General features: G+C 48.0%; 1 protein-coding gene across 1 annotated transcript; it reads left to right on the forward strand.

Moving 5' to 3' along the window:
• The first annotated feature begins 40,785 nt into the window (after positions 1 to 40,785).
• Positions 40,786 to 88,744, forward strand: LOC144165223 (uncharacterized). Its single transcript, XM_077695339.1, has 7 exons — positions 40,786 to 40,908; positions 52,396 to 52,463; positions 58,573 to 58,694; positions 61,998 to 62,060; positions 73,750 to 73,860; positions 82,063 to 82,127; positions 88,563 to 88,744. Exons 1-7 carry the CDS (start codon positions 40,820 to 40,822, stop codon positions 88,735 to 88,737), a joined length of 693 nt encoding a protein of 230 aa, XP_077551465.1. The 5' UTR covers positions 40,786 to 40,819; the 3' UTR covers positions 88,738 to 88,744.
• Positions 88,745 to 144,179: the final 55,435 nt, after the last annotated feature.

Raw genomic sequence — 144,179 nt, forward strand, 5'->3', positions numbered from 1 at the left:
AAAAAATTTGGGTGATCTTGAAGCCCTTGTGAGTAAATCAACTATACCATACTGAAAATTTGTATCCCCTCCAAGAAGTTTTCAAAACACACACAACGCTTATCCACAATGAGTAATCGCGCATTGCGCTTTGCCGTAACCCTTTAACCCTTGGCTGAAATCAAGTGTTGGACGGGAGCCGTCTGGCCGGGGAAACGCAAGATACAAATTAAAATCGGACACCGACCACGAGTGTTTATAAAATGGAAAAAGTCGTTTTGTCTTTTTTCGGAAACGTCTTTTTTCGTTTTATGGACACTCATGGTCGGCGTGTGTTTTTAATTTGTATCAAGCCTTGACTGATGTGTCAAACTTAAATACATGGGTGGCCGAGTTTAAAAGTGGCGGCCAGAGCTCCCCATCTTTTAATCGGAGCAGGACCTGCAGGCTTTTCATCCTCCACATTGAAGTTTAAAATCGTCGGTTGACATGTTGCCTTCTTTAATTGAACGTAATTGAACCAACTGCGTTTTATTTAGTACACGTTTTCACGGTAACACATACATGGTTGATCTACCTTGTTTGCATGACAATTCCGGTGGCTCATTTTCGTTCGCACGTACAAATAAAACTGTTGTTTTTCAGTGGACGGAAGGATATGGCCGCATCGTTTTCTTCCACCCTGATGAACCCCCAAAGAACCAACAAAACGTAAGTTATTCTCTAACGTGCGTGGACATTGCTGGTAAAGTTCAGCTAAATATAAGGTGTGGCTGATGAGCGAACCCCATCGCACTTTCTCGCCTTTAGCACGTCCGCACTAGGAAAGAACAAGTTTTAACACCTGGCATTACTGCAGGCAATGCAGCCTATGAGCACACACGGGCGCGGGCATATTACCTCTTGGAACATATTTTGTGAAGTCGGAGGGCTTCGAATTGAACTACCCTCTTGAGGGGAAGTTGTTTTTTTTAATGCGAAATATTTTGCGTCAACTTTCAGTTCCCCACCCCGGTCCCAGACCCACAGGCACCGTCCGGGGCCGCGGTAACTCCTATGGCCTATTTGAAGGCATCCATACCATCAGTCCAAGCTGAACAAACAGCCAGGTAATGTTTGCTTTTCGGCGTATTGCAGCTACTTAAAAACAAGAATTGTTGAATCATAAGACTTAATTCCGTTTGAGCTCAGGTGTCTCGCGTAGGCAGTGATAATAAATATGATCGAGTGTTGCAGTTTATACGCCATAAAAAAGGAATAATAAATTTTATACATCTGATTGTCAGATCTTCTCTCATCCAGTCTAGAGTGTGTACTTCTGCTGTATTGCTACCCACGGTTGTGTAAACAATGAAATGCAAATTTCGCATTAAAAAGAGCGCATAGCGGTGCTCGAAACATGCCTTCCCAAACGACCAAACATCCATCCAGATGACTAAGAACCCTTTTAATTATCGCTTAAGCGTCAGATGACGTGCGCAGACTTAAAACTAGCTTTCAACAAGTGGCGCTTCTGAGTGCTAATAACAGTTCGCAGGCTGTCGGCAGCACCAACGTAGTGCAAAGGGAGCTGACGTCCAGCGGAAAACGTTTTGCAATACAAAATTGTGGCCATGTGCTACGATTTGCGAGTGAATGCTATGGTAAGACTATCTGCGCAGAAGGGCATCGTGAGCTGTGAACGAAACAAGCGGCCTGTCCCGCACTTTCGTTATCTGAAGCATGACCTGGCGTCATAGCTTAGAAATGTACTGGTTGCGACAACAGTCTGAACCGCGCCTAACACTTCCGGACTGCTACCTTCTCCTGTTCGACCGTTCTAGCCTTGCGCTGTCCATATTTATCGATGGATTTGTTGATTGCATTGCGGACAGCGTGGTTGGCACCCCACCGTGCACCAGCACAAAGTATTCACAACTACTTCGGGCGTTGACAACTCTGCTGGCATCTGGTCACCTTGATGCTTAACAGCGGCAAGGGATTGTCAAGCGCCTTGGCGCTCGAAAGTGTTTGATATTTCGCTTAACTTGCGTATGACGTCGCTTGTTCCAGCACCTTCCAGTGCGACGGGCCCTCTGAGCGCTTTTTAACAGCTGTGCTGAGAGCTGAGCGTTATCCGTCCGTCGTGCCGAAAAAATTACAGCATCTTCCCACGCGGTAATCCTGAGGTGATGCAAAGCCGTGGAGTAGTAGCGCGTTAATTGGTTGTTAGAGTAAAGACACGTGTAGTAGCGTATTAAATGTCTTCTTTATTTATCGAGTAGTGGGGAACGTTTTGCGGCTTCTCGTTCTCGAAGCGAGGAATGCGCTGTTCGACGCTGGCGTTTCGAAGTGTTGTCACGTTGCCGAACGCCATCTGGATCAGCTACTCCCCGCTGGCGTTTCAAAGCGGCTTCTCGTTCTCGAAGCGAGGAATCCGCTGCTCGACGCTGGCGTTTACGTTCAGCGTCGCGAGCTCTCCTCTGCGCAGTCTTGTCTTCGGAGGTGCTCGCGGTTCTGACAGTGTGCTGGCTGGCGCTAGTTGAAGGTGTGCCAGCCAGCTCATTGACGGAATCGTTGGCGTCCATTTCCAGGCATCGGACGGCGCAGTACCGAAGAAGCAACTGAGCGGTGCGCGGACCGGGTTTATTTGCAGAGCAGAGGGAGTGGACAGGAGGAGCAGCGCGCATGCGCGTGATTGGACAGCTGGTGTGGAGACGGGAAAGAAGAAGCAGCGCGCGTAGCCCACAGGTGGTGTGGAGAGGAGGAGTGGAGAGAGAGCGGCGTTATCACAGCTGTTGTAGATGGGAGGAGAGGTGCGGATGCCGGGCTCCAAACGACGGAGGTTCGACTAAGAGATGCTTTGCATCTAAAACCTGGCGTAGCGATGGCGTCACCTTGTTTGCAAAGCAACCCCTGGCGTAGCTGTGCGTATACCTTCGCGCTCGCTTCGCTATATAAGGCCGAGCCTCAATGAGCCTCAACGGCGCCCGTCAAGGCGTGAAGTCACTGCGCAAAACATGGTATAGACGCTCGTTTACAGCGGTGGTCTGTTTGGCCCATTGATTGATTGATTGATTGATTGATTGATTGATTGATTGATTGATTGATTGATTGATTGATTGATTGATTGTAGGGTTTTACGCGCCAACGCCACGCAGACGATGAGGCGCGCCGTAGGGGAGGGCTTTAGAATAATTTTGACCACCTGGGGAACGTGCACCAAAATCTCGTACACACGGGCTTTTTTGCTTTTCGCATCACCAGAAAAGCGGGCGCCGCGGCAGGGAAGCGAACACAACACCTCGTGCTCAGTAGCGCAACGCCTTAGCCACTGAGCCACCACGGCGGGCCTGCCATGACCAGCTAAGCACCCATCAGCTCCGCTGTGTGTATAGCCTTCACCACTAGTGCAGGCGGTAGGTGGTGGCCCCTGGTCCTTAGAACAAAAAGTCGCCGAAAAATTTGCAAAAGTAGCCAGGAATGTCGCCACTTTGAACTCAACGTTTGAAAAGTACCGAGACAAATCGCCATCTCTGTGCTAGCAACATCTCTTCGGTGTAGCGTTTCCATCTGCAAGGTTTCTGAACGTCCCCAGCGGTTTTTTAGACACCAGCCCGATTGCCGGTCCAAACTTAAAACCGGCCTTCATGGGCCGGTCCTTTGGCAATCGGGCCACGATTATATTTTTTGCCTCAATTTTGCAACTACAACTATGAATATGTGTCGACAAGCTGCGCAGAGAAGCGCGAACAGAGAAGATGCTCGGGCGAGCGCGCTCTTTAAAGGGCAGGGGGACCAAGGGAAGGATCAATATAAGGAAGTGCCGCCGCCGTGGCCAGGTCGCATAGTATTGCGATTTTCGCATAGTATTGCGCCTGTACGAATATAAAATGCCAGATGTCATATACATTGCATGCCTTTTTTGGTGGATTCAAATGCAAAGAGCCTTAAATGGGCGAAGTATGTGCAGTTACTTTTCAGTGCAGCACATTAAGAGCAATACCAAGACACTTTCAGAACAAACGTTATGTCGATGTCTCTCTAAGAAAACACTACAATAAATTGTATTGCATGTCTAGAAAAGATAGTCTTTTTTTCAGCACAAATTCAACCGTCTTTATCTTGACTAAGTAAGTTTTGACCTTGCGTGTTCTGGTTCGCTGTCGTGTTCGCCTTTCATCTGCCCATTATTGTAGGTCAAGCTGCCAAGAGCGTTTGAAGGCATCCTATCTCAAAGCTTGACAGTCGGCCCAAAGCTTGACAGTCGGCCCATCGCGCGTTGCTTGTTCATCAACCTTCGCTCAAGTGCGTTATATGCTGGAAATACGAGCGGCTTCAAATAATTCCACTTCCCGAAAGAGGTGCAACGGATTTTCTGCTAAACTGGCAAAGGTATCTCGGGGTGATGATGGCCATCCGCCTCCACAAGTAAGGAAGCTATATCTTCAGCTGCTTTGAAATGTTATTGACAAGGCATAATCCACGGTACCCGGATGTGTGGGCCATGCTCCTGGTTACCATATTCGCTTGACTTTCATCCCATGTTTAACCTAGTCAATATCTCGGTACGCTTCCGCGTTTGCCGTTTTGTTTAACAAGGCAAAGATTTATTGATGGAATAGGAGGTTTACCGCGCCGACCCTACACAGGCGATGGGGCGCGCGGCGTAGTGGAGGGCTCATGATTAATTTCTACCACTTTGGCATGTTTAACCTGCGCCGAAATCTTGAACACACGGGCGTGCTCGCTTTCCGCCGCCATGGCAAAAAAACCGCGCATATCCACCCCGTGAATGTGGTTGGAAAGCAAAGCTGTAAACGGCACCCATAACGATTACCCATGCGACGTCACTTAAATTAACTCACATCGTTAACGCATGAAGCATGAACGGTGGTTAGTTGAGTTGTATTGGTGTAGCACAATAGTGGAAACGTTTTTTATAAAATTAAAGTAAGCTCCAACCCGGTGTTAGACGATCTGTCTTCTCCGTCTCTGCGCCGCGGATGAAGGCGACGAGATTTGCGGCAGAGGAGGAGGAGCAGGAAGAAATACGTCTGTTCTGATTTCTGAACGGCCCAGAGTGCAGCCCTGGGGAGTGATTCCTTCTTCTGTGGGGCTCATATGCAGTCCGCGCGGCCTGTGTTCTGTCCACCCGCTGAAGCGGGGTAGGTAGAGAGGGCCTGGACAGCAGCATCTCCCATTGCTCTTGTTGGGTAGTTGACGGAAAGAGTGGAGGGTGCTCAGGGCTAAAGTCGCACACCCTGATTACGGGGCGGAGTGTTCCTACTTCTGAACACATTTTACATTCAGCGTCGTCACGACTCGGATACATTAAGTGAAGACGCGTAGGCTGTGGGAAGGAGCCCGGATTGTTGTATGAGGAAGAGGGTAGTTTGTTGTTCTCTGGAAAGGTCAGGGTAGGGCGAAGGTACGGTCTGTCTCAGAAGGTGATAATGCTGGGTTATCTCCCTGAACGTGACAAGCGGGTGACGGTCCTCGTGCAGCTCCATAGCACGGGAGGTAAAAGCGCAGGCTTGTTGGGTGGGCGTATTTGTTGCCCTACATTGAAGCGTGAGGGTTGTCCAGATGAGCTGAATGGAACTGTTTGGGGAGTGGTTTTTTTGCACGCGCAGTGCAGGTCAGGACACCCAACCCTACTGGTAATTCCAAGAGGCTTGCTGGGAATCGATGACTACCATCCGAACCCCTGGTTGAGCGAGAGCCAAGGTGACGGCTGCTTCTTCTGCTGCCGTCATTTCTTGGGTCCTAAGCGAGGTACACGCAAGGAGGTTGGTTCTGGAGGTAGCCACAATGATGGCGTATTGCTGCCCTCGATGTTTAGAGGCGTCTGTGTAGATAACTGCATGATCCCCACCGAGGGTGGTGTTTAGCGCTTGAGCCCGTGCTTTTCGGTGACCCTCGTCATGTGAGGGGTTCATATTTCTAAGCAAAGGGAGCATCTTTAGTTTTAGTCGCCAAGAGTCTGGGAGTACGTCAAGCGGAGTGACATTCTGGGCTGCCCAGCCAATCTGGTGAAGCATGCGGTTACCCATCGCAGTTCTGAGTCGGACCTTCTGGTTAGAAAAATGGCCTTCTATCAGCTCTTCCACCGTGTTGTGGAGCCCCGTGTTAAGCAGCCTCTGTGTGGACGCACCCATGAGAAGACCAATGGCCTGCTCGACCGCCTTTCTAATCATTATATAAAGCATCTGTATCTTCCTTGTCGAGAAGAAGACAGGGGGTTGACGTAACTCTCGAGAGGACAAAAGCTTCAATTAATCGAAAGCTACCGGATTCCTTCAGGTCTCGCTTCTTGGTGGCAACTCGCCTGATCATATGTATGATTTGATTAACGCTGTTTTCGAGGCGCTGCAAGGAGAGGTCACTCTTGTTGTTAGCCTCAAGATGTAGGCCCAGCATCTTGATGTTTGGGCTTGGAGAGATGGCCTGGGCATCAAGGGGTATTTGAATGTATTCCTTGGTTTAGCATGAGGAGTGGAGGCCACAGGCTTTAGCACATTGGCGTACTAGAAGTCAGATGCGATGCATTGGTGTGAGCTTCCTTTAATTTTTGTAACTCTTAGCACATCTGCAAGGTGCGCATAGGGCCGCTAGACGGGCGTGAGTGGTCGCGTGACGCTTTCACGTGGCATTCAGCGAGAACGCAGGGGTCAAACCCGTAGATGTGCTTGGTGAGTACGCCACCTGTCTTCCCTGTCTTCGCGTGGGCTGCGGTCATGTCAGGAGCGAGCTCCTCACGTTCGGCAGGCGCACCCGCGTCAAACCGGTCCTTCCCCGGCACATCGGCGACCGTCCCCGGCTCGTCGGAGTACAGGATGCTTCTCCCCACCCTGCCCACGGGAAAGGTGACGGAGAATTCGCTGTTTCTGCACTGTGATCCGTCAGCCCGTCCATACGGAATCCAAGATATCGCAGCGGGCCTCTCAGCGGTTATCGAGCTGAAAAGCATCGCCAGCCTTGGAGGCTTTCAGTTCAATCACGTATGGATGCTCACTTTCAAGACCGGAGAAGACATGGCTCCCGTGGCATCCAAGTCCGAAATCACAGTCAAAGGGAGGAAGTGCGTCGTGATCGACCCGAACGTGCAGGAGAAAGAGATCAAGGTGCACTGGGTTCCACACCATGTCCCGGACGCCCTCATCGCCCAACAACTTGGCCGCTTCGGGAAAGTGAAGCGGGTCGTCCGTGAGAAATGGAGGATCCCGGGCATAGAGGAGGCCGAAAAGAACACCAGAGTCGTGCAGCTGGCACCCCGCGACGCCGAGGCGCTCAACGAGGTGCCACACCAAGCGAAGATTGACGGCGTGCCGATTCTGATCGCCGTACCGGGTCCGCCCCCCCCCCCCTTTGCTTACGCTGCAGGCAACTAGGCCACATACGCAGGCAATGCAGAGCCACGTGGTGCCGGAAATGTCGTTCTTTCGGCCACATCGAGGCGGACTGTGTACAAACCTACGCGTCTAAAACCAAGCAGCGGTCTGCCCTGCAAACGATGGGCGACTTTATGGACGCGGAGGATATCGAGGCGGCGAAATCGGCAGCGGCTGCGCCCGGGGCCATTGCTGCAGCTGAGAGCAAGGCAGGCGGTGACCCCAAGAAACCGGTTACGGAGAGCGCGACCGAGACTTCCCCACCGCCCACCACCAAGCCAGCCAAGCCCACTGTGGACGAGCAGCAGAGCGGAGAGGAGAAACCGGCCGAACCGGAGGGAGAGGAGGTGCCCGCCCCGAGCGACCAGCCAAGAGGGACCGACGGAGCCGACGCTGACGAGTATCCCCCGACCAAGGACGCAGCAGCACCGGGTCAACCCGCTACCACGGGAGTCGAGACGCGGCGGAGGGCGCGCGGGAAACAAGGCGGCGCCGCCCCCAACCAGCCAAGCCAGGGAGAGACCAGGTCAACGAACCCCGAGGGCAGCTCAACGAGCGGAAGGAGGTGAACACCCAGTCGGTAAGCGCCTTTCACACCATGACACCACAACAGAGCGCAGTCACGCTTGTCACATTAAATGTGGTAAGTCTAACCACGCAGAAACGGAAGCATTGGCTGGCCGACCTCGTTAATGAAAACAAGATAGACGTTGTTTTTTACAAGAAACCAAAATTGCTTCCCGAGAGGACGCTCAAAATTTTGTACGTCCACCAATTTTGGTGTTTTTACACCCTCACAGCTACCCGTGCGGGCGGAACCACTATTCTAATTCGGAAACATAATTTCTTAACCGTAATTGACTGCGAGCTGCTGAGGGACGGGTGTTTTTGCACCGTCGATGTCCTGGTGGGAGGGGAGCTTACGCGCTTTGTTTGCGTTTATGCACCGAACGATCAGGCGGCGCGCGCCGATTTCTTCTCTTCCTGATTCCGGGTCGACTCGTCCTGGCAGGCGACTTCAATTGCGTTGTTAATGCCAGTGACAGAGCAGATGCTAGGGGCGTGCGGACGCTTCGGCGCGTGTTTTGAAAGCAGTCCTTCGAGAGGGTGACCTGAACGACGTCGCCCTCCAGCGTGGGTGGTCAACTTCCCGCTACACCAGATGGCGTGGCACGTCACAGGCTCGCTTAGATCGGGTGTACTTGACGGGCGATGCGCGGCCGTTAGTGACTTACTACACCGTCACCCCTGTTGCTTTCTCGGACCACGGTTTGGTAACATGTACCATTAGAATTGAGCGCGAAATCAAGGGAGGGGTTGGCAGCCGTTCGCTGATGAGCACTACGGTCCTCGATAATGCGGCCTTCGCTGATCGCATAAGAGGCGAAATTGAAGCAATCAATGCTGCACCCATCGATGGGGTCTCCTGGGAGCGCTTCAAAAAACGGGTAAAAAATGCAACAATCACAATCGGACGACAGGAAGCGAGAGACAGAAAGGCGAAATTAACTCGACTCACGGAGTGCCTACGCTCTCTTGTGGAAGCGGACGAGGAGAGGCCGGGGGAATTCTCGGAGGACATTCGCAGCGTGAAAGAGGAGATCCGAACTGAGCTGGAAAAGCGGTACTGGGGGGCTCTTGTGCGGAGTAGGGAGCAGCGAGTGGTGGCCGAGGCACAGCCGTCGAAACTTTTTGGTGCTTTCGAGCGGGCAAGGACGGCCACTAAAGCGATTTCGGAGGTCAACCACCCTAGTGGGCTCGCTCGTGGGAGCGGGGAAGTGGCAGCTGCCTTCGGCGACTACTACGAGAAGCTGTTCTCGCGCGCTGTTCCCGATGTTCTTCCGCCGGATGTCCTCGATGAGCTGCCCAAGGTCCCGGAGGACGTTAAGGCCGTCATAAACAACCCCATCACGGTCGAAGAGGTCAAAAGCGCTATAAAGGAATTGCAAAAGAATAAGTCACCGGGGCTGGATGGGGTCGTTTCGGAGTTCTGCCAGGTTTTCCGAGAGGAGATCAGCCCTGTTTTGGCGTCGGTATTCGAAAACATCAAAAACACAAAGTTGCTCCAACCTTCAATGCGGAGCAGTAATTTGGTCCTAATACCGAAAAAAAGCGTCTCATGATTCGACACCCAGTGTTGAAGATATCAGGCCTATGAGTCTGCTATCAACAGACTACAAAATCCTATCCCGAATCCTGTCCAGACGGCTCGAGAAGGCCCTCAGCAGTGTGGTGGGACCACATCAGACATGCGGATTCAGAGGCCGCTCTATAAACACCAACTTACACCGCATGAGGACTGTCTGTGAGGTGGCGGAGTCAGGGTTTTTTCCCCTTGCTGTCTTGCAACTCGACCTCAGAAAGGCCTTCGACCAAGTAGATCACGCCTTTCTGTTGATGCTCCTCCATCGGCGCGGGATAGCGGACGAAATGGTGGAGTGGATCAAGATACTGAAATAACCACCAGCATCATTATGAATGGGGAGGTGGGGAGCCCCATCGCCGTGAGAAGGTCGGTCCGGCAGGGCTGCCCCATGTCCCCGATTCTGTTTGCATTATATATAGAGCCACTTTGCAGAATTGCAATGGCATCGAAGTCAGTCAAAGGCTTGGTTCTCGGCGACGAAGAATTAAGAGTCCTGGCTTACGCGGATGATGTCGCGTTCGAATGTTCGTCAAAAGAGCAGGTGAGGGAGATCGTCGCGCTCGCGCAATCATTCTGCCGGTTTTCCGGTGCTCAGCTGAATCTTTCTAAGTGCGAGGGATAATGGCTAGGTGAATGGCCCACAAAACCATCACAGCTCTACGGAGTCCGATGAGGGAGGTTATCACCCGCTACCTCGGAGTCAACCTGGACTGCGGGCGAGCCATTGCCCCCCGCTGGCAGTCAAAGCTGGCAGCCGCGGGTAGGAAGTTGGAGCCCTGGCGAGCGCGACACATCGCCTTTTTCTCAAGGGCACATGTTTGCAATGCCGTGTTATACCCGGCCGTCCTGTACGTGGCCAGAGTATCGACCATCGACGCAGGCTCAGTGGCCAAGCTACACCGGCTGTTCGCAGTATTCCTCTGGCGATCCACCTACGAGCCTATGCGTCGCACTAACATTTTCTGGAGTCCGGAAGCGGCTGACCTCGGGCTTGTTAACGTGGAGCACAAGCTGACAGTGCAACGTTTTTTGTTCTTCCGGGATCGTCGTGACGGTTTCCTTCGGGCTGCTCTGCAAAACGTAGGCTCCTCACATTTGGCCCCTTGGCTGCCAACAACAGCGGAGTTTACACATAGTAACCGGGCAACGGTCTTTTACAAAGAAGTGGCGGCAGCGGTGGCCCTCTTGCAGGGACTGTTCTCTTGGGAGTACCTGTGCGCAGTGGCCCCGAAGAAGTTGTACTGGGACCTGGTGGAACAGATCCTTCCACCCCCCATGTATCGCTCACCGCCTCTTGGGCGCATGAAAAGTGACGTCCTCCGGCGAGTGCGGAAGCTCCCCATTCCTTCTGGTTCGAAGGATTTCTTTCGCTTTCACACAGGGGTTCTACCCACTAAGGAAAGACAGGAGGAGAGGGGCTTCTTTCTTCCTGGAGGGACCAACTGCTTGTTGTGTGGAAGGAGGGAGACGGCAGAGCACGTCTTTGTGGAGTGCAACACGGCGTCGTATTTCTGGGACGAGCTACAGTGCTCTTTCGACACGTACTGGCAGCTCACCTGGATGAACTTGAGGTTCTTGGAGGCGGCCACGGAGCACCCGCTCCTCCGTGACTGCGTCCACATCATAGGTAGGTCTCCACTCGCTATGGAGGGCGAGAGTCGACGTGGTTGAATGTGCCGAAAACCCGCGGCCGGCGTGGAGGCACCTTGTACAGAAGGCGCAGTGGGCAGTGGCCGCCCTTGACGGGCCCGATTCAGACACTGAGCTACGCGACTCACTGGCGCGGGGCTCACGAGCCCTCATGGATCTGAGGGCCGGAAGCGGGACAGCACCTTGGGCCACTTCTGCCCACTAACGACTTCTAAGCCTTGCCCCTACTTCAGTACCGTATACTCAAAACAAATGACACCATCGCCTATTTGTAAGTGTTTCTAATAGGAACCACGCCAGCACTACGTGGCTTTGCTTGCACTGTCTACTAATGGTTTCCACTTCCCTGGAGAAACACGCTGAATCTTGTCATGGCTTGTTCAGTTCCCGAACGCGATTATTTGTCTGTGTGAGCAAAGGATGTTACACTGTTCTCTGAAACCTCAGTAACCACTTCATCTGGCCCTGTATGTATATTTGTAAATAAAGTTACTGTTACAAAAAACAAAAAAAAAGTGGGCTCGTAGCTAAATCGTTAAGACAACGTCCTCTCGCTTTGTTAGTCCATTAGTTCCAGGTTCGATTCCCGGTGGTGCCAGTGAATTCTTTTATTTCTTCGCTGTAGTTTTCTGGTGACACCAACGGTCATGAAAGAACCATAGGGGGTAGGGGTAAAAAGCTTTGCTCTAAAACGGCCGCCGCCGCCGGCAATGGAACCCGTGCCCTTCGGCTCACCAGCACAACGCATTTGTGTTGATCCACCGCGGCGGGCATAAAGATGAAGTTAGGCTTGTCCAAAAAACAAAGGTCACGTTATGAACCCTGTGCGTTGATGGGCAAACGATGCTATTCAAACGAATGTTCCAGTTATGCTTACTGGTTATTATAAAGCAAAATATTTCACCGCGGATATTGCTGCGCAGGCTTTGGTGCGAAACATTTGTAGGCTTTTCTTTGCTGTAGATGTCCTGGAAGCAGGTATAGCAATGGTGTTATGCTTATTGAGGTAGGAAGACGAATCAGTAGTAACTTGTAAACTCCCTCGTTGCAGCGTCATTCAGGACTGCTTGAAAAATTCAAAACAAATCAGGAAATACTAAAAAATGAATCCTTTTTTTAAATCGAAGCCTCTTTAAAGTGGAAGCGTTTTTAGTGAGTCCGATGGCGTGCTGTCAAGAAACTAATGCATTTCCCCATAGAGAGGTTTGTCAACGGAAAAGTTCGGCTAAGATCCCTGTACACACGGCACGTGCGTGAAACACGGCTTCCACTGTGTCAAACGGTTACTTGAAAATTGCGAAAAAGGAATGGTTTTAAATCGCACACTACACGTATCATGAAGGAAGAGTTCAGTAATATTCCTTTATCCAAGTATCGGTATTCCTTTCTTTCATTCGTAGATGCGTTTATTCATTGGGCGAGAAACTGCCTCAAGGGTTCATTCCTCGTTTCAATTTGAGCCTTTTTGACGGTCGAGTGGACGAAATGTCAGCGAAGATGGACGCAGTTTTGACGCAGTTCTGATGTCAAAAAAGCTTTCGAGCTTCTCTCAACTTTCAGCGAAGCTTGATGTCCGGCTAGTTGGTGCAACTTGCTTGTAAAGGTGAGTTGCGCTTGTAATGCTGACGGGGACGAACACAGGAAGAAACGCACCGTCTTCTTTTCGTCTCGTGGAAGTGTACGTTTTTTTTATTGTGTCCGTCTGCGGAAGCATAATAAGTGCAACTTCCCTATAAAAACCCTGAAGTTTCCAAAGAGATGGTAGTTTTTTACGCTATGTCATCCTGTGTATAAATGATATGCCTATCAGTATTTTGCCGCCGCATGTTGTGACACTGCATCGTCGTCAGCCCCGGCATGTGATATTTGCGTAGTAGGTGTTGCGGTGGTGTTTGCTTGCCATTGTATCAGCCGCTGCGGGCGCCTGCCTCTTTTCTGTCGTGCAGCATTTCGATGTTCCCCAGCTTCTGCCGAAGTCGACGTCGACAACAGATAGGGGCCCATTGGTGCGATTGCAGTCTTTTACCATCGCCGTGGTACTGTCTCTGCTAGAATGAATGACCGGCTCGGCCCTTCACAAGTAATATAAATTAAGAAGAGATCATATGTGTTAAGGTAGGCTTCTTCTTTTACCGTTTTAACAGCGGAGCGGTTGTAGGTCGTGCCTCACACGGGCGGCCACGCAGAAACCGGTTCCCAGACCTGCCCATAGGGGGCCTAAAGGTCTCGTAGTGTACCTATAAGGCCTGACCAGAAAAGGCAGCATGCTCTTCGGAGCACAGTCAGTCTGCGAAAACTCTGAGAGTGCAAGGACAGACAGCTTATAATTGTCCGAAAGTTTTCTCCAAGCTGTTGCAATAAGTGTGCACCTGGATGTGGAGAGGTCCAGTTCCACGAAAGCAGCATACCACAAGAAGACCAAAGAATAAGAGGCTGCAGCAGAGCAGCCCAAATACCGAAGCCAATACAAGCGATGCACCAGCACCACCATAGGTAGCGAACCTTTTTGTCCTGCATCTACCGATACGCCTTAACACATGCCGAGCAGTGCGAAGTGGATCGACCCCCGACAACTCAAATCGCAAACAAGCCTGCATCTCGCGAGTGCACTCCGATCAGAGCGCGCATGCGGATGTTACCGCCAAGGCATGCTTCCCAATACGCAGCCCCAGGCCCATGCGCGCAAGCCGAGCGTGGCAGGCTTCATGAAAATCGGAAAGTGTCGGGAAGTGTCACGGGAAGTGGCGGACAATCCCTGTGGCGCCATGGCCCACCACCAAGGATGGTGACGACGATGAAGAGCTGTGTGCGCCGCGCTGCCAGGCCGGGCTCCGTTTTGCAATTATGTAAATAGTTGTTTAACCATTATGTAAATACATCGCTTCATCGCTACATGGTCCATGTCATCTGCACCCACGTAACATTTGGTGGAGCGTGCGGGTTCGTCATCCCCATCCTGGTCCCAGCATCGCATCGCATCGCATCGGTATGGACGTTGTCGCCAGGGATATCGAAGCCGCGCCGGGCAGCCCCAGCCCAGCAGAGACCACCACACGACGATGTCCCCCGCCTCGTGTCCCCAGCCCGAAAGACCCAAGTTACGACAAGCCGAGATGAGCCGTGCCCATACAAGCCGAAGATGGATTCCCCCGCCCTTCCGTCCGACGTGGCCTTAGGACCTTTGGCGCTTCGTCGCGGCTGAAGCCATTGTGTTGCTGGGCCAGGCACCCATCAACGCCATCATCGTCATTCGTGGCGGCAAGCGATTCGTCTACATTTCTCATCGCACACTTATCCGCATTCATCCGCCAACTGGCGTCGGCGTCGACCGGGACGGTCGTCTTCGACCGGCGGGGGGATGTCACGGGAAGTGGCGGACAATCCCCGTGGCGCCATGGCCCACCACTAAGGATGGTGACGACGAAGAAGAGCTGTGTGCGCCGCGCTGCCAGGCCGGGCTCCGTTTTGGCATTATGTAAATAGTTCTTTAACCATTATGTAAATACATCGCTTCATGGCTACATGGTCCATGTCATCTGCCGCCACGTAACAATACGTCCGGAATGCATCAGGGCGCACCGTTAATAGGTCATCTTTGCAGAGTGCACTCGCGAGCGTGAATCCTTCAAGCAATGCATGGCCTAGCTCGAAGAGCAAATGGGACAACTGAATGACGACTACACTGGACAATAGAAGCGCGGTGAAACCAGCGCGATCCTTGGAAAAGAGTAGACCAGTAGCAACGCCGAGCGGCTGTGGAGAGAGAGTGCAAACGCAGCAAAAAGAACCGAAGCGCCATCACTGTCAAAACAAGACACCGAGTAGTGCGCCAACAACCGAAAGATGTTAACCACAACAGCAGAAGCAATCAACACTACACGGCAGCGGCCACTCTTACTATCAACGTACCTGCGTGGTTGCAACCCCAGGTGCCAGCTATGCAACAGCATATGCAAGAAACGAGCAGCAGCAGATGCAGGCCCACCAGCTGCAGCCGCCACAGCTCTTGCGGCTGCAATGCAAGTGCAGCAGATGATGCAAGCCTATAAGAACAACTGAGTTGTTCGGTTTGGTGTAGAGTCATGATGGGTAGAAAGCAAAGAAAACTTGGACAGGAAAGAACACAGGATGGAACAAACCTACATATATAATTAAAATCAAAGCCACCTTCACCACATGGCCGTCATCACAACCTAACACCAGGCAGTTTTGCGGTTAAATAACAAACACCACAGTAAATAATCACACCTCACGTATCCAAGCCACACCAAAAAACGACGCAGCACACACCGGCTTTAATCCAGATCAAACTAAACATCTGATAACGTTAGACAGTTGCTTGGCACACGTATTTTCTTTTTTCTTGATACAGATCGTCGCTAGGGGGCTGCGCCAAACCGTCGTGTTTTTATAGGCTTGCATCATCTTCTGCAGCTGCATGGCAGTATCAGCTGGTGGGCCTGCATCTGCTGCTGCCCGGCAGAGCCACCACGCGTCCCAGAGACTTTGTTTGCCTGAACCGACGGTTAAACCTAACACTGCGGCCTCCACGACGTGCTCATCCCCGGGCGCAGCCGTCGGCGCAGCGGCTGCGGATGGAAAGGCTCCCATTCACTCGGATCCCATCTCTATGCACACTGAAGACGGACCTACTACCTTGAACGTCAGGCGATTTCCAACGAACCTCAACTCAGGTCATGGATCAAATGCAGAAGTTTGAGGCAGTCACCCCTAATGAATCCAAACGCAAGAAGCAATCTTCCTAAATGAACTATTTAGTTCCTCAAAATCGTATCGTACTTTAATGGAACTGTCGAATCTTCACTCAAAATTGCCCCTTACTGAAATCACAGGTATCCCCCACCCGACCTCTAGCCCTACTGCTGCAGGATACTGGAGGGCCTTGTAAAATTTCTCACTACACCACCTACATGGACACCAAAATCCTGAATACTTTCAAAGATAAGGCAGTCTCCCTCCACCCGTCGTCAGGCAGCAGTGATGGTGCACAAGTCGTCCTATTCAGTTCAACACCGATGGGAGGAAGCAAGTAATGCAAATTGAGACGTAATTATCACCCGCGTTCAACGCCCTAGTGGGAAACCACTGCTTATGGTCTCGGTATATTACAGACCTCAATGTAACTCCCGTACTAGAAGTGGATATCGCATATTTTTTCGCTACACTTCCCTGGGACCATAATTATTGGAAGCGACCTCAACGCGAAAAGTACTATCTGGGGTTATTCCCACTCCGATGTACGCGGGAATCTCCTAGAAGAAGCGCCGAGAATAGCCCCTTCCGACTCGGCAATGAACCTTTCGCTTCCACCCGGATAGGTATCCACAGCTCGACGCAAGACACCGCACTGGATCTAACCCTTACCACACCCGGCGTCCCTAAAAATAGCGAACACTAGATTGTAGATGGGGCAGTGATCACTTCCTTATTCTGCTCCACTTGAACAGCAAGAAATTCCGCTTGAAGACTACGTACACTAACATCAACTGGGATCTTTTTCGCTCGAAATTCCACGCGAGCCCACAATTTGAACTGTCTGAGTTTGTTACCTTTGTGAATGAAGCACGTACCCTTTCCACGGAGACGGTAAAAAGCACAGCTGAGGTCAAGAATCCGGACGCCCACATACACAAACTGCTTCGTACCGCTGAACGTCTTACCAAAAGGTGAGAGAACGCGGTAAACGTCACCATGACCTTATGAGACTAAAATGGGATTACAAAGCGATGAACGAATATTAAAAAATTCCACTAATCTAAAAAATGACAGAATCTCTGCGAACAACTTGGGCACGAACGCGGTCCACATCTGCGGAGCCTCTTTCGGGGTGTGGGTGGGCGGGCGAAAGCAAAACTGCCGATACTAGAAGAAATGTGCCTCCATTCTGACTATTCTTAAGTGGAAGATTCTCTTGTGAAGACTCTTCCCATACGCCATGACTGAAATCTCGACCCTTTCACCTCTGCCTGAAATCGATATACGCGCACCGCTCGCGGTGCCAGACTCCCCGTTCTCCGAGAGCAAGCTGAATACAGCCATCTCCCGGCGAAAACCCAAGTCTACACCGGGCCACGACCAAATTAAATGGCACGACCTACGATATCTTCCCTCATCGCGTAAAGCGACCCTCTTAACTCATCAATCCATCCTGGGATACTGGAAAAGTTCCCGACCACTTGAGAAAGGCTATCATCCACCCCATCCCAAAACCTGCCGAAGATTCTCGCAAACCCGAAAATATCACCGAATCGCCTTAAATTCCGTCATTTGCAAGCTGATAGAAAGTCTCATAGAAAGGCTTCAGCACCACCTGGAACACACAGGATGATTCCACCCGGCCCTCACGGGGTTTCGTACCAATTTAGGCACCCATTTTAACCTCCTACGGGGGCCTTTATTATGAATGGGGAGCATAAAAATAAATTTTATGCGATACACCTGGCGTTGTGAAGGATGTGGAAGTGCTCGTAAGGGTAAGGTGTAGTGTCCACCCTATGGTAAAATCTCGAATTAGGCTTGATTTGAGGAGGGACCATAACAAGCTTGTACGAAAGAAGCTGATTAATAAGCTTACAGTAACACTTAAAGTAGAAGCATTCAGAATCACGCTGCAGAATCGATATTGAGCTCTTACCGATAAAGCAGAGTTTACGACAAAGGAAGCCAGCCACAACCTTACACACATTATCACGGAGTGTGCAGTAGAATTCGGGGGCACGATGGCTAGACAGGATACTGGTAAACTTTCCCAGGAGACATCTAATTAGGAAACAGCAACCCATGGTAATCTTCACCCCAGCTGACAGAATGGAACTAACGGAGCTTTCAAAGTTAATCAATAAGCGTAAGACAGCTGACATACGGAAGTATAATATGGAGAGGATCGAATACGCTGTAAAGAACTGAGATAGCCTGAAAGCAGTGAAGAGGAGTCTTGGCGTGGTAGTAGTAGTAGTAAAGTCGTTTATTGGGAAGGGACGGCCGGTTGGCCAGACGGGGGAAAAGGGAATAGCAGGGAGGGAGGATTAACACTTCTTGAATCTTCAAGGGCCGTACAAGATCTAATTGTCCATTGGGGTTATACGCCCCGGCTCACACTACTCGAGCCAGGCCGCTCTCAAGGGAAAAAGTGCCTAGCGGGGCGAGGAATTGGGGGTCATAGTATGGGGGGTTATCAACTGAAAAACCATTTGGGAGTGCATTTTAGAGAATATATAGACGGTCTGAGAATGCAGTGCAGTGCCAAATTAAATGGTTTACGTCCGAGATAGAAGTCTCAGGACAGTGCGGACAATGTGGGGGTAGTGACTTCCAAGGGTTAATCCATTTGTATAGTATGTAAGGAGTGAGAGCAGCGTTGGCAAGAGTCTTATTGATGAAAATTTCGGCTTGGCATGGTAGAGAAGGGACGCCGTGTAGATAGCCAAGCGGAGCGCTTGATGCTAGACGGCATCGGCGCGCGTGACGAGCGTGGTTACGTTGCAGGCGAAAGGAGGTGGCCGAGACAGCAGCAGGGCATTGGTCATCCAGCGGAGGGGTTACGAGGAGGCTCTCCCTAGCCGCAGAGTGTGCGGTCTGGTTGCCAGGCAAAATCAGATGTATGCACTTAAAGACAAGCAAAGCAATATCATCACAAATAGGGATAAAATAGTCACAGTAGCCGAGGAGTTCTATAGGGATATGTATAGTAGCCGAGACATCCAGGATAATGCCGAACGAGAACGTAGTTCAGAGGAGATAGACATCCCACCAGTAACGACCGAAGAAGTAGAGAAGCCTTTGAAAGAAGTGGAAGGGGGAATCAAATAACAGTAGACCTCTTGAAGGATGGCGGAGAAATTGTACTTGCAAACCTGGCAAACCTGTAAACGCAATGCCTAACGACCGCGAGTGTACCGGAATCTGAGAACGCGAACATCCTGATCCATAAGAAAGGTGACATGAAGGACTTAAAAAAAACAGGCCGATCAGCTTACTGTCAGTTGTTTACAAGGTACTTACCAGGATAATCCCTAGCAGAATTTCTGTAACCTTAGATTTCAGTCACCTAAAGAACAAGCAGGGTTTCATAAAGGCTATTCAACAATGAACCATATTCACACGGTCACTCAGGTGATAGAGAAGTGCGCTGAGTATACTGAACCTCTATATATACCTTCATAGATTATGACAAAGCATTTGACTCGGTCGAAACCTCAGCAGTCATTCAGGCATTACGGAAACAAGGGTTAGATGAGCATTATGTACGAATACTAGAGGATATATTCAATGGGTCCACAGCTACCATAATCCTTCATAAGGAGAGCAGTAAAATACCTATAAGGAAGGGCGTCCGACAAGGAGACACAACCTCTCCAATGTTATTCAGCGGATGTTTACAACAAGTATTCAGAACGTTGGATTTGGAACAGGTGGGGGTAAGGGTTAATGGAGAATACCTCAGTAACCTCTGATTGCTGATGACGTTGCCTTGCTAAGTAACTCAAGGGACTAATTGCAAAGCATGCTTTCCGCACCGGACAAACAGAGTAGAACTGCGGGCCTGAAAATAATATGCAGAAAACCAAAGTAATGATCAATAACCTCGGGAGAGCACAGCGGTTTGAGATAGGTGGCAAGGCAGTGGAAGTGGTAAGCGAATATATCTACATTGGCAAATTTGTGACCCCGGATCCCAACCATGAGGCAGAGATAATTAGAAGGATAAGAATGGGGTGGAGTGGAACCTACCATTCTACCTACCATGACAGCTGCATCTTACCGGTACTCACCTACAGGGCAGAAACGTGGAGGCTCACTAAGAGGGTTCAACTTAAATTGAGAACGGCTCAGCGGGCAATGAAGCCGAAGAGGATAGGTGTAACATTAAGGGACAAGAAGAGAGCGGAGTGGGTCAGGGAACAAACCCGTGTTAAGGAGATATTGGAAGAAATTAAGAAGAAATGGGCGTGGGCGGAGCTAGTAATGCGAAGGAACGATAACCGTTGGTCCTTAAGGGTAATAGAGTAGATCCTTAGAGAAGGCAAGCGTGGCAGGGGGCGGCAGAAAGTTAGATGGGTAGATGAGATCAAGAAGTTTCGCGGGGATAAATTGGTCGCAGTTAGCACAGGACCGGGGTAATTAGAGATTAAAAAGAGGCCGTTGCCCTTGCAGTGCGCGGGAATAGGCTGGTGATGGTGATGATGATTACATGTGAATTCTTCGTCGAGTCATAAACCGGACATCCCGGAAGAACTTACGGTATTACGTCCTGGACCTCCGATAGTCAGTTCGATAGTGAGTCAAGAGGGCATCCTGCAAGAATTAGCCGCTGCCTTCCCCTGTCAGAAGGCTCAGATGTGGATTCGCGGCTTCCTAACAAACCGATTCATTTTCCTTAACCCAAATGAAGCAACGCCGACTACATACTACCTTGACCGAAGAGCTCCCCAAGGTTCGATTCTTGGACCTTTACTCTCAATGTGGCCATGAATCGTGTTGCCCGCACCCTTGAAATGGACTCAGCGGCCCGTTTCGCCTTCTGTGCTAATGGTATAGTTGTGTGGTCCAAGGCTGCTGATTCACTCAAAAGAATCAGCGCAGGCTGAACTCCAGGCTGCTGTCATCAGCTTGAAGAACAGGGTTGGTCGACGGCAAGCGTTCGACCAACCCTGACCAAATTCTCCTTATCAATATCTTCAATACGACCCTTGAATCAAGAAATGGTACCATCGAATTGCTTGACCTCCACATCCGCAACTGTGATAGCCCCACTACATGTATATGTCATCTTCGGACACGGCGCTTCACCTTGCACCTCATTGCCCGTCTACCCAATAATGCGGCGGCTCACACCAAGACGCCTGTCCTAAGGTTGCGCGCGCCGTTGCGCATGGCCGACTGTCTTACAGATTTTGCGCATATGAATTTCATCCCTGGTGTCTCAGTGAACCAACTATATTAGACACCTGATTCGTGCCATAACAGGTGTGCCATGCCACACAAGGACGGACGCGCTGGAACAAGCAGTGTTCTTTGTCCGATCACCAATCTAGTCGAAGAAGTCAAGCTGCGATTCCAGAAGCACCTCGAATACATGTTGCAGGGACGAGCTATTTTTAAATGGGACACCTTGAACAGCAATTTAGGCCCTGAAATCTTTCCTAAATCCATCCCGCTTTTGGAGAGACCTGCAATCGGCTCTATCCGACGACATTCCCCGACGTCAACGAGTAGCTAGGGAACAGTACACCCGCACCCTGGCCAACGATAAAGCCCACGATGAAGTTCATGTATTCATCGATGCTGTATTCCCGACAAACAGCCGCTGTTGCTTGGATGTGCCCCGAGGTTCCACAACTCGGTAGTTCTCGCAACATTACGAACACCTACGGCCTCTCAGATGAAGTGGAACTCTTTGGAAATCTGGGCGCAGTTCAAACCATTCAGACCTATTGTTCAACCAACCACACAAAGAAGTTCCGCATCATCACTGACTCGCATGTTGCCCCCCGGGAAGTGAATGACCTTCACGCCTCACTCTATGACCAAGAACATCTTCTACATAGTACGGGACCTATCTCATCAAGGAATCACGATACGCACGGTCCGAACACCTGCGCACACGTCTGGAGCGGACGGCAACCGAACGGCGCACAACGCTGCCCCAGAGCTCCTACTAAATCTTCGGTGGGAATCAGCTTGAATAAAACGAACACAAAAGGAAGAGGGAGATACACGACACACTGCTGACTATCAACTGGAATTTTACTGAAGGAAACACAGATATATACATACGAAAAAAACACGAATAATATAAAAAGCTTGTTCACGTCAGTCAGCTAAATGATTAGCGAAGATCACTGCGCAGAAACCCTTTTTCCGTACGTGACAGTGCCACAGACGGCACACTGACGCAGCTATCTCCAGCTTCGCGTGTCGCCAATGCTTCAACTATCGCTTCAATTCAATGCTTCAACTATCGCTTCAATGCTTCAATTCCGTCCGAATCGGACGGAAGAGAAGTATTCTCTTCCGTCCGATTCCCTCCGAAAATATACCAACTAGCACAGACCAGAGCCATCCTACAAAATCCTTCCACGGTTCTCAAAACCGCTTAAGCACTATCTCACTGAGCACAACTGCAAAACATTGGCAACAAAAACTTCTTCAAGCTAGAGCCCTCAGCCGGCACCAGCTAGCCGAGGCCTCACCCCCTGGTTTCCTCGCCCTCCTAAAGGCCTTTCCAGAACATGAGTTCGTCGCCAAAAAAGTTTACGCCAACTCGGCCTATACCCCCGGGGTGATTTAGAAGTGGACGAACCCAAGGCGTGCCTTCTTACTCAGGTGCCCCCACTGTTGCAGCAACGAGACACCCAGCTTGTTCTACCTTATTTGGTCATGTGGAGCCTTCTCAGACGGCCATGAGCAGTTGTTCGCAAGCGCCACGGCTCTGACGTCAGCGTTAGAACATATCGAGTATGTTAGAAACAACCCCGAAATGTTAGAAAAAAGTCACAAAATTGGTCCAAAAAATGGCACCTATAAAATAGTTTAATGACTGACCGACTACCTTTTCAAGTGGGCCAGTCACAAATGGACACCAGTGTGCTTCATCTTGCCACACCAGCTGTAATACACCGCCAAGAACTATGCCAGACGCCCCCTCCCCTCACTAGAAGGCCAGTGAGTGTGTGTGTGTTGCCCGAACGGGAACTCGGGAGACAGCTACAGTGATTGGGAAACTTGAAGATTACTTAGATGCGGAACTAATTAGTGACAACTTTCCAAATCCTCTTTTCCATCCCCTACCCCCCGGGTTCATGTCTTGATACTGGAAGCTGTAATGATCACTGTTGTTGCCCACTTTTCGTGTTTGCAACAATGAGCGTGTGTGGCACCTCTGGACGGCCCGTGATCTCCTTGCAATGCATGGCTAAATGCGAACATGGTACCCCTTTCAACTAGATCGGACGATCGCGAAAGCGAATGGTTATGTAATGGCCAGTATGACGTATGTACGTTTCCACACTTGAAACTGAAAGCGTAAATGTCTTTATTACACTATACAAATTTTATATTGTGCGTTAGACAACAAGCTTGCGTCGTTATTGCTCCCACTTAATTTACCTGCTTTCACTAACAATGAATAAATCGTCATCTTTTTTACCACGTCGGCGGCCTTTTTTAGAACATCTCACACGCCCAGCCGATGCTACAGTATCCATTTTTGCCCAATGGGAAATTTTATCTTTCGCAGTAGTAAAGATATCTTAGCAACTCCAAAACAACATAAGCAGATTGTCAGACCACGCAGCCTTTCGTGTATTTACAACTATTCTCGCAATCGAGATAAATTTGCACGATTGTAACCAAGCAGCAAGGACAAAAATTGGCTGAACTGTCACGTCTGCCCCTGTGCTGCTTTCATGTTGTCCCACGACATCGTTGGTGTTAGCGTGGGTACATCCACATCCTGGCCCCAATTCGTGCGGTCTCGCCTGGCTGCAGTTGTCTATGACACGTGACCCGTGTGATCCCCGGCCACGCTGCTACCAGCACTCAAAAATGTCTTACGCCTGGTGTACCAGGCCTCGAGAATTTGGTCAAAAATGGCCGAGACCCAACGAGATGTGACCAGCCGACGCTGCCATGTCTTCCGCCCTCGGTTCTGACGTGGTTATACACTGTCACCCGTTAGTAATTTTTTTACGCTCACCAGTGATACGGGGCCAGTGTTCAACGAACACATCATCGTCATCCGGGCTGGCAAGGACTCATTTACTGCCGATTTTCGTCGCATGTTTCAGTTTCACCGCACTGTCTCGCTACCGTTACCTCGACCGGTGCCGCCGGCTTCCACCGGGCGGTGATATCACAGGGAATTAGCGAACGATGCCCCGTAGTGTCACGACCCACCGCACACGACGAGGTAGTGGCTGGCATGCAGCCTGCGCATGGAGGACAGAAAAGGTTAGGAGAGGCCCTGACGTCACATTTCTGAAGCCGCACCCGCCATGACATGAGCCCACTGAGCCCAGCACTCTTCCCCATTCTCCTCTGCTGTTTCCGGTTCGCAGTGGGGGCGGCTCGCGAAAGCAAACGCAGACGACGGGAGCAGTGTTAGTTGTACGGGACGGCGGTCTTTGCGCGCTACGTTTCAGCAGCGATGAATTTCACTTCACTCCACAACGAAGAAACACAAAGGGAGCAAAGAACTGACTGCGCCTTTCGCCAACGCTGAGCCAAGGGGATTTTCCCGGCAGGTCGCCGGCGGCGGCAGCGGCTCGCTCCACCGATCTCGATGCGATGTAAGCGCCGCTGCAGCCGGGGTACGAGTTAAGGCCGCCTCCGACGACGGAATTTTCAAACTGGCCTATCTAAAAACGTTTGTCGTAGCGACTGCGCTGGTTTGCAAGCATAGCGAGGCAGCCACATACCAAGCGCCTTAAAAATTTGTCCGTTCTATTCGCCCAGATTTGGCCGAAGCAGCTGTTAACAAGTAGGCAACACTATGGGCTCAAGAAAAATGACGTCACTTCCTCCACACTTTCCCAATGGATTGGGATGCTAGGGGCCTCTCCTGAGTATTCTTTCCTCCATGAGCCTGCGCGAGCTGAGTCATGGCCTCCACGTACATACTGTAAATACATCGATCCCATCTCTTCGTGAATAAATAGCCTCACCACCAACCGCTCATCAGCTTATCTGTTCCGATTCCACGTAGTACTGTTTCATCAGCCGCCAGTTCTTTAGTTATCTCGCTACAATGAATGCGACACACCATCGAATTGGCAACTATATGTGCCAGCAGGTTACAGCGTCTGTTAAATTATGTTACAAGCGTTAAGCACGGGTAAAGCGTAGTACCAACGCCTGCTAGTAGTTCATTAGTAGGTCTTCATTACTGGAGCAATTACTGTGTAAAAGCGCCAGAAAATTTGCTTTCCGTGCCGGAAAATTGCTACACGCGAGTGCTGAAGACAGACCACTGCAGGGAAAAGGCCTCTCCTCTTATTTCCAGTTACCTGGGTCCTGTGCTAACTGCGACAATTTATTCCCGCATTCTTCATGATCTCATCTGCCAATAACATTTGCCGCCCCCTCCCACGCTTGTCTTGTCAAGGGATCCACTCTGTTACCTTTAATGATCAACGGTTATCTTTCCTTCGCATTACATGCCCCGCCCACGTCCATTTCTTCTTTTTAATTCCTTCGAATATGTTAACACGGGTTTGTTCTCTGACCCACTCCGCTCTCTTCTTGTCCCTTAATGTTAAACCAATCATCTTTCGCTCCATTGCCCGCTGAGTCGTTCTCAATTTGAACCCTCTTAGTGAGACTCCAAGTTTCTGCCCCGTAGGTGAGTACCGGTAAGATGCATCTGTCATACACGTTCTGCTTCAGGGAAAATGGTAGGCTGCCCTTTCATTATATGAGAATGTCTGACGTATGCACTCCACCCTATTCTTACCCTTTTAATTATCTCTGCCTCATGGTTGGGATCCGGGGTCACAACTTGGCCTAAGTAGATATATTCGCTTACCACTTCCACTGCCTCTCCACCAATCTCAAACCGCTGTGCTCTCCCTAGGTAGTTGATCATTACTTTAGTTTTCTGCACTTTATTTTGAGGCCCACGGTTCTGCTCGGCTTGTCAAGCGCGGTAATCATGTTTTGCAATTCGTCTCCCGAGTTACTTAGCAAGGGAACCCCATGAGCAGATCTGGGGTTACCCAGGTACTCTCCGTTAACCTTACGACCACCTGATCCCAAACCAATGTTCTGAATACCTCTTGTAAACATGCTGTGAACGCCCACCTGATCCCAAACCAATGTTCTGAATACCTCTTGTAAACATGCAGTGAATAACTTTGCAGATTGTCTCCTTCTTCGACGCCCTTCCTTAAAAATATTTTACTTCTCTCCTTATGGAGGACGATGGTAGCTGTGGACACATGGTAGTTATCCTCTAGTATTGTTACATAATGCTCGTCTGTACCTTGGTTCCGTAACGCCTGAATGACTGCTTAGGTTTTAACGGAGTCAAATGCTTTCTCGTTATCTAAGAAGGCTATATATAAGGATGAGTATACTCCGCGCACTTCTCTATAGCCTGATTGATCGTGTGAATATGGTCCATTGTTGAATAGCCTTTACAAAACCCTGCTTGTTGACTGAAATATAAGGTGGCAGAAATTCTGTGTAATCTGATCAGCCTGTAATTTTTCAAGTTCTTCGTCTCACCTTTCTTATGGATTAGGACGATGTTCGCGTTCTTTCAGGATTCCGGTACACTGGCGGCATTGCGTGTATAGGTTTGCCAATTTTTCAAGTAAAATGTTCCCGCCACCCTTCAAGAGGTCTGCTGTTATCTGATCTTCACCAGGTGCTTTGCCCCCTTGCATTTCTTTCAAAGCCTTCCGTACTTCTTCGGTCGTTACTGGAGGGATGTCTATCTCATCTACTTTCTCGTTCGGTATTATCCCGGATGTCCCGGCTACTATGAAATTCTTTATAGAACTCTTCGGCTACTATGACTATTTCATCAGTATTTTGATGACATTGTCTTGTTTGTATTTAGATGCATACTTCCGACTTTTCCCTATGCCTAGGCGCTTCTTTATTGCTTTCTACCTCCATTCTTTACAGCGTGCCCGATCCTCTCCATCTTATACTTTCGTATGTCAGCTGTCTTACTCTTACTGATTAACTTCGAAGGCTCCGCTAGTTCTGTTGTGTCAGCTGGTACGGAAATTGTTGTGGTTTGCCGTCTTTTTATTAGATCTTTCGTCTCCTGGGAACGTTTGCTGGTCGGTATCCTGTCTAGCCATTGCTCCCCCGACTTCTACTGCGCACTCCGTAATAATGCGTGTAAGATTCTCGCTGACTTCCTGAGTCGGAAACTCTGCTTCCTCGGAAAGAGCTGAATATTGGTTCTGCAGCGCGATCCTGAATTCAACTTGACGTCTTGCTTTTAGCTCATTGGTCGGCCTCTTTCGCGCTAGCTTTGTACGGTTCCTCCTTAATCTAGCCTGATTCTAAATCTTGCCATGCGGTGGTCGCTACACCTCACCCTTCTGAGCACATTCACATTCTGCACGACACCAGGGTTATCGTATAATATGAAGTCTATTTCATTTTTATGCTCCCCATTCGGGCTTCTCCACGTCCACTTCCCGCTCTCTCTTTTGCAGAAGGTATTCATGATGCGTAGATATTTACGTTCTAGCAACTCGATTAGTAGGTACCCCTGCTATTTCTGCAGCCCAGACCATAGTTCCCAACTGCCTTGTCTCCAGCCTGCTTCTTGCCTACTTTAGCATTGAAGCTTCCGATAACTACGGTATGCTGTGTTCTTTAGCCGTTGCCGATTCCACATCTTCACAGAAGCATTCAACTAGCTGGTTGTCGTGGCTGGATGTGGGCGCGTAGCCCTGTGCCACGTTGAGTTTGTACCTCTAATTGAGCCTAATTACAAGACCGGCTACCCTTTCCTTAATGCTATAGTATTCGTCTATATTACCAGCTATGCTTTTATTGACTACAAATCCCTCTCCAAATTCTCTTATGTCCACTACACCACGGTAACATAGGACATGTCTATTCTTCACCACCGTAAAGGTTTCACCAGTCCTCCTAACCTCACTAAGCCCTATGACATCGCATTAATTCCCTGTAATTCCTCGGACACTCCAGTCTGGCCTCGCTAGATAGGATTCTCGTGTTAAATGTTTCCATGTTGAGATCTTAATGACGGCCTGTCCGGCTTCCGGGATTCTTAGCACCCTCTGCTGCGTCACAGGTGTGGCGGCCGCCGCCGTGGTCAGTTGCTTCTGGAGACTGAGGGCCGTGGGTTAACTGGCGTATAATGGGAGGTTGTGATGATTACTGCACCAGGGTGGCCATTCCTCCTCTGGTGAGGGAGTGCGTTACCTGCAATGATCACCGGGATCACGCCACACCCCAAGCCTCATTCCACAAATCCATCAAAACGCGTAATTTTTTAATCCGGGTGGAATCGTGCGGCACCGGGATTCGAGCCATGGTTCTTCTGCACGCGAGGCAGAGGTTCTACCTCTACGCCACCGCTGCACCGCTTTGTACTTATTACGCTGGTCATAAGTGCTCATTTGCGCATGGGATAGTTAACAGCCATTATTATATGCCACCAAGAACCGAGTTTCTGTAAGCAGAAGTGCACGGTGGAAGAATGCTTGTAACGAGTTGTTTTGAGTGTCCGCTAAAAGACAATGAAATTCAATAGGTTCCATAATGCCTGCGTGTACTCATTCAAACGATCATAATGTGGCACTGCCACCTTGGTGGCGCCAACGGAACCTCGGTCATTTGTCCCTCTTAGCGCGGCGGGGTCAGACAGATGAAGTGTACTAAGCTGTGCCCTTATTCAACTCTAAAGGCAAGATTGTGTTGTTCTTCTGGCTTTTAGATACATGTTTATGGTTACCTGTATCAAACTCATGTGTGCCAAGTTATTGTTTTTTCGCTACGCACACGTGAGCATGAGCAGCTTCCCTTAATTGTGAAACAAGCTGAACAACAGTTTCTGCATGAACGGCTGAGGAGGGTTGAATGTCGAGACTATCTCTCACGTGGTATCGCGACATGCCCAGTCCAGAGGAGTGGGACTCTCTTCTGGGTAGCCGCGCTCTAGACAATGAAATACTGGCAGTCCGGCGTGCCCCCGAACGGACCGGGGGGCTAGACCTGCCGTTCCCGACGTGGGACTAGCCGGGTGCGCGAAGAGCTCGCGTCTTCGCCGGACCCCCAATAAGGTTATTTCACTCACTTACTCATTCACCTCGTGTGCTTGTGTCACGCCAAGAAATTCCGTGACAACAAAGAAGCGCCGGCTACGGTTCTTGGTGATTGAGAGAGCACGAGCTCGTGCCCTGCAGTGAGCCGTTGCCAGCGACAGCGGCGGTGCGAAGGCGACCCAGCGGGAGGAGAAGTGAAAGGCTGGGTGGGAGCGGGACCGAGACGCACACGGTCAATCGCCCAGACCGGTTGCAGTATTCGTCACAAACAGGAAACCGTAGGCCTTCTCCGTCTTGTCGATTGGCCTACGAGAAGGACGGTGTAGTGTCCTAGGTAGCTGCGTTCGAGAGAAGCAGCTCGGAACGCACCGTGCCAGCACGAACCCCTACTCGTGCTCTCCTCAAGTGACGCCGACATTCCTAGGTTGTGCTACCGGAACGAGAGGTGCTGGGAACTCGTTCCGGCAACAATCAGGCCCTTGTGATTTTTCACGCATTAGAATCCTGCTCGACTTCGCCAAAGCTTAGGCCCTTTTGCTCTGTGTTATTCCTTTCTAAGCGTGTGCCCTGTTTATGAGACCTTGACGGTGACATAAACATGGTCTCCTCAAACGTTTTTCATTCTCCCATTATTCTCCCCGAACCTGATTACTTGATATAGACGCACGATGTTATTCCAATTTCTTGTATTCTGTGGCGTGAAATACCCACCAGCATCCTGACTTCATGTTCGGACGTAGCATCTTTAACCATTTTTAGATTCCTCCCGTAAAGAGGCCAACGCCGAAATTTCCAGGAAGAAACTTGAGACTCCTTACACGTGGGGCAACGAAAGCGTTCAATTTTCTTTGCAGCTGAATGACCCTATACTTTGTCTTATGCCAAGCAGATCACGGCTATTTCTTCCTCTTTGGGAACGATGTCTTCGTCAAAAGCAAAATATATGCCCTGCGTGTAATCTTCCCTCCCTTCCCGTGGGGTTAAGTTGGGGGTTTAAGCTGCAGTGCGGCATTTTTGTGTTGCGAGCATCGTCATAAGCTGCATATTTTTGTGAGTGATAACATTTCAGAGGTGCAGCTCAGGTAGACGGATTAGGGTTCATCGTCGTAGGAGCAGCACAGTCGCATTCCCTGTTTAGATATCCTTTCCTCACAATGGCCATTCCTCCTCGATTGCGCCGTTTTCTTTGAGTTACTATGGATGATCGCCTATTAGCAAAGGACATTGGGGTATGCGTGCTTTGCTGCTTTTGTAATCCCCAGGCTTAAATTACTCATGTAATTCGACAAGTAGTGGAACTGTTTTCCAATTATTAACTTTACCGTCCGTTTCCTTTCAGGTCATTTTCGTCTTTCCCGTGTTCCAATTGCAGGCTTGACCACTTGCACTGGCTTCATATTAAATATGCGCTTTAACCTAAGCACGCTTTCTTACATTAGTGATTAGCATGTTAAAAGTACCCGTGATATGCCTTCAGTGGTGCAACAGTGCCATCTTTACGGTTCCTTACACTTTACGTCGTTTTTTTCTCTTTGCACAAACCCGTTGAGGACCACATTTTCTTTTCTGCCCTTGTTTGCTCTAGTAAGCACTGAATACTGGTTACGAGCATCAATGTGGTTTCTGCCTCGATAATATGTCTAAAAATACTCCTGCCAGTACCTGTCCCCACCAAACGCTTTCAAGTGTAACGCCGCAACACATTCTCTAGGTCTTCTTTGCTACAGCCAGTTACGGGCAATGGTGCACAGTATGGCTATAAACCCCGCAATTCGCAATACCCTGTTCCTATTGTTATCATTCCGGGGGAAATTTCCGATTGCGATTGTCATGATAAATTATTAATAAATTTAAGACGAAGGAGAGAAATAAATGTTAAATTTGCCGCCAAGAGGTGAATCAACCGGGTAAAGCCGCGGCGAAAAAGCAGGAGGTAGCGGCAAATGGGACAACGACCTGTGGTGCTGAAACAAAACATCCAATTTAAGACAGCCGCGATCATCGGGAGAACAAAATTAATCCCGGAGTAAACGAGCTGAGGGAAGAGCGAGATCACAGCAGGCGCCAACAGCACCGGAGGAACACGGTCTGGGAAAAGCAAGACCGAGCACCCAGGCTGGAGCGAGCGGACATTGCGTCATTTCCGGCTCGCAGTCGCACCGCCAACGTTCGCACTGGCGGCCCCAGCGGCGACGCCGTCACCTAATTTTTTTTTTGTAGTCGCCCGCACGGTGATTCCTCCGGATTTCCTCGGCGCCTCCTGCTACCACAGCGACCATCCTCACGCCACCGGCTCGGCTGCCTCCTGCTGCATCTGCCACCGCAAGGATAGCAACCCAGGCTGGTACTGGCGGAGCGACGACGACGCCGTCCTACTGCAGCACAAAGATGCCGGCACCACCGCACGGCGAATACGGTTACCAATCGCGCCACGGCCACGCGACGTCTACATAACGTCAGCGCCATGAACAGCCGTAGGCTCATTCACTGAAGGCGTAGATGTTTCTTTCACAGGACTCTAAAGAGACATTAGCGTACGGATGCACGTTTGCTTATTACTAATGCTCCGTGAATTTTGTAGACATTACTAGTAATATTTTTATAGGAACAACGTCGTTGAGTTTCGGCTGATTTGCTTGTATCGCGGCTTCTGGGTTTCTTGGAAAATAATAAATATGCCGTTTATTTAAATCACCAACTACTCTGCCTAATCCAAACTGTTAGTAGGACGAACGTTCAATACGTTTGAGTAATCCCAGATTGGCCTAAATTTTTTTCTTTCTGTCTATTTTGTTTGTGCTGTGGGCCATTTTGCGCTGTGGGCTAACATTGACTTCATTGCCTCCGCATTGAAACTAATTAGCGTCCCGCGGAATTGTGTCCGCGTCCTTGTTTATGCCAGCATGAACGAGTTCCTTCCGCTTCAGTGAACGTTGGTGCCGGGGATGCCATCCGGTAATGCGAACGTTAAATATAAGAACTTTGCCTCGGGTGTAACTTTACCGGTAATGAAATTTTGGCATGTTCAACAAGCAGCCAACTTCCTACACTTGCCGTATACTAATGATGCGAGCGTCCGCGCATTGATTTTTTCATTGTCTGCTTGCAGATGGGTCGGGCCGCTATTTACCGGTGACGCTATGTACGACGTCAGAAAAGACCGCATCTGTAAGTACCAGCGCCTCACAGCAGTGCTGTTTAATTTACTACTAATTGTCACTGGGCAGTCTACGGTGGGGTTGATGAGACTACGCAAAGAACATAAGGAAATGGTGTTTACAACGCTACAATGGCAGCAATGGTATCGTGAAAACTTTCCGCATTCTTCGATTCGATTAAGACATAAAGAAAACACTTAGTTCGCCACGTAAGAACATCTACTCTGAACATTGTCAAACCATTGTGTAAAGCAGTCACAACGTAATATAGGCACATTACACACTTCTGGATATGGAATGAACAGGAAATTGGCAATTTGGTTCCATCTAAACAGCGCGAACCGAGTCTGGTTCATTTCCAATAGTTAGTTCGTTATTTTTTTTACTTTATAATATTTGTGTGCTGTACATTGCTTCGTTACGTCCCTTTAATTACCGCCAATTCTGGGTATGCTGGTACAGTGAAATCTCGATATAATGAATCACGCTGGACCACGAACGTCCTTATTTGGAAGTATCGTTGTAATGGAAACTGGCGGTTATACGCCAGTGCTCAAACCTAGGAAGGAAAATCACGTGCGTTAGCAGTAGACGCGTGTGCAGAGAGGCAAACTCTGTGGTCATCCTATTCTATCCTTAACCCTTTCCATTAAGGAATACAATAGAATAGAATAACGCGCCGTCGTTATTCTCACTGCTCTCGTGCAGCACCAAACTGCCCTGCCGAGAGACTCTGCCCACAACGGTTTCGAGAGTAAGACACGACTCTCGCCGCGAGTGTACGTTTCAGTCACTTCACAAGGAAGCGATACCTTCCATAGTACAGGGGTTTATTACGCGGGCAACCACGACACAAACGCTACACTGCACTATGCACCTAGCCCCGGGGGCATACACCCGTCAGCTTGTGCCCAGCCCGTAGTCGGGCAGCAGTTAGCGCCCGCCGGCGTTGGCCGGCCGCAACGCTCGCTGACGTAGGGGAAGGGGGCTCTCTGTGGCCGCTACACATTTCAAGCCAGTGGACTCGACCGGGCGGCATCGGCGCTCGTCCGCTGACCTTAGACGGCGCAAGGCGTCGCAGCGCGGAGTCGGGGCAGCCCACCAAGGAGTGGAATATGCCCGCGGAGACTCGCCGGACATCCTAGATAAACGCACTGACGCAAATCAAGCCATTCGCAAATCGACACAGCAGGTGCCGTGATCCACGGAAGTGGGAAACAACGGCCAATGCAAGCAACGGCCAAAAGTGGTCGAAAGGCATTTACGTACCGTGCGATCACTGCGCGTCCCAAGGGCGGTCTGTCCGCGAGTCTCCTGCGCGCATCCCCCGTCGCCTCGTAGGGAGAGGAGGGAGGCGCACACGAATCGCCTTCGCCCCACCAAAGAGGAGGACGCCGCCAAGCCCCGATCGGGCCTCGGCCCCCCAATCTCTCTCGCCTTAAATGCCCCCTGGCTGTCTGAAAGCCGGCTATCAGGTACTCATCCAAAAAGAACACTCTTAATGTAAGTAAAACAAAGCTAGTGCACACCAACCTCTGCTCCAGCCCTTAAACACTGCATTCACGACGCGCGCTACACATACTTAAGATATACATACACACTATGAACAAGGTGAGAAACAAGAACTGTACACTATAAACAAGTCTACTCTACTCACTTGGTGAGGGAATTAATGTTGCGCTATGCACACGAGGTCACCTAAGGTTGCACTACGTACACTATGCTACATTAATACAGCTCTTACTTAAATTACACAACGTACGGCTAATTATACTACACTAGGTACACTTAATTAGATTACATTACGTACCAGTAATGATATTACATTACATACACCGGACGGAAAGAATACACAGACTACACACGGTAAAATAATATTCACGGAGGTTCTCGCATTGTTCGGAACATGGGGAACATAAAGGGGTGAAAAGTTTTTCCTGCGGTTCGAGTTCGTGGGCTTCAAATCGGGGAGCCACACTGCGCATAGAGTATCTCAATGCAGATCTCTCGAGTAGCGCAGATAATGGACGGACGCGCAGGAGCCATTTCATCTTCCTGTCGAGCCGTGTCGCCCTGCAAGGATGGGTCAGCAAGGCGAGAGCCGACGCCTGCGGGAGGAAGGGGGTTCCGGGTCTCCCCTGATTAATGGTGTCCCGCCAGAAGAGCAGCGGCCCGAGCTTCAGCTCCTCGAAAGGGAGGCAGGAGGGGTGTCGAAGGCGGCCCACGGTCAGCATGGCCATTCAAGGCGCCCGCATTCCTGGAGACGAAGGGCACCTCTGCGCTGGGTTAGACGAGCTAATGAAGATAGTCTATCAATCTGGCACCACCCCTCACCCATTCAGGAAAAGAGCAACAAACTCGGAATACAAGAGACGTGCTCCCTGACTGCCCCAAAGAAACGTCATCTAGGTGAAATGGAGAAGCGCTGGAAAACGCCTAAGTTAGTGGGACGGTTCCAAGAAGGCTTACCTTCGCATCGAGATGTCTGGCTTCTGTGTAGCTAACAAAAGCTTCTTTATGGGCTAGTCGGCATAGTCTAATATCCAATGCTAGCGTGCGCTGTATGTTCGGACGACATACAGGGACAGTGGAAAAGACGAAACCAAACGATGGTGTGCAAACTAGCAACTGGGTTAGTGAAAGCTGCATCGTTATTTATAAGCATGCGATATTGAATCCACATTCATTGTGAAACAGATTAAATAAATCTTCGTGCGCGTATATGTCTTTGGATATTGTTTCTTCGGCATTACTATTTCCTAATCTGTGAGTGCTATTGTGGGCACGCTGATACGATTGACAGGTGCCACAGTTGAAGGTTCAATACGCAGACTACATGAAGACGACAGAAGACGACGAAACAATGCGCACCAACCAACTAACCACCAACGATTTACCAACTCGCCCAAACCGATACCTTGTTAGGTGCCACAGACATCGTGCTGAAGACCTCAATCGCTTCCCACACCCTTCGGTCCTTTCAGCGTCATATCACAGTTAATTCAACTTTTGTTCGCATCCGCATTTTGCACAGTGGGCGGCCAGATTGTCCGGCGATTGCAGGCAACTGCAATTGGTGGCTTCACAGATGACGTAGCTACACCCTCGCCTCTACCGACGCTGATTGCTGGGAACATTGCATCAGAGAGGGGAGAGACTTTCTCGCGGCAGAGCGCGCATGTACAGAGGCACTGCGTTGTGCATAGAATTTCTTAGCAGGTATTCTAGAGATAAAACTGCGCCTTGGAATTCATGTCGGCTGGCGGGGTTGTGGCTTTATGGGAAGCCCACAGCTGATTGCTTGACATGTCTATCGGATTCTTAAGCGTCTTCGTGGATTTTCTTCCTTCACTATGCACGGCTCTACGTCTACCAGGTAGCCGATCAGGCCAAAATCTCCGAAACTCGCTTCGCTTCTCCGGGTTCGGTTGGAAACTCAAAATTCGCCCCATTAGTTCATGCTAAGGCAGCTGTGCTTCATTATAAGCAAGCGGGAAGGCTTGGTCGGGCGGACGACCATCAGTACTTACTTACACAAGCACAAGCCCACAATGTAGGCATGTTAGTCTGTGGTAAGGAAAGTGTGCTTCGTGGGGTTTTTTTGCAGTACCAGTAGATATGTTAACAAGCGCGCGGACATCTTGACAGAGAGGGTAATTTGAAGCTGAGAAAGGTTTACTAGACGGTCTGTTACGAAGACACGAACGAGAACACCGCGAAGGCGAGGTTCTCGATGACGCGCATAAATCCCTTCTGAGCTTTTCAAAAATGTAATATTTGAAATGTTTCCCAAATACATCTTGACTTGCTCCAGTAATTTGGATCATTGCCAACTGCCAGCTTGGTCTGCACAATAGTACCCATCTCCGTTTTGACACTGTCAGTAAAAATAACAGGCGTTATATTTAACACGAAAGTTTTATTCCCGGACACACGAAGATTTCGCCGACGTCATACCCGTCACGGAAGTGACGCCTGTACAACGAAGCAATCGGCCTGTAAAGGGTGCACCCCTGCACACAAGGTCTTCTGGCGGGGAAGCAACCTTTAGTACTAAAGAGTACATTGTGTTGTTCGTTTTCAGGTTTTATATTTCAACACAAAAGGGTTTTAGTTTAGATGAATTTGTTGGTGGTTGGTCCATGTTCAACGTAAAGTAAAAAACTGCGCAATTTCGGACGGCCACAAAAAGGAAGAAAACACAGGACAGGCGCCTGTCCTGTGCTTCGTTCCTTTTTGTGGCCGTCCAAAATTGCACAGTTTTTTAACTTTACGTTGGACAACAGGGTTTTATGCCGCGATACCCCATGATTTCACTGACGTCACATCTGTCACGGAAATGACGCCAGTGCACCTTTGCCGAAGCGACGTGCCAGCGGGATGTCGCTCGCCAAGCCCACCCACAAGACAGCCGCTGACCCACAAATCATGCTCAGCTGCAGATTTCGCTGCACATTTTATTTTCGTGGTTTACAGATTCTTATGACAGAAGAATGAACCAGTTTTTTCTGTTTCGTTAGCTTTAAAATGCGTGTTTTATTTTTATTACGTAGATAAACACTCTTTTTTCCATTTTTGTGACATTGTATTCAAATTTATGGCTACTACAATGCTTTAATTCAAGGCAATGACGACGTTAAGGCCAGCGCACGGTATAATGGCGGCCTTCTTGTGAGCCGCATAGACGCTATCGCCAGATTCTTCACTTGTGTATATTTAGGAAACTCTATGGCGTGAAGCACTGCACAAGTGTCTACAGAGGGCAGGGGCGTTGGCAGCACGGGAGGAGCAGCGTGAACGCAGCAATGCACACACAAACACCGCATTTTCCTTTCAGCTGATCTTACAGAGCAGCTGAAATCGAAGCAATTTCCTGCGGTTGGCTGTTTGCTTGAGCTTTCACAATCGCACGGACTGCATCCAATGCGACCTCATTTTTCCCAAGCGATGTCAGATATACTATACGTTCAGTTAGCCCAGATAGTCGCGAATCAAGAGCGTGTCTTCTAAACAATTTCAGGGCTTGTGCTTTCAACGACTTCCAAAGCAGCCGTCTGCTTGCACTTACACGCTAGAACAATTTTCTTGTCGGCTCCGAGCGCTCACCCGGTGCACTAGAAGCACAAGCCTCGCCTGGTAAGGTTAAACAGTAAAAGCAGCTAGTCAATGCACATGAAATGCGCCCTTGTACGTCCGACATAGTCATTCAAATAGTAGCCGATGAATTCGAAGACGCGTAGTTTATCATCCCGGCAATGAGGTGCCTGCCAGGACGAAGCGTGACAGACTGAGCATGGGGAGTGTTTTGCTGCTGGATGTCTTTCGCGAAAATAAGGTCGCAGCTGCAACACTTGCTCTCCAGCGGCAGAATTCCATCCTTGGCGAGCCTCAGCGACCAACGTAAAGCCTTCGCCAATTTGAGTGGTACCGGCAAGCCTCCGAGCGAGCCCAGCTAAGACTCCTGTCCGCAGCGGATGACATGTCACGCATCAAACTTGTCACGCTCGTTCTACGGCGGCTTACGGTTATTGCGACGCAATGAATGGCCTTGCGAGACACTGCGTGCTGCTCTAAACCCACAGCGTCCGAACAGCTCTTTGTGTAGTCCGTACTTGAAGAAAGGGCACATGATTAGCCTTGACACCTTGGATAACTAGTGCTAGTTACACTCGCATGCTATCATGGCTAACAAAATGTCGGTCAAATTGTGGATATTTATCGTTTGATATGCTGATGAAACAATTTTTGTGTTCCCGAAGTATGCTTTTACCGTTTTGTCATACGTATTGCAGACAGTGCCGCAGACATTCAAGTGCAACCATAGACAATCCACAGAACAGCGTCAATACTGGCTGGGCATGTTGTTGACCAAAGAAAACCATTACTCATTTTATAATTGCCTGCGTGGTTAGCGAAAAGCCCCTGCTTAGTTGTTTTGTTTTGTTTGCTTGTTATGCACTGAGCATCAGGAACAAAAATTAACGTCTGAAGATTTCCCAGCGTAACGCATCTTTTCTTTTTTCCAGTTGCCCCCCTTGGTCTGGCCGGGCCCCCGTTCTACCACCCTGACCCCCCTGGCGAGAAAGTGATGCAAGTATTCCTTTATCATAGCTGCTTTTTACAGCACCCCATAGCCAGACTCGCTAGCTTTAATGATAGAATGCCAGCATAGATAGCTGGTCTTTAGGATGCATATTATTACCAGCATTCCACACACACTCCTAGTAAGCTTCCACAAGCAGCGGTAAACAACACAGGGGGGGTGGGGAGGGGGCGGGGCGAAATCATCAGCGCGGGATAAAGATTCTATTCATCCATATTTTGCAGCGAAGCTGTTAGCCTCTCGTTGGTCGGAGAATTTCGCGTCGTAAACAAAGCCCATGCAGGATCCAGGAGTTCTCGCCCAAGACGCTTAGCGCATGCGTCAGTCAGGCTAGACAGGGCCCAGCATTTGCCACCAGAGAAGCCCAGCGCAGTCTTTGTTTGCAATCAGGCATACAGAACACAGGTAAATATTCGTTCAAAACCACAAAACAAGCATGAAAACCTCACGATAGACGCGAAGGCGCCTTTGAGCAATGAGACCCGCTAGTCCTGCTAACGACTAGGTTTGCAGCTGCTCACGAAAATGGGCGTTGACGTTATTCGAGGGCAAGCGCATGCTCCAGGTTCCGCCGCCAGAGAAGGCGAGCGCAAGGGACAAGCCCGCCGAGGCGACCAGGAACAATTCATACCCCCCTTCATTAGCGTGTGTAGTGGTTCACGAAAGCTTCGCTTGACGTAGTGACGTCGTAGTGACGTCGAATGTTCGTAGTGACGTCGCAGTGACTTCGGATGTACGTGGTGACGCCAGATGTTCACAGGGCGGTATGGCGGTCGTTTTTACATATTTCATAGTGTTACTTTTTCTTTAATTGAGTGCGCTATTAGAATATGTGGGGAGTCGACTCAAGCGACCAAGCAACCCCACCGAATCTACAGGGCACGGGGGACGACGGGGGTGGCCGTGTGATGTGCGGCTTTTGGCGACCAGAGCGGTAAGAATAAGTCAGAGTCTTGAACGAACAACAGAGACTTATATTTGGACAGGCAAAACACGGTACAAGCACGAGAACATGTAACGTAACCGAGAGGTAACTTAGAAGGAATACAAATGCGAGAAACAATTCAAAATTAGGAAAAATTATACAATCAGGAGCGCTTACAAATAGATATTACGAAATAGAGCAGTTAACTAAAAAGAAAACGAACACTTCGATGCATATGAGAGACGGAGTCCCAGAATATTCACCGACCGGGCCGGACGATGCACCGCTGTCGGAGGCGATTCGGCTACCTGGGAAGCATTGCTTCGTTGTAGGCCAGGCCATCCGAGACGATCACGGTGATTCGAGGCCCGGGAATACGTTGGAGTGCTCCAGGGCGCGGGTCGCCGATGGTATGGTGCACAAACTGGCAGAAACCGTTGTCCGATCACGACGTCCAAACGTAGCTGGTTTGCTTAGGCGCGGCTTCTCTTTTTTGTAACTGTGCTGGCGCGGAGAGAGAGGGCACAACACACAACGCGCCCGCCGCCGTCGACGGAACAACTTCGCTCTTTCTCCCTTCTGGAATCAACGGCGCGCTTTAGCACTGGCAAGAACGCGCGCGCTCCCTCGAAAGAACTCGAAGCTGCGCGGTGAAACTGAGCGGCGGAGCTTTTATTTTGGTATTTTTTTTGCCGGCGAGCCGGCGAGTGATCGCGTTACTGCCGCTTCGTTCGAGAGAGTTCCAGCATTTTCTCGGGGTGAGTCGAACCGAACTGAATGAATCGGATGACTTTAACACGAATTAAGTGCTGTACAATAAAATGAAAAAAAAATATACACTACTTTTAGGCGCCGTACGCTCGAGTTTGTGACACATTGAAACTGCCAGATGGGAATACCTAAGGTGAACGTCGATTCGGATCGGCTGTCCAGGCCTGACTGTGGTCTGTCCGTGACACACAACCCGTGATGCTCGAGGCGAAAAGGCTCCACTAAAATCGGGGTGTTGACCCGACTTTGCGGAATGCTCCGTGGAAACGCGCGCAATCTGCCACAAAACTTTGTTGGTATCGCTGCGGCCACGCGATTAACGTTGTGACGTCGGACCCTCTTGTTTCTGTGTAGGACTTCAACCAAACTAGCCTTTCCTTGCATGCATACGCATTACGAAGCAACAATGTATACCAATCTCACTCACGCACTAGTCACTTGACGAGTTTATTAAAAGGCTGTAGAATAATTGTAAAAACATGAACGTGCAAAGAAATGCATTTAGTGAATATCAGCACCCGCTGAACTTTCTTTAATTCAAAATTCAGTGAAACCGATGAATTCAGAGGGGAAAAGGATAAGGCGTGTTGGTTCATAGTCACACAGAAAACAAGCGCGGTAAAAAACACCAAACATAGGACGAAGCGTACACAGAACAAGCGCTAACTTTAAACAAAATGTGTATTGCAGGACCAGCGCATATAAACACGTCTGGCTAGCGTGAAGAGAGGAGGAAGGAAAGGAAAACATAAAAACGGTGGGCGAAACAAGAAACAGTCACGTACCGCCTACAAGAAATCGGCCCAAGTTTTGATAAGGCTAAAGACGGCCTGCTGACAAATTGATAACCAGACCGTGCAATCGCTGCCGCTTCCACAATTTCTCTTGTCAGGCTTGAGCGATGGAAATACAGGACAGTTGTTTCGTCGTACAGAGGATGACACGGGTTTGCCGAGGCACATTTTTTACACTGGGCAGCCAGCTGGCCGTCCGTGGCAACGCTCCTGTCCTTGTTCTTGTGCTCTTGTAAGTGAATGGATTCTTATTCATGATCAGAAGGTTCATAGGAAGCGTTATCTCTTCACGCAGGATATGCAATGGCCTTTCATCAACTCTTCACATTTTTATGCTGGAGTTCTGCATGTGTAGGCACAAAACAGAACCCGGGCAAAATATCAGCCAGGGGTTACTCGAAATTATTAAACACTATTACATCTTCTCTCTAAATGCTTTCTTAAGTTTTCTCAACATGTTCCGTTATTAATTGAACAAGAGCCGATTATCACTCTAGGCACCGTCAACAAACAAAATTACTATTGCTCAGTGAAACGGAGTGGTGTAACATGCTTAGTGATGTAACAACGAAGCTGTATATGTTTAGTGATGTAACAACGAAGCTGTATATGTCTAACCTCCCCAGTTCTCTTTCCGGTGAAGCCGCTGTACTCGTCACAGCCTCTTTCCTCCTCGCCTAAAGTGATCCCCCTGTCTCAACTCCCTTAATGGGCTGATAACAGCGGTAGCGCCGTTATCCTTCTTTTTGATGTAGGGACGGGGCAGCTGGACGGATGGTTGCACCACTCGGCGCTCCCCTCGTTAGTGGAATGAGCCGGTGCATTTGATCCCGCAGCCTCCCGTTGTTTTTGGCGTGTTTGCTTCGGCGCTTTGAATGTTTTGGTGGTGTTGTGACGGATATGTGCGGTGAAACGAAGTCTAGACAGATGTGTTGGCTTCTTGACTACGTATACTTGTCGGGCGCTTCTAAAGTTGGGTATCGGCTGCAATGGCATATGAGCGCTTTTTGCAGCTATTTACGCTTATTGGCTCCACCCGTTCTGAGCACTAAAAAACCTATTATTAGCATTCATTTCTTCTTAAATGCACTAACGACTAATAAACTTATTGGACGCTGCTAAGTTAAAGGATGGGCTACATTGACGAGCTCTTTTTACGGCGCTTTTCGCCTGGCTGCGCACGATCTGTGTTGGAATAAAACTATTAATATTAGTATTCAGTCCTATCAACTTAAACTATCTCCCTTGGTTTCACTGACTGCGGTATCCACGCCACCCTTAACGATGGGATAGCTGAACACCTGTGCTTTGAAGAGAAAGGCACTTATGTACGAGATAGATTACCGTTTAGCCGTGGAAACGTCGCGGCAGTTTACTCTATCGTTATGTAAGCGTGAGCTTTGTGCCTTCGGTTTTGGTAAGCAACAGTATAGGAGCCTGAGACCCGAAGCGGAACTCCCACCTACAAGACATCCCCCTTGCCCTTCCCGTTTTACAGCATGCGTGGAATAAAGGGCAGGACAAACAACAAAGGCAACCGACATCCCGATACAAAGGGAGGGCCTCTAATCATCACCATCATCATCGTAAAGTGCTTCTGTGCCAGCGCCGCCGTACAGTGTGGAGACCTCCTTTGAGCGGTACCGCGCCGCCGCTATTGGGTCAAAGTGCTCAGTGCGCCGTTGTTTTATTTTCCCGCAAGACCCAGTAAAGAAAACTAGATAAGCTTCTCGAGTGAACCGTGTTGCGGCGAAAATAATGGCGCGGTCTTGCTACAGTGACTTGGGGCGGCGGCGAGCGAGTGACCGAAAATGGCGGCGCCAACGCATACATGTCTTTCACCCTGCACGGCTGGAATGGCGGACGGGCGTCAATCGAGGAATCCCAATATATTGTCCATCAGATTGGACCGGCTTGGATTCCTGTGGATGCGGTTTTGCGCGGCATACCTATGGTGCCGTTTTGCTCGTCATGGTGCGAGTGTATTTACGAAAAGATGTCGATTTAGAACACCGGCTATGGAAGTGCCTTTCATTTGAAGAGGCGAGAATTTGACACCTTCCAGGCACCGCCCCCCCCCCTCCCCACCGTTTAAATGGGACCAGGTGGGACCTTAACACCGCTCCCTCGGGCCTTCCTCTCAGATGTATACCTGTAAAAAAATTCCCCGCATTTCCCCGAGGGGAAGAATGTGAAAGTGCGAATGCACGAGTTGAATTTGCGCGGTTCGGTAATGTTCGCGAAAGAGAGATCACACACACACACACAACTACAAAGAAAGAAAGATGCATTTATTCACAGACACCTATTTGTGTTGTCGTTGTACTTGATTGCTAGAGCGGATCTCAGCTTTGAAATTTCGTGTCAGTACTCTTTTAAGCGGGTGCATTAGCCCTTCTTACGCCCGATTCCTGGCCAATCCCCCCGTGGGTATGTGCCATGTCAGCGGCCAGGCAGCGCGCGCCCATCTCCCCCCCGTTGCCAAGGAAGACGAGGAGATTCCTGGCCAATCCCCCACGTGGGTATGCTATTCGGACATCGCCGGTGGACGCAGGTTCAGGGTCGCTTAAGAAGTGCATTCGCACTTAATGCCATGAGCCATACAGTCGCAATTACGAGAAAGCAGTCTGTCGTTGCTGGTTGCTTCCACAGCGGACGTGCACAGCTCGGAAAACTCTTAATGCCAAGCTTTAAATGCGTAGCGTTATTTATCGAGTTCTACCACGGCAATAACAGTACAGTAGCGCCCTGAATTTCCGCAGAAACGCATACTTGTAAGAAATAACGATATTTCCAACATCGTTTCCAACAAAGAAAGATATTTTTTCGGACGTAATTTAAAAAATACAGAAACCAGCAAAAATCAAAAAGTATAAAATTTAACAAGAAAATCACGAATTTGCATCTTAAACATCTCCTTCACAAAACGACGACAAAAGTAATAGAACCGCTAAACGAGTGGCAAAAACGTGAATTTAAAAAAATTGTGAAAATGGACCAATGGTGTGACGCCTCTCTGCGGCACGGAAATGAAAAACTGGTGATTTGAACGGATATAATCGCTAAAATTGGGTCATATTATCCTAAAAAAAATAAAATACAGAACCTAGCAACAATACATAAAATTTAACTTACAGCGTAAAATAAATATGCGTGCTATACATTTCCCCACAAAACAAGGATAAAAAATATTTCCCGGAAAGAATTAATGGAAACACAAATAAGAAAACTGGAAAACGGACCAACCTTGCAACGCGCAGCATTTTCGGAACAAAGAATAATTTTGTTGACACGGCGTGAAGTAGATAATTTGTGGAATGGAATATAACAACACCAACCAAAACAGAAAAATAAAAAAGTGACCTTAAAAAATAAAACATATACAGCGGATTTAGAACATGGAATCGTTGCAATAACAATTCGTGTGAACCCAACTGGACCTTTTCCGTGCGCAGCTTTGAAAGTAGTAGTAGTATAACCGTTTATTTGCCACAAAAGGTAAAGGAGCGGAGGATGATCTCCTGCATTGGTCTTGAGGTGATGGCCTCCTTTGGTTGGCGTCCCTAGTCCGGGATGCCATGGCCTGCCGCAGCACGGAGAGCCCTGTTCACCAAACCACGCTCGTCCTCCATGAGCGCGCTGGTCAGCACGGCCTCCCACTGGTCCGGTGATGGCGCCACGACCTCCGGTAGTTCCTTGACGCCCTTACACTCCCACACTATGTGGTATAGGGTGTTGGGCGTTCCGCTGCAGAACTGGCATTCGAAGCTGTATAATGTGGGGTACATCATATGCAATTGTGTGGCATGTGGGAAGGAATTTGTCTGAAGTCTTCGTAGTAGTGTTGATTCTTCTCTGGTGAGCTTTGGGTGTGGAGGTGGGTATTTCCTTCTTGTAAGCCTGAGGTGTTCCAAGATGTCTTTGCTTCGTTTGGCAATGGGATGGCTGTGTGGCATCACTGGCAAGACTTGTGTTCCCGTCGAGGAAACTGCCCAGTGTGAGAGGTCTCGGGCTACGGCGTCGGCCACTGCGTTACCTTCTAGAGACTCGTGCCCCGGTGTCCACACGCTGTATATGTCTCTTGGGTTTCGGCGTGCTTGGAAAGACTTGGATAATATTCGAAGCGCCGCTTCAGAAATTCTTTTTTTTTGTAATTTCTGCAGGCCGCTTGCGAGTCCGTGAGCACAGTGATTCGCTCTTTGGTTTCCGGCACTGTGGTGACGGCAAGCACAACCGCTGCCTCCTCCGCCGAGTCCGTGTCTCCCGTCTTGATTGTTGCCGATGATAGGTGGGAACTTTTGAAGTCTACAACGCTTATTGTATGGGCTCGTTTATTTATTTGGCTTGGATACACTACCGCATCGACGTATCTTGAGTTTTGATCGTTTCTGTAGGACCTGTGCAGTGCTTTCGCTCTCGCTTCGTGACGCTTCTTGTGGTAGACGGGGGGCATGTTTCGTAGGATGCTTGCCACTTCGATGTGAAACCTTAAATCGAGGGGGATGCATCATTTTTGGCTTTCTGTTTCTATTGGGCTCTGATAGTTTGGCCGGAACAAGGTAGCTCTGCCCGTTTTTGAGCTTCAGCCGTTCCAGTTGGCTTGCCCGGTGCGCTTCTGTCAGTTCGTCCCACGTATTATGCACCCCTAGTTGCACGAGTTTTTCGGTTGAGTTCTTGGCCGCTAATCCAAGCGCCAACTTGTATGTTTGTCGAATTAAAATGTTTATTTTTTTCTTTTTTTGCTGTTTTTAGTCCTAGGTAAGGGGTTCCGTAGTGATTCGACTTAGTGCCTGCATCATCCTTATTGCGTCTTCTTTTAGCCCGTGTTTTTTGCTGGTCACTCTTTTGATCAGGTGGGCGACATGGGAGAGGGTAGACTGTAATTTTTGGACAGGGGCTGATCCCGCGCCGTCTTTTTGGAAGACAAGTCCCAAAAATCTCAGCGTGTCCACTTTTGGTATGACGAACCTATGAAGCGTCACTTCGTGGTTGAGGGACTCCGGTGGTGGTCGTCCTCTTGTCTGTTTCTTTAGTATTATAAGTGCTGATTTCTCCGGAGCTACGGAACGGCCACAATTCCTGAGGTATTGTTCCGTGTGGTTTACTGCTTCCTGTAGTGCATCCCGTTGTGTGCCGGTTGACCCTGTCGTCAAGTAATACCATCCGCATAGATAGAGTGTCAAAGTGTCGAATCCCTGGGAGTGATTCTGGAAATTTGATCATTGCGAGGTTGAATAATAAAGGCAAGATCACTGAGCCTTGAGGTGTTCCTTTTGCTGGTACGTAGAATTTTTCCTTCTGTAGGGCTCCTAGACTTGCAGTTTCCGTGCGTGAGGATAGAAAGTCTCTTACATAGTTATAGGCTTTCTCTCCACATTGAGGTTCCTGGAGATTTTCGAGTATGGCTGCATGCGACACATTGTCAAACGCTCCCTTGACGTCTAAGGTAAGAATGGCGCTTTTTTGCGTGGTACTCAGGTTGTCAATCACTTCTTTAATTTGTACACGGATATCCTGGGTTGACAAGTGGGGGCGAAAGCCATACATGTTGTCCGGAAATCGTCCTCTGTGTTCTGGTGATTCTTCGATATCGCAGGTGAGTCTATTGAGAACCATATGCTCCATTAGTTTACCCAAGCACGACGTCACTGACATGTGTCTGAGGTTAGATATTACGACGGGTTTGTTTGGTTGCGGAATCATTGTGACGTCGGCATGTTTCCACCTGTCCGAGAGCCTGCCTTGCTCCCATACATCGTTGATTTTTCTAGTATTTTGTTCTGCATATCTTCGTTTGTATTACGCAGTAATTTGTTCGTCACCTTATCACTTCCCGGGGTGGTGTTTCTTGTGAGTTTGGCCAGAGCGGCGTCCAGCTCACACCTGGCGAATGGTCGGTCTAACTCGGGGTTGGGGGTCCCTCTGTAGTCCAGATTGGTAACGGCGGGTGGCGCGGACGTGACGCTATTATTTCCAAGGAACTTTTCTTTCGTCGCTTGGAGGACGTCCTGTTCTGTCCCTGGGAAATTGTGAATAAGGCGTGCGACGTGTTTTCTAATGGATGATTAGTTTTCGTTATTTTCGAAGCATGAGGGATCTCAGAATATTCCAAGTGCCCCTTGTACTAAGAGTCCCTTGTAGCCTGTCACATAGTTGATTCCAGTTCTGTCGAGCCAATTGATTTGCGTATTCTTCCGCTTGCTTTGTTGCATTTGCAATACGGAGTTTTAGCTTCCTATTACACTTCTGTTTCATCCACCTCCGGCTGTGGCTGCGACGGGCCTCCCAGATGTGCAGAAGGTGAGGGTCCACTGCTGGATTATCTATTGTCAGTTGAATTTCTTTTGTGTATTTGTTGGCCCTTTCCACCAGGCTTTTTGTCCACTTTACTAGGTCATCCAAAGCATTTTCCTCGTCATCTTAGTCTTCCTCTCTGAAGGCTTTACAATCCGTGATTCTTGCTTTGCCCACTCTGGTGGGTGTTCGGTTGTTGGGACGGTTGAGGCTCAGTTGGACTAAGTGGTGGTCACTGCCCAATTTATGTAGCCTCTCCAATTATACATGTGGTATTTCCGAAAACGAGATCAGGGCTGGTGTCTTTCGACACTCTATTGCCGATTCTGGTGGGGTATTGTGTGTCGTTCCACAGGGTGAGGTGGGCCACATTGTGGACTTCAGCCCCTTTCTTTAGAGTTCGGGTATATCCCCATGCTACGTGGGTGCGTTGATGTTCCCAACCATTATAAGTTTAAGGCATTTTGTCACTTTCAAGACGGATCGAATGAGGTTGTCAAGGTCCCCTAGTTGGACCGAGGGCGGGCTGTATATATTCAATATAAACAGGCTCTTCTGATTTTTCTTTGGAGGGAAAATTTCAACAACGGTGTTTTCAATACTATGTTGGACGGAATGCTGCTGCGTCGGTGGATATTTCAAAGTTAGGATGGCTGTGCGGGTCCTGCCTTCTGTTATGAGCGTTTCGTATCCCCGCATTGTTAATGAGTCTGTCCCTGTCTCTTGAAGGGCCAGGATGTCCGGTTTTTCCTTTTCAGTTATCTGTGAGAGATTGTCTCTTTAACCTAATTGTTCTACAGTTCCATTGTGAAATTTTGAGTTGTCGATCCGCGCTCTCGTCGTCGAAGTTTTGAGAGGGGCTATACGTCGTCGTCGTCTAACGTCTCCTCCATTCTTGCTTCTCTTCCCGGGTAGCTTTTGAGCTTTTTACGAGCTTAGTCCTTTTCTGTTATGGTGGTAACTCTTCAATCTCGTTCGGTCTTGTCATTCATGATAGTGGCCAATGTGTCCTGAATTTTTCTTTGGGTTTCCTGGTTTTCTTTGAGGGTGGTGTTAATATTCTGAATTTGTGTTTGGATTTGCTCGAACGTTTGTATAGCCATCTGCTGGAACATGCCCTGATCCTGCTTCATCTTGTTGACTTCTTTGTCTTGTCCAGCTTGGTGCAATTTCATTTCCTTTATTTCCTTCAGCATTTCTTCCATGTACGATCTCGTAAGCGCATGTTCTTTCATCAATTCTTTAATAATTCGCGTGTTCTCTTCAGCGTTACGCCTGAGTGCTTCGAAGGCAGCTGCCCAATCGGGTGCATCTCGTCCTTTTTTGCTAGTGCAGGTACTAGAAGGACAGGAGAGTTGGGCAAGGGGAGGGAAGTGTTCGTCTGAGAACACCACTTTGTGCACATCTCCTTCATTTGTGTCCCAATGTGCGTATGATCTACGCCTGGAGAGCGATCATGATGGCGATCGCGACTCTTTACGGATCCTTTGACTTGAGCGAGAGTGTGACCTTGATCTCGAATTGGTGGAAGAGGACGACTCGCAATTGCTTTCTTTCAGAATGCCTGAGGGCACCCCCGTTGCGGCCATGGCACTTTTTAGGCTAAATGAGTTGCAGTTGGTCTCTGAGGGAGCCATTGACCGGGGGGTTTTTTCCACGGTTTGGTCCCATGCCTGCCTGGTGCGAAGCTGGGGTAGGGGTAATTTTAACCGGTGCCTGCACTCGTTACTGGCGGTCTCATGCGGTAAGTTGCAGGGCTCTTGCAAGTCGAGTTGCAGTCGTGTTTTCCGTTTTCGGGTTTCTTTCCACACTTTGAGCACAGGTCTTGTTTTGGCGAAGCGCAAACATCCTGCCTATGTCCAATATCTCCGCATGCCTGCAGTATTGCACAGATTTACAGTAGGGGTGGCATCTGGCTATTGTTCCGAGTACCTTTATGTAAAAAGGCACATGTGGCCCCTCGAAGTGTATTATGACCGCTGACGAGTTTCCCAGTCGTCTGGCTGATACAATTTCATGGCGTTCTGCCGATATGTAGTCCATTATGTTGTCATTGGTTAGCCAATCTGTAATTCCTACAACTACGCCCGCACTCGTGTTGGGCACTGGTTTGAGATAGGCAGTACAGGTGCACAGGTTCGGGCCTACCTGGAGTTGTCTGATGGCTGTGAGGCCGTCGATCATATCCTCGTGCGCTGTGCTTGCCACAAGCAGATTTTGGGCCCACTGAACTTGAGTCACCACTTTGTTTACAAAGTCTCGAAGCGGTATGTTTTTCCATTGCGAGGGCAGCGACGGAGTCCTTCCATTTAGCGAGGTGAAGCCCGGGAGTTGGTCTGAAGACTATTTTGTAGTCGGTCTCCGGCAAAGGTGGTGACCTGTTGCCCGTGGATTTCACCATTCTTCTGGGTGGTTTGTCGATGCTCGTACTGGAGTTGCCGGCAACTTTCGATGGGCTGTTGATTCCTGCAGCGGTTTTGGACTCTCCCTCCTCTTCTTTTTTCTTCTTGGCTGCGCTGCGTCTGTGGACGTCTTTTATCCACAGCGTTTGGTAGACTGTTCTTCCGCTGTCTGCATCGAAACTTACTTTGACGGCGTTGTTTTCGCCTTGGTCTACGGCCTCTGGCGTTTCGTCCTGCATCTCCTCCTCTCCTTCTTGGGTCATCCCTCCCTCCGGCCATTGCATGTTGCAGCAGTAGCGAGCGGCCACGAGTGCAACGTGCACCGCGGAGCTGCTGCCTGGCGAGCTGGGGCTTCGGCCACGTCGCACTCTCGGGTGATCAGTTATTGTGGTTACAGTCCACGTACCAGTCAGCGCTTGATCTCTGTGTGTTCTTCTCACTTGGAGAGTCCGATGATTGCTCACAGAGTTGCGTCCTAGCTAACTGGGATAACTGCACTGAGTAGCAGGAGCTCGTCTGAAGCATGCCTGCACTCCGTGGCGCCTTTGAAAGGAAAGAAAAACATCGTATTAGCGTATAGCATATGGAAACAATTGCCAACATGCATTAAGTCGCAGCTGGCGTGATAATTCCGGAGCTTCTTTCTATTATAATATTGGTATTGTTATTACCGTAGTGGTATTGGTATGGCATGGTAACAATACTATGATATTGTTATTATAGACCATGATTACCTGTTTTTAATTTCCGCGCATAAATGCTGATTAGACCACGAAGCGCTTCTGAAAACCTGGCAAATACTCATGGCACTGCAAAGAACGGTGGTGCTTGAACGTGCCACGGTTGCTTTGTGTCGGATATGCGAGCCTTTGATTTTTTAAAGCCTGCGTTAAAAGACCCCGAGAAAACAAAGCTATCGCGACCTGCAACTACCAACAACATTGTGTCTGAATCCTTCAGAAAACTTTATTTATGCGACAGATATTTATACAAGTAGCCACCCATGTAAATGATGTGTAGGGGAAAAACGAAGGAGCTTCTCTATTTAAAAAATGAACTACCGACGCGAATCCACAGCTGAGTGCGCCATAACAGACTGTGCTTCGCTCGAATGATCGCTGCCAAATTTTGTACTTTGCGGGCCTCTTAATAATTAGAAAGTCAGCAATAATGAAATAATTGGTGAAGCCCTGTTGTCTTGTCCCTGTCAATTGAAAGCTCGCTGCTGCACTCCGTTTAACTGCAAGCTGCGAAAACTCGTGTTCTGTCGCTTTCGCCAAGCTGATGCGGAATATTTGACGCATGGGTGGAAGCGCCGCGGTGCGGTGAAAGATGCGGCCACGCCCCATCTATATCGGCCGGAGCAAAACGCGCGTGGGTTCATCTGGGAGGCCATGTTCCAAGTCCAAAAGTAGCGAAATAGGTGGCGCGCGAGCAGAAATCTAGGGCTCTTCAGGACATCCGAGTGTGTGCTTTTCTTGTTTATATCGTATATCATCGCGAATTGGTACTTATCAGAAAGTCTCTCACTCAAGAACTGACTTGGGCAATCCTCCACCCAAGAAACTGGACGTAAGGGGAATAGCCTGAAAGGCGTGCTGTTTCCATAGCACCGACTGCTTGCGGGCAGTGGGCACAGCCGAGAATCAGCACTCCCTTGGCCTGGTGCTAACACGCTTTTGGCTGTGCAGGCATGAGTGTGGCAAGCTCCAAAGATGGGGGAAAACCGCATGGCATTTCAGCGTCTGCAGTGACGCGGATGGCGTTCATCCACTGCGTGGCCCTCGGCTAGGGATTGCTACGATTTTATGCCGTCCTGGTAGGCTTATCTGAGGCATTTTAAAGCCGACAATATGACAAAGGTGCGGTGCGGCGATTACTGAGATATCGATAATGCCCGGCCAACGATAACGTCTGATGCTAAGCATGTTGTTACAGAGAACCGAGACGTAAACTTGTTGGATGCTACTCTTGGACATCGTCCAATCACGTAGCAGCTTTACCTGACGTCCCTGCGCTTAGTTGCTGCAACCGCCGCAAACTGCGCAGATTCTTTTGAGCTTTATAAAATAAATACCACCTTATCGCCTGGATAAACGATGAAATGTGTGTTCGTTCGAGCGAGTATACCCAGTGCAAGCGAAAACGGGAGCTTCACAAGTTCACTTCAGTGTCCGTTTAAACCATGTTTAGGGAAGGGCGTTCCTTCGTTAGCGCACGTAAAATCGCAGCGATTGTGCACGTAAAATCGCAACTTTTGGAACCCTGGGTAGGGCCCCTTTAAAACCCAGAGACGCCGAATGGCACCGCAGTGACAAGGCAGTGAGGTGCTTCTGAAGCTATCCCGAAAGTTCATATTGCAAGGTGTGGCGTTCGGACACAATGGCCGTGAACGGCATTCTGGAATTATGCGTCTTGAACAAGAAAAGCACACTAAGCTCCATACTCGCTGCACCTTTTAGTGCCTCACTTGAGCTGGCCGGATTAGTGACATTCGATAACACAACGGCCTGGTCTTTGGAAGGTTTGAACACTTTTCCTGTGGCGGCGAGGATCTTTCCAAAAAAAATAACATCAAAGGACTCTCATTTGTCCGATAAAACTAGGCGTAATCGATTCTCAAGAAAAAAGTTCACAATCGGCCGTAAGCGCTGCGGTTTAACCGGCCTAACTTGCATCTTGCGATGGCGTCAACAGAGTCCTTGGCACATTGAGGAACTTTGCCCCCTCAAAACCATTGGCAGCAGAACTTTGCATAGCCAACATGTCGACGGGGGTTCGGTACACCTCGAAGCAGTGTCTTGGACGCAGCTGCGGCCCATGAAGGTGGCCACCTTCCTTCTTGCAAGATAGGGAAGTTCGCCCTCTGAGAGGGCGAAGAGCGATTCGTTACGACAAGGGCTGGCCTTGTACCATTTTACAGGTACTGAAGGCCGTAATTGCAGAATATTTTGCCCCCATGCTGTTTGTCGGAGTTCACGTTAAGCGCGCTGACGTGTGGATTTCCTTTCGTTCTATTTCAGGAAGCACTCCGCACCCGCGTACCTGGTGAAGCTTTGCAAGGCGCTCGTAGAGCGGTTTGTCCAAGCCCGTAAGTCATTTTTGTTTCTTTATAGGTCTGAGGCACTTGTACATCCTCAACCACACGGATATCCATGTAAAACATTTTCCTGTGCCCTCCCCCCCCCCCCCAAAAAAAAACAATCAGGGTTTTAAAGGAGCCATGAAGAGAAAATACAACTTTGTTTAATTTGAAAGAACGAGGATTCAGTATCTCACTCAGCTCCATTAGAGCCACAAAAGATGTTTTTTTAACGAAAAAAAAGCAAGAAGTATTTAAAAACTTTCAAATTTTGCGCCACAGTGACGTGTTATGAGCAAGAATGACGTCATACGGGCCAACAATAAAACATAATTTTCAGTGCGTTAACTGCACGTTAGCATTCAAGTGATGCGGTAAAATGGAACTAGAGGCCCCATTACAGACGTCCAGTCATGTGTCGTCGCGACAGGCGAGTTAGGCGGCCGCCAATCGCACAAACAAGGTTCCGTGACGTCATAGAAAAGTTGCGGGAAATTGGCTAGGGGGTCGCGACTGCTTCAAACGTTTTCTTTAATATCTCCGTTATTTGTTCGAAGATTGCGATGATATTGGTATCATTGTTATCGGGACTAAGCAGTCTTTCTAATAAACCCAACTTGTATTTTGTCTTCATGGCTCCTTTAAGCATAGTGGAGTTGTTTGAGGGTTGTGGTGAAGGAACACAAATCCTTTGTGTAGTGTGTGCAGCTAAGAAAAGGGCTGTTCTGCCAGTCCCACGTGGGGCGGTGCTGATGTGACGGAGCAAAGGGGATAGACGAAGTGATTTGATTGATTGTGGGGTTTAACGCGCCGACGCAACGCAGGCGATGAGGCGCGCCGTAGTGGAGGGCTCCGGATTAATTTTGACCACCTGGGGATCTTTAACGTGCGCCGAAATCTCGTACACACGGGCGTTTTTGCTTTTCGCCTCCATCAGAAAAACGGCCGCCGCGGCCGGGAATCGAACCCGCGACCTCGTGCTCAGCAACGCAACGCCTTAGCCACTGAGCCACCGCGGCGGGTGATAGACGAAGTGGATCTCCTCAGGATGTCGATAGTACACTAGAGACGGGCTGGTGCGTGCAGATGCATGCATGTTTGGGCTTGGAACGTTCTCACACTTGCGGAATCGAGGTTGTGCTTTCAAACAGAGCCGCAGTCCCTATTCTGGTTGGCTTCCTTTTAGCGGCCATCCTGGCCGCCGCCTACAGCCGGCTACAGGGGGTTCCCTGTAGTCGGCGTGTAGGCAAAACTCTGTTTTGCGCTTCAGATGCGCGGTTTAAGCAAACCTTTCTGCCTTTACCAGCCAGCGGTTTTTTCGTGGCGTGCGGGACAACAAACTCCCAACGCGGCTGCGAAGGAAAAGGCGGTTTTAACTCACGGAGCACAGTGTAGATGGCGCGGCAAATTTACCCAGCGTTCCCCGCGTGCTCTCGCCGGCGGGCCATCAGCGCGACCCGTCTTTGTCGTCTGGTTTAGCGACGGTTGTTTTGGGCCTATTTAGGCGCAGTGTCGCGTCAATTGCGCGCTTCCTTCGCACGACTCGGTTAAATTATTCGTCAGCACCTCCTGGCAAACCCGCACACGACGGAATTAAGTGGTTGTACGATAAAGATACGTTAGAGATTGGTTTGCAGGACACTTAAACAAAGTGCAGAGACCACATACAGACATCTGGCCACTAAACACGCACTACCTTTTGCGCACTGCTTGTCACGAATGGGACCCCGTTTTCTATAACCAATTCGGTTGGGTTTTAATAGGTATTACGAAAGGCGAAAAAAGCAACTGGTTCTGATAAATAGCGATTATAAGATTTCCCTCAGCTTCCTCGCAATCCTCACTTGCTGTTTCGGTGTCCCCGCTTGTGTCACGCGGTGGTGTAGCCCCGAGCTAGCACATCAGGATGGCTAGGTTCCACTGTCTCACCCTTGGGCCTACGCAAGTCTGGGCTACAGCGGCGGAATCCCCCGCTCTAGCCGCGCCATGGCCGACGCTTCGGCTTGCTGGACGCCGCCCCTGCGAATTCTAGGTGACGGCAGGCAGAATCTCTATTTTCACTACTTGTAGAGCCACGTGTGTGAATTTATGTGACATCGCACGGCAACTGTTGTGGGTGTCGTTTACAGCTTTGCTTTCCAACCACCTTCAAAGTGTGAATTTTTTCTTAAGACACTTTTTTCCCAGAGAAATGTTTTTCTCGAAGAACTCGGGTGGCTTAGTGCTGGGAAAGGTACGGCCTCGACATGTTGTAAGCGTCCGTAGTAGTTTTCCAGTAATTTGTTCTTGATACAGCCCTGCCACATTAAACTCCGCACGGCTGCCTAAATCCGAGGCTTGGGCGTCTGGTTAAGCGAACTACGAAAGTACGGTGAAACGGCATCGTAGCTACTAGGGCCACAGGGCACGGGTTGAGATTATGGGAATTCTTTTCTGCTATTGTTCCGTGCCGTCGTCATGAGCATTGGTCGGGTCGCCTCACGTGACATTTGTTTACACTGCGACGGTTCATGGGCGCCACCCTTTGTAATTTATGCCTTTTAGTCGGCCAACTGTGGTAATCTTAGCTTGTCGTCCTGGCGTCGTTCCGAACGCGAATCAAAGATCCCGCGCGTCGCACCATTTAGCTGCAGGGACCCTTTTCTCGACGCACTAAATTGGCTGTGAACTGTGAATTCGGCGGAAGTCTTTTCTGGTTGTCCTTCAGTTTTGGTCCGGTGCTTCCGGTTTACAAACCAGTTGTGTGCTTTCGTCACTTTGACGTTTCATGACGTTTACTAGCTCCTGTTTTAAAGTTAACCCTAATCCTCTCTACTGGAAGCGCATAAATCTCGGCGGGAAATGAAAAACTGGATTAAATGCAGCGGACATGATAGCGTAGGCCTGTCTTTGCTATTCAACGACAATACAGCCTGTATGGCACAACCACTCTGTGATTGGCTGAGAAGACTTCACGTAATTTAAATAGTTTGCGGGACCCGCCGCGGTGGCTCAGTGGCTAAGGCGTGCTTCTGAGCACGAGCACGAGGGTTCGATTCCCACGCCGGGCGGCCGCTTTTCTGCAGCAAAAACAAAAACGCCCGTGTGTACGAGATTTCGGCGCACGTTAAAGATCACCAGGTAATCGAAATATTATCCGGAGCCCTCCCCTACGGCGCGCCTCATTGCCTGCGTTACGTCGGCGCGTTAAACCCAACAATCAATAGAGAGTTTTAGTTTTACGTATGTAAAGGCCCCACGTACGTAGAACTTTCACGGGTAACTAGTGCGCATGCTCAAAACGCGAGGTCCTACGTGAGTCTTACGGACGTAAGATTCGAATTTTTACGGTGCGGTGTTCACGTTGTTTACGTACGTAGAGTCGACCAACGTGGCGCCGCCCAGCCCTCCCGCTTCGCAACGAAAACAGCTTTCTTCGCTAATCCCTCGTTTCCGATGACGTGTTCTAAGCTGTTGATTTCGTCTTAAATTTGTCCATTCTAACCCTCAGCTAAAGTTTAAATCAATAAACACTTTCTGGTTTTCCGATAGAAGGGCGATTTTGCAGCTGTTAAGCCTGACGAAGTACCGTTCGTCGTCGTCATAACGACGGTTCCGCGGGATCACGCGAAGCTCTGCTGCGGGATAGCGCTAGATCTGCCTGAGCGGGAAAAAGCAGCAGACAAACACCGCAAACAACCTTGTCGACATGAGTGCGGCACCGGCGAGCCTTCGTTTCTCCAAAAGCGACGACTTAGATATGTAGCGGGATGTAAGGGAGTGTAATCCTTTTGAGGAGAATAAGCAGTTCGACGTTCCGACTGGCTTGCTTATGGCTCGTCTTGTATTCGAGTGGCTCGAGCCAGCCACAGCAGTGTCTGTCTATTAGTTGATGGCGCTAGGTAGAACGCGCGACGACGTGCGTGCGTACGTGTAACTATATGGATTTCAAACGACATGCGCGTGGGAAACGTAGACTTCTCGCCGGTTTCTTCCGGTTTCTTTCTTTTTCATTTGTCGCACTATCTGAAAAAGTGCCCTCAAAGTGTTCCTTTCTGTTCGTTTTTCTCTGTCTCATGCTACAGAACTAAGCTCACTGAATATTTTTTTTGTTTTATTCTTGTGGATGTACGCGCGCTATAAATTGACCCTGAACGCGTTGGCAAAAGTTTAGCAGCTGTAGACACTTTTTTGCGTGGGTGCGCGTTCGGTGGACGCCAGCCAGTTGCGTGCTTTTGCCAGCCTATCCAAGTAAAAGTTTCGCGTAAAAACAACGGCTTACTTGCACGAAAGCTTTGCTCTGTGGACAGCCAATCCACTCGCCATTTGTACAAGTGCGGCAGGCACACACACAGTTGGCTGGCTCCGCATCTTTTCAAAGTGCTACGAGTTGTGCCGCGCCTCCGCCAGATGGCGCCCCGGGTCCCGCGACCGAGAGAAGACGCAGTGAAACATCCCCCTCGTGAGGGGCACGATCAAATGCAGAGCATTGCCGGGGGCGCACGACGTTAAGGAGTTTGCGTTACGTTAGTGTTGTTCCACTTGTGGCAACTGCTGACGAGAGAGCGCTCGTCAGCAGTAATTTGAATGAGTCAACGATATAAGGCCCGTTCGTAGCGTCCCGTTCTGTGTCGGCTTTGTGGCGCAGTGGGTAGAGCACCATGTACATTGCGTTCCGCCCGCAAGGTCGAAGGATCGAAACCAGGCGCCGGATAGTATTTTTTTTATATAGTGTAGGAGGAGGGGTGCGGACTACGACTACGGACGCCTACGGACGTCAACGCGGGTGACATCGTGAGTTACTGAAATGCTCTGCATTTAAAACGCGGCGGGGAGAACGGTCTTTTCCCAGGGCGACTGCGCTATGCTGGGTGTCGCGTGTCCCAAAAGAGATCGCCGCTGCGGTATTGTTTGTGTGCAAACATCCACGCCCTGCTTTTTTCAGTCAGTTCACTCCTGCGTCTCCGGATAGGAGGCCCTGAAGTGCAGCGCACGGCGGGATTTAAATGCAGTTCTGGCTCAACACAAGCTCAAGGCCATAATCCCTAGTCAAGAAAACAATCTTGATTAAAAGCAGGCCTCAGGCATGGCAGGTGCGCTCCAAATCGGGCGTTTATTATATAAATGCCGCTAAAAGGCCTACTAATGAAAAATACAGCGTTTTTTTTTTAGTACGTACGTTGCTTTCTCCCGAGCAAGATAAACCTTAAACGTTCAGATTTCGCGTCGGCAATTTTTTCCTACAATGTCCCCTATACGCCGGCCGCGGCGAATGAGCGTTTGTTGATTCCATGAAATGGAACTATACATGCACCGCTACTATGGCACACCATCGTTTCTTGTCGACAGTTGTAGTGGGTTGCTCCAAGCGTCAAAAAAGCACGTCCCTGCGGCGTCACAAGGGCTGTCTCTTTTGTCTACCTTATTCTGTAGCCGAAATTGGCCCGCTGAAATCGGCATGATCGGTATTGGAGCAACGCCGTGTCTCCAATGGAACAGACACTGGTTTTCGTTTCATGGCTCGCTTCAAATACTTGCATGGCAATGCGCGACGGGCAGTATGCGACCGCTCCTTCCGGCGGCCTGATTTGTTAACGTTTGCCTCTCAATGTGTGTACAAGAAACGCCAAGTACGACACCGTCATAAGCGTCCACTGTTGCTTCTATGGAGGCCGTCCTCATTATTGCCAATTGCGTCGAACCTCCTCACACTGTGCACCTTCTACGACTTGCGTGTTAGAAGTCTGCATATAAATTTGCGCAGTCCGTGGGGCAGTCCGAACGAGTTCCCTTTCAACATTGTCGCTAAATCGAGTACACGCCGTGTCTCCAAATCGGCACTTGTGTTGCTTTGGCTCTGCAGACCTGCCTTTGGCCGCCTCGGTTGTTAGAAAAATAATTATGGGCGAAAGCGTGCAGCACTACGACCACGTGATTGTTTATTTTTTATATATGTATTTATTTATTTTGATTGATTGATTGATTGATTGATTGATTGATTGATTGATTGATTGATTGATTGATTGATTGATTGATTGATTGATTTAACGCGCCGAAGCTACACCGCGGGTATGGGGGGCGCTGTTGTGGACTGTTCCTGCGTGACCTTTCATTCGCTGATAACTATTTTTGTCTGCAGATTACGGCTTCGGGAAAGCCGTAAACGAGAGAAACCCGGAGGGATATAAAGACTTAGCAAAAAAAGAAAAGGCTGCTGTCAACACCTATGTCCAAAAGGAAGTAAAGTGCTTCAAAAAGGAGGTGAGTCCATATTACCAAGTAAAATCGGAGTTGTAATCACTACGTTCAACCCCTACAGCCGAGCGCATGATGGTGGTCAGCACCCTACTGGTGTGCTGCACAAGGGAAAAAAGTGCGTAGCTTCGTTCTTGCGGTCACAAGTACCGCCAGTGTGCGCTTCTCTGCCGTCCTCCGGGAGGGATGATGAAAACATCTTATACACAAGGCTATACCCACGGCGGCCCATGGGTAACGACCCTGCCCTCAGTGGCCGGATCCTGATGCCCGGGTTTCAGAGTGCTCCACGTGGCCTGTGCGCACTTCAGGAGGAATAAGCTTTATTCGTATAGAGCAAAAGTGTGTTTGCATCCTGAGGTGGCGGCGCCCTTAGTCCAAGGCACCAGTGCCGTTGCTCGAGGCCTGGTGATCGGCATATGCTGCTCGTTCTGGTCCGAGCTGGTCAGTGCAACGGCGTATTGGGATTTGGATGGGCAGATTAGGTGTTTTGGCAGGCCCACGTGACGCCGTAGAGACTCACGTATTCGTCATGGTAGTGAGGGCATTTTCTCGAGGGGAACTGGAAATTTCTTTGCCGCCGCGCAAAGCGGCACTCATTAAAAATGCGGACGCATGTTGCCCCTTAGTACGGGCCGGGAGCGAATAGAAGTCGATGGTTAGTTATGGTCGAATCTAGGCCGGCTCTCATTTCTGCCCATGAGTTGCGAATCGCGCATAGCGCGAGCGTACGTACGTCCACTCGATTCACGCTGGCCCGGCGGCAAAGCAACTGCACCGATCGCTTAGACAGTCCTCGGACGCGTCCTTATTGAAAAAGGTGCCCGTAACGCGGGGATCTAACGCACTTTCATAACATTTTCAACCTCACCTGACGTCATATGGAGCGGATAACCGCAGGCAATGACTCAACCAAGGCCACACAATACTAGACGACGCCTCGGAAGCCACGATAGGCGACCTAGGGGCCACCTTAACTGAGGGGACCTCTACCGGCCCGAAATCATATATACATTCATTTCCGCCTAGTACGATGAGGCTCCTGTTGCGTAAGGTATTGCCGCACATGGCGTAAGGCGACAAAATGTACGAGCGTCGTCATCGCAGCAGTGGTTCCTCCTTTATAACGAAAGCACAGCAGAACAGAGGGCCGCATAGAGCGGCTAACGCGCGGCTGCGACTTTGCGTCACCATCACTCCGCCACGCCAGAAGTATTAATTTTATTGTGCGCAATTTTAACCTCCAAAATCAGAACCGTAGCTGATATTTCCAAAAAGAAAACAATATTAGACAACAATATTAGAAAAACAATATTCGACAAAAGAACAACCACGAGACAACAATGTGCCTCCTGGAGCCGAAGTTTTTTGCCTTACTACTTAAAAACACAAGGCGCAAATACACGACCGCCAGAGTGACGGCTCTAATAGTGCGATTTCTGGGGAGCCAATGCGGAATGTGGAACCAGTGAGCAGAATACATTACAACTTCCCCTCACAAACAAGCAACAGGGCTCATTGCTATAGAGTGGAATGCACACACCGGGTATAGTACTTCGCTGAATTTATTGCTACTGAGACGACTGCAGTCTACGAGTTCATCGTCATCATCATCATCACCAGCCTATCTACGCCCACTGCAGGGCAAAGGCCTCTCCCATTAATCTTCAATTACCCCCGTCCTGTGGTAACTGCGACCAATTTATCCCCGCAAACTTCTTGATCTCATCTGCCCATCTAACTTTCTGCCGCCCCCTGCAACGCTTGCCTACTCTAGGGATCAACTCTCTTACCCTAAATGTCCGACGGTTATCTTGCCTTCGCATTACATGCCCGGCCCACGTCCATTTCTTCTTCTTAATTTCTACTAATATGTCCTTGACACGCGTTTGTTCCCTGACCCACTCCGCTCTCTTCTTGTCCCTTAATGTTACACCTATAATTTCCCGCTCCATTGACCGCTGAGTCGTTCTCAATTTAAGTTGAACCCCGTTAGTGAGCCCCCCCATTTCTGCCCCGTAGGTGAGTACCGGTAAGATGCAGCTGTCATACATTTTCTTCTTCAGCGACAATGGTAGGCTGCCATTCATTATCTGATAATGTCTGCCGTATGCACTTCACCCCATTCTTATCCTTTTAATTATCTCTGCCTCATGGTTGGGATCCTGGGTCACAAGTTGGCCTAAGTTGATATATTCGCTTACCACTTCCACTGCCTCGCCACCTATCTGATACCGCTGTGCTGTCCCAAGGTGATTGATCATTACTTTGATTTTCTGCATATTAATTTTCAGGCCCACGGTTCGACTCTGTTTGTCCAGTTCGGAAAGCATGCTTTACAACTTGTCCCCCTAGTTACATAGCAAGGCACATCTGAGGTTACTGAGGCATTCTCCATTAACCCTCACTCCCACCTTTTCCCGGATCCAATGTTCTGAATACTTCTTGGAAACATGCTGTGAATAACATTGGAGAGATGGTGTCTCTTTGTCTGACGCCCTTCCTTAGAGGTATTTTATTGCTTTCCTTATGGAGGATGATGGTAGCTGTGGACCCATTGTAAATATCCTCTAGTATTCTTATATAATGCTCATGTATACACCCTGGTTCCGTAATGCCTGAATGACTACGCGTTCAAGCTGCTTTCAATTTACTAAACCAGCGTATTGGTGACACCATCAGTTCTTCTCGTCCATGCCGCTTTGTCAAACCAATTCTTGCTACCTGCGTGTTTTATACGCCTGACCTAGACTTTTGCACTCGTTGCTCTTAACACAAATCGACAAGATTCAAGTGTCGATCGAGCTGGTGCGCCCTCTGGAGCATTTGTTTATTCTTCGCTGAGCACTCCTGTGCGCTTTTATTCACGTGCACTTTTATTGTTTACCATTTCTGCTTCAAAAAACTTCTATTCCTGTAGCTGCTTATTTTTTATATTAATGTACAGAGTTGATATTCCCGCTTCTATTGTGTACGCATTTCCCAAAAGCTTGTTAGTTACGTCTATGCCTCCTACCTGACTAGTGTTCTGTTATGTATAAGAATGAATTGAAAAAGAATCTGTTCTGTTATGTATAAGAATCAAATTGAATAAGAATCAACCTGCATACGGCAGCTCTTTTTCTCCTCTGTCTCCTCTCTTATTTCAAACTGGTAAAATACCTATGTAATATTGATAGAAAACGCGGCTTCTTCGACCGCTTGCTCGGTCCGATTTTTTAAATTGCTAATAACTGTTTGCCGCAGTGTGTGGTGTACAGCTAAGTATACGCGAATTTTCTGTTTTTCTCTACTCTATGTGACGTCCAGGTCAGCCCTTTTTTGATGTGGGATCTCTTCTACACAAAATCTGCGACCGTACTGGCCTACCAAGTGAGTTCTTACGATTATTTAGTCAAAGAAATCTGAGCGGCAATCTTGAACTAGTACACGCATCCCAGTGTGCCTGTTTTATATAAAGTATTTTGCTCGTTCGCGGGGCATTTTGCTTTTTACCGCTCGAGCATGACTTTAGGTTACAAGTTTGCAAAAAGAAATTGCCTGATTTTGGTTATACAGTCGGACACGGATATATCGAAGACGGATATATTGAATTATTGTCTATATCGAACTGTCTGAACATCCCCTTGGAAATCCCTTGCAAAAGTATAGCGCTGTTGTACGCGTATATCGAACTCTTGATCACGGGCACATTCGATATATCGAACGCTGCGCCCCAATTGCCCCTGCAAGTGCGATTCTCCTGATGCGGTGGATGTGATGATGACGGCGACGTCTCCTGCCGCATTCGTTTCTGGCATGTTTTGTGCATGCTCGCGCGGTTTTCAGTGGCTGATCGCGCAGGAGGACCCATGTGGCATGTTACGTGCTTTTGTCCACGGCTCACGTTTCGGAGCCATGGTCACAGAAAAGCGGAAGATTGGATTTGTGAACTTATGACGCAGAAAAAGAAGCAAGCAAAGCTTACAGTTTTTGTTTTTTTGTGTGGTAAATTGCCGTTATCGTAGCGGTGTGGCTTTGAATTTACCGGGCTGTGAGGAACAAATCCGTAAGGTACCGCTTGTAGCGACTTTGAAAAGCTCTGAGTGATGTGCGGAGTTTTCAGTACGCTTCAGGTAGGCATATTTCATAATTCAAATTATCGATATATCGAACTATTTTATGATCCCCTTGGAGTTCGATATATCCGTGTTCGACTGTATAGGTAAAGAATGGCACTAATCCGCCGGAATATGGAACCTGAAAAGTGACAGCGAATTTGGCCTCCCGGGGCTTAATGTGTACGCGGCGGCACTGTCCAGCTTCCAAATACCGTTTCACTCTCTTCGGTTCGCGCGTCCACGAGTTCACACCCGATACAGCTTCGCTACACCTCACTGCGTCGCTGTCTCTGCTCATTACGTCACCAGTAGTGTCACAAACAAGTGCGGCACTTTCACTTCCGCTCATCATCGACCTTTTTGTCATTGAGTGAGTGAGCGGTACTTTATTGATACAGAAAGTGGAAAAGAAGTGGACTTAGGTTATTTTAAACTCACTTGGAGTTCACCAGCATACAACCCCGTCCGGAGGAAGGGTAGAGAGGGAATGAAAGGTGAGAAGAAATGGGGACAGAGAAAGAAGGAGGAAGAGATAAGGAGTGCTCAGCCACTCTCAAACGCCGAAATGTCGAGGTAATGACGTCGTTATAGCGCCTCCTTTGCCTCCTTGAGGGATTTCATGACAGCCATGTATACGTCTAACTAGTCTATCTGGTTGACTATCACCCAACTTTTTACAACCTGAGCTTAAGCAAACCTTCTCGAATGAACGGAACTTTAGGCACTCACACCTCTTGTTGACCTTGTTCTGAGTGGCGTCAGAGATTGCACAACGCTAGCGTCCTGACGCGTAATTACGCTTAATTACAAACCGCATTGTAGCGGAGCGCGAATCCCGCTCAAGGCGCCTGGGTGGAGCCTCAAGCTCGCGAGGAGGAGGAACAAGGTGATCGCGCACTTTTTAAGGTGAACCAATGAACCCTCGGTTATACTTACCACATTTCAAGGCCTTGCGCAAACGTTTCACCGAAGGAAAAACCAGATAGCCGCATGGCGCGCATTTTTCTACTTACCGACTGGCACGAACAAGTCACACAGAATATGAGGAGAGCGACGCAGCTGGGCGACTGGCCACAATCAATTTGCGCCCAGCCTGCCTACAGAAGCCTTCCTTTCATTCGGGGAGGCTTCGTTTCTGTTTTTTTTTTTGCCTGGGGTGGCGTGGTCATATAACGAGGGATTGGCTAACACGAAATTTCTCAGGGCACTCAATACTACCCCTTCTAATAGTTTTGTTTGCAACAAACCGGTCGGTCACAGGATCCCCTCGCGCCGTCGTTCGCAGAGTCAAACCGCTTCTGCATCCAGGTCTGCTACACTAGATGCCCGTTTTCCCGTAACTGTGACGCGAAATGCCGAGAAGCACATCGGGTCCCTCGGCGAGCCGCGGAGCTGGATAGAGCGCGCCACAGGAGTCCCCCGACGCAGAACGCATAGCAGTACTCCGCCGAACACGGCCAGGTGCTTCCGCAGCTTTCGCGCGGATTATTTCGCCACTTGGGCTGCCCTACATGCGCCTGTGTGCACGCACCCCAACTGAAGGCAGCGTCACGGATCCCCGCTGTTGCAACAATCGCGAGGCATCGCTGAGCATTCACCATAATCCCAAGCTACCTCCGGATGCGCCCTCTGCTTCTGCGCGCTTTTACTGCACTCCAGGAAGTTCTTGTTGGCAGTGGTAAAGTCGAGACACCTTTCGCTCTGGTCCAAGCCATCACTGTGCGGCGTGTGTGGATCTGGAAAAATGAAGGCAGGGCCCGGAACACCCGCGGCTCGACAAGCTTGGAATTTTAAAGCTCCACAGCGCGAGACCGCAAAAGCGCGAAGTCTGCCTCCACTGAGGATCCGCTGCCGTCGGCCCTAAGCTTCAGCTTAGCGTTTGAACACCCCTGAAACTATGTTGGAGACAGCCACGTCCCTATACCGGCTCTCAAGCTCGACTCCACACGCTGCTGTCATTGGGCGTTGGTAGAACTTCGAACAAGCGTAGTGACGGCCTTTCCAGGCTTCCCTTGATCTACGACCTCAGCAGGAGTAGAACTGCACGAAGGCAGGGTACTGGCTTTTACTCTAGGCCGAGACTACATTTTCTTCCAAATTACCCGAGTCGATGAATATTCATTCAACACAGATTCGGATGTCGTGGTGAAAATGTACCCGGTAGGTTTGGCTCACACGACTGCCGTTATTCATCCTGCGTAAGCCGGAGTAATTTAGCTTGAATTTTCTTCACGTGCCTTCAAGCCCTGGTTAGCACACTAGGGGTCATATTCCACCAGGTGGCATAACACCGCCGGCGTCTCAATCGCACGCGACGACTCGGGTGGCGCACGGGTACAGCGATAAAGTATTCCAGTTCACTATAGCACGCTTGAACTCGCCCTGATTTTGCCCGGCGGAAAAAGTGCTACGGACAAACAGCGAACCCTGCTTATAATGAAACGTGATGTCGTCATTCCCACTTTATTTAAAGGGCTTCGTGGAGCATTCTCAACCGCACTGCGGAGCATTGGGAGCAAATTATCCTCGCCTTTATTGAGGTATCACTCATAAAAAAAAGCCAAACTGCCTTACCCGATGGCTGCTTCAAACGGATAGACAACCGATTTTTGTCGAGTATGTTTTCTCTCCCAAATGAAAAAAGTACCACTTAAGACACCTTAACCCTGAATGGTTTTGCTGATAGCACCCTAGAACTGTTGAAATCGAGCTTTTCAGATCTACCAATGGGTGGTGTGACAAGTGTGTGGCGCCCCCCATCCCTGATATTCGTTGGCCGCTAAGTTCAGTGGCCCCACCAGGCTCGGTGGGCAACCTTGTGTGTGGCCGGGCAATAAACACCTCCGGGCACGGCTGCTCGGGGGTCAGTCACCGTCACCACCAGCACGCTGCATGTGGTCTCTCGGCTGGAGGGTACCCCTACCGTCCCAGGTTCACGAACGCGGGACTAAATTGTGACACTGGCGACGAGGGAAGAAGCCCGCGGAGCGGCCGAAGCCACCGTGAACGCCGCCACCGAGAACGCCGAGACACCGCCCCCTCAAGCCAGCCGCCATTACGCCATGCCGCTGTACGGGAGGCTCGAGCCGTTCGAGGGTGAAGGGTCCGCCTGGCCGGTCTACGAGGAGCAAGTCGGCGTGTTTTTCCGGGCGAACGACACACCCGAGGCAAAACAGCGCGACATCTTCCTGGCCAGCTGCGGGACCCGCGTCTTCGCTCTCCTGCTCGACCTGCTCAAGCCGGCCATGCCGCACGAGAAGTCGCTGGGTGAGCTGCTCGCGACGCTACGCTCGCACTACAGCCCGGCTCCGTCGACGTTAATGGAGCGTTTTCGCTTCAATAACCGGAGCCGCCGAGACGGAGAGACGCTCGGGCAGTTCGTCGCAGCGCTGCGAGGGTTGGCGAGCGGCTGCGCCTTCGGGGAGCAGCTCGACTCGCTCCTCCGGGACCGTTTCGTCTGCGGCATCAACGACCCCGCCATGCAGACGCGACTCCTGGAGCTTCCCGACCCCTCGCTGGACGACGCCGTGAAGGCAGCGCTGGCGATGGAGGCTGCGGCCAAGGACGCGGGCGAGCTAGCGCGTGCGGCCGGCGCACCGTCGGCGGAGGCGGCGGTGAACAAGATGGCGGCACGGCATGGCAGGTGCGTTCGCTGTGGTGGTGACCACCCCCCCTCCCAGTGCCAGTTCGCGCAAGCGGAGTGCTTTGCGTGCGGAAGAACTGGGCACATTGCTCGGGCGTGCCGAGGGGGGACGACGGCGGACGGACGGAAGCAGCAGCCGGCGCCGAGCACAGGTTCCGCGCCAGCCCACGGCCGAGGGAGTCGGCGCAAGGGTAGGCGGCGGGGGCGTGTGGCAGCAGCTTCGGGTGCAGCGGCTAGGCTTCACGCCGTGGCCGAAGACCCGCAGGTTTTCGACATGTGGCACGCGGCCACAGTGCAGCCGCCGGTGCCACCATACTGGCTGACTGTCGAAGTCTGCGGGCGCCCCATCTCCATGGAGCTGGACACAGGGGCCAGTGTGTCGGTCATGGCCGGGAAAGCCTTCAAGCGCACCTTCCCTGGCGTGGCCGTCGAGGCGTCGGGCGTCATGCTGCGCAGCTACTCCGGACAGCTCGCCCAAGTCGAGGGTCAAGCCCAGGTCAGCGTCCGCCTTGGCGACAGGGAGGCCACCCTTCCCCTGTACCTGACCAAGGGGCCGTCACCGACTCTGCTGGGCCGGAACTGGATCCTGGCGTTGGGCGTGAGGCTGCCGGAGTACCAGGAAGCAGTGCATGCAGTGGCAGATGGCCCGAGCCTCCTGACCAAGTCGGAGGCCCTGTTCCAGCCCGAGGTGGGGACATTCACCGGCACGGCAGCAAGCATTGAGGTGCCAGAGGGAGCACTGCCCCGTCCAGCCCGACTGCATGGACGGTGTCATCGAGCAGCTGCTGCACCGGCGAGAGGCCGGCACCAACGGCGGCGGGGTGCTGGGCACCAACGGCCGCCTGCTGTACCTGGTGGTGCTGGGTGCCAGGGCCAGCGCCCAGCACGTGGCGCAGGCTATGCGGCAGGTGCTCCCGCAGGGTTTCCGGCTCGACGACAAGGTCCAGTACGCGCTGGACTTCAGGATCATCGACAGCGACGTGGGCCTGCCGCACAACTCGTTCCGCACGGAGCCCCTGCCCCAGGGCTGCCTGTGCGTGTACGCCAGCCAGCTGGGGCTGGAGTACATCCGCGAGAGCCTCGAGAAGACCCTGCTGGCCAACCTGGAGCAGGAGGACCGGCTGCCCTTCCACGGCCTGCCCCTGGTCATGGTGTTTGCGGGCCAGGGGGACTTCCTGCGCGAGGAGGGCATCAACCGGGCCAAGAGCCTGCAGTGCCCCTTCGTGGACGACGGCGGCGGCCTGGACCCCGTGCGGCTGGAGCAGGCGCTGTGCGCGCTGGTGGAGAGCATCGAGCGGCTGCACATCTACCAGACGCTGCCCGCGGTCGCGGGGCCCCGGCCGGACCTGCGGCTGATGCTGTGCATGGTGTGCGGGGACCCGTACGCGCACGAGCAGGTGCTGGCGCCCCTGCTGTTGCAGCCGGACTGCCTGGCCACGGGCCCGCTGCACTGCCTCAGCCTGGACTCCTTCAAGGGGAGCCAGCTTCACCGACCGCTGCCAGCACAGCACCAGGGGCTGGTGCTACTCGCGCCACTGTGGCGCCACGCGCAAGTCTTTCGACACCGGGAAGGCTGACAGCTGGTGCGAGTGTGACACAGGTGGCACCCAATGCTGCCACACCTGCATCGACACCTGTGCCCAGGCGGAGTGCGAGACTGCGGAGACCTCCGGACCGGTACTCGCCGGGGGGACAGGTGTTTTGTGTTTGTGTAGGACAAACTTGGGGGTGAGGGGTGTGACAAGTGTGTGGCGCCCCCCATCCCTGATATTCGTTGGCCGCTAAGTTCAGTGGCCCCACCAGGCTCGGTGGGCAACCTTGTGTGTGGCCGGGCAATAAACACCTCCGGGCACGGCTGCTCGGGGGTCAGTCACCGTCACCACCAGCACGCTGCATGTCGTCTCTCGGCTGGAGGGTACCCCTACCCTCCCAGGTTCACGAACGCGGGATTAATTGTGACAGGTGGCCAGAAAGAAATGGTGGCAACTAGAGCCACTAGATGCTTATTTAGTGGCTCTAGTGGCTACCATGACAGTAAGAAGTGCGGCACCGTATTTCAAACTGCACTTGAGGTCAAAATGGCTATTCCAAAATTCGTCCCTGGGTGAAACAATAATAATGTGCAACATTTCCTGTTCCTTTACGCAATTTTTGAATGACGCGGTGAAACCGATAGAGTTGTTTGGACACGCATGGCCTCCGAGATTCCACCGCGCACATTTTGCTCCGGCCGAGCGTAAGTTGAAAAGGGGGCGTGGCCGCGTCTTCGGTCGCACCGCGGCGCTCGCCACCTATGCATCAACTATTCCGCGGCAGCTCGGCGCAAGCGAAGAAACGGGCGTTTTCGCAGCTTGCAGTGAAATTGAGTCTAGAAGCCAGGTTTAAAGTGGCAGGTACAATACAATAACCAATAACTTTATTACGGTTAACTTAATATTATGAGGCGCGCAAGCACAAAGATTAAGCAGCAATCACCCGAACGAAGCACAGTCGGTCCTGCAGCTCTTTGCTGGGGTTTTTTATTTTTTGTGCCTTGTTTTGTATTTTTTTAATTTTTGTATGTGTATGTACACGTTCATCTTAAGCGCAGAAAAAAAAAAACCGGGAGCGCTTGTCCTTTCCTTCTATTATCTGCAAGAGTGGCGACTTGCATAAACATCTGTCGCGTAAATACAATATTAAGATTGCTTCTGATTGGTATGCTTAATTGATCTTTCGTTGAAGCATCCAAGTCCGACACAACCCAAGCGTGGTACATTCAAGCACCACAGGTCATTGCAACGCGGTGCAATGCGGTTCATTGCAATGCGGTATTTGGGAGGATTTATCAAGCGCTTTGTGAACTGATATAGCGCATATGCACGGCAGTTAAAAACGCTAATAATGGTCTCCAAAGAACTTCACGATACATCATAGCATATGAAGCTACATAATTATTGCGTCATGTGCGACTTATACAGGTCTGTGTTTGCAATTGAGAATGATTTTTGCTTGTATACCTGTGCGCGCAGGAAACTCAGCGGTTAGTGTATTAGTGCACTAATGTAGCTGAATTGGGAATTATTCATTGTGCTGACCTCTCTATTTCTTTATTTTGTAAGATCACTTTTAAAGGTTTTTTCTATTTTCAGGTTTACTTCAATTACTTAGCTCGATTTACACTATTTTAAAGAATGCGTTGTATCAGCAGCTTCGTGAAGTAGTTTGAATGAGTCAAGGATATAAGGCGCGTTCTTAGCCTCCCATTCTGTGTCGGCTTTGTGGCGCAGTGGGTAGAGCACCATGTACCTCGCGTTCCGCCCGCAGGGTCGAGGGATGGAAACCTGGCGCCGGATAGTATTTTTTTATATAGTGTAGGGGGAGGGGTGCGGACTACGACTACGGACGTCAACGCGGGTTACATCGTGAGTTGCTGAAATGCTCTGCATTTGATATATTAAACATGTTATCTTCTATGCAAAGGAAGGGGTTTAGGCGGTTTGTTTTCATGATATTTTTATGCGGGTTTCCGTAGTTCTTTTTAGCGCTTTTTTTAGTCTTCCTTTTTTGGAACAGGTGTATAAATGCGATTTTTTTTTTCATTTTGCTAGGTATCTTTTATAATTTATTTTCTATTTTTGGTTCTTTTAAGATACTGTACGACCAATTATATCCATTCACGCTATTATAACGTATAATTAAATGTGTTAACTCCGCCAATTATACATTTTCCCGAAAATGCGCAGGGCGTTACACTGGTCAGTTTTTGATTTTTATTCGTGTGTCTGTCGTTATTTTTCAGGGCTTTTTATTCTTGTCTTCCCTTTGCGCGAGACATGTATAGAACTCATAGTTTTCCTTTGGAAATTATTTATAGGTTTACTTGTTTTTAATATCCTGTTTGAACAATTACCGCTATTCACGCTGTTATAACAATTGTTAAGTCCGACAATTATGACTTTCTGTGCAAATGCAGGGCGTCACAAAGTTCGTCTGTTCGCTCGTTTTTTATTCACTCTTTTGTCTTTAGTTTCGCTGATCTTTTTTTTTGTGTGTTTTGTCAAGCAGTCGTATAAAATTTGTTTTTGATTTCGTTAATATCACTCCTATATTTCTTATTTTTCTACTTCCTCGATTTTTGTTTTTTCCTAAATTACGTTGGGCTAACTGTCTTTATCCATGCTCTGTAGCGATCAATAATATTAACTCCACCAATTTACATTTGTGTGGAAATGCAGGGCTGCACATTTGGTCCCGTACGTGGGATACTTGGCGGTTGTGTACGTTCGCTCTAGAATCAGCCAACAACAAAAAGCTGCTCTTATTCTAAATGGGATTGTACGTATGACTCATGGCGTAAATCGTATATTCAGTTAAATGTTGGCTTCCGATTAGCGGAAGAGCGCCAGTGAGGGGTGATGGGGTCCCTTTATGCACCAATCGCCCTGCAAGGGCGGAGGAATTTGCCTTGAAGGGGACGAGTTTTCCGCTGTTCCCATGAAGGACACATCCATTACAGTATTCTGTGTCAGAAAATGCGGCAAATAAACACGCAAATACACTCGTGCCAAGACCAGAAAAAAGTGCCTCGTTGATATGCCGCGAAATGCCGCATAAACAGCTGCCCAACGGGCTGAAGGATGTATTCGATGCATAGGTGCGCAGTGCCGCCTGGCGGAGCGCGGGGCAACCAGCACGCTTACAAAATTTGGCTGGGGCGCGCGGCGATTGGGACGGCCGGTTCAAAACGCGCGCGGGGAAATCTTGGAGGCCATGGGACAAATAACGTAGTGTCACGTGCGGACACGACATGGCGCCACCATTTAGACTTCAGAAAGTTTTATGCCAAATTAAAATGATTTTAGCCTGTTTATTTAAAATTTGTTGCGGTTACGTCAGTATATAACACGCTGGCTTTCATATGAGCTAGAGGAAATGCACTAAACAAAATTCGGTTTTCGGTCTATTTAACGACGGTTTACGGTATTTTGTATGGGTAACCCGCCATGCTGCAGCAGAGCCGGAATGAATTAGAGACGGGCTGTTTACATGTAGTGTCAGGGTGCCTACAGGGTAGGGAATACTGTTTTTTATATATTCCTAACAGTCAAGTACACACGCACGAATACCTGGAGTTGCCTTCTTGCCTTGTAAACATTTGCAGCACTGAAAGGCGCGCGACGAAGAATTTCTTTGTCCGAAGACGCGTTCGTGGCCTCCCTCCTAGGCTCAAATGTGGCGTGTGGCCTCGTCCTCGTGCCTGCGGTCAATACGAAGGTATCCGGGCCCCGTGAGTGGCTTGAGGAGGCAACCCTGCGGTTGAATTATTGCCGACACTGGCCGTCACCAAAGGGGAAATGCGGTAGCAAGGTTTGAACAAGCGGTGTAAAAAAAGGTGGTTCGAATGGTGTCTTGTGTCGTGTAAAACATCTCACTTCCAGTAAAGATGGTTGTGGTTCGTTTCCCCGAAGTCCGGTGTCGATCAGGAACCCAATCGCCCGCGCTCCGGTTGATTTGGCAGGGGGCTGGCAGGGCGATGGTGTTGAAGTTCTTGGAGACGGCAGTCGAATTGACGAACTCGAGGCGTTGAGGTTAAGTGTAACGAAAGTTTATATACAGCTATTTACAGCTGGATAACTGGGTACATGAGTAGTAAAAGGAAAAACTTCAAACTTCAGCTAGACGCTAGCTCTGAGTGCGCACAAATCACTCGAGCTACTCAACTTCGTCTAACTCTCCTATTCTCGGAGCGTACACAAACCCCTCGAGAACCGACTGCCGAGACCCTTTCTCGCCGTAAGATCCGTCTAGTTGCCCGGTACGGCGCTGTACCCTAATCCTCCGGCGCGATCTTAACCTCTAGCCTAGGGGGCTCACAAATCCCAACCTAGCTTTAACGGTCGAGACTCCTTGTCCCGCCGGGAACTGCCCAGCTCAGCGCTCAGACAAGAACGATTTCTACCGGCCAAGTTCGGCCTTATAACACCTCGAGATCACACTCTCTCGGGAACGCCCCTGTAGCGTTCGTAGACAAGGGAGTGCCCAAATTCACGTAGACAGCTGTCACTCAGCGCGCTACGGAATATTCAATGAGGCGCCGCAATATTTTTGTCAACGGCACGCTCGCGGACGAGCAAGTGCGCGCGACCCCCCGGTCTGAGAGTGAAAGGTGGCGACAGTGCACAGTACCGACCGGGGCGCGTTAACAATGGTGTCTCGCTCGGCGCGCGCTTCCACGGCGGTAATTCCACCCCTTCCGCGCGTCACGTCGACGGTTCTCGGAACCCGGCGGCGCCGTCTGCGTTCTCAATGCGGGATTATCCCTGTGGTATGCGGTGGGCCAGATAATCCATCTCCCATACGCGCCGTGAGGAATTGGCGACGGCTGCGGCGTAGAGTCCACAGTGCTGGGCCCCCAGACAGAGTGGAGGGTTCTCACGCGCAGCCGGCCGCTGATCTCATAAGTGGACCTTACACCCCCTTTTTTTTCACTATTACTATGTGATGTGGTAAAATTCGGCACAATATTCACACTGATCCAATCTAATGTAAAAGCAGCTACTGTTGCTATTTTTGTAGCGCACTCATCTATACGCACCCGGTCGTCATAGCTACTCGTGGGGCTGCGACATGTAGAAATCTCACGTTCTTATCGCGGGCATGTCTTGAGCGTTAAGCTTTGTCCTGAACCTCCGCAGTCTCTGGCCTAATCTATGGAACACGTTCTCTGAAGACACACAGTAGCCATGTTTTTTGGTTGGTGCAGCGAGAACGCCCGCTCAACGGGTGCAGAAAAATTAATTTGGAGCCGAAATGGGGTGCCAGGACGCAGGAACATTTCCTCAGCCCCTACGCACAATGCTCATTGATCAGACGTTCGTAAAATGCCAGCGCCCTCAAACCCGAATTTGAAGTATGCGTTCTCTTAATGCACGCAACTCAGCTTCACCCACCGTGAACGGCGCCTAACGATATTATTACCTCGAATACCGCGGTCCAACCTTCACTTGGCGTTACCTAATGTCCCATTGTCGTAAGCGGTCAAATCCTGGCGCAACCTACCAGCCGACAAATGAGCCCGTCAACGAGGATCCGTCAACCGTGTGTTGAGAGAGAGAGAGAGGAGACACGAAATGCGGTTGTGATGAGGTACTACTAAGATGGCGCACGTGTCCTTTGGCACTGAGAGCAAAAAGCTCGAGTCTATCTTCGAGTGTAAAGCAATATTTAACACGAACATGTGGGCTGCGAACGGCGCCGTTGTTTTCTGCGACCAGCGGCGTAGAATTACGACGTATTTACTAAAAGGCATTCCGTTTTTTTTTTGTTTACTTCTCAGATTTGGAGACGCGGCTTCAACCACGCTACAATCAACGCGGACACGCAGCTGAGGCTCCACTCCCTCAGGTTTCTCAGCGAAGAAGTGATCTTCTTTGTCACTGCGGCGAATGTGAGTCAGCTACTATCGGTGTTGCTTCTAGTGCGGCAGTATGGGCCGCTTCAGGACAGAAGCGCATGCTGTCACGCAAGTCGAGAATAACTTTAACTAAGCGCTATAAACTGCGATTCATTGTAGCCCCAATCTAAAAGGGGTCATGCAGACAAAACACAAGCTTCGCTCATTCGAAAGGTACTCTCATTGGAATCATACTGGCACTACTCTTAACGCACACTTCGCTCAAATAATCTATATAATGAAGAAAAAAGGGAATGGCCATGCGATCCACTGCCTAATTTCCCGTCACAGAACCTCTGATGTCACCGTGCGTTTGGATGTGGCTCGCGAAAGCAAACGCAAATTTTAGGCAGGGCTCGTAAGCTTTCGACACAAGTTATTTGCGCTTAAATGTAATGCATGTTCACTTTGCAGCAGTAAGGATGCTGCGGCAAACAATTAAAGTTACGAGAATACACGTTAACATAGAAGTACCGATGCGCACTGCTGTTGGTAGTGGGCGCACTATGCTTTAGCTGGACACTTTAGCTGGTCCGCCACTTTGGAGTTGTCTTACACGACACTGGCCAATTGGCGTAATGAATGTTGTCTTACATGACCCTGCTTGTCGAGCATACCCCATGATTTACGACGCTATTCCCTTCTACCGTTAAAGGGACACTGAAGTGAATTTGTCAAGCTCCCGTTTTTGCTTGCACTGTGTAGACTGGCTCAAATTAACACACTATTCATCGTGTATCCGGTTGACAAATCGGTAATTATTTTACAAAGCGCGAAATAAGACAAACTACCATGCGCGGTTTGCGGCAGCCGCACCAACTAAAGGCTGTGACGCCAGGAGGGGGGGGCACCGTGATTGGACGATGCCCAAGGTTAGCAATCAAACAAGTTTCGGTTTCGGTTTCGGTTCTGTAAAACAACATGCTTGACATATCCGATGGCGTTGTTGGATGGCCATTCTCGATATCTCAGTAATCGCCGTACCGCGCTTCTGCCATGTTGTCGGCTGTCAAATGTCTAAGATAAACCTCCCAGGGCGGCTTGGAATCGTAGAAATCACTAGACGAGGCCTACGCAGTGGATGAACGCCCTCCGCGTCACCGCAGACTCTCAAATGCCATGCGCTTTTCCCGCATATTCGGAGCTTGCCTCACTCATGTCTGTTCGTAAAAAGCTAGTTCGCACCAGGCCAAGGGTGTGCTGATTGAGGCCTGGGCCCACTGCCCGCAAGCAGTCGGGGCTTGTGGCAACAGCACGCCAACGAGAACTCGCTAGCGCGTCATTAGACAGTTTTAGTTGAGCGCACGCAGCAGCTCTGCGCGCGCAAAGAACTTGCGGAGGCGCGAGGGCGCATGCGCAGTACGTAAGCGGCGGCTGCGCGCTATGCGTGCGCCCGCAAGTTTTGGATTCTTGCGTTGCGGGTTTTGCGGGCTTTGCGGTCCGTGCGCGAGGCCCCTCCCTTCCTCTTTGCGGTCTCTCTCGCCCGTGAACGAAAGGAACAAAGGAACGGCGTCTCCCCCAAACTGGTTTACGGCTTCTTCTGGCTAGGTTTACGTCTGGCGCTGGCCGGCAACCACATGTTTCGTTCGCCAATCTGGCGTTTAGTGGCGCTGCATGACACACAAAGCGCGCATGTCCGCGCTACTGGTTTATCCACGCACCAACTTCTGCGTGCGGTCAACTAAAACTGGTTCTTCGCGAGAACTTCGCTGCGGGCGCTGTGCTGCCCCTACGTGCGCGCGCAACTCTCTGCGTACGCTCAACTAAAACTGTCTATTGCCAGTATGCGCGCGTTCTGCGATCTCACTCGTGGAGCAGTGAACGTTACGGCCCAAAAAGGGTGAACTCAGTCCAGAAAACATCGGCGGAATACGAAAAAATCAACTTAAAAAAAATGCACTTTCGCGGATTCGAACCTGCGCTGCGACTTTCATGAGAGTAATCCCAGCGCCTCAAACCACTAGGCCACGAGCCGGCACTGGTGGGGCTGGATATATAAGATTTATAATGTATAATCAGTTTACACTTTTATTTATTTTAAGCATTTCAAGTACTTTGTGTGACTATTTGTTGTAAAGCGCTCCTGCAGTAAGCGTCCCCCAAACTTCCACAATATCTCACGTCTAGCAATTGCATTTCTTTGACGGAAAAGCGTTCGCAGATGTGCGGTCGTGCTGCTGACCGCGCTGCTTGTTTACCCAGCGCAAAAAATGCTTCCTGCTCCCTAGTTTTGCGCTGTACGGTAAAAGTTTCAGTTGGTTTTATTTTCATAGCACCTATATTGACTTCGCTGACTCTTCTCCCGCCTTCAATTGGCCTTATATTTTCCTACTAGCGTAAAGTCAGCGAGGCGTCGCATGTGCACTTGTGCAGCGCTTGTGTGGAGCGACCCGGACATTGAGTTTGACACAGTGTACAAACTAACAAAGTAAAGAAAGGCACATTCTTTCATTCACGAAGGTGTTGTGGCTTAGTTTAAATTGAGCGAGCGAATAGCGACGACCCGTCGGCGGCCGGCGGACGAAACGCTGGGCCGACTGACTCGATCGGTAGGTCGGCTGGTCGGCGAACCCTGCAGTAGCGCAGCCATTTTCCAGCTCATCTCCTGCTGACGTCACATGAAAACGCCACAGAAAATGGGCGAGCGTAAAGAGAGGAGGACAGCATTTTCGAATTGATTTTTTTACTAAATAAATTCGCGTAAACGCGGCCAGAGTGGTCGAAACAACGCCTACGGACTCCGAACTACAATTTGCGCTAGTAATACCGCAATGTTTACAAATAACTTCAGTCTCCCTTTAACAAAAGCAAGCCAGGTGTAAATATGGACAAAACCAAAGCAACGACGGCCAACGGTCCGTGGCTGAGTATGGTAGCGCCATCTGGTAGGACTGGCAGCAAGCAATTACTGCGCAGACGAATGACGCAGTGGAAGTTCGTTTTAATCGTGCCGTTGTAGAGGTCACAGAAACCCATGATTTGGCGAGATAATCGAAATTTTAGCCTAAATTGAAAATTGCTCAGTGATGGCGGCATCATTTGCTGCCGGACACGCGCTGGGGTACGATAAAACATGCAATCTTTCGAATAAAAAACACTTGTATTTTGTTTGCGCGGCCCTTTAAGCTACGTGGGGCGCTTTTCGATGTCAAACCACAAAAAAGGCGAATAGGGACGTTCCTGATTGGCGCGTGCAGGATGCATTAATTTGCAGTGAGTGATGCGAAAGCAACAAAACGTATAATTACAAACACGCTGTAAAAACAGGCAGCATGGCATTATTTTGTTCGCACGCGCGGCGTGTTATGGCCGTTCAAATGTGCGGATTATTATTCAGCTTACATTGAGTTATTTGTGCAGTACACAAGTAAAAAGGTGGTTTCCCAAGAGCTGAGTAGACGACTGGTGACTACATTACCGGTGAAACCGGAAGTAGCCAGAAGCCAATATTCTACGGAGAGAATATTTCATGAAGTCAGAGTCCTGCATTGCCCAAAGGTCGTAAGGCCAATAGAGAAATTTCCGGCAATTAAGGACATAAGAGTGCGTACGTGGCTCCCACCCTGTAAATCAAAGCTGTCTACCTTTACCAGCCAACGGTGCCTTCGTGGAGTGCGCGACAAAAAACTCCCAACGCGGCCAAAGGGGGGAGGGGGGAGAGGTAACTCACGGAGCACAGTGTCAATGGCGCGGAGAATGGTTGCCCAGAGTTGCCCGCGCGCAGGTTCCTGCTCACACTGGCGGCCGCGTCGGAGAGATAGCTTTGTCGTCTGCTTTAGTGGCGGTTCTTTCGGGCCTGCTTTGGCGCAGCTTCGCGTCCGTTTCGCGCGTCCTGTTGGAGAGCACCTCCTGGTTGACCCGGACCCGACGAAATTAAGTGGTCGTACGGCAAGGATACGTTAAGGGTTGGTTTGCAAGGCGGGAAATGAAAATGTAGCGACCACATACAGACATCTGGCCGCTGGAGAAACGCTACCTTTTGCTTACTCCTTGCCACGAATGGGGCTGCGTTTTCTAAATTCGTAAATACCTATTCGGTTGTGTTTCAACAGGTATTAAAAAGGCGAAAGGCGCAGCTGGTTCCGATAAATAGCGATTATAAGAGTTTCCTCAGCTCCCTCGCAATTATCGAACTTACTAAACTAGCTACTTTAAATCGGTCTAAATGGGAATCTTTAAGCTCACATGCCTAATTGTTTCGGTGTCTGCGCTTGCGTCGCGCGGTGGTGTAGCCCCGAGCTAGCAGATCAGGATGGCTAGGCTCCGCTGTCTCACCCTTCGAAAGACGTTCCCCTCCGTTTTCTTCCGACGCATGGCCGGGCTACAGCGGGGCGTCCGACGCTGTAGCCCGGCTGTGGCTTACGCTGCTGCGTTCGGGACAGCACCCCGCGAATTCCAGGTAACGGGTGCCAGTTCTCTGGTTTCACTCTATGTATAGGCCCTTGTATGCAATTGTAGGGGGGTGTCGTTTACACCTTTGCTTTCCAACCACCTTCACATCGTAAATTGCAGCCAATTTTTTTGTCATTTTTGTGGGTTACACTCTCACCGCGGACCTGTACCGAACCCCGAACTCACTCTCCGTATAGAACGCATGTTACAGCCACTGAGGACCCGCCTCGAGTAGCTAGTGCAAGTGATAGCTGTGCCACGGTAACATTGGCTACCACAGACTCAGCGGCGATGTCCATGCCGACAGATGGCACTTCGAGCCTGATTGGAGGGTCTTCAGCGCAAGATAACTCAAGCTTGAGAACTACGAACACCACCCAGGTTTAGCGGAAGGCGTCTATTATTTGTCATTACTGAAATTAAAATGTCCATAACTGGTGGCACCTCCAAGTCTGGCAGGCATGCCTCACAGGTCCCCAATCCGCCGCCGTGGCTCAGTGGCTGAGGCGTTGTGCTGCCGAGCACGAGGTTGCGGGTTTGATTCCCAGCCGCGGCGGCCGCTTTTCTGGTGTAGGCGAAAAGCGAAACCTCCCGTGTGTTCGAGATTTCGGCGCACGTAAAGGATTCCCCAGGTGTTCAAAGTTAACCCTCCACCACGGCACGCCTCATCGCCTACGTTGGATCGGCGCGTTAAACCCCACAATCAATCAATCACAGGTCCTCAACACTATAATGGTTTACACCATTCAGTGCATCGATTTAAATTGTTTAGGGAAAACTTTCGCATCCTTGACGCACCGAGGGCTCACAAACGAGCCAATGACTGAACGATTAAATCGGATGATATCGGTGTTAAGACAGTTAACGTTGCAATCAACGCCGACAATAAGCGGTACAAGAAAAGACACACACCGGACACAGAGCGCATGCTCTGTCCCTCGTCTTGGCTCTGTCCCTAGTCCCTGTCCCTCTGTCCTTCGTTTCCATCGTCTTGGCGCTGTTTCAACAGCACAAACCAGTATCAACGTGTTCAATTTTCAATCTATCTTGAAGTTAAGGAAATGTAGGCTGGGGATTGATTGATTGTAGGGTTTAACGCGCCGACGCAACATACTCGACGAGGCGCGCCGTAGTGGGGGGCTCCGGATTGATTTTGACCACCTGGGGATCTTTATCGTGCGCCGAAATCTCGTACACACGGGCGTTTTTGCTTTTTGCCTCCATCAGAAAAGCGGCTGCCGCGGCCGGGAATCGAACCCGCGACCTCGTTCACAGCAGCGCAATGTAGGCTGGGGGTGAGATTCGAACCATGGACTGCCTGAATGCAGGACTAACATGCATTCCCAGCAGCGCGAATCGTCGGCGACCATAGGTGTCAAATGGTGGACCAGCAAAGGCGTTGTCCATTCACCTATAAACTTCTGGTAGAAACATAAACCGGCGCCTTTGTCAGTAATTCGGTAATGGAAGTACAGAAACGGTTTCCCAGTAAACGCCCTCGTGATGATGATGATGCTGATGATTATGATTAGTGGCTTTCCCTTTGAATCGGGGCGTCGGTTGTCAGCGACCGACTTGCCTGTTTTATTACGTGTACTTGCCCTACTCCCAGCTAACCTATAGATTTGCTTCCTCCCTCCCATCTCTCCGTCTTTTCTGCTTTAAACTCATCGCCCCCACCCCCCTTTTTTCTCCCCTCGCTGTTCTAAATTCTCGTCCGCATGATTACTCCGGCCTGCGTACCCATCCCTTCCCTACTTTTCCTCCACCACCGCTCCAGTCGCCTCTTCATCACCTCTATGGCCTTGAAGTTGAGGCTCCCCCTCGCCCCAAATCCCAAAGCCTCCGCCAGCGTCGTTTCCCCCTCACCCCGCGGTGGCCGTATCTCTGCGCAGATCCTGACAATAGGGTCTATAGTTTCCCGATCACTGCCGCAGCATGCACACGTTTCATCCTGCTGCCTGTAGCTACCCGTGTATGCCCGGGTTGGTTGGCACTTCCAGCGCCAGTGACGGAGAGAAGAAGAGAACACAGATTGAGAAGGTTGTCTAAGCTAGTGAACGCATCGAGGCCTTCTGCGTAGAACCCGTATTTCAGGTCTAATATATCTCAATGTGTTACCACACTTCTTAGTGTCCTCTCTGATACACGATGCGAATGCGGGGCATGCACCGCATTCAAAAATTTCAAACGGCAAAAGGGTGGTTACCACAGTAAAACTCGCCGATTAAACACCATCTTCCCGCTCTGTACTTCAGAAGCAGTGCTCCTTGCGTGCCCTCGCAATATTTTTCCCATTTTCGGCCTCGTTGTTTCATACCCCCGTCCAGTTGACCCCAAGACCATTTTTTATACATGAAACGTTTTCGCAATATTTCTGCGTGCCATCGCTTGCTCATTCGTTTTCTACAATGTTTATTTATTTATTTATTTATTTATTTATTTATTTATTTATTTATTATTTATTTATTAATTTTTTTCATTTCCAGTACCTTGAGGGCCATAAGTCATTGGAGAGGGCAGTGGTTAAATACAATAAAGTGATCATCAAACCAGTAAAACACAAAAATGGTTACAAAAACAGCAAGCAAACACAATCGTAGCTGGCGCATATTAATACAAGTAGAATGATAACAAGTTAGCTTCTAATAATCCAATATTAGCTAATGCATAACATGACAGAAAAGATACCCTATAATTACACAATGCAGCTATTGTATCCTTAAATGAATCATGATCAATAATGACAGCGGTGGATGCAGGTAGGCGGTTGAGTATAAAAGGCTGAAAAAATGCATTTGTTCTTACAGTGGTAGTCCAACTTTATTAGCATGATCCAAGCGCAGCGATATAAATTGAGGAGGCAAGATAAGCTGATGACGTAGTGTCGGGTGATAAAATGTATAATGGAATAGATATAGACGGAAATGTTTTCGACGGCAAGTCAGTGGAGGCGGTTGCAGGCTACATTTCATGAAAGTTATGCTAGCAGTGCGGCAGGGCTAATGAAAATATAATTATTTACGGTTTGCATCTGTAGGCTATGACCTAAATGGAGACTGATGCCGATCCATTACACGGTAAAATAATGAACGATGCTTGCAAAAGGGCACATTTTTCACACAGGTAAAAACGGAAAACGTCAAGTTGCAAAACGAATGATTTGTTCTCGGCGGATAGCATCTGAGTGCATATATGAGAGACAATACAATTAGGATAAGGATTTCAAGCAAGCCGGAGACGTCTTTGGACGAATGGCAGCCTCGGCCCCGCGCCAACATATTGACTTGAAAAGGATGCCGTAGAATATGTCCAACAGAAAATCAAAATGCCCTCAGGCGGGCATCTGGCGCTGTACTCGCTTATAGGTGCCTGGCGCGACAACCTATGCGCTGTACAAGCAGCACGGCTTATCGCGGGTTAGCAGAGTCCCTACTTGACAAAACAAATGTTTGCAGAGATACAACCTTTTTTAGTGGGCTGTTTTAGATCTGCGAAGGGCCAATGAAACTGACATAAAATATTAGCATTTTTTTTCTTCGTGTTTGGCCACGCAGCATAGGAGAGTAGGCTTAAAGATGGTAAGAGAGAAGTAAGTGGGAATCAAGAAAAAAAAAAGGGGAAGTAGGTAAGCATGAGAGAGATGGGTGCTAAAAGCACAGACTGTCACGAAACCGATAAGTCTACTGGTAAATATGCAGTCCAGTTAGGTGCAGAAAGTCAATTAGCTGAACGGATAACATTTGAGCCTAGACTTTATGCCTGAAAGTGATTGTGCCTTTCTCTTTTGTTTCTCATGCGCAGGGAATGTGCCAGGTGGCGAACCCAAACTTCGCTTCCACAAAAGACGTAGAAATGGCTCCCAAAATGTAAGTTCCATACATAGTCATCCCTAGAATTCGGGGTTTTGGTATAGCTGTCATTGTAAGGTGCAGCCAGTGCAAGCTTCGTATACTTACTTAAATGGGTCCTGAAGGGCGTCTCAAGAACAGTGTGAGCAAGCCGACTCGTCAGAATGGGTGGTCGATGTCGTAGGGGCCAAGCATGACATTTTTACGTGCAACGGAAAGATCGCAATTTCGTTGCAGAGTTTGTCGCCTCTTTTCCATTCTTTTCTGCGTGTTTTTGGACACCGCAATTTAAATGCATGTCATTTCATTTCCTTTCATTGCATTTCTGCATTATTACCACAGAAGAACCAGAATGCTAGGGTAACAACAAAAAGCTGCAATGCAGCAGCTTGGCAAAAGTCCATGCCCCTGAGTTTGGCAACAGGCACATATCTTTATACATATGCATACACAGTCACAATATAGACACATATATACACGCGTATCCATATACATACACCTTTATATCTACACATACATATACATACATATACATACCCATATGCATCCACGCATATACTCACATGTGCATACATAAACACATATGCACAGTACCAACTTCCTCCTATATAGAGAGAAAATTACGCACATACACACCACGAGAGGTGAATTTTACGTATACATATGATGTAATGTTGCAAACATTATCAGAAATTAGAACCTCCCACTTCATTTTATACAACTCGTAACGCCAGTCAGTACATTGAAAGATTCGGTACAAAGATTACCAAGGGATAGAGACAAAAAATAAGGCCATACTATACATGCCATTCAAGTTACACAACCACTTAAGTCACCGGTACCAAGAAAGTTCACCATATTCCGAAATTGGAGGTGTCAACATTCGCTTAGAGATGGAATGTAGGTTTATATCAGCGTTCTGTAAGGAGTTTAATAATTTCGGTACTCGATATTGTAATCTAGAGAATCCGTAGTTTGTTCTTGAAAATTGGAGCAACCAGGCATACCGGTGCGCATATCGTATGGCACATTTATGGGAAAAGTTAGTTTGCATAAATCTAGGATAAATAAATACTGCGTTGCTGTTCAACAGACTTCTTTACATTTTAAGACAAGGTTTGTACAGGAATGACATTAAGGGAAATATTTTAGATGTACTGGCATCATAAGGCGCATTCGTGATCTTCCGAAGTGCTTTTTTCTGCAGAACCTGTAATTTATGAAGGTCCGTTTGGGTAGTGGTTCCTTATACGAGGTGGCAATAATTTACATGAGGAGCCAAAAGGCTATTGTAAATTAGAAGCTTCATTTCGGGAGGTAAAACATATCTAAAATTTTAAAGTATACCGCATGCCTTGGCCATAAAGGTTGAAACATGATCAACCTGGTCTTTGCTGTCTTGGCGAGCTCTATCGTCTCTGTGCAATTAGGTTCCTGTCAATTTTTTTCTGTGGTGGAGCAAATAAAATAGCTTTTGCTTTTTAAGTGTTCGTTTCCAGAGAGTTAATTTTACTCGAATTAAGCAAACTACTATCAAATAAAATATATTTTGTTTTTGAAGTGTTTATTTTCAGAGTTAATTTTGCTCCAATTAACTAAACTACTCAGAGTATCATTTGCAAAGTTTGAAAGGTAGGCCGTAATTGGGGACTGAAAAAACAAACTGCTGTCATCGGCATAAATTATGAAATCTGTTTTTTCGCTAATGTGGACGATGTCGTTTATGTATATGTTACACAAAGTTGGTCCACGAATGCTTCCTTGCGGAACTACTTGCATCATTCTTTGGACAGTTGATTGATGGGACCTAGTGGAAATAGTTTTCTATGTCTAAGATAGGATTGCAAAACGGCTAACGGGATGCCACGAAAACCATAATGTCGTAATTTATCAAATGAAGTTAAATGGTTGATCAGATTGATAGATTGATTGTAGGGTTTAACGCACCGACGCAACGCAGGTGATGAGGCACGCCGTAGTGGAGGGCTCTGGGTTAATTTTGACCTCCTGGGGACCTTTAACGTGCGCTGAAATCTCGTACACGGCCGTTTTTGTTTTTGGCCTCCATCAGAAAAGCGGCCACCGCGGCCGGAAATCGAACCCGCGTCCTCGTGCTCGGCAGCAAAACGAGCACGAGGACGCGGACGAGGAGCACTGAGCCCCCATGGCGGGTAACAAACATCTTAAAAATACCACACAAAGTTCAACCGCACGCCAGTAGAAGGGCCAACTAGGCTTTTCGCCTTGACATTCGTGGAAAGTGTGAGGCAACCCCTAAAGTTCGGGTCATTCGCACTTGCAAGGTCTTTCTCAGTACTGTTTCAATGGCTGTTGGTTTATTTATGACGGCCGCACGCCATGCCGCTTCTAGGAGGCTTTGCGTACCCTCTGCCATGCCATTAGTGCTGTTTGCACAACACCCACCGACGCCTCCTGCCCTTATCTCCCCCGAGCACTTGGGGTAAGACACTGTCCAGCTCGGACTATGCCGACGATCATTGGCTGGTAAAGAGCCCAAGAAGCCGGACGTCTCAAGGGATCGTGGAATGAGGATCGTGGAATGGGGAGCATTGGCCGCTCATTCAGAGCGAATTTGAAGAGTGCCGCACTTTCCAGGGAGGGCTTCGTTGAAGCAGATTACAACCTTCCTGTGGCAGAAGACCTCTCTGATGAGAACGTTCTCAGAATGGTGCGTGAGCAAGACGAGGAAGATAGTGCCACTGAGGAGTCAGACAGCGAAGGTGATTGTGCCCCACCCCCGACTTCTGTCGAGGTGATGTCGCACTTCAGCAAGTTCGCCAGGACATACAGCTTTGGCTCAGTGGCCATGAAGCTCTTGGCCTCGTCACACAACTCGAAGAGGCTGTTGTGAAGAGCAGTGTGAATGCACCCTTCAAGCAAACAAAGATTCGGGACTATTTCTCTAGTTCCAGCGACAAAACGTGAATGTTGTTGAAACGGCGTGGAAAACATGAGTGAATGTTGTAGAAACATGTGGTGAAAAACAAAAATAATCATTTTGCAACATCCTCTAGCATTCTTTTGAGGATATTTTAATAATAGGGTGCCCACATTTAACTAGAGGCTGATCAGTAAGTGAAAACATGGTACCCTGCTTATAAGAGACATCTCATATAAAAGACAAAACTGCTTCCCGGTACGTGTCTCTTATAAAGGGGTTCAACTGTTATTTTACAAGTAGTACCCGTTGCGGTGGCTCAGTGGCTAAGGCGTTGCGCTGCTGAGCACGAGGTCTCGGGTTCGATTCCCGGCCACGGCGGCGCTTTTCTGATGGAGGCGAAAAGCGAAAACGCCCGTGTGTACGAGATTTCGGCACACGTTAAAGATCCCCAGGTGGTGACAATTAATCCGGAGCCCTTCACTACGGGATGCCTCATCGCCTTCGTTGCGTCGGCGTGTTAAACCCTACAATCACTCAATCAATCCCCAGGGCGCACTGCTCAACAAAGATGTTTACTCCTCGTGTTGCACACTTTGCTAATGAAAATACCGGTAGATATCACTGCTCGTTGAAATGACAATTGATTCCTATACGGGTGACTCTGGTGCATGCCATGTCGCTGAAGCTTTTCCGCAAACTCTTTCCCATCTGGAAGTTCCCGGCGCACATTTTAGTGGGAACAAACGCGTCGATAGGGAAAGATTTCGAAATATGGATATCGTTCGCAGTTATCTTCCACACAAGGTCCCAGAGCCAAACAACCACGGCCTTGAGACTTTCAGACTAGTCCCTGCGCCATTTGTTTAAACTGTGCTGACAGCCTCCGTCCATAAAAAGCCTGCCTTCTGGACTCATTTCCGGGTCACGTGAGTGACTGCGGTCGTACGCAAGATATTAAAGGGTTATAGCAGAGCGGAGAAACGGTCCCGGTACAGTGCCCGGTAGGCGACCGGTGCTACTGCGCGTGCGCAGTGTCGGAAAAACTAGTTGTGCGCATGCGCAGATGAAGCGGGTACCGTACCGGGACCGGCTCTCCGCTCTGCTATAACTCTTTATTTGTAGCCGCTGGTCACCGTACGCCTTCGAGCGGGAGGAAAAAGTTGGAGCTACATTTTATTGTCATGGTCGCGCCGGCATTTGTGGCCTCACCAAAGTAAGAAATAACTGAGTCAGGCTTGCCAAAGGCGCTGATGTCACTTGTACTGAAACCGGAAACGCCCCTTCCGGAGGCCACCCTTTTTTTTTCTGGTATTTTGCACGCACACACCTGCTCGCTTCACCCTCCTCTGCTTCGTGGTGGCTGTGGAGAGAGGTTTTGTCAGACAGACAAAAAGCAGCGGGGAACGGTTGGAAAAGCCCATAGATTGTATGTTGTTGCCACAAGTTCCTCAGTCGAAGACTTTGTCTTGGGTTGAAGGCGTTGAGCTGTGCAGGGCAGCCTTTCACTGCTCAGATGGAGTTGTTTGGAGAAATTTAGGAGAGGGCCGTTCGGGGCATGCCCACATTCAGGTCAGCTCTTTCAGCGCAGAAAGGACGAGGGAGGGTAGAGGGCGGGGTGGATGAGAAAATGTGCGGGTCTGAAGCTGACGCCACAAGACGTCTCGGTGCCGTGAGTAGAGCGGTGGGAAAGAAGGCTAGAGGAGTCGTTCGAGACGATAGTGTGACGTAATGTCATGAAAAGTGAGGAGGCGGTCGCGGCAGCAGTGCGGTGGCTCCGGCGATTGTGGCTTCCGAGTGGCCAGAGATCCGTGGATAATTCCTGGAGCACTGGTCTTGGCTGCCTCGTAACACGTGCAGGTGCCCAGGCCGTGCGTTGGGGGTCGGGTGGAGAAGATGGCAAGGGCGGTAGGGAAGGTCGTACCAGCGCTGAAATTGCGGATATCGATTTTAGGGTCACTCGCAATCGTGAGTAGGGGAGTGGGTCATGGCAAGCGCGAAAGCGGCCTTCTCCGGAGAGGTGGCAGAAATAGAGGCGGCCGCAGTAACTTGGCAGTCTACAGTAACGGCTGCGAGTGCATCGGAGGGGTCAAGCGGCGTTGTATCCGCCTGCCACCATTTGCTACCGGTTGGGCTACGCAGTGACGGAGGGCCTGCTTGGGACGGTCTTCGGCCCCGTTGCTAAAACGCGGCTGCCAGTCCCTTCCGAAGAGTGTGAAAAAAGACCCTTGTCCTCCTCCACACTTTTGCAAATGCGGCATGAGCGTTTCTTCCCTGGTGATGATGAGGACGACGACGACGACGATGATGTTGACGATAAGGTTAAGTTTAAGCGCACTTTTTTTCGATTCTGCTGCTCAGATGCGGCTCAACCTTGTGCCTTTTCTTTTTGCATTTTGTGGTACCATAGAAACCACAGGGTGGTTTATTTTGGTGTCCGAAAAGTAAGCAAAGGTGGCTTCCGAGACTTTCCCAAGTTGATATTTATTCCCAAAATATTTGATTCTAAGGAACAACTTTTTTATGCACTTCAAATGTTCTACATAATGTAATGTTTAAGGAATCCGTTTATTCGATTAGGGAAGAACAGCCGAAGTTCTGAGTGGCACTCAAAAAGCGCTTGCAAGGACGTTAACGCGTCGTATACAATCAACACCGCGAATAAAATTACAGGAAGGAGATCATTTCTTATCCCTTACAGAAACAACGAAATGATAATGGTAGTAACGTGTAAGCCGCAAGTCATACGAGGGGACGAAGCATACAATAAAAGCATAGCGAACCTGACAAACTGTGCGTATATTTCTGGCAAATAGGCTCGGGCTTTGGACCACTCCGGGCAAATGTTTTTTTTAATACTAGAGCCCTGACTCAGCCGTATCATGCCAACCCTTGGGTAGGCTGAGCTTTTAATGAAGTCAAGAGAGCTCGAACCCCCCTTAACCCCCTTCCAGAATCCCTGCAGGATGCCCAAATCCAATCATGTCCGCAGCTGTTTCATGGAGAGCAAAAGTGGAAGATAAGTAAAAAGCGTACGACTGGTACTGCAGGTTATCGTAAACATAGTGGCATTTCTTGAACGTCGTCACCCGAATGGGGCCACTGGGTGGTTCGAGGGAAGAGGAGAGAACAATGTTGTGCGGAGAGGGACCGAAAATGATACGAGGTGGAGAGCGGGAAGGGAGGAGAAGGGAGTAGGAAGGCAGAGGCGAGATGAGTACGAAAGAAGAGAGAATGGAGGGGTGACGCCATCTTACCGTTGTGGAAGATACGCTACCTAGGAACGCCCGCGGTAGGAAAACAATTTGTTTCACTCGATAGCTGTGCAAGGGACGTAGATAGTTGTGCTAGAGTGGAGAGCCGGTCCCGGTACACTACCTGGTACACCTGCGCATGCGCGCAACCAGTTTTTCCGCCACTGCGAACGCTCAGTAGCGCCGGTCGGCTACCGAGTACTGCACTGGGGCCGGTTCTCGCCTCTACCGTAACTCGCTAATACGGGCTCCATGCTTGATGGGAAACTTCCAGACCAATTGTGCTCTCTTCTTTCCCAGAGTGAACACCATCATGCACGGCCCGCTCTTGGGTGACGCCATGCTGTGCTTCAGGACGAGGCCAGTCTACAAGGCCGAATGCGGGGGGATGTTCCCGCCCTTGTCACTCGGCGACGAAGCCCAATTCACGGTGGAAGCGTGGCGCAAGAGGAGGGGGGTTGTTTGGGACCGCTGAAAATAAAGCATCCCTTCTGTGCGTCCGTCGTACCCCCACAAAAAATCCTGTGGTGTTTTTGATGTATTTCTGTACAGTTTTGTCTTCCTCTTGTATAGAGATTTTGTAGAGTTTGTGAAGATTTTTTTTGACTAGCTCTTGACGTGTTTCAACAAGTATTTGGCCACGTAGTTTCTGTAGAGAGTTTGACGAGTGATTTTCTGAAGAACCTCTGATGTATTTTTGCAGCCTTTTTAAGTAGATTTATGTGTACTTGTTGATGCACTTCTATGGCTTTTATGATATCTTATGTACTTCATGACGTATTCTTCGGAGCTTCTTCATTTATTTCTGCGTACTTTCTGACAAGTTCTAGCCATTTTTTAATGCGTTTCTTGAACTATGTGAATATTTTGGGTCAGCAAATTGATACATAATTACACATTTTACGCTTTGCTGCAAGTAAGTGTTATTGGGCAAAATCGTGGCATTTTCGGCAGTGTCACAAGATGTAAATCGGCAGCAGTAATAGTGACACATAAATTTAGTCAGGCAGCGACAGGTAGCTGAAAGGCCAGCCAGTCAAAGCTTCTGAAATATATAAGCAGAGACAAAACTCAGCGACTCACGATCGATTTAATTTTGAGACAGAGCTATGCGGCTGACTGACTGACAGCCTTGATATCCCGTGACACTACGGACAAGCGGGTCACCTTGATTAGCTGCTGTGGCACCGCAAACTTGGCACATGTGCAGGCTGGAAAGAAATAAAAAGCAAACTGATGTCAGAATACAACATATCAAAAATAACATTTTTTAAAAAATATCCTTTTTTTTGCTGAAGTTCTGTTTTTCGTTTTACTCTCTTCGATGCTGATATTTAGCCCATTTTTATTTTCCTTAAATGCTAATGTGATGATAAATTCTTATCATGAATACACGAATTCTCATTTGAACACTTGTGTCATTGCTTGAATTTTTTAAGGTTGGATGTGTGCTGAATTATTTTTACATGAACCGTACCAGCAGTGGTGGTAATTCAAAAGATTTTGCTTACATATACATGATCTCGTATAAAAAGCCACCTCATGTCACTAGATGTTCGGCACCAGCAAAAATGACTGAAGGCTAATAGTTTCATCTGAATCCCCAGAATGACAGGTTACCAGCCAAAAAAAGCTATGCAATAAAAGTACCAATGACTTGAGTTCACTTATGAATAATGTTTGGACACCTAAATAACTTGTGTGCCTGTATACACAGGACACCTATGCGGTTGTCACTCATTCTCTGCCTATGTCCGTTGTCATGTCTTGTGCAGTTGTAAGTTGCTAGCACACAATGAGAAGCCCAACAATATGTTTTAGGCAATATAGATGTCCACAGGACCGCGGCTACAAGGGAGGTTCACTAACTGTAAAAAGTACTGATTATTATTTTGTTGTAAGCAGCTATTATGCAGCCTCGATGTCTGCTCTCTATCAAACACCATCAGCTATTTTGCAATGCCTTTTCAATGCCTCGAAGTTTTTTTAGCTTTCAAATTCATTCATTGCTGAGACGTGCGAAGGAAAGTTTCATCCCCCGCTTAAGCGGGTGAACATGTTGATCCCCCGCTTATTCCTTTGATAGACGAGAAAAATCCAAAATACTATCCACATTAACAACCACTGTTCTGAACGATGTGTACGAAACAAGTTGCCGTAATTGATGGACCATTTATGCTCAGATGTCAGCTATTTTGAATGCATAGTATTCTATGGCTAGCGACACGTAGTGTTGTACGGCTTCGAGCAAATTTTCATTCATGGTTTTTTACAACAGCAGCTTTTTCCACTGCAAAAAACCACTAATTCCATGATGGACATTCCATAATAGTTAGCCTGAAGACGAAATACATATAAGCAAAACTCTTCCAACCTACTACCATTGGTAGCGTGGTTCATGTCAACACTGCTTAGTATGCTGGCAAGGCGGCCTTGGGCAGACATAAGGAAAAACACAAATGCTCAAAGAAAAGTTACAGAGCTTCCTTAAGTATGTTCGGTTCGTTTCAACGAACAAAGTAATGCAGGTTAAAAAACTGTTGAAAGGAGCAGAGACTAAGCGGCACAGAAAACGACCTGCCTTGCGCTGCCGTAAAGGGTGCCAAATACAACAAAAATAAAACAAAGGATGCTGTTCGTGTGGGAAGACGTGAGCCAAAGCAGAGCAAAAATAAGCAACGGGGTGAACTATTTTGTCATGAGCAGTGCCAACAAACCAAAATGTAAAACTGTAGTAATGTTCCTAAATGATAAGGTAAATAATAATAAAACATACAGCACAAAGGGACAAGAAAACACAGGACAGGCTCTGAAGTTACACAAAAATATGCCGCCAATAGATGCACAAAAAGAAAATTTAACCCAATGAAAGCCTCGGGCATTATTGGGTTAAGTTTCTCTCATTTTTTGTATGCATGCTGGGTATACATTTTTTTGCAACTCCAATAAGTTTATTTTAGTTGACATTCAGAGCGTGTCCCATGTTTTGTTTTCCCTCTGTCCTGTCGGTTTTGTGCTGAGGATATAGACATGGACAATTGCAAGAAACGCAATGAAGACGAATACACTACAATTGTTACACACTACGTGAAAGTCCCTAACAAGGAGTTCTGTCCAAAAATTTTTAAATAAGCATTGAACCAAATATTTCAGAGCTTGAGCTATACTAACAGCTTACTTTGTATGAAGAGATCTGTCAAGGAAGTTTGAACAGAAACACGTACGGATAATGCGTGTTGTCATATTTATAGCTTTAATAGCAGCAAAAAAGACAACAAAGATTTTTTGAGTAATTTTTCAAGTTTGAAATGTCCCTATCAACGTGCACAGCTACGGGTAAGTCGTCAACTGGCAATTACAACCAACCAAACTTCACACGCCCACAGAATATATGTATGTTAAATATTTCCTTTTCTTTACTGTTCATGCTCGTATTGGAGCAGCCAAACGTACACTGGCACTAAATACTAAGTAGAAAGTGCTCACAATTTACATTAAATACAGTAGTCAAATCCCGTCAACCGTCAACCCTAATAAACACAGCAATAAATCCAAGTAAATTTTGCAAAAAGCCATAACTTGCTTGAAAAAGTTTTCTAGCAAAAGAATATGTTACCAGGCAAATTGCCGCTTGTAAAACATGAAAAAAATCAGCATGAAAATTGGACCTAAGCTCACAATTGTAAAAACACAGGACAAGAACAAGTGCTAATGCTCAGCTGTTCATCAACACAAAGAATGTATATATGCACCGAAATATCGGACCGGTGCCCAAATGCTTCAATAATGCCACGCATTTCGAACAGGCAACGCCTCTTTTCCCGACATCCCTATGTGCATCCAAAAGAAGAAACAAATTTGTGTAAGATGTTGAACCAAGGTTTATTTTTCTCTCTGTGCGTCACACAATGCATTAATGATATCGCCAACGAAATGGGCACTGACCACTTGCGACAGCTAAATTGCGATTTGGCCCACTTGCCCCCCATTTCCTTCCCTTTGTGGGGCGTGCAATCGAGACCAGCAATTCAGTGCGGCTAGCATTTTAGGGCAAAACAGATACCAACCAGCCCACAAGGTCATTAGTTTTTATGAAGGGATGCTCAGCAGGGCACTACTGTTAAGTTGAATCGGTCTGAAATTTTTTCATGCGTATTTGAGTTTTTTATCATTACGCGCACTGCTTCGGTTGACGAGAGGGATGATCTGCCTTTATAAATTCAACTTGGGGGTTCTTACGCGCTGAAGCTATAGCTGGTCTTTAGGGGTGCAGTAGTAAAGTACCGGCACTTTGGTTTTTTTTTTCTTTCATTCCAAAATTGGCGGCTGTGGCCAAAAGAACCTTACGAAATGGTTGGCATCATTCGAGGTTCAGCAGCACATCTGCGTCTCCACAAAAGTTCATTATATACATACATTTAGTGTGGAATAAACAAATGAGAGTCAGCTCGTACTTTGCGTTGTTTAGATTGTAAATCTACCTGAAGCATTCGCAGTGCTACGTTGTGTCGAAAAAAATCTAATCTGCATAAATAGTCACCAAAAACGCACTGGTGTAAGACTGCTTAAACACCTTCTAAGGAGTCCCTAGCGAAAAAAATGCCGACTTCAGATACTGAAATTTCGTTGTGCATGTAACAGCAAGACGAGGTCCGTAAAAACTATGAAACAAACGTGTTCACCCACTTTTGCATAGACTGACAAACAGTCGGTGATGCCCGATGAGGAAACAGCCTCGGTCCTTGAAGTAGGCCGCACTAATAAGTCATTTTGAATGCAAGTCGCACCACTCAGCAGCCTGCAACATGTAAGTTATTAGCAAACGACAGGCCAGACACCAGAATCGTACTCTGCCTTCAACCTGCGAAATCCCAAATTCTGCGTTACTCTGATCACCAAGGTTTGTTGCACACTAAAATTCATTAAGCTGGAAATTCCGTAAGTGACAGAAATTTAATGGCCATTCTTGAATATTTTTACTTGGTTCTGAATGGTTAATTTACGTTTGCGATGATACAGTATGAGTACGAAGCGCAACCAGCGCTACTCATACTACTGTACCACTTACGACATGCGTGTAGTTCTGACGTTACAAATAAATTCGGGTTCCATACACTTTGTTTATTCCAACATTTCACGACCAAACTGAGCGTTCAAAAAGATTAATCATTCAATGGAAACGCGAGAAAAACATCCAGATGGCATTTTAATCTAATGCTGTACGCTCGAAAATCACCCGATTTATAATTTTATTCTAATGCTACACGCACGGCAATAATTCAATTTATTGTGCACGTTTTTCAACTGAAAACTATTATGCTGGAAAAAACGGCATCTGCTGAAACGAAATAAAAACAAAGAGCACATAATATCACGCTAAAAGTACACGATGTGCGTGTAATCCATACACGCACTTACATTCGCACGCGCACATATATTCGCACACGCACATATATTCGCACTCTCCAGCTTCTATTATTTCACTTCATATCAAAACATTCGGCTAGCAAAGCATAACAGGACCCACACACTTCACCGAACACAGAGCTAGAAATTGCGCGAGAACTGATTCTGTTTACACACGCAGCAGCCAGGTACAAAGGTCTACCGACAGATCTGCGCAACGCACAAAGCGAGTAAATGAAATCGTTAGGGCTAACCGCTTACGCGGACCGCAGTTCGAGAGCAACTCTGCTACGATAAATACATATGACAAGAAAACAAAGTTCACTAGTACTCACTTACCTTCACTACTTCGCAGTATTTCTTCGTCCGGTAGATAAATCCATGGTAGTCAAATCACCGAAACAACGAAAGTTGAAGGCGTGCACGCTCGTGACGTCACCGGCCAGTAGCACGCGCACCGATACGGAGTGCAGATAGGACGGTCGTGCTCGCTGCGCAGCATTTTCCTGTCTCATGTTCGTCCGAGAGGAAAACTGGTTCCTGAAGTGACACCCACCTTGATAAAAACGCGTTGCGAAATAGATGCCCAAATTTTTGGTAAATACAGATATTAGTTGCCAATTATATACAAGAAAAGCTTGAGCGTGGTTTTTTTTTTAAAAGAAACACTAATTGTACCGACAGTTACGGCAATTTCAGGGTCTACGGTGGAAATACAGCTGGCGTGGGGTTGCGGGCGCCGTAATTTTACGGTTTGTTCTGAGGCCGTAACCACTTGCACCGTATTTTCCGCTCTTTCGGCGTCTACATCGCCCCGCGGTGACGGCGTCGGCAAAATTCACGGCGACGTGAGCTTACGCGGGAGTTAAGCCGACGTCTATGCTCGCCAGATATCAGCGTCAACGCAGCGCCAGAATGCATACGAAAGCAGGCGACATCGTCCGGATTCCATGTCCATCTCGTGGTTTGGGGTCATTACTTTCGCAGAAAACAATCAATTTCTTTTTAACCTGAGGTAATCGGTGCCTTGAGGCAAATTACAAGCTATTTCTGTTCGAAAGTGCGCATTCCTTCGTGGCTAGCCTAGCTTGGCTTTCATCGGGGCGATCGGGGGTTCGGGATAGCTTTTTGTGAGTTAAATACGGGGGCTCTGGCTACATCGCTTGTAGTGTTAGCATGATGGGCATGTCTGCAAGATCGGTGAGTAACGAACAAAGTTTATCAACGCCAGAAATCTAGCGCGGCATTCAATTTCATTCACGGCTACCGTAGCTTGCATAAGAGGACCGATGAAGCGCGATAGCTTTTTTTTGGCTCAAATAAGGGAGGTTTGGTTACATCACTCGCAGTATTAGCATAATTGGCCTTGTCTCCAAGATCGGTGCGGAAGAAACAAGCGTTATCACTGCTGAAATTTGTCAAATACGACCAAAACGAATCACCGGAAAATATTCGTTGGCAGCCTCTGTTAGGGTACCAAATTCTTGCTTCGTCGTGTACCTTTCGGCGTGGTCGAGTGGTTGGGAGCTTGGCCGATTGCGTTATGTTTTGAAAGTCCTTGGTTCGAATCGTGGGAAAACCTCACTGTTTTTTCTTTGCAATGAGGGTGTCATCGGCTTTTTCTTTTTCAAGGCAAAAAAAAAAAATAAAGGCAGAGTACCTTGCAGTTTAACCTACAAGTGACGTTCGACGGTAACGTCAGTATCAAGGCAGCCCCGAAATTTGCTTTGCTGACACTTTGAATTTATGAAGATGCAGTCGGTACATAACACTCAGGTTAAATCAAGTAGCAAGTAAAGTTGTGCTAATTCCGTCTTCGTTCATCATCCTATCTTATTTTGTTTAGATTTGACGACAATACCCCCCCCCCTCCCCCCAAAAAAACAAGGGTCGTTGGCAACGTCGCTTGTATATAAAGTTCTGCACTAAGTACCTGCCTCCTTCCGTGAGGTTCGGTATTGGGCTACTGTTTTGAAGTTCAAAGGTTCTAATCTTCACACAAACTCGTGGTTATTTTTTGGTGATAGCTAGATCACCTTTGTCGTACTGGCGTAAACAAAGGGTACCAGGACACCTTGTCTTTTAATCTACAAGTGATGTCGGACTAAACTCGGTAGCAAGGAGCGCTGAAAATTTGTTTTGCTCACGCTTTAAATTCATGAAGCAGTCTGTTCATTGCTTCTAGGTAGGACATCAAGTTGTAAGGAATTTGTTCGAAGTGCGTCTTTGTTCATGAGGCTGTGTTGTTTTGTTCAGATTTGACTGTGATAACTTGAAATACATTTTGCAACATTTCAAAAATGTCCCGCAAGCATTCTTAAGAATGAGTAGAGCAAAGAAAGTGCATTTTGTATGGCAAGTCTAAAATGCTAATTACTGCATTTAAACAGTTGAAATAACTGCTCATAAACGATCAAAAATAATTTAAAAATCGTGCAGATCGAGTTCATTGAAACGTGCCCAGCAACGTTCGTCGACGCAGCGGTTGACGCATGACTTCACCTGTTCCATGCGTTTGCATGTGGTTGCGGCTTCTCGCAGCTTTCCTGCGTGATGATGCGGCGGCGCCGATCAACGCCGACGCTCGCGCGACACGTGAATCGCGTGTACGTGTGTGTGCGTGCGTGTATCGTATTGCCTGGATGGAAGGACGGCCGCTGGTACACACGAGTTACGATGGCAAACAATAGAAGTGGTGGGGAGCTGGCTTATAATTGAGTTAAAGTTTACAGAGTTTCTATGGAGAACTAACTGTAGAAATTCTATAGTCTTTTTCGAGGCTTTGATGAGTGGAATCTTAATGAACTTTTATGGTGAAGTCACAACAAAAATTCTACAGAGTCTTCATAGAGGCCTTGAGTTGTTTAAGTTCACAGAGCTTCTATGGAGAAGTGACGGTAGAAATTCTACAGAATATTCATGAAGATGTTGAAGAGTTTGCTCTTAATGAACTTTTATGGGGAAGTCACAACAAAAATTCTAGAGAGTCCTCGTAGAGGCCTTGAGTTGTTTAAGTTCACAGAGTTTCTATGGACAAGTGACGGTAGAAATTCGACAGATAATTCATAGAGATGTTCAAGAGTCCGCTCTTAATAAACTTTTATGGGGAAGTCACAAAAATTCTACAGTCTTTATAGAGGACTTCAGTTGTTTAAGTTCACAGACATTCTATGGAAAAGTGACTGTAGAAATTCTACAGAATATTTATAGAGGTGTTGAAGAGTTAGCTTTTAATGAATTTCTGTGGAGAAGTAGCTAGATTTTGTAGATTTTTTGGGGACAACTCTATAATCGCAGAGTTCCTGATGAGTTTTTGTAGTATTTCTTGTGACTCCATAAGATCTCCGTGAAAACTCTTCAGAAATTCGTAATTCATTTTTGTGAGGGCAGGAGCAATTAAGCTCCACCTACCAAAAGGGCAGATGGGTCCTTCAAATTGGGGAGACAACATAGCGCTTAGTGGTATGACACAACGTCTAAATGGCCCATATAATTGCGAGGCTGAGTAGTTGTTCTCTTCTTTCTTGCTTAGGCGATTACGTTGTCCCAACCGCTTTGACTTTGGAGGAGGACGGCACCCAGGCATATAGCACTGGAGTTTGTATCCATTTCTATTTCGGCATTTTAGTCTAAATGAGCGAGCACAGGCGGTCTTTGCAGGCGTTGTTTCAGCTCGCAGAATGACGCTTCTTGGGGCGTTTTCCCAGCTGAAAGGGGCGCTACCTTCCGTCCAGCGCGTGAGTGGCTTTCCAATGCGTGCGAAGTCTGGGACAAAGCTCCGGCAGTACGTGCATAGTCAAAGGAATCTTCGAACGCCCTTCTTGTCTTTCAGCCCCAGGAAGTTCGCTATGGCGGAAGTTTTTCGCAGGGTCAGGCAGGACTTCCGCGGCGTTGACTAGGTAGCCCAAGAACTCGGGTTCTTCGTACGTGACGCGGTACTTTAGTGTTAACTTCAGTGTTGTGTTAACCCCGGCCGCAGTGCTAACTGTTAACAGTAATGGTTAACAGTAATGGCCTCGATTACAGACTCCAGCCTTGCAAGGTGTTCGTCGAAAGTCCGGTCGAATACCACAATGTGGTCAAGGTACACGAAGCAGGTGTGGCACTTCAGGCCAGCTAGCATGGCGTCCATGACTCTTTGAAAAGTTGTTGGTGCCGTGCACAGCCCCAACGGCATCACCTTGAGCTTGTAAGACCGTCCGGGGTTGTGAATGCAGTCTGCTCTCGGTCTCTCTCGTCCACTTCTAGTTGCCAGTACCTGTCTTTAGATACACCATGGCAGAGGTGGTCAAGGGCGGCGTCGTTTCGTGATAGGGGGTACACGTCCTTTTTGGTGATTGTGTTCAATCGCTGGTAGTCAGCGTAAACCTTAATGTGCCGTCTTTTTTCTTAAAGTGTCGGCGCCACCCAGGAGCTTTTTGATGGCTGTATAATGTCACCCACCTGTGTCCTGATAACTTCCCGCTCGCATGAAGAAACGCGCTATGACTTTCGGGTAGGTCGGGCTCCATCTTGAGTTATTATTCGGTGGTTCGCGAGAGGCGTCTGACCTAATTATGTGTTCGACAAAAAACACTCGCTGTAGCGACGAAGCAAAGCCAATAATTTGTTCCGTTCTTCTTGCGGTAGCGCCGGATTCACATCGAAGGGGTGCGGAAGCTTGAAAGTGTCTTCGGGTGCGCATTCAAAGTCGGCGACCGCGATCACGTCACTTGCTTCTTGAGTTTCTTCGAGGAACGCAATTGCAGCGCCTTTGTTTAAATTCTGGTACTCCTCTGCGAAATTAGTGACTAATACGTGGGATTGGCGTTGCTTGAAGCGCGCAGTGTATCTTGCGACGGAGACACCGCGGTCAAAAAGCAACCTTTGTTTACTCTACGATAGCGTCGCCGTCAGGAACAGCATCTCCACAGGACACGGTGATCAAGCTTGCGCGGGGTGGCAGGGTGACATGATCATCGGCGATCCTTACAGCCGCACTGTGTTCGGGGTTCGGTTCCAGCTTCATGGAGCGATCGGAGGAAAAAGTTACCAACTTGTTATGCAGATGAAAATTGCACCGTTGTCAGTCAAAAAGCCCATTATCGGTATTACGTCACGGGAGCAGTTAGGCAAAATGACGAACGCAGTGGGGTACGTGATTCCGTCTGTGGTGACGAGCGGGGTGCACATTCCCGTTGGCGTTACGACATGGCCTCCCGCTGTGCGTATGTGTGGACCGTCCCATCTGGTCGTAACTTTCTTCCGTTTAGACGCGAATGATCCGCTCAATACTGAGTAGTCGGCTCCCGTGTCTTATGAGGACGACTACATAAAAGCCGTCGATGGACAACCGGACGTTGGACGCCGCCTCCCTCGAGTTCCGGGTGCGTCGGGGCACAGTATCTCGGCGTGTATGTGTTGACGGTCGGGCACTAGGCGTCGTCGTTGTCGTCGTCTTGTAAGCGACAGTCTCGGTCATGTCGGGTACGCGTCGCGCCGTGTGGCGGTCGTCGTGTTCAGAAGTCCCGTCAGGGTTAGATCGGGTCAACAGGCATAGGGCATGTCATGAAATACGGTTTTCGGTGGGTCCTTGCGTTGATGGAGGGCTTCCGGGTTTTCACCGTAGAGAAACGTCCCCTGCAGAAGTTGCTGCTTTCAGTTTCTCTTACGAGGGCTGGGGGACCTCAAACGCGTGAAGTCAGCGTTGCTTCGACGGCTTCGCTATAGGTATGGGTAGCGCAACGGCGAACGGTTGATGCGCGCTAGACCTCAGTTGGTGTTGGACAGGTATTCTTCGATCTCAGTAGGGCGTTGCCCTGGTAGGTGCATGGTGCGTCGGTGTAGAACTCTCGCAAACCAAGCCTATTATATGGGCAGCGACGGTACACGTAGTCGGCCTCTCCGCAGAGGTAGCACAACGGACGATTCTCGGGAGTTTGCCATACGTCGGCGCCTGGTTTAGACTAGAGTGGGTCGGGCGGGCGACAGTGGACGGCGGTACGGCGGGGTCTCCTTACGACGAAGTAGGCGGCGTTGATGAACAGCTGCGGAGTAGGCCATATCTTGTGACTCGCGGGGTGCTTCGTGCGGCGTAGAAGTCCCCAAAATGTGTTGAACTGCTTTAGGGATCCCTTCGCTCGGGGAGGCAACTTGGTGTTGCAGCGTTTTTGGGGAACGTTTCCGCCACTGATCTCCGCTAGAGTTGTTGGATGGCGCTTCGAGCTGTCCGGCGCGCGGCCGCCGGAAGTTCGAGCACTCGTCCCTGAAGTCGGGAAAATGGCCGCGGTTTCAGCACTGCTCATGCTACGTATGGGCTGGTTTCGCGCGCATTCTGCGAAAAATGCCTGCTTGTTGCTTCGTCAACCGCACAAGCACACCAGAGAATTCGTTCCACTTGGAAATATTACAATATTCTATATGACGTGCGTGCTACGCAGCGAAACGGCAATGTCATATCTGTTTCCTTTTTAAGCTGTGGCTCTTGTTACGTAGATTCCCTCGCTCTAAGCCGGATTTGTGCCGGCGTTGGGTGGCAGACTTAAGAAGGGATAAATGGCCTCAATCCCCAGGCAGCAGGCTCCGCGTTGACCACTTTACTGACAACTGTTTTGACAAAACGGGCGCACGAACTCGGCTACAGCCTGACGCCGTGCCCACGTTGTTTTATTTTCCGAAGCATCTCGAAAAGGTATAGTACGTCATGGCTCGGCATTTTGGTATAGCGGCCCTGAAAAAAAAGAACACTGCTCGGCCATCGCAGTTCGCTCGTTTAGCGTTCGTATAACTTCTCCTGCAGTTGATGCTACGTTTATTGAACACTGAAATTTCCTGCATGGGCGCTACCTTCTTTCGTAGTATATTGGCAGAGTCGCTTTAAATATGCCGCCCTACAAATTAGCTCGGTGCACAATAAAATCAACATGGAGCTGTAAGAAGCTGTGAAACAATGTACTGTAAGCAGTATAATGCAATTGGAAAAACATCTCCATTACGTTACAAAGCGCGAGGTCTTAAATTTTAATTACCCAATTTTTCTTTCGATTTTTGAAATGCTGCTATCTGCATTATGTATCTCAGTGGTGCCATGATAGCTGTCTACGATACTAAGGGTATTATTCCCAAACACTAATATGCTTGAATTCATACCGTAAACGGTTCCGATGTACTGACCTTCAAAGGTAAAACAGGAGCAAGCTGCGCACAGTCATTTTCAGGTTTTTTTTTTTTGTCGGCACGTTGCAAACCTGAAATCGGTTCTTCTGTTTCAGGCAGATTCCTCCGTGATGATATCGAACACGTCTAGCTAGTTGGTTTTCAGATAATCCAAGTCCTTTCACGACTATTAATTTATTGTTTTCGACTAATAGAAGTCCCTTCACGAATGTTAATTTATTGTAAGACGTGCATCTTAACACTAATCATAAATTTCACTCGCTAGCATAAATACCGTTCGAGCTGCGTCGTCTCCTCTCAAATTAAGACCCAAGTGACATTTTCGTTCTTTTTCGCCATTAAATGCTGCTTCATCTTAACGTCGCATGTTTCGGTATAGCATAAGTTGCGATCTGAACGCTATGTGTATCGCCAAAATGCAATAAAGTGAGAACAAAATGCCAAAATGCGGCTTGGCATTTTGCCAAAACGGGTTGAGAAATGTAGCAGACGCCCGACTTCCGGGACGAGCCGTTGAACTTCCGGTCGCCGTGCGCGCGCCCGGCCGCGACAGCGGCGAAGCGCCATCCAGCAGCAACTAAGTAGAGATCAGTGGTTTCCGCAGCTCCCCCCAGACGGCTGCGGGGATTGTTTCGCGTAGTGCATTGGAGCCAGTGGCATCGCTAATGGAGGTGCCGGGGGGCCCTGCGCCCCGGGTACCAGCCCTCGGTAAGGGGGGGGGGGGGGCAGGTGCCACTTGTGCCCCTGTAAAGTGTAATGCGGATGTCGAAAACTGGAAGACGACTGTACAAAACCACATCTTTGGCCTGTTATATTTATGTCCACACCAGCCGATTTACATTTGCTTCCCGGTATAATGGAAGAAAGCGAGAATTTTCGCATCCAAGAATGTCGCCGGACTCGAGGATGTGAGCGGAAGTGAACAAGGAACGATTCCTCCACAGGGGGTGCCCTCGGTATGACAGCGGCGCTCGGAGGGGGGTAGTGAGCCAGCTTGTTTTTCAATGGGGCGACATTGGGACTAGCAGAGCCCCTTCATCACGTCCAGGGCCACTGTTAGGGCTGCAGACGAGGAGAGTACGGGGGGAGGTATCAGAGCCAACGAGACTCTGGTCATGTGTCCTCGGCGGCTTTCCTCGTGGCTTTTTTTGTTTGTTTGTTTTTGTGTTTTGCGCGCACACGATATGATGTGTACAGGCGCATAAATGGTGAAACGAAGCGCGAAGAAACAACGACAACACCAGGAGGAACAAATTAAACGGGACGGAGTGCTCATTTGTTCCTCTGTAGTGGTATTTGCTCCTCCACGTTGTCGTTGTTTCTCCGCGCTTTGTTTCACCATGAACCCTTACCAATTCACTCAGCTTTATTTGTTACTTACGCAAAGACGCCTTTTCTGGCGTGTACTCGGTGACACTTCGGAGACAATGTACACCGATTCGCTTGTCATATTTTTAGAAGGAAACCAAGGGGAAAATGACTTGAAAAACAAATTGTGGGGAAGATTGAATCTCGAGGAAGCGGGGACTAGGAATTAAAACGAATTGAAAGTCAGTGTGAAACATGAAATGAAGGTTGGTGCGGAGGGGCTAACTGTGCAGTTTAAGTCTGTGTTGGGAGGGGGAGCGCAAGGGCAAGTGAGGGCAGCTCAGGTGTCTAGCAATGGGTGAAACAGTTAAGGCGTTGCGATGTCCGAGGCGTAGCGATGTCTGGCACGCAGCGATGCACCGGAGTCCTTGAATGGTTGCACCAACCAACCAATTCGCGATCGAAGCAATCGGAACGTATCTGAAATCGGGTGTTGATAGCTCGTATATTTAAGTCGTTGACGTTCGTTCGCTGTGTCCAGAGACGCAGTCAGGGCATGGCGATACCGCGTAGATGGCGGTACTTGGAAGGAGCATATCCCATGAAGCCCAATGCGATTGAGCTAGAAAACAACGAACGAGTAGCTTGTCGAACAAATTATGCAAGAAATTGTGCAACAGTTATGTCATGTCTCTTGACGAGACATGGCGGTTATTATATTTGCCAAACTGTTATTTAGTAAATCTGCGTTTTTTCATTTCATTCTGCTGTAAGTTAAAAGCAACATAAATGAGTATTTGCGTGCTTTCTGCGTAGCGCACATAGATGAAGTGGATTAGCAGCAAGAACATTGCAAGAACAAGAAATAAGCAGCAAGAACACAACAAGAACAAGAAATTAGCAGCAAGAGCATTGTTTTTGCGGCATAACGGCGCACGTGTCAGCGTAAAGCACATGCGTTTAGCTTACAAGGCCCGATGATTACGAACAGATAATTAGCTTTAGCTTAGCGCATTGACGTGACGTAGGCGGTCTGCGCCTGTTGCGGAGTGTTTGCTACGTGGATTGTAGCGAGCCGCTGGCATGTTATATTCTTGCAGGTATACTTTCTGGCACGCAGATAGTAGCACAGCACAGGTTTGTACAGTAACATAACCTCTCCACATTTAAGTACATTTTATAGACTAGCGCTGTGTTTTTTTTTATTTTTTTATTGCGATAGCTCTGCTTTCTTGATGACTTGGCACAACTACGACAGCCAGAGACCGTGTGTAACTCGCTAAAGCACGATTCGTTCACTCGACTGGCACCGAAGTGTTGGATATTTTAATACGCGATGCCGACTCTTACAACGTCCTTTGCGGTCTACAACTTTTTTTTGTAACCACATCAAGCTTGTTATCCATATTAATAGTTATCCTTCGAAAATAGCCTCCACAGGTAGGACATCAAAAGGCGCCTTTTGTGTGCTGTCATTTATTGCCAATATACAGTGCAGTTTGTTGTGTTGTGTAATTTAGTTCTGTTCATGCCACCAGGTGGCGCACAACGCTAAGGTAGCCTTTTCTGGTCACTGATTAGAATACTGGTGGACGAAAAGCAGAGAGGGGAATATTTCCTGGGACAGTTACCACTTGTAACAGAAAAAAAATTATTTTGTGCCTAATAAGGTTTTTGTGCCTGTCCTAAGCAGCGCTAGTATTGAACCAAAAGTGTAAAACATAGGTATATTAGTCCTTTTTCGTAAGATGACATGTCATCACCCCGATACAAAGGGGAAACCAATAGAAATCATCATCATCATCAGCAGCAGCAGCAGCAGCAAATTTCCAGCATCATCATCAGCAACCGCAAGCCCAGTTATAAATATCGTGTAACAAGAATAAAGGCTCTCTTTTCCGTGGGTACGAGGTGGCGTCTGCGTCTCTTTGCCACGTATGGTGCACGGCGGATACAACATAATGGCGACGAGGTAACCCTTTTCGGCTGCGGGCGGAACGCCACGTCACTACTCAAGTACGGCATACTGCAATCTTCTTCAATGGCAGTGACGCCGCCGCCGCCGTTTCTACCGACACCGGGAAAGCCCGCTATATCGTGGACGCAATGGCGTCGGCCGTTCGAGAACTACCTTGTAGCGTCGGGAAGTGACGCGTACGTGCCAGCACGAAGCAAGGCGCTCCTTCTACATTGCCTTGGGGTCGAGGGTCAACGAATCTACTACACGCTACCAGAGAAGCAACCTACGGAGGATGAAGACGAATTCAAGACTGCTCTGCAGACGCTTGAGGCCTACTACGCAGCAAGTGCTAACGTTGTCATTGAACGCCAGCGGGTTGGTCAACGCGTTCAGTTGCCGGGTGAGACCGCGGACATGTTCGTTTCTTCGCTGCGAGAACTTTCACTTTCCTGCTCCTTTAATGACAGGGCCGAAGAGTTCATACGCGACAAACTCGTCGACAAGACGAGCAACACCGTACTTCGGGAGCGGCTACTTTTGGAAGGCTCCTCATTGACGTTGGACAGGGCCCTCACAATTGCTCGAAGTATCGAAGAAGCTGCAAAATATTCCAAAGAATGGTCATCAGCAAGCCCTGCAGGGTACGTGCAAAAAGTGGATAAGCGTTCGGCGCCAGGGCCAGCCGAACATGCCTCGTCGGAACAAAATAGTAGGACTTGTTTTCGCTGCGGCTCTGCGAAACACTTAGCCAATTCTAGTATTTGCAAAGCAAGGAACAAGACATGCAACAGCTGTGGCAAAGTAGGCCATTTCGAGAGAGTCTGTCGTAGCGAGAAGCGTAACAAGGAGTCCCTCGCTGTTCAAGAAGTCCAGCACCGCGATCCAACAGCTCTCAGCGTACTGCAACTTAACGGGCAACAGAGCATCAGAGTGTGTATACAAGTACAGATTCAAGATACTCTCGTTGATTTCCTCGTGGACACGGGTTCTGCAGTTTCAATTCTTGCTGCTGACACGTACGGCAAACTGAGGCCTCCACCACAACTCCAGCCAACATCGGCGACGTTGCTCGATTTTTCACGCAGAAAAATCAACATTCAAGGATGCTTCGCCACTCCAGTCCAGTATCGGAACCGGCATGCTCAACTCATTTTCTACGTGGTGCCACAAGGCACAAATCTCCTGGGCATCGACGCCATCAAAAAAACTGCAACTGCAGATAAATGATACGTCACTGAGCTGCTTTCACAATTCTTGTAAACCGTAATGGCTCTCTCCTGATCTGCTATCCCAGTTCTCTGATCTGTTTGAAGGGAATTTGGGTCTTGCAAAGGGCTTCGTGCATAAAGTCAAGATACGCAAGGATGTTGCTCCTGTAAGCGCTAAACTACGACGCTTGCCGTTTGCGGTGAAGGAATCTGTGGAAGCTGAACTGAATCGGCTAGAACAGGCAGATGTGATTGAGAAAATTGACAGTTCCCCTTGGGTCTCCCCAATAGTTGTAACGAAGAAAAAGAACGGGAACATTAGGATATGTGTAGACCTGCGGGAACCTAACAAAGCAATCATTGTGGACTCCTTTCCCCTGCCCAACACTGAAGAGTTGCTACACAAGCTGCATGGTGCAAAGTTCTTTTCGAGACTGGATTTGGCCTCGGCCTATCATCAAGTGACTCTTAGCCCAGACATCAGGGACCTGACTGCTTTCATCACAGAGCATGGGCTGTACAGGTACAAGCGTGTCTGTTTTGGACTCGCTTCGGCACCAGCTGCTTTGCAGACAATGCTGACTACAATCTCACAAAGCTGCAGAAATACCCTCTGCTACATTCACGACATTGTTCTTTTTCGGTGCGCAAAGGAAGAGCATGACACATGCCTTAGGCAGGTTTTGAAGTGCATTGCCCACTCTCAGCTAAAACTGAATGAAAAGTTCATTTTTGGAGTGAAGGAGCTTGACATTTTGGGTCACAGTGACCGAGGGAGGGGTTCGCCGACTTGTGAGCAATGTAGAGGCCATCCAGACAGTTCCAGGCCCCACAAATGTAGCAACATAGTGCTCTTTCCTTGGCATGGTTGGGTATTATGCAAAATTCATACCGCACTATGCTGCGTTGAGCCTCTACGACAGCTCCTACGGAAGGGAGTAGGTTTCACTTGGACGCCGGAAAGGCAAGCCTGTTTTGACCAGCTGAAGCTCCTCTTGGCAAGTAACTGCTTACAGCTTTTTGACCCTGCTCTGGAAATAGTGGTTACAACAGATGCTTCTGGCATTGGCATAGGAGCTGTACTCCAGCAACAGAAGGATGATGACTTGCATACCATCGCTTTTGCATCAAGGCGCCTAACACCGGCTGAAGCCAAGTACTCTGTAGGCGAACTGGAAGCACTAGCCTGCATGTGGGCATGTGAGCACTGGAAAAGGAACCTTTGGGGCAGGCACTTCACGTTACGTACAGACCATCAGGCACTGGTGACGCTGCTCGGTGCAAATGGAGCGGGCCGTCAACCTTTCAGGATTGCCAGATGGCATTCCAGACTGCTGGCATGCAACTACACAATAGAATACAAGAAGGGCACTGAAAACACTGCCGCAGATGCCCTTTCCCAGTTACCGCAGGAGAAGTATGGAGCCCATCTGGAGCCGGAAGATGCAGTTTGCTTTGTTTCTTCATATTTAACTCACGAGGAATTCGTAACTGCAACTGCGCAGGATTCTGTACTTTGCCAAGTGATGCAGCGGACAACGTCCAGGTGGCCATCAGCCAAGACGCTGCCTCCAGAAGCAATGCCTTTCTACAGGGTTCGGGACGAACTGTCAGTGATGAATGACCTGCTGCTCCGAGGGGAACAGTTCGTGGTACCTTCTTCGTTGGTGAGCAGACTTCTGGATATCTCCCATGAATCACACCCAGGCATCACGCGTACAAAGCAACGACTCCGAGAAAAATACTGGTGGCCTGGCATGAACAAGCACGTTGAACAGCTGATCAAGTCTTGTGCCGTTTGTCAGTCTGTTGACAAAACTGCAAAGCCAGTTGTGCCGCTAACGCAACCGGTACCATTTCCTTCAGCACCGTAGAAGAAGATAGGCATCGACATCGTTGGTCCTTTCGCAAGGGCTCCTCAGGGCTGTCGTTTTTCCATTACTTTAGTAGACTACTTCAGCAAGTGGCCAGAAGTAGGGTTCACCTCCAACGTAACTTCAGCGACGACCATGTCCTTTTTGCGGAGTATATTTAGCTGTGAAGGCTATCCGAAGGAGATAGTGAGTGACCATGGGCCACAATTTACATCCGTTGAGTTTGAAGAATTCTTGCGCAATAGAGGTATTCACCACACATTCTCGGCAGTCTATCATCCACAGTCAAATGGACAAGTGGAACGGTATAATCGTGTGTTAAAGGACTACGTTCGGGTGTGTCTGGAGGAACACCGCCCACTGACGGAGGCTGTCACAGAGTACCTTGGGATCTACCGCTGCACCCCACATGCAATTACGGGTCAGAAACCTGCTGTTCTCCTACACGGCCGTCACCCAAGGACCAGACTTGATCTCGCTGCAGGACCGACTGGAAGTGTTCCTGAGGTCGGAGGCGTGGAGCTTCAAGCCGTAAAGCAAAGGGTAACTCGGAAACAGCTTGCAAGCAAGCACTATACGGATCGTCGTCGTGCAGCCAAACATTCGTCATTGAGCGCAGGAGAAGCAGTTCGGATTAAGCTACCGGGACGTGTGCCAAAGGGTTCCCCATCGTATTCACGTCCTTTACCCGTGGTTCGGCGCCGAAATGAGGACACGTACGAGCTGAGCGATGGTCGCGTTTGGAATCGTGAGCGGCTGATTCCATACACTGCAGCCTGGAATCCTGCGACAGAGGCAACCCTGGGACTCCCGGCTCCACCGCAGCACAGCCCCGGAGTGCCCAGATGTTCCAGCCACTTACAACCCCGGCCAGCACCGACAGAACGGCCGTTACAACTTCAACTGCAAGGACTGGTGTGCCGAGTGTTGATGTCACGGACATGAGTGTACCAAGGAACGTGTCGGGACGGACTGAGACAAGTGCTGAAAGTGCGGCTCCACGGCGATCCACCAGAGATCGACGCAAGCCTGCGTGGCTGGCTGAATATGTCTAAGAGACAATGCAGTCACTGTGCAAGCCCCTTTTTGGAAGGAGGGGATGTTGTGTTGTGTAATGTAGTTCTGTTCATGCCACCAGGTGGCGCACAATGCTAAGGTGGCCAATTTCCAGCATTATCATCAGCAACCGCAAGCCCGGTTATAAATATCGTGCAACAAGAATAAAGGCTCTCTTTTCCGTGGGTACGAGGTGGCGTCTGCGTCTCTCTGTCAAGTACGGTGCGCGGCGGATACAACACAGTTGTTTTCAATCAATTATGCCGATTGCAACACTACCAAATTATCTTCGTTAATATAATGAGCACCAGATTCGAAGCAGGTTCACTGATATGAAAAGCAAGTACATGCAGCCATTGACTGCATGTTGCCCACACCTGCATACATGAGGGTTTCGTAGAAGTGTGGAAGTTTTTCGTTTTATAACTCACATGTGCATGTAAGGCACATGGGTCAATCTGTCATTTGGCGAAATGATTAATTAAAAAAATAGTTTACAACCTACCTATCCCCGGCTCCCCTCCTTTCCTAAAACTTGGGCTTTTGCTGATTTCTGTGATCAAAGCCGGTAAGTTAGCAGGATGACAGCAGCTGGCACTATTTCGCTTACTTTGATGAACCCCAGATTAGCATCCTTGGTCCTGTTTTTTTAATTTGCTGTGACATTGTTTCTGTTGTCAGCAAAACCGTTAAAATTTGGCTTCTAAGTGGGGATTGTGATATTTTTAATCCTATATAAGGTGCCCTCAACTCCGCACTCGTTAATAATCTCTCGTGGAGCGATGAATTTGCCAGTTTTAAAATCAGGTACCGCCTCTCTTCGTATTCTCCACATAAATATTTCATTAAAAGTTTTGTACTCTTTCGAGGAAATTTATGAACTTATTTGTAAGAATATAGGTGTTGCGTTATCACGATTACATTAAAATAATGTTTCTTTGTCCTCCTTTCCCTGTCATAACTCATAGATACCCCCGCAGAGATTAATTTGCTTTTTTATGCTGCTTTAATATTCTGTATAAACTGCACTATGTTTGTGCAATATACAAAACACCTATACAAAAGTAACGCAAAAGTACCTCACAGGGTTCAAAGAAGGGCCGTTGACTTGTTTATTCGAAATATAGTTGCACATATTCTGTTTATGAGGTTATGCAAGCCATTAGATTTCACGCATTCGAATTAAAGTGGAAGTTTTTGCACGTTAAATGTATTTACAGTTCATACTTCTAAAGATAGTTTCTCAAATTTTGTTTCTGAGCTCGTGCAAAGTGTTGGTATTCTGACATTAGAGCCAAGAAAAAAGGTTTCACGTCTGAATTTCTTTACTGGTACTGTTGCACTACAAAACTTCCCTAGATTCGTGGCAGTACCTTAAAATACAGCTGAACAGCATGGACATTTTTGTTCTTTTAGGCCTTCTAGCTACCAACTCCTTCAAATTTTGTTGTCCACATGCTGTTGATGACGAGTAATATACCCAAACAGTGTTTCAGCTCCAATTTTGGATCAATTGCAAGCGGTTGTGCCTCGCCGTCAGTGTTTTTCTAAAGCTTTTCTTATTTTTCATTGCTTTCACATGTAACCTGAACTGCTTTGTATCTTTGACGTTGTTCCCACTTATGCCACACCTGCTTGAGCAAATAAAAACATATAACTAGGCCACAAGGGCAGCTTGAAGAACTAAAGGAAAACTGGCATTCAAATAATTGTGAAGAAACAGTCATTTCTATCAAGATATGTACCACACACAATGACATCTAACAGCTCAACTTTTATTTCGAAACAAGTCAGCTATTCACACCAATAGATAGGGCTCAGTGATCCATAGGTACTGCATTACAGTTGGTTATAAAAAAAAGAGCACACTGTTACCTTTTGCCCTAGAGAGGGGGACAGCAACTTTGTTGACAATCTTTATTCATTTACAGCATTTTTATTTGTAATTCCATACACTGTTCTGTAGTGATGCCTGCTCCTGCGTGTTAGGCATGCAGCAGAACAAGAGCCTGTTTGTTAAGCATTACCGAATGTACTGAGCTGTTATGGACGCCCAAAAGACAATACATGAAAGGGATGACATGCAACAATAAATTATATTTCCTTCGAGCCTGAAAATGTTTTTCGGAATGAAGAAACAAATCCAATGATAATAAACTTTGACACTGTTTAATGATATGGGATTGAATGGCACGCCACTCAGACATTACAGGCAGTCACATAGCTCATCCTCACAGTGCGAACTGATGGCCATTGAATGTGCTACTTGTGCATGTTTGACATTTTCTCTGTGCACCATTCATAGTGTGAGCACCAGGGATGTGTTTTCAGGATATTCATCTGTGAACACAGCATCAGTTGCATATCCATTATGGGCACCAAGGATTATGCTTCGCGATTCCTCATTAACCGTTCCCTCATGACCATTATCACCCGCATATAATTATCGTCATCGGTTGCGCTGTCTTCTCGGAAGGTTAAGAGTGAGTGGTTTAATAAATTCGGTCTCGTGAAACAACATGCCTCTCTGAAGTGCGTAGGAATATTCATCTGTGGACAAAATATTTTTTTCCTTCAGGTTCCCCGCAAACGCAATTGCTATTTGCACTTAACCCAACATCCTTTGTCCTTGTGATCTGTAAAAACTCTGTGTTCAATAACAATATGGCTTAAAACAGCAGGCAGTAAGATAAAACCAAGTCGTAGTTAATGCTTGGGGTATTGGCTTTCTATGTTCCTGCGTTCACAGCGCGACAAGCAAGGATGAGAAAAAGAGCGACACACATGCACTAGAACACACAGTGCCCGCGTGTCGCACTGCGCTTTGAATACAAGCAAACCAAGTTTTTCAGTTTTTGTAATACAGAAAACCTTTGCATTACGAAATTTAGCCAACTTATGCAATGCCAATCTTTAGAGAGCTCAAACTGCCACTTCTTTTACGCTGCTGGTTTATTGGCTGCTACTTAAACATGTTTCACTTCTTTCTTGGTCTCAATGAGGCAGAAAAAGTGGTATTCGCCGCTGACTGCTTATTACACGTAACAGGCACCAAGTGTCATGTTGAACAAGAACTCCACAGCTTGCCTAGTGCACTGTGCATGCCACAACATACGCCTGCACAACAAGAGTCCTTTCTAAATAAGTGGATGTAATTGCGTAGGAAATCTGTTAGGCGTATTCAACGACCTCTAGCTACAAGAACACCTGCAATAATGTCCTTTATATTGCCCCAACAAAGAAAGGTATCTCAACCCTTTTGATAACAATGATTCGCGGCATGTGCCCACGATTAACTTTGTCCATTAACTTGAGCCATTACTTGCACTACATCGTGCGGTATGTTTATTTTGTCATTTATTTGCATACATGATATACTAACAGGGAAGGCGCATTCAACGTGGGGGGCGCATCTCAGGCAGAAACAGTTTTTTTCAGGCTATGTGTTCGCCGTTTTCACGTGCACTGCGCTAACATTTCGGGAAATGTACTAAAGCCCATTGATATAGTAGTGTGTCAATGGCATTAATCTCAGAAGCACTAAGACGCAGTCACATGCCGAAATTGCACTTTGTGACGCATACTGTTGCCGGCAATGAGGTAATTACATCTCTCATTTTGACCATTGTAGATCACAATCCCTTTCACAAATAAATGCACCAAGAAAACTCGCTTTTGTAACGACCATGATCACGGCAAGTTGAAGCGCAAAAAAGGAAACTCGCTGTCCTGTGACGCACCATTGCTAGCTGATGAGGCTCTAGATTATTCACGTATACACTCCTGCCGTAACACGAATCTCGGCACTTTTCCACGCATCATTTCATTTGTATTGTATTGTATGTTTGTGTGTATTGGCGCAAGCGTATCGAGGACCATAGAGCGCCAAAACTATGTTGAGCGGTCCGTCAATAGTCAGGTTTGAGCTTAAAATGTGTATGAAATGAGTATGATATATCCTAAAATACTGTACATATGGGTGTAGAGGGCCCGGGACTAAAAACATGGAGATGTTCATAATGGCGGATGAAATGGATTATAGATGGAACGTGACTGTAGCTCGAGCCGAAGAGCACGCTACGTGAGCGTGCCCCTCGTGCGAACAATGAAGACATCGAGGCTTCGCTCAATGCTTGTAGGCTCTGAGGTCGCGCACTGTACGAGATGAGCTTTAAAAACTTGATATCTGCAAGATAATTTAAAAGAGATTTGTTTGTGAACATAGGTTCATCTCCTAAAGCAGTGACGGGTGTAGCGGAATGATGAAGGTATAGATTTTAGGGAAATGCCGTTTTCTGGCCTCACTGCAGGATGCGCACTCAATTAACACATAGAGGACGGAGAGCCGGGGCCCACACTTGTCACAAACTGGTGGGAGTGTGCCATTTAAAAGATGTGCGTGTGTAGCGTAAGTGTGACCTATGCGTAGTCTGCAAATCGATACCTCAATGAATCTGTTTTGTTTTTCTGTTGAGTATCTTTCTAGGTGTGGTTTTATTGAGGGGAGCTTGTTGTCTGTGTGTGTGTCCCACGTGTCCTTCCAGCATTTACGGAATCCCCTTCGGATCACTGGCTTCAAATGGAGGTAAGGAATCTCCGCGACGTCAACACCACTATGGAGGGCCGCCAAAGTGGCGTTCTGGTCAGCAATTTCATTGCCCATAATGCCACTGTGTCCAGCGATCCAGCAAACAAGTATTTTTAGTTGTAATTTATAAGCAGTCACAAGAGCTTTAAAAAGGTGATTGAGGACAACATTTTTTGTAGGTTTAAAGGAATCTAGTGCCATAACGACACTTAGGGAGTCTGTGTAGATAATTGATTCTTGTATTTTGTTCTGTGTAATGTGCTCCACTGCGATTAAAATACCGTAAGCTTCTGCTGTAAAGATACTGGTATTTTTGTTCAAGGTCCTTGTGCTGGTGAAATCCGGGCCATGTGCAAATCACGACACAGCAAAAGCTGACTTCGAGGCATCCGTGTAAAACGAGTTGTACGGATATGTGTGTTGTAGATGTAAAAAATGCTGTAAGATCAATTCACGAGGTGAACGGTGCTTATCAATGCGTTTAAAGGATGTGTAGCAACGGATCGCTGACATTTCTCAAGGCGGGACTACGTCAGCGATGGAGGTCTTCATGCCCTCATCGAAAGACAGCCCTATTTCCTCTGCAAGGCATTTGACACGTAAGGATAAAGGGGCAGGGATCGAAGGCCGCGCTAAATTCAAACGGGCAGATGAGACGTCATTCAGAATTAAACTGCATGGGTGATTCTTCCCAGACATTGTGCTAATAGCATAGAGCAGTGCTGTATAAGCACGCTGGTGCTCTAGGGACCAGTGGGCACATTCTACATAGAGACTTTGAATCGGACTTGTCCTGAAGGCTCCCGAGGCAAGGCGAAGGCCCAAATGTAACACTGGGTCCAACAATTTAGGGCAGTTTTAGACGCAGACCCGCAGGTTACGCTTCCATAGTCTATACGGGACCTAACTAAACTGATAAAAAGGCGTAGAAGGCAATCTTTATCAGCACCGTAAGATTGATGCGACAGCACTTTTAAAATGTTTATGCTGTTTAGGCATTTCTGTTTCAGTGGCTTTATATGCCGTATGAATGTTAGCTTTTCGTCGAGTGTAACACCCAAAAACTTATGTTCTTTCTTGACGGGAATCCATTCTCTGTTCAGCGTGATGTCGGGTTGTGGATGGATTCTACGCTGTCTTGTGAATAGAACACATGTACTTTTTTGAGGATTCAGTTTAAAACCATTTTCCTCTGTCCATTTCCAAAGCCTGTTTACACCTAACTGTATTTGCCTTTCGCATATGGACAGGTTGGAAGACCTAAAGCTAATATGAACATTGTCAACATACATTGAGTAGGAGATTGTGGGTGGCAAGGATTTCCCAAGGAATTCATTTTAACTACAAATAGAGTACAGCTTACTACTCCACCTTGAGGAACACCATTTTCTTGTATGTACGTTCTGGATACAGGTGTCCCTACTCTTACCCTAAATGTTCGCTGTGACAAATAACTTTCAATAGTGTTTAACATGCGCCCAGACACACCGAAAGCTTTGAGATCAAGCAGTATGCCGTGGCGCCAAGTTGTGTCATATGCCATTTCTAAGTCAAAGAAAACAGAAAGACAGTGCTGTTTGTGGATGAAAGCACCTTTGAAATACGACTCAAAGGCTACCAGCTCGTCAGTTGTGCTTCGACCTGACCGAAAACCCGCCTGACAACTGTCCAGGATACCCTTATATTCAAGAAAATTCATTAGCCTCTTATTTACCATTTTTTCGAAAAGCTTTCCCAGGCAACTTGTCAAAGCTATTGGTCGGTAACTGGCAGGTAGTGAGGCATCTTTCCCCTCCTGCAATGCGGCAACTACAACAGCTTCTCTCCAACCTCTCAAGAAATATCCTGCTGCCCAAATTTTATTTGAATAAGTGCAAAAGTGTTTGGAGAGTTTCTGTGTGGAGATTTTATATCATTGCATATGATATCCTATCTGCCCCTGGTGCATAAGTCTTACATGTTCCTAGGGCAACCAAAAGCTCTGTTAGAGAGAAGTTCGAGTTGTATGGTTCGTCGGATGTTTTGTTATTTCTAATCGTTTTTTTCTCCGTGGATATTTTGTGTCGCAAAAAGTATTCGTGTAGTGTGTAGAACTTGAAATATATTCAAAGTGTTTTGCAAGGGCGTTTGCCTGATCCGCCAGGGTGTCAGCCGCACTGCTAACCAAGGGTAGGCTGTGTGTTTTACGTCCATTAAGCTTTTTAATTCTATTCCATACTTTGCCTGTATCTGTGTATGAATTGATAGAAGTCACAAAAGAGCGACAGCTCTCACTTTTGGCCTGCTGGCGAATGCGCCTTCCTTGTGCTTTCGCACGTTTGAAGGAAATGAGGTTTTCAGAAGTGGGATACCTGCGAAGGACACCCCATGCATTGTTTTGAGCCTTCCGTGCATGCCGACACTCCTCATTCCACCATGGCCTCCGAGTGTTAGGTGTGGCACCAGATGTTTGCGGAATTGAGCATTCGGCGGCATGAAGTATATGGGCCGTATTCAGTTCAAAGGCTTCATCAATGGCCAAATGGCTTAAAGATGTGTATGAAAGCTGAGATAGCTGTTTAAATTTCAGCCAATCTGCAGCAGATTCCTTAAACCTTTTATGAGAGTCGGAACTGTTAGGGATTTTGCCAATACTTTTCAGGATGACTGGGAAGTGGTCGCTCCCATAAGGATTATCGTCCACTCCCCATTCAACAGATGGAAAGAGGACAGAAGAGCCGATTGCCAAGTCTATGTGTGAGTATGTGTTGTGTGTAGAGTTGTAGTATGTTGGCTGTTTTTTATTTAGTAGACAAGCTCCCGAAAAAAATAAAAACTTTTCTAGCAAGCAACCCCGGGCATCTGTTCGTTGATACCCCCAGAATTCACTGTGAGCATTAAAGTCGCCTACCCATAAGAAGGGTTCGGGGAGTTCATCTATGAGTGACTCGAATTCTCAGCTCGATAGGCGGTAATTCGGGGGAATGTATAGAGAGCAAACTGTTATGAACTTAATAAAGAGGATTGCTCAAACTGCCACAGCTTCGAGGGCAGTGAGCAACTGAAGAGGTTGCAGGGGACAGACTTTTGCAAGACAATTGCTACACCACCAGAGGAGTGAGTGCAGCAGTCCCTGTCTCTCCTGAATATCGAGTATTGTTTGAGAAAATTGGTTTGTGTAGGTTTTAAGTCTGTTTCTTGTAGGCATAGGATATTTGGATGGTACTTATAAAGGATTTCGTAGACATCATCGAGGCTTCTAATTAATCCCCTACAGTTCCATTGAATAATGCTTTGAACTGCCATAAAGACTAGAAGAAAGATGTTGAGCATAGGTTTTGCTTGGATGGAGATACCTATGTCACTGAGCCCGAATCAGGCCCAGTGACTCGGGGAGCTTGTGGTTTTTGCCGCGGCCAAGAGTGACGCGCAGTTCTTTGGATTACTGCGATGCAGGCTGAGATGGCGTGGTATCCATGTCCTCGGCCGAGTTTTGGGCCCTTGATGGGAGGGAGGTGTTACGACGCCCATCCCGCAACGTGTGTGATGGGACGGCAGAAGATTTAGCCGCTACCTTTTTCGTTGTGCTGGAGATGGCTGCAGAAGAGGCGCCTCCTGTACCCATATCCATCGCCACTGGAGTTTCAGCGGCCGGAGTCTGCGGAGTAGTGACAGCAACGCCACACCCAGTGCAATTCTGGTCAGGTGCAATGCCTGCGAGCACGGCTGGCGTTGCCTGAGTTGTTTGGCCTGCCAAGGGCAGCACCTCGGGGGTTAGGTGCGCCACCAACTCAGTTTCGCTGACCTGAGTGGCAGCAGAAACCAGACGCCGCCCCACCCCCCGGCGGGCCTCGCTGGCATAGCTCCGTGAAGGAAGCAGAGCATACCGTTTTCGGGCTTCTGGAAATGAGAGATTTTGCGTCATTTTTAGGTTAAGGATTGCTGTTTTCTTCTTAAAGTCCCGGCAAGAGCGAGAGTATGCGCCGTGGGATCCTGCACAGTTCCTGCACTTGAGTTGTGTGCTTTTGCAGTCGTCAGCCGAATGGTCCTGCTCAGAGCACTTCGAACACGTTTGTTTTCCTCGGCACGAATTGCTGCCGTGCCCATACCTGTGGCAAATAAAACAACGTCGCGGGTTTGGTATGTAGACTCTGGTCTTACAGTGCAGAAACCCTGCGTTCACATACTCTGGCAAAGTGCAGCGATCAAATGTCAGTATTATGTGCTTTGTCTTAATTTCGTTTCCGTCTCGTCTAATGGTGATGGGTAGCACAGCGGTTACCCCCTGCTCGCGCAAACCTTCATGCAGGTCAGAGTCTGTTTCGTTGATCAGTTCTGATTCGGAGATGACACCCTGGCAGCTGTTAAGGGTACGGTGGGGAGTTACTGTGATCTCAAGGTCGGCTAGCTTGGTTTGCTTCAAAAGAGTGTTGAACTGCACTCTACTCTTCACTTCGATCAGCAGGTCTCCAGAAGTGAGCTTTTTCTCTTCATAGTTTTTTCCTATCAAACCTTCAATGAACTTTGCAACCAAAAACACAAATTTGTTGGTAACGGGGGTTTCTTTATCAACTGACTGCACCATTAGGAAGTGTGGGAAAATGTCAGGGTTGTTGAAGACGAGGTTAGAAATTGGTTTGAAAAGTTCTTCGGTGCAGCCTCATTTCGGAGGCCGATCAGTTCGTTTGGGTGGAATGGAGAAAGAAGCCATAAAATATGGAATGAATTCGGTGGCAAGGCCAGTCACCCACCTCGGAGCCCAACAAGGGAACGTGGCTTTGCAGCCGACGCTAACTGTACGTTGCCACAATAACCCTATGCTCGGGATGTAGGTTGAAGCCTTCGCACAGGGTTAACCCTCGCCGCCTGGAGAAAAACGGAGAAATGAGGAAGAGAGAAGATGACAGGACAGGATTAGAAAAGACAATAGGAAAGCAAAAGAATGGAGAGGAGGACAGGAAAAGGCGACTGGCTGATTCCCCCCAGCTCGGGTCAGACTGGGGGCACCGTCTACGGGAAGCGGGGGCCGAAGTGGTGTGTTGCCTCTGCCAGGGGGCCATGAAGGTCCAAAACAACCCTGGCTTTGGCTCAACCACCAGGATGCCCTTTTCCCCGGACACGGCAAAGCCACGCAAAGCCAAGGGCGTGGGTGGGTCCAACCCACATGGGCTGGGGGTCCGCGGTGTCGCCACTACCGTCACCTTGAATAGACAAGGCGCCCCTGCGGGGACGCATCATTTCAGAACACGCAAGCCGGGCTATGAAGGAGTATCCAAATATCTCCCCTGCGCGTTCATACCGACAAAATACAGCGTAACATCAATGATTGCGGCGCCAGCAGCTTCACACAAACAATCAACATCTCGAAAACTACGACGCACCACACACATCGGTCGCGTTTTGAAGAAAACACGGTGCTTCGCACCTTTGGTCACATTTCGGGGCGACAGCATCGATGGCGATGAGCCGAGCTACGACACACCAGCTGTCTAAACGACTGCGACTGCCCTCCACACAAGCGCTGACTAGCACTTCGCGTTGCTGCCACAAGCAGTGACCGGATGTTGAAGACTGAATCACTGCAGATCGCAAGCACGGACACTCATATTTTTATAGCTTAAAGCTACACACTTTATACGAATTGAAACACACCGCACCGCACCAGTTGTGAGCGACGCTGCATAATGCAACTGTGTACACAAGAGCACGGCGCACAAACTTGATATCCAAACACTGCGCACTGGACGAGAACTGACTGGCACTCCGATTGCCTTTCCCGCACTGACAGGATTTGGACTTTGTGTTATCGCCACAGATGATTCAATCGCGGCGACGCGGATCTTGATAAGTTGATGCACATTTCGGCGCGCGCGGGAGCCGGGCGGCGATATTACGTTTCGTCTACTTTCCCACCGTAGCGTGGTCTTCGGGGCCACAGAGTTTCATACTAATATGAAACTCTATGTTCGGGGCCTCTGACTTCTCTGACGTCAAGGCCGCGCAGCCGTCACATCCGCTCCACGCTTTTTAGGGGCAGTGGGAGCAACGAAGCTGTCGCAAATAAATTTTACGATTTACCCGTCAAACTTCTAAACTGTAAATGGGAAAATATACGCTTTTGAGATGATTATGATAGGCGCTGAAAAATTTTTGAATCCAAGCACGCATCCATTGCGAAGTGACGCTCTAGCCTAGCCGATCCGCTGAGCGAAGAAACATGTGCCGTGCGCGATTCACAAGCTGGGGCCCTGGAGCCCTATTCTTGGCTGCACAAATTGCCGCCAATTCAGGCAATTTTCCGGAAGTCTTTTTTGATTGGCTTTCAATTTTGGTCACGTGCTTCCGGTTGACAAAGCGGTTGTGTGTGCTGTCGTCATTTTGACGTTTCATGTCGTTTACGGACACCAGTTCTAAAGTTTGCCTTATTTCTCGTTGCTAAAGGCGCATAATTCTTGGCCGGCAATGAAAAACCAGTATAAATGCAGGGCACATGACAACGTAAGCCTGTATTTGCTATTCAACAACAATACTGCTTGTAATACACACCACCTCTGTGATTGGCTGAGAAGGCGTGACGTAATTTAAACAGTTGGCGGGAACGATTACGTCATGCATTGGCAACTTCAGCTTGCGTAAAAGTGACGTATAGCTACGTAACAGCTTGAAAATGGCGGCTGTTTTTGTCGCAAAATACAAGCAAAATAGGGCAAAATATTGCCCCGGCTTAGGGCGCCGCGAAATGTGCGGCAATTTGCAGCAGGCGCAGTTTCGCATGCGCGCTGTTTTAAGCATGTTTCCTACCGAAACAAATTATAGTTTCAACTGCTTTCAAGTCAGCGATCATGGAACATACAAATAACATGCAGTATTTTGCTTTTACGTTTGGCAATGAAATAAAAATTATTTGTTTGGAGTAACCGCAACATAAGAGGGCAGTACAAGCCTCTCCATGACAAAGAGAGCCCAATGCATGGCATTTGTCCATACTTGTCCTAGTAAGCTGTTGGGTCACATGATCGAACTCAAGAGAAAAATAACAATGAAAAGTGACTATTTAGTTCATTACAGCGCTGATTGCAGTCGTGCTTGACGAATGAGTGAATCGGCGACATCGGTGCGCTCCGCGGTTATCAGGCATAGCGGTTCGCTGCTCTTATGTGTCATAGCAGCGATGGTCGCGGCCGTCTTTTTCTGTGATCACACCATAAACTTGTAACATAGCAGCAGACGATGGCGTGGCGGCGGTGGCAGCAGGGAAGTTGATAACGCAACAAAGCCTGCATTGAAGCAGAGAGCCAAGCTATGACACTAAAAGCGATTGAAAGAAATAAATATATACGGTAAAAAAATTGTGTGATATTTTTTAGCTCGACATCCGCCTTTCGCTCGCTTTTGGATCAACGTTACTCGATCGCATTGTGGTGTTGGCGCCAAATTTGACGTCCAGAAATGTGTTTTTCTTGTCACCCTCAGCTACCGTCTTAATTTTTTATGGTACATGCCAAGTATTTTTATATCTTTCTTGCACAATATTTGATACCTTGGTAGCGATCTTTATGAGTGACTCGTCAAATTACACTGCATGTCGTCATAGCTATAGGTGCAGCACGTCACTGATTGCTTACGTCGTGCTTACGCAAAAAAACACGGGCGAAATGCCGGCAATTTGTGCAGTAGAGAATAGGGCCCCTATTCTCGACAGCACAAATTGCCTGCAATTCTGGCAATTTTCCGGAAGTCTTTTCTGATTGGCTTTCAATTTTGGTCACATGCTTCTGGTTGACAAAGCGGTGGTGTGTGCTGTCGTCATTTTGACGTTTCACGTCGTTTACGGACACCAGGGGCCCTATTCTCGACTGCACAAATTGCCGGAATTTCACCCATGTTTTTTTGCGTAAGCGCCACGTAAGCAATCAGTGACGTGCTGCACCTATAGCTATGACGACATGCAGTGTAATTTGACGAGTCACTCATAAAGATCGCTACCAAGGTATCAAATATTCTGCAAGAAAGATATAAAAACACTTGGCATGTACTAAAAAAATTAAGACGGTAGCTGAGGCTGACAAGAAAAACACATTTCTGGAGGTCAAATTTGGCGCCAACACCACAAGGCGATCGAGTAACGTTGATCCAAAAGCAAGCGAAAACCGGATGTCGAGCTAAAGAACTTCACACAATTTTTTTACCGTATCTATTTATTTCTTTCAATCGCTTTTATTAACTTGCTGAGCTCTCTGCTTCAATGCAAGCTTTGCTGCGTTATCACCTGCTGCTATGTTACAAGTTTATGGCGTGATCACAGAAAAAGACGGCCGCGACCACGGTCCGCGACCATCGCTTGTATGATACATAAGAGCAGCGAAGCGCTACGCCTGATAACCGCGGAGCGCACCGATGTCGCCGATTCACTCATTCGTCAAGCTCGACTGCAATCAGCGCTGTAATGAACTAAATAGTCACTTTTCATTGTTCTTTTTCTCTTGAGTTCGATCATGTGACCCAACAGCTTACAGGACAAGTATGGACAAATGCCATGCATTGGGTTCTCTTTGTCATGGAGAGGCTTGTACTGCCCTCTTATGTTGCGGTTACGCCAAACAAATAATTTTTATTTCATTGCCAAACATAAAAGCAAAATACTGCATGTTAATTGTATGTTCCATGGTCGCTGACTTGGAAGCAGTTGAAACTATAATTAGTTTCGGTAGGAAACATGCTTTAAACAGCGCGCACGCGAAACTGCGCCTGCTGCAAATTGCGGCACGATTCGCGGCGCCGAAAGCCGGGGCCCTCCGTGGCCGGGGCAATATTTTTCCCTATTTTGCTTGTATTTTGCGACAAAAATAGCCGCCATTTTCAAGCTGTTACGTAGCTATACGTCACTTTTACGCAAGCTGAAGTTGCCAATGCATGACGTAATCGTTCCCGCCAACTGTTTAAATTACGTCACGCCTTCTCAGCCAATCACAGAGGTGGTGTGTATTACAAGCAGTATTGTTGTTGAATAGCAAAAACAGGCTTACGTTGTCATGTGCGCTGCATTTATACTGGTTTTTCATTGCCGGCCAAGAATTATGCGCCTTTAGCAACGAGAAATAAGGCAAACTTTAGAACTGGTCAGGCGGGTAAAGCTGGCTCAAAAATGTGTCTAAACACGGATGCCGCCATGATGCCACGCTGAAGTTGCCAGATCAGTAGTTGAAGATATGGCTAACAATTGTTCTTGAAAATGAGGCAAAATTTAAGGCGCTAAGCTAAAATTAGGCAACTTTTATGGCAATAACTGAGTTTTTTTACGATCTTGTAAGCTTTTTATTAGTTTTTTACGATCTTGTAAGCTTTTTATTAGTTTTCTTGAAGCATTCATGCTTGACGAACAAAAATAAAGGAAATATGAAGCAAAACGAGGACGTCGGGCTGAGGCGCCAAATTCAGTTTCGGTATATTGTGAGGAGCGTCAGTCATGCGGGGGTAATTTACAAAGGTTCACTCTAACACGCCGTAGTGTCTGCTGTGTCACTTCGTTGCTTGCGAAGCCAAGCTTTCGAAGACTGCCGACGATACGGAATAAAGCCGCGGCCGCCTATCTTCAAGGACACCTTCTCTACATGTCCGTAGCGGCTGCTGCTGATTTTAACTCGTCGTCAGCTGGTCATATCATGTTACGTGAAACATGTCTGGGCAGATCGGCTCCTTTTGATCGTATATGATTCGTAAATTAAAAACAAACAAATGTACGAACCATTTTACCATGCCTAGCGTGTAACTAAGCTCTTGTTTACGGGTGCTGTTATACTTTCACTGAACGGTGTTTTACTTGAGTCAGATATAAAACAACCGCCAACTAATATAATAATGGTAACATTTTTTTGCACAACAAGGTGGTTTTCTAGAGGAGGACAAGGCGAAGCCGAAAGGTAATACCGAATGTAGGTGCAGAAATCTCCTGTATGGGTGTGTGTGATTGGTGCATGCTCCTTCGATCGCTGAAACACGCAATCTGAAATTTTCGAGAATATATTTGATGCTTTGCATGACACATTTCTTCAACTCGGTGGATCAGCGACGTTGTTTAATTACGTATACTTGCACTTCTGCTCTCATATGGCCCATGTATATACCTGCACATAGGAGGTGGGGGACGAGTAAACTTCATTCATGTGAGATGGGCACCCGTGTGGTGGGGCGTTAAGAAAAATTATTCTGTCCTTTCCTGGGTGCCTACGCCAATGAACGGAAACGGCCACTTCTGTTCACGCCCAATTATCTGGACCACACCCCCTGCAGGCGGTTTTGCCTGAAATGCCTGCGGGTTGGGCCGGAAATCTGTCTTGTCAACAGAAACCGCCTAGGAAGCATGTTGAGGTGACACACATATGCTCTATGTTGGGTCCCGATGGGACCGTCATGTATTTTGTGCAAGGCGAAGTCGACGAAGGATATACGTCTCCCTCGAAAAGTTAATTAAGTTGAGTGTACCTATAAATTGTTATTGCCGCTCATTAGTTCAATCATGACTGATTGATTGTAGGGTTTAACGCGTCGACGCAACGCAGGCGATGAGGCGCACCGTAGTGGAGGGCTCCGGATTAATTTTGACCACCTGGGGGTCTTTAACGTGCGCCGAAATCTCGTACACACGGGCGTTTTTGCTTTTCGCCTCCATCAGAAAAACGGCTGCCGCGGCCGGGAATTGCACCCGCAACCTCGTGCTCAGCAGCGCAACGCCTTAGCCACTGAGCCACCGCGGCGGGTCAAAGTTCAATCATAGTGGTTAATTTTGAAACAGCTGCCAAACATAACCATAGACGGCGAATCAGACTGCCTAGCATGAGACTATCAATCGCTACTATTCAGACACTTAATGTGCATTGCATATGGCAGTCATTAAGAAACCGACAAAAAATTGAACTCTCAATTTTATTATTTGCGACAGTTACATCTGCACATATTGGTTCAGCCAGTGCCACCTGGAGACGTTCTTCAGCTGTATACACTAGATAAAAGGAAGGAATGCGATATGCGAGTGCGATACGCGATAGAAGGAAGGAATTCGATATGTGTACCACAACCTTCTCATTTATGCCAGCAACAAACCGGTGGCCACAAAGGTGTCACACCAGACCTTGTGGGGTATTCACGCTTCCATTCCAGCGTGCTCCCAGCAACAAGGATGATGACGAAGTTGCATTACCGAAGCTGGGTTCCAGTAATGTCGTAGCTGATTATGAGAGTTCTGTCTAATGCTCATTGAGATTGTGGTCATCAGCATTCTTATTTTCATCAAAAATAATGGGCCATCACAATGCCATCAGCCCGTGTATCATGTGCTTCACACCATAGAACACATTCCGTGTCGCAATTCCGGCAACGAATTCCGGCAACATTGCCAGCCTTGCCTTCTCATCCTTCCACCGGTTTTGTTTGAGGCGCGAGAAGTTATTTGTGCAAGCTGAGCCCAATAAAATCTTGCGCACAAGTTACTTTTCATACGTACAGGTCCGCGCAGAAGTAAACGGAGCACGGGAGCGGTGGCCGAACTGCATCGCTGCGCCGCGTATGGGCGCCGACGGGAACCAAGGAGCGCCGGTCTAAGAGTGTGTTCGCACTGCCACCGCCGCCCTATCTGATATGCTTAACTCGCCGCTCCGCTGGCTTGTCATCCTGGGCGTGGCAGCCTTCAAAAGGCAGCGCTGGGCTATAGAGGGGCGCTGGTTGCATTGCGCTCGCAGGCATCAGCGGCCACCGAATCCGCCGCTGTTGAGCTGGACCAAGCCTCGCGCGCTCGGAAACGTGGATTGTTGCGCCCTGTAAAGGGCGGCATAGAATTGTAGGCCACTGCGGTTTGGCATAGAATGTCATTGCGATGTAATTTATTGTAAGCCGGCAACAAAATTGCCTTGGACAATGTAGAAAGCATATTCACAAAAACGTTTTTGTTATTCCGAAAGAAAAAATCTCGCTTCAAACATTGTTTTTTTTTTTAATTTTGGGGGTTTCTCCCAAGTTTCTGCTGCCACTCAGTTAAGGTCTGTTCTGAAGGAAGGAAAATACCAAATGCCCATGGGGTGGATATTGTATGTCTTAAAGAACGCCGTAAATTTATTTATTTATTTATTTATTCAAATACCTACATCGCCTTTCCAGGCATTAGTGTAGGGGGGAGGGGGAATAAAAAAAGGGACACAAAGTACAAATACAATTGTCGCATAAACAAACAAACAAACAGGTTGCGTTTCCTTAAATAATGAGTATACATCAAAGCGGTGAATTGGCGTTGGAAAAGGAGCACTTCAAGAAAGGAAGATGTACAGAAAGGATGTACAGACAACAAGCACTTCGTAACACAGATAACCCGGCCGTAAGCCCGGCAAACAAGGCGGCGGGATATTACTGACGCATATAATCCTGCAAACGCTTTCCAAAACAAGATGGGGGAGAGCAGACAATTTCCTCCGGTAGAGCATTCCAGTCATGTATTGTTTTGGGATAGAAACTGTACTTAAATGTGTTAATCCTGGAGTTAAGCTCGCGAATCTTTAAACAGTGATCGGTGCGAGGGGATACGTATGTTGGTTGTTTTAAATAAGTTTCTTTCTTAATGCCAGTTCTGGAGTTGAATATATTATAGAACAACGAGAGTCTCAGGTATTTGCGTCTTTCAGCGAGTAGAGGCCATCCAAGTCTTCTGCAAATGTCAGCTGATCTTTTAGAAAAATCGTAATCGCCTGTTACGAAGCGAGCGGCGCGAGCCTGTATTCTTTCTAGTGCATCAACGTTTGTCTTTGTGTAGGGGTCCCAGACACTGCAACCATATTCCAAAATGGGGCGCACATTCGTCAGATACAAAGTCTCCCTGACCTTAGTCGGAGCTTGCCTGAAATTGCGTCTTAAGAAATTTAGCACACGGCTCGCTTTTACTATCATATAATTGACGTGATGGTTGCAGGACAGGTTAGAAGAGAAAAAAATTCCGAGGTATTTAAACTCTGTGGCTACCGGTAAACATGCCCCGCCCATGTAGTAGTCAACAAGTAGAGGGTGCTTTTTGTTGGTGAACCTTACCAGATTACACTTTGTTAGATTGAGCGTCATCCCCCACGACTGGCACCAAGAAAAAACAGAGTTAAGATCGCGTTGCAAAAGGTCCGCATCTGCTACGCTGGTTATATCACGATAGATGCAGCAGTCATCAGCGTACAATCTAGTACGACTGGAAGTGCAGTTCAGGAGATCATTAATAAATATTAAAAAAAGAAGTGGGCCTAAAACTGAGCCCTGCGGGACACCGGATAACACAGAAATACTTGAAGAACTCAGGCCTTCAAGCACCACACACTGTTTTCTCTTGAAAAGATAAGCATCCAGCCACTTCAGCAGTTCAGTAGGTATGTTAAGAACAGATAGCTTGCGCAGTAACAAGGGATGCGGAACAGAATCAAAAGCCTTGCGAAAGTCTAAAAATATACAATCAACCTGAGTGCCTGCGTTAATGGAAGTTGCAATATCGTGCCCAAATTCAATAAGCTGCGTGTCGCACGAGAAGCCCGCCCTAAAACCGTGTTGCATTGGGGAGAAGAAGTTATTGTTTTGTAGATGAGTCATTAGGTTTGTGTAAATGATGTGTTCTAGTATTTTAGAGCAAACGCTTGTCAGCGAGATAGGCCTGTAGTTAGAAAAATTGGTTTTGTCACCACTTTTAAATATCGGATTTACATTGGCATTCTTCCAGTCAGCCGGTAAAACACCCAGCCGAAGTGATGCTTGGAACAAAAGGGTAAATAAGGGGGCTATGGACGCAGCGCAGTGCTTTAGGATAAAGTTTGATATCCCGTCTGGGCCGGAAGCTGAGTGCACATCCAATTTTTCCAAGAGAGACACGATGCCGGCTTCGGATATTACTATTTCTTGCATAGGCGCAAGCGGGTTCAAAATTTTCGGCATAGTATTGGGGTAAGTTTGCTGATTAAACACTGATTGGAAGTACACGTTAAAGCTTTCGGCTTTGCCCCTTGTATTTCCTGTGTAGTCTATGCCGTCCATGACGTCAGGAATACTAGCCTTAGAATTATTTTTGTTCTTGACATATTTCCACATCAATTTAGGGTTGGTTTTCAGTTTTTCGCCCAGGGAGTTTAGGTAAGTTTCATGCGCTTTGGTCATTTCTTTCGTCACTGCTTTGGTCATGTTTTTTATTTTGGACCGTAGCTCAGGCTGGGGCAATTTACAATACTTTAGAAACAGCCGATTTTTTCTGTTTATCAAAGACCGAAGTTCCTTATTGAGCCAAGGCTTATCAGTGCGGCGCTTAGCTGAGGTAATGCGTGAAGGAATGAAAGTTTGTGTTAGGGACAAGATCTTTGTTTTAAAAAGATTCCATTGTTCGTTCATGCCAAGAGATAAGCTATGCTGCTGGAATTCAGGCAAAAATGCATCTAGCGCACGCGAGAGCGAGCTGTAGTTGCCTTTATCATAGGAGAACACTTTTCTTGGTTCTGTAGGCCGGTGGCTCTTGACCGTGCAGGTTACGTTAGCGATAACAATATCATGATCGCTAATACCGGGAATTGTGAGTACAGACGATACAAGGGAAGGGTCATTGCAAAAGAATAAATCGAGCAAAGTCGCGCTGCTAGCACTGATTCGAGTGGGTGTTTCTACGAGTTGGGATAATGAATGTGCATTGATCATTTCGTAGAAGGCTGAGTACAAGAGAGATGTATTCCGCAGTATCGGCTTGCTGGACTGCCATTCAACGTCAGGCAAGTTAAAGTCTCCACCAAGAACTACATAACTTGTTTGCAAGCTTAACAACATGTTACTCAGCTGGAACAGAGGCTCAGGAGTTCGTAACCCAGGCGGTCTGTAGAAGGAACCAACGGCCACGGAAACACCATTTTTCAGTAGAACCTTGCACCAGACAGCTTCGCAAGACTGTCTCGAAGTGCATAGGTTGGCTTATTATGCTATCATGAACAAGGATGAATACGCCACCACCACGGGAATTGCGATCCTTCCTGTACACGGAATAATAGGAAGGGAACATTTCGCCGTCATTTATGGTGCCGTCAAGCCAGGATTCCGTACCAATAACTATATGCGGCTTCGAAATTTCTATTAGCGAGTTGAATTCGGCCGTTTTATTCTTTAGGCTGCGGCAGTTAACTAAAATGCATACAAGGTCATGGCTACCTGAAGACCCTCTACCCAAAGAATGAATTGTCTGTCGTGGCTACGAACTACATGGGACCACAGCATCCGTTACGTTGTTATAAACAAAAGTTTCTTTACCCATTTTCAGTTTATTAAACCGTAGTTTGTATTCCCCACCCTGTTCTCGTGCAAAGTGAAGCAGCTTCTGCCTTTCCTGCCTAACCTTAGCCGAAAAGTCTTCACCTATCGCATAATCAGTTCCTTTTAGTTTAGCGGTCTCCGTAAGCACTTTTTGTTTGCCCTTGAAGGAGAGAAACTTCACAATTAGGGGCCTCTGTTTTGTAGGGGTGAAACGGCCAAGTCGGTGGGCCCTTTCTATAGAGGCAGGATCAACTGAAACTTTTAGTTGTTCTGAGCAGAACGCAATAACAGTGGCCTCTGCATCGGACCAAGTTTCGTTTGCGTCATCTCGAAGGCCATAAAAAATCAAGTTGTTCCGTCTTAACCTGTTTTCTTGATCATCTTGGCAGTTGTCGAGCCTTGCGCACGCAGAAGAAAGAGCAGCAGTTTCAGAAACAAGCCGCGCCACATCGTCCTTCATCGGTATTACCGACGAAACGTCCTTTTCAACAGCCTTGACCTTCTCAGTTAGGTCGGATAACTTGTTATCAAGTACTTGTTGTTCCTGCCGAATAGAACGAATTTCCTCAAGTATTTCCAACTGTTTTGATTGCATTGAAGGGATCGTCATGACCACGTTGAAAATTTGGCTTAGTTGATCCTCTGTCAGGGGTCCCGGGTTTTGTTCTATGTCACCGGACAGCAGCAATTGTTTTCGCAAAGCAGTGACACAAGACAGACAATTCGCGACGAGCTCAAGAACACTCCAAACGACGATAGCCAGGCGAGAGTTGGGATCTGGCACCGACTTTTTGAAAGGTCTGCCGCTTACAGAAAGGTAAGTATAACCAACCTGAACAAAAAGCAGGAATGAGCGACTGGCGTCCATGTCGACGCCAGATCCCAAAGTGAGGGGCGGGAGCAACAGCTTATGTAGATGTATGCCGTCTTGCCGCGTCCCGGGTTGCCAGCCATAGTGAAGATAATCGGAGTGTCTCGGCAGCGGCGACTCTGGTTGCGTTGGGTAGCAGTTGCAGATCCCACGATAAACAGAACAGGCGTCATCCAGGGCTGAATTTTCTTGAAGAAGCGGGCATGTTGTCGGTCCGGATTCACCGAAATTTGCCTGCGCAACCTGCGCAATCTGAACAAAAAGCAGGAATGAGCGACTGGCGTCCATGTCGGCGCCAGATCCATGTCGACGCCAGTATAAATACAGTCACTGTATTTTTTACAGCGGGCCTCATAGGGCGCATATTTTGTGGTCGCATTAAAACCGACGTTGTTATTTTTAACGAGCACCTTATATTTGTTAGGAATTTGTTGAAGCTTTCAACACCACTGTGTAGCAAAAGATGGCTTCACCACATGACCTCAATGTCCTGCAAGAAAGCTCCGTCAGGGCTGCAAAATGACCGATCACGAGTACAGTCGTCATGACCGTTGACGACCATACACGTCATCGGTCATTTTGGGACAAAATCTTATGATGGCTATACTCACGAACGGGAGCGAAAGGTTTAATGCGACCACAAAATATGCGCCCTATGAGGCCCGCTGTAAAAAAGACATTTATTCTTTACGGCGTTCTTTAAAACGTACAATATCCACCCCATGGGCATTTGGTATTTTCCTTCCTTCAGAACAGACCTGAACTGAGTGGCAGCAGAAACTTGGGAGAAACCCAAAAAATTAAAAAAAAAACAATGCTTGAAGCGAGATTTTTTCTTTCGGAATAAAAAAAAAGGTTTTGTGAATATGCTTTCTACATTGTCAAAGGCAATTTTGTTGCCGGCTTACAATAAATTACATCGCAATGACGTTCTGTGCCAAACCGCAGTGGCCTACAATTTTATGCCGCCCTTTACAGGGCGCAACAATGCACGTTTCCGAGCGCGCGAGACTTGGTCTAGCTCAACAGCGGCGGATTCGGAGGCCGCTGATGCCTGCGAGCGCAATGCAACCAGCTATGGTCCCTCATAGCCCAGCGCTGCCTTTTGAAGGCTGTCGCGCCCAGGATGACACGCCAGCGGAGCGGCGATTAAGCATATCAGATAGGGCGGCGGGGGCAGTGCGAACATACTCTTAGACCGGCGCTCCTTGGTTCCCGTCGGCGCCCATACGCGGCGCAGCGATGCAGTTCGGCCACCGCTCCCGTGCTCCGTTTACTTCTGCGCGGACCTGTACATTACTCTTTGGCTGCCAGAACAAGCGAAAATAAACACAAAAAAGCAAGAGGGTCATATGTACAAGCAATTCTCATCCAACAAATTTTATTTCACCACCAGTAATACCACCAGACCTCTAGGCAAGTTTGTGATGGTAAGAGCAAGGCTAAGATTACCTAATGTGCGACTTCAAAGAAAGGAAGAAACTGTAAAAGAAAGCAGGGAGGTTAACCAAGGAAAGAAGAAGAACTGTCCTACAGAAGCTGTGCTACATGTGGAAATGGGAACAGGAAACTTGAAAGGAAAGGAAAGGACTGGCATAAAATAAAAGATAAAAAATTCGGGAGAAAAAAAAAACGTGGCGTGGAAATCGCCAGTACAAAGACAGCACCATGGGGGAAAAAAGGTAGGCATAAAACAAGCAGGCAAAATGACAAAATGGGCAAACGAAGGATGCTGCATGCTGGTAACACCCCTACAGCACCTGTGACCGTTTTTCTTTTTTAATCACTTCAATGTGCTTCTTCAAGGCAAGAACTGATTTGGCTAGTTCAGCTCCATTTTGTCGAAAACCACTGAAATATCTCTGATTTTCTGTGTAGATAATGTAAATAGGGTACATAATTTCTAATTTTTTAAAATTTCTTCTGAACTGTCTGCTTCTTCGTGAAAAGCTTTCGTGACTAACGGCCTCGTAGAATTGCATTTGCTTTGTTCATTTTTGCTCTTTTATGCTGCCCCTGCTTGTATTTGTTTATTTCGTTCTTCTTTTCTTCTCCAGTGCTTAGGTTTTTCATCATGAAATTGTTTTTTCTTCAAAAAGGTTTTTTGGCTTTTAACCCTGTCTGTTTATTGGCTTTAAACCTGCCATAGCTTTGCTGGAAATAGTTAGTTCCTTACACAATTTTCCTCTTTCTTTATTGTGGGAGAAGGAGCATAAAATTTTAAAAGGTAAAGAGCCCTGCAGCGACTAATGAACACTTTCTCTACTTTCTACTTTCTACTACTTTCTCTGCAGTTGAAAGTACTTAAAGATATAGTTCCACAAACACAGAATGGAAATGCGCGTTCTACATGATATCTTCTAGTCTCTGGTTTGCTTTTGTTGAGATTTTGTTTAAGCTGCTATTAAATAGATTAATTGCGACGTAATGCAACCTGACAACATTAATCATGTATTTTGTGTGACGTCCCCAAGCGTACAATCAATGACAAATCTTCTAAGCGGTCCTAGAAAAAGGGAAAATCTCGAGTGAGTTTCATGATGCACATAACATAGTAATATTAGGCTTGGGTATTGCACGGTTATTGAATCTAAGCTAAAGCAAGCGCCACTACCTAAAAGCATTTCAACTGGAGAAAAAAGTTGACACACGTGCTGCAGGGGCCTCGTAGACAGGCACAGGAACAGGCACAGAAAGCGTGTTTGTTTAGCATAAAGTGCAGTCACAAATACAATTTCCATTTACATGCATTTCTTCTAAGCGTTGTCCAGTTCGAACTTCCATTCGCTAGAAAAGCAAGTAGTTGGAAAAAGCACCTCAACAGATTGCGAAAACAATCAGCGGACGCATACATGGGGGGGGGGGGGGGGGGCGGGGGGGCAGGAGGCGTGTGAAAGATGTTAAAATAACGCTGTACAGACGGGAGAACACAGAAAAGACTACACAGGACTAGCGCTGCATATCAACTGCACTCTTTTACCGCACACAACATGATATATACAGAAACCGCGCATGCGCGAATACGGGGGAAGCAAACAAGAAAAAAATCAGGGGAAAAAAGCAATCAGGGGGAAGTGATTTCTTTTTAAAGGAAGAAGAAAAATAAATGAACTGGGGATATTATTAAGCTCTCATGGGAGCTCGCCTGCATTTAACACAGTCCGGAAGCGGGAATAGTAGGGGAACTAGGATAGGAGAGAGAAAAGTAAAGATTAGAAAGGTGAGGAAACTGTAGAGAAGAGTAGTTACACTGTGGTCGATTACGTCGCACACAACACACCACGAACACTGTTGTCTGGCGTAATGCTGCGTCCGGGAGATGAGAAACCTCGAAGGGAATGGCGCGGAGGCGAGCTTGGTGCGACGAAGAGCGAAGTCTGCGGCGGTCCCGACAACTTTGGAGTTCGCTGGATGGGAGTGCGGCCGACAGACGGGTACTGGGGTTGGGGGGCGGGAGCTGGCACTCGACCGCCAACACCAGCAGAGCGAAAGCCGGGCAACATCCAACGGCCTGCGCTTGCAACGTGCCGCCGAAATGAAGCCCCTCCGAAGCACAGGAGCACGAAAAAACACGTCCGCTGAACTCCGAAGCGACGACCAAACTCCCCTGACGCACCCGCAAAAGGTACCTCTCCGAGCGTACGAAGTACCCGCTAATCTACGTGCGGAGTTGCGGAGAATGCAAAACTGCATCTAACGCGGTAGCATGGCACAAACGTTCGCTACCTCCCACAGGAAAAATTTCACACAACGTTTCTGCACAGCAAAGTTTTCACGGCACACTCACAGCAACGGTGGCTGCCATGATGGAATGCGTTGGTTACTAGGTGAACACTCACTACCGCCGCCAACTCTAGTAGGCAAAAAGACAGCGGGCAACGCTGTGAGGGTGGCATCATGGCTGCGCTCGGTTGTAGCACGGTTTCAATCATGGAGGAAAGAATACTTTCCTCCATGGTTTCAATGCACGGGCTGGCCGGGCAGCTTTTCCTCTAGAGTCAGTAGTATTAACTCTATGAAACTGGTGTCCGTAAACGACATGAAAGGTCAAAATGACGACAGCACACACAACCGCTTTGAAAGTTGAAAGCCAATCAGAAAAGACTTCCGGAAAATTGCCTGAATTGCCGGCAATTTGTGCAGTCGAGAATAGTGCGCCAGTCCTAAGTTTGCCTTATTTCTCGTTACTAAAGGCGCATAATTCTTGGCCGGCAATGAAAAACCAGACTAAATGCAGCGGACATGACAACGTAAGCCTGTCTTTGCTATTCAACAACAATACTGCTTGTAATACACCCCCCCCCTCTGTGATTGGCTGAGAAGCCGTGACGTAATTTAAACAATTGGCGGGAACAATTACGTCATGAATTGGCAACTTAAGGCTGTGTAAAAGTGACGTAATGCTACGTAACAGCTTGAGAATGGTGGTTGTTTTTGTCGCAAAATACAAGCAAAATAGGGGAAAAAATTGCCCCGGCTTACGGGGCCGCGAAATGACCGCCAATTTGCAGCAGGCGGAGTTTCGCATGCGCGCTGTTTAAAGCATGTTTCATACCGAAACAAATTATAGTTTCAACTGCTTTCAAGTCAGCGATCATGGAACATACAAATAACATGCAGTATTTTGCTTTTACGTTTGGCAATGAAATAAAAATTATTTGTTTAGCGTAACCGCAACATAAGAGGGCAGTACAAGCCTCTCCATGACAAAGAGAGCCCAATGCATGGCATTTGTCCATACTTGTCCTAGTAAGCTGTTGGGTCACATGATCGAACTCAAGAGAAAAATAACAAAGAAAAGTGACTATTTGGTTCATTACAGCGCTGATTGAAGTCGAGCTTGACGAATGAGTGAATGAGCAGCAGACGATGACGTGGCAGAGGCGGCGGCAGGGAAGGTGATAACGCAACAAAGCTTGCATTGAAGCAGACAGCCTACTAGAAGCGATTGAAATAAATAGATACGGTAAAAAAATTTTGTGACGTTCTTTAGCTCGACATCCGCCTTTCGCTCGCTTTTGGATCAACGTTACTCGATCGCCTTGTGGTGTTGGCGCCACATTTGACCTCCAGAAATGTGTTTTTCTTCTCAGCCTCAGTTACCGTCCTAATTTTTATAGTACATGCCAAGTGTTTTTATATCTGTCTTGAGCAATATTTGATACATTGGTAGTGATCTTTATGAGTGAATCGTCAAATTATACTGCATGTCGTCATTGTTATAGGTGCAGCACGTCACTGATTGCTTACGTCGTGCTTACGCAAAAAAACACGGGCGAATTGCCGCCAATTTGTGCAGTGGAGAATAGGGACCCTGTGCTACACTATAGCTAAACTTTTGTTTCCATGTGAAATTGCGTACAGTTTTTAATAACAATCTATTAGTAGCTTTTTGCCAAACTGCGGCTTGCGTTAAAATGCGTGCTACCCGGCTTTCGGCTTCGGTGGCATGACCAAGGTGAATATAAATGGTAGCGAAGCTTCGGGCGAAAAGTGGTTCAGAACCTATTGCCACCGACATCAACACGGGGGGTTATGGGAGTAGCGATTGAAGCGTGACTAGGTGAGGAGGGAGCAAACAATAATAACAAAAAACCAAGTTTTATTTAAGAATACAACAATATTCATATTTTACCAACAATATTTATTTCTCAGTCACATTTATTTTGGCACAGTGTGCAAATAATTTATGAAAATGTTGTTCATTCTCCAAAACCATTTTTGTGCGGCCCTCTGAAGAATGGCACATGTCATTGCTCTGTGATGCAGTCCTTGCAGTGTTCGGAAAAGTGCGCCTAAAGTTCGTCTGCCAGGAAACGCCCCTCACATGTTTTGGTGGTGCGCATTCGCATCCGTTTTTTCTTGTTAATTTGGTACGCAATTAATTCTTGCTTTCCGCGGAGTTGCAAGGGGCGTTGTATCGTGGGTGGACACGTTTAATACCGTGCCCGGCGGGCACGGTGTCTTACAGGACGATGCTGCCAACGGTTGGAGCGGAGCGCTTGCCTCGGTACCTACGGAAACGATGTGCTGTAGAAGGTTGCAACAGCAACTCCCGTAGGCCTTGCGTTTCACTGCACCATTTTCTTCTCATTTCCACAGGTAACGCGAAACTATAGCACTGTTAATACGTGCAGGAGGGGTTGTGTAAGGGTACGCGGCGGTTGCTTCGAAAAAAAATGGGTCTTAAGCTTTGTTATGTCACAGTTATCTCTTGATTTCACCCCAGGTTGGCTCCGAGCAAGTAGTGTCAATTACTCTAGGACTTCTCAGCGTATTCATATAGCGCTAATACTGTGCGCCACTCAAATTCAAACGATTCGCTTTAATTGTCTATCTCAGTGCCTTCTCCATTGCATTAAAACGCTTGTAGTGATCACTGCTTCCCGCGCTTGTATGCGCAAGCAATATTTCCATCGCAGTACTGTGTGGTGCTGCTCCGTGCTGAGATCTTCCCTGCTATGTGTTTTTACTTACTGCCGTCGCTTTCTTTTGCATTGATCCATTTTTTTCTCTTTTTACTTATCTGTTGCGACACTTGCCTAAACAATGCAACCAGGAAATTGCAGGCGTGAATCTTTTGTGAAGTTCTGTAGAAACCCATTTCGAATTGATAAGACCCTGGGACAGCTGCGGTGTGCTCGTTGCACTTTCGTGAATCGGCATTCCTGCGGCCCGGTTTTCTGCGTCAAGATGCAGTGCCTAGTTCTTTTCTCTTCTTTGGAAGTAGTTCTGCTGTTGCGGCTTTCATTGCTCATAATGCTATGTGTTACGGCTAAATTAAATTTTTCGGCGCATAAAGAAAATCATAATGCATGTAGTGCCCACAAACATTTTGTACTTATTTGTATACGTGCTGATTTTGTACAGTGTGGTAAAATTGTTTTATGTTTATCCTGAAATAAAATTCAAATGTCTTGATTATAGCATGACTATGCGTTATTTCTTCTCTTAGAACTGAAGCACACAAACCGAGCAAGCGTTATATAACCTTGATCTATTCTTAAGTCGCGCATGCAACCTGCGTATGTACGACGCAGTTAAACCCAGCAGTGGCGTTGGTAGAAATTTGTATTGCGGTGAGTAGGGGCACGTTTTTGATAGGAAGAGGAGACGGGGGGGGGGGGGGGGGTGCAGAGTGGGGGAGTGCCATTTCGGGCTCTGTATCCCATGGAAGAAAAAAATTATAGGAGGAGGGGGGGGCGGGTACGTGCCTGGTTCCCGGTTTGGCACCCGCTGCAATCAAGGTAAACAACTGATTGCTTTTATACAGCAGTGGAAGTAATCAATACAGAATAAAGTTTCAGAGAAAATGCAGGCCGTTTTTATCAAAACCGAGGCGAATCATACGACAGTATTCTTAAGTACGTTACTCTAGTCACGAGTCTGTTATAGTTAAGCTAGCGTTGAATCGAAGCACACACGTCAAGGGCTCGCCAACTTGCGTCAGATGGCAATGACATGAAACCTCAGCGATCACAGGCCTGCTAAAGTTATTTTGAAGTCAAATTTTCGCGCTAATGCCACCAAAATGACGTCACTTTTTGACCGGGTCTTGCGTCATGCCGAGTTTATTTTTTTGTTCCGCCGGAGTGTTCCCTCCTCACACAGGTGGCGTTAAGCCCCATGAGCAGCTTAAGAGCCGCCATTTTCTGAACGTATGGGCTTCTATGGAAGCTTCGCTACCAGTTATATTTACCTTGGCATGACTGCGGAGGGAGCCGCTGCGTCGTTCCAGTTTGTGTGGCTTGAGGCTTGTAATTTTACTACTTGGTAAGCTGTCTGCTTTCTGTCAGTGAATTGGAATGTAGTGTGCCAGCTGTGCCAAGCAACTGTTGTTGGGTGAGCATCTATTACCTTCGTGGCAGTTGCGGAAAGCCAAATATCGTGCTGCGCTTCGTAACTTCTAAAAGGTGGTGCGCAGTATTGTTATCTTTTGTGAACGCATTTTTTTGTGGGATAGAGGTATTCAGTGGGCAGATGCCGTGCGTGACGTTGAGTGTTGTAGACGACGAGCAGCTGTATTGCTTTCGTTGCCGATGTGCTTACAGCTGCACCCAAAAGGTCGACATGTCGACAGGGGACCTATATTGTCTAATATTAATTGGCGCTTCTCTGTATTTGTATCATGGGTTATAAAAGATATCCCAGTGGAGCGATTTAAATCCAGCCCTGTAAAACCGGCTTCACTAAGCAAAAACGCATTGCTAGAAAGACGTCTAATAAGGGGAAATATAACCAGTGTGACAACATGATGTATGGTTCCAGGGCCTTCTTTAAATGCGCAATTATTATTCACGTTCTTTATTCTTGTAGAGCCTGAAGGTACGAGTCTATCATAATTACGCTTGTAAATTTTTCTTGTTATGTGTTTACTTAGTATGTATCATAGCTCTTCGATCTAGGCAGTTGGGAATATCTGCCTCAAAAAACGGCCCGCACTGGGGCTCCACCCGCTTTGGATCGTGCGTACGGTGGCGCCACTGCGGCCGCCGCACAAACTTTCCAAAAATCAAGCTAATTATTCAAACGGAAAATTTAACGTTAAATTTTGTTTTAAAGTGAATATTTCGTTATTTTTGTGCTTACATAAGTTATTTATGGCTACCATAACTCAGGTTTTTAGGTTTTGATTGTTTCTGCGTCTGCGCAACTGCAACGACCAATTAGCGCTTGTGTGGGCACTCCGGCGCTACATAGGTCCGACCTGAAGTACTAAATTTGTAGTTATCGTTTTACCTACAGCACATTGTATGCCAAAACTGGTCTAGTAGCCAATGAAGCGGCAATAAATAATCATTTTCAGCTTGCATAAAGCCGTAGAGGCCAGTTCTCTTTTATTTTTTTGCCGCCAGAAGCCCGAAGAGGACTCGCAGCAGACGACAGTGCGCAAGTGACTGTTGACCCCACTGTCGCATTTCTTTTTAAGACTCTTGCTTCGTATGTTCAACTTGTATAGTTGAAAACATTGGGCTTTTTTGGCATAACAAACTTCCGTAAGCACGCAAATACCATTTTCGCCCTGTTCGTCGAGCGGCAAACAGGTTGTATAGTTTCTTTTGTCACCAACAGATGGCACCACTGTAAAACAAGATCCAAAACAGTGGACGAATCGTAGGTTCACTTTTTGACGCATGGGGCTTATGGGGTATCTCGCAACTCCTATATAAAGTACCTCTGGCATGTATTAGGTTTTACACTTTTCTTCATTAAGTGCAGGCTTTGCGCGTGTACTTGCCAAAGAATGCTGACGCATTATTGCGGTTACACTTCTCGTCATGGAATTTGTTAGTGAAAAGAACTATTCAAATGGCCCCTTAAATGCTGCTCCTCCCATACCATTTTCATAATTTTCACAACAGTTCTTACAGTGTCCACCATGTGCCCTTAACAGACAGCCAAAGACTTGTGGAGGCATGCACAAAAACGTTTGATGCATATCTAATAACTGGGTACCACTGCGTGGTTACATGTTCCCTGAACATGCCTAGACTGGAGCTATCTATTACGAAGTACCGCTTTGGTGTATAAGGTTGTGTATTTTCTGAGACAACCAGTTTTGCAAAAAGCTGTATTTTATATTAGCTGAAAGTGATTAGCTTTGTGCCTGATGGCCCTTAGACTGCAATTCTCTGAATACTTAAAATCTATCCGACTGTACATTGTTGGCAGCTGTTTGTCTTGTGTTATTCTCCAAAGGTACATTTTAGGCACCTGTTTGTTTCGTGGCACTCATTGATTTTGTTTGTTTAGCTAGACTTGTCCTGCCACCAATGATTTCTAATAGTTTAACACATTCCTTTTTCCTTTTTAATCTTTGTTTTTACTGTGTCTGAAGTGTAAGGTGGCAAATGTGGCTATTAAACACAGATTTCTTGCTCACATTATTCGCAGCATATCGTAAATAGCTTGTTCTTAGCTGATGAACCTATTATTACAAGCTATGGCCTTTAAACCTACCTCAAAAACATTACATTATAAAACTAATGTTATGCCGGGCTGTCAGCTAAGACCAAGTTATGAATATCTGGTACTGAGGGATTTTTCAGGCATGCCGGCGGTATTTATAGCTGTCGGATACGTAGAGATAACCCAGATGAGGAGAAGGGTGGAGCAAGGGGGCAGCCTTGGTCTGAACAAGGAAGACGAGGATCACCGGAAGCCATGGAAAGTTTTAGCTATCTAATCTAAATACCGCTATTCTTTCTTATAATTGGAGCTGGCCGTTTCTCTTCATCTCATGGTGCCTGGACTGCCAGGAAGGAAGTCGGCGCTACTAAGCCGGCGTATCGTGTCCAATCGGTAAGAGCGACGTTGGTGACCACAAGGTGGAGGAGGCATTGTTATAATCTAGAAAGAAGAATGCGCTAGCTGAAAATAAAGAACCGCTCGTCAACAACAAAACACAAGGCTTATAAATGAAGTGAAGACAGTGCTGGATACTCCTGATGTGGAACCTTCAGGCTCATTCATACAGCGGCTGCAGTCCAACAACGATGAATTGAGCAAGCTGAATACCGAAGTTAAAAATGTTTACCCCACGACGAGTTCGACACAATCATGACGTACGATGACGCCGCCAAAGGCATGCTGGACCAGCTAAAGGCTAAGAGATCGCTACGGAATGATCAACGCCTGCGGGGATCGACAGCCCCAGCACCTTCGGTGGTGGATTCTCAGAGTGACGAGTGTCATTTCAATGGAAGCTCCATGAAGCTCCCAAAGCTGCAGCTTCAAATATTCAATGGCGAGTTGTGCCTGTGGCTCAGCTTTTGTACGCAGTTTAAGGTAGCCGTCCTTGAAAATCCCAGCCTGAACAATGGACAGAAGTTTCATTACCTTAGGTCACTGCTGGATGGGTCAGCTGCTGCATATTGCCAGGCTGCAACCGATATTATCCAGAACCCATCAAAATTCTTTCATAGCGCTTTGGTGACAGGCCAGATTATACGGGAACATGTGGTGCAGCTTTGATCACTCCCTTCAGCAGAGAATGGAGTGGGATTCACAGCAGAAGGGAACAAGCTCGCCCAAAATCACAAGATGGCAAGGAAGGGATGTGCATGCTCAAACTGCAGCGGTGCTGAGTTCTAGCGCCTGGGGAGAGTACAAGTGTCTATTCTGCGACTCAGGCCAGCACTCTGCGGAGCTGTGCGATGGGAAAATCAGTCATAAGGATAGATTAAAGAAGTTGGCAGCTGACCGACGATGTTTTCGTTGCACGTAAAAAAGGTATTTTTCTGAAGAGTGTCGCTGCAATCTCGAGTGTGAAAACTGCAATCAGCAACATGTAGCATCGGTTTGCGATCCTACCTGGCAAGACAGAGGAACTGATAGTACAGATAACGGAAGGAATTTCGATGCCAGTAGCCTGCGCTACAGCAATAGGCCTATACTGGACATGCAAATACTCTTACAAACTTGTAGGTTCTGGATTCAGGGTAGTCTGCAGTATTGCCATGTCTGTGGCATCATGGACAGGGGGAGTCAGCACTGTCATCCGCGAAGCTATCTCTCGTACCCTTTGTCTGTGAGAGATTGGCAAGACAAACTTTCATCTTCACACGTTTGGGCAGGATGAGTCATCAAAAAGAGAATCCCGCCTTGTGCATCTGTTTGTACGTAGTCAGTGCACTGTTGCATTGTTTTCTCTGGAAGCAATGGAAGTTCCTTTCATTTACAAGGAAATCGTGCAAGTACCCATGGAGAGTGACTTTGTTTCATCTATCAAAGACAGCGGTCAGCCCATTGTGGACAAGCTTTTTCAGCCAGGCATGGCTGCTGTACCGGGGATTAGCCTGTTGGTTGTAGTTTACTACCTCTGGAAGGTCATGACAGAAGAGGTGCGTCATCACCCCGGAAACAACAGCTGGGTCACCCTCAAGTCTATCTCGGTGGGATGTTTCAGGGGCCTCTTTCCGTACTAAGTTCATTGGATGTCGCATCGAATGTCAGCATGTTAAGAGCGCGCCACCAACATTGGAGGCTTGACCCTCTCTGCGAGTAAATATTCTGTCTGCAACGAGAAACGACATTAAAAGGCCGCCGAAAGAGTGCCATTCGATTTCTATACGGCACAGGTCAGATGCAGGCGTATCTGCTTCGCACACGCTGAAGGGCGAGATAACTGCATGAATCGTGGTTCGTCGCCGGAACGATTTTATTCTCACGCTAGTGAAGCCGAAGATAATGTGGAACCAAGTGATGCATCTTACAAGAGGAGGAAAAACAACCAGAAGAGCAGGAAAGGAAGTGAGTCACAATACCCGCTTCCGAGAGCAAGATGCGATGGCAATGCCAGTGAAACTGATCACTGTTCAAGCAAGCGCAAGCGAACGAAAGAAGATCAAGTGAGGCGCTATTCTTTTTCGGTACGTAAAGTGGCAGTCCAAAAGACACAACCAGTTTTTCCACAAGACGACCAAGATAGGCAGTGCACCAGGGCCAAGATAATTGGTTCAAACCCTGTAGGTTCAATTGTCTTACGGATAGACGCTCATAGGACCTTGAGATTCCGATATTCAAGGCTAACTAGTCAACTTAATTTATCTGTGGGGCGGGGAGGATGTTGCAGTTTAAGCCTTGGGATACACAGAAATAGCCAAGATGAACAGGAGGACAGACAAAGGGGCAGCCACAGTCATCTGAAGGAAGAAAGCGAGGATTATCGCAAGACAGGTACATTTGTAGCTGTCTAATGTAAACACAATTATTCTTTGTTATTGTGAACTTAGAGTTGTTTTTTCATAACTGTTAGATCCATTCCGCTGACTCAGACGAGGGGCGTGTTATGAGGCTGCTGGCGCCTTTAATGCCTTACCATAATCATCTCAGTATAACCATGTTCACAATTTATATAAAAGGGATGATGAAGACAACATAGAACTTCCCTCTAACCGAAAAATTGTCTCGCCACAGTAAGTCATGCCACTCTTAGTGCAAACTTTGATCAAACAAGTTAGACGTCGAAGCAAACGAAAAAGGGTGGCGACTCCACAGCTGTCTGACACCTCACTAATAATGCTATAAAGCCAAAATGAGTTCGAGCCAAATGCTGTGAGCGGCTTACAAGCTGTGTTAATACTGTGCCATGTTTTAAGTGGCTCTTCGAGCAGTGCGGTGGCTCTTCAGTTGAAAAAACAGCACGAACTTTTTCTACCACTGTTCCATCACCAGCCCGTGAAAATTCATCAGCTAAGTTGTACTTTTATCACCAAAAGCAAGAACAACTAAAAAATAGTTAAAAAAAATGCGCAAAGCAAGAACAAAGGTTATCACACACAGAAACTTTATGCGAAATTTTTCGGCTACACCAAACTTTCAGCGTGTTCACGACACCATTTAGTCGTACTGACTGCCAGCTATTGGCTGCTCCACCAAGTTTTGCCATGTCTTATATTGCACAGTAAGCATGTAACTTGGCAGCCACAGAAGCAATGTTTCCCGTTGAACAAAATTTTATTGAAATCAAGTGTGTGAATGCTGCTCGTCTGTTTGGAATGCATGTTAAAAAATAAAAGGCAATAACGCCAAACACAAAAGTACGACGTTTAAAGTAACATTTTGGATCCCACACGGTAGCCATTCGGCGACTGACATCAGGAGCAAATTCTCTGCTTGAAACGGGATACAATGTCTGAGCACGGCAATGCACTGGTAACAAAACGTAAACAAAAGGACTTCCAAGGCATATTTCGTGGCAATTTTACATACGCGGATGTACTGTCAAATACCGAAAACCACCAAGAATTTTTGCAAAGCTTTCAAATTTCGCATTGAACGATGTCAGCAGTGACATAATTGAGACAATATTAAAAACAATTTATATGTTTACTCTGTAGGGCAGATGAGAGAAGAAAAAATGAAGAGGTAAAAACAGCTAACATGCAGCTTTCAGTGAGTGACATAGAAGTCGAGATGGCCTCAAAAATGAGCATATTCATTCCTAAATACCCTCCGCGACACTGCTGTCGTGCACGAGCCGCAGTTTGCTCTGCACAATGAGACTACGAGAATGGCAAAAAAGCAGGAAACTAGGACATTTTAAGCAAATACTACGTCACAGTGGGTGGCTAAGAATTGTGCAGCTGAGCCCGAGGACGTGGGTTCGATTCCTGGCGGTGGTGGTCGCTTTTCTGGTGTATTCAAAAAGCAAAAATGCCCGTGTGTTCGAGATTTCAGCTTCCGTTAAATATCCCCCGGTGTTCAAAATTAACCCAGAGCCTTCCACTGCGGTGCGGCTCATCGCCTCCGTAGCATTGGCTCGTTAAACCCCATAATCTGGTCGCCGTGGGTGCGTCGTAATGAAGCAACAGTGTTATTTTCTAATAAAGTTGCATAGATTACATAAAGCGTCACTGTAGTTTGGTTCCGTCAGATGTAAATTTATTTTACTTGACTTTCATTGAACGTACCTTCCATTTACATTTACTGATTTATATATTTGTTTACAACACCGCTAGCCCTTGCAGGTTGCAGCAGGAGTAAAAGGTGAACAATACACATTGTCCACATAAACAACAAATCTAGTTGTCCTTCAAAGTGTTCCGAGGATTTGCATCTTGTGAACGCCTCGGGAGAGAGAATTTCAATCCACGATTGTACAAGAAACATAATTTTTAATAACAAGCGGTGCATATGACTGAAGAACAAATGGATTCAACTTTGGGTTCTAATAACAGATGGGAGTCATTCTTTACGGTGGATTACACGAGACATCAGTTTAACGTAAATTTCAGGTTACATAAGACGTAACATGAAGCCTCCATCGCCAGCATTCCGGATCCTACACCATTCAAAACGGCTGTAACTAATATTGGATGAAATAATAGCTACTCCTCCCTGTAACGCCTTCGGGCTGTGAGAGTATTTCAATAAATAAATAAATAAATAAGTAAATATGGATAACGTTACATCGGACATAATTTTAACTTTTCACTTTGGGTTACGTAAAACACATTGGCTAAATCTTTACTTTATAGCATGAGTTTTAAAGTCAGCTTCTTCTGCAACAAACCAGCCATAAAAAAAAACCCGACACACTAAAGGGCATGTATATTTATGAGTAAGTTTAGCAATAACGCACTGTTTATCAATATGGCAGGGGTCTGCATATTTATTCGAGTTGGTAAGTACATGGAAAATACATAGCTGTCAATCATCCATATTCTGGTCTTCCTTGACAAGATGCATTGCCGATGATTAAAAACCAAGGC

Source organism: Haemaphysalis longicornis, unplaced genomic scaffold, assembly GCF_048455015.1.
Source record: "Haemaphysalis longicornis isolate Haplotype H1 unplaced genomic scaffold, Haemaphysalis longicornis Haplotype H1 scaffold_14, whole genome shotgun sequence".
NCBI classification, from domain to species: Eukaryota; Metazoa; Arthropoda; class Arachnida; order Ixodida; family Ixodidae; genus Haemaphysalis; species Haemaphysalis longicornis.

What these genes read in the sequence shown, in the direction of transcription:
- LOC144165223 (XM_077695339.1), top strand. Translation starts at nt 40,820, where the DNA reads ATGACACGGGTTTGCCGAGGCACATTTTTTACACTGGGCAGCCAGCTG. An exon ending in GTCCTTGTTCTTGTGCTCTT is followed by an intron (nt 40,909 to 52,395) that starts GTAAGTGAATGG and finishes GTTCTATTTCAG; the next exon opens with GAAGCACTCCGCACCCGCGT. An exon ending in GTAGAAATGGCTCCCAAAAT is followed by an intron (nt 82,128 to 88,562) that starts GTAAGTTCCATA and finishes CTTCTTTCCCAG; the next exon opens with AGTGAACACCATCATGCACG.